Genomic DNA, 138,700 nt, shown 5'->3' with positions numbered 1-138,700 from the left:
CACAGCATTATCTTACAGGTCCCTCATGCTGTCTCTGCTCTCTTACAGTGATACCGCACCCAGCACCTATCTGTTCAGAGACAAACCCTGTATAAGAATGTTATCCTCTCTTCCCCAAATGTGGTAATTCAAAGATGTAATGTACTTAACCCAGCTACTTTTTCTCCTTTACCCTCTAATGGTAAAGCACATACCCATAACTGTGAAGAATTGCTTGAGCACTGTGTAAAACCTCCCCAAAGATTTGTCTAATCAACAGCTGGAAAATGCAAATCTTGTATTGTATACTAATGGCTCATATAAAAGAAATTCAGTTGGTAAACTAAAGGCTGGATATGCAGTGGTCTCAGATAATGATGTTTTAAAGGTTTTTTTTCTCTTCCAGGAATCAAATCAGCTCAGGCTGCTGAGCTCATCGCTTTAATTCGTGCTTGCCTTTTAGCGTCCGGACAGTCTGCTGCCATTTATACTGATTCAAAGTATGCTTTCTCTGTCATACCACAGGACAAATTTGAAAACAACAAGGTTTCCTTACCTCTTCTGGCTCTGCTATCTCTCATGGTCCCCTTATCTCCCAACTCCTTGATGCTATTCAGCTACCCACATCCCTTTCTATTACCCATTGCCCGGCCCGCACAGGTGCCACTGATCCTGTTTCTCTGGGTAATGGGAGTGCTGATGCAGCGGCCAGACGTGCAGCAGCACATGGACCTCTGGCTCCCTTTCAGATTCTGGTCTCTCTTTCCCTCCCTGTTTCTTTGCAGGACCTGATAGAACTACAGCAAGCTGCTCAACCTGCAGAGAAAAACCTTTGGGAGAAAGCAGGCTGCTCCTTATCCCCAGCTGGGATAATGGGTGCACCTGATGGCTGCCCAGTCGCCCCAAAAATCTCTCACATGGCAGCTTGCTCAGGTGTCTCATCAAATGACACACATGAGCAAAAGGGGGGTGGCCTCACAGATCCTAAAACAATGGTACGCCCCAGGCGTGCCCCTAGAAGCTGTCAAGAATATCTAATTCCTGTGTGATTTGTAAGCAGTTTAATGTTGCAGGAGGCCCACAGGCTAGCAGCCACACAGAAAGAAGAAACCTAGACATAAAATGACGGTTAGGAGAGCTTGAACCTGCAGGTAAAGGAAGCCCTCCCAGTACCTACTGATGTACCGTGTCACAACATCCAACCAGGCGACTACGTGTTCATGAAGAAACATCACAGAAAGAATTCCCTGACAGCCCGGTGGAAAGGACCGTTCCAAGTGCTGCTCATCACCCACATAGCAGTAAAGGTGAAGGAGCGCCCCTCGTGGATCCACGCAAGTCATGTACGCCGAACTGCAGATCCAACAGAGCTGATTGACCCCGTCACCCAGGACCCCTCCCTGGAGGAATCACCTGAGGACGAGGTTCAGCGGACCGAGGCGGCAGACTCTCAAACCAGACTGTTACCAAACCGGCCTCCACCAGGAGCTTCGAGGTACAACCTGAGAGGTAGGACTGTGCCAGCAAAGACCTACAGGTGAGCCTGGAGCCCTGTAGCTCTCACAAAGGGGAATCCATTCCAGTACTGAGTGAACTAAGAGACTACGAAATCTCGAAGAGTGCCTGCAGAGGCAAGCCAAACAATACTAACTGATTAAGCTTAGTTAAAAGACTGCTTTGCTAGTTGCTAGATAATTACTATATTATTATTATCCTTCTACATTAGAGACTTAAGATACTATAATAAGATGGGGATTGTTTTCCTTCTTTTAGTAGTCAGAATAGCCTTAGTGTATAACTTTCCCCACCCTTATCGGAAAGCCCTGCAAAAGGTTGTGTCCCTCACCAATACAAGTGACTGTTGGATATGTGAACAGCTTATCAAAGGCTCTGAAGGCCTTTTACCATTACAGTTTATCCCAACTCCTGCCTCCCTGTGGACCAGACCCCTAAAATTCAGATTTACTGGTAGTCAGTACTCTACAGGAGAGCGGGAGTGGGTAGATGCCCAGAATGATAACACTGTGCCAGAAGTACATAGTCATGGGGGGGAACAGGCAGATTTGGCATAAAAACCTGATTGCCTCAGGGATTCCCCTTACTCAAGCATTACATCCATCAGGGACTATGTTTCCATTGTGTTTTGAAAGCAAAATTGGCACTGGTAAAGATCTGGGGTTGAATGGGCAGTGGGTCATTTACCCAGCAGATAAAGAAAACCTCCCTCTAAGATAAGACTTCATCCCAGCAAAGGAAGAATACCTAAGAATGTCTAGAATAAACTTTGAGTAATACTCCAATAGGAGTATTAAAGGGGGGAATTGTGGGAGAAAAATCAAATAACTCCAATTGTGTCAAAGGGGGGACTGTGCAGAAATCAAAACTCTCTAAAGAAAACTGCTGGAAGGGTTAAAAAGTTTTCCAGGCCTCTCTCCCTGTAACAGAGAGAAATCAAATGAGCTCTAATCAAAGACCCTTACAAATGACTATCTCAAATTCATGGAGACTCCTAGTCTGTCACAATTTGTCATGTAAACCCTTATCTTTGTCACAGTTTGCCTTGTAGACTCCTCCACTCAAGTTCTCATGTGGCTTTGTGTACTGTAAAACTTACTTCTAGCACTCCTGGGGTGAACAGAAGTCTCAGAGTGCTTCTGCTGAGACTTTGAGATGTTAAAGAAGAACAATCCACACCTGAGCTGTCTGAACATACTGTATAAAGATTCCCTGAATCTGTCTGTCAGGGCTGCTGCTTCACTCTTGGAAGTGACAGCCTGCATGCATGCATCATAAAGTTTTCCCTTCTAGGTTTCTCTCCTGCCTCACTGATTTGACCTCCGGCCTCGGACCCTTCTGGGGGCTCTGTACCCCAAGGGAGCGAGATTTCCCCCTCAGCACGCTTCATAGAGCTGCTCCATCATGACCAGCTTGAGCAGCTCCTCTGCGGTCTGGGCTCCGACTCCAGACACCCACTTGCGGCAGTATTGCGCCAGGCGGGCGGCCAGGCCCACATAGGTCTCCCGTGGCCCTTTCTGTACCCCCCGGAACTTCTTCCTGTACATCTCGGGGGTCAGCCCGAACTTGTGCAGCAGGGCCTCCTTGACTCGGTTGTAATCCCCTGGCTGTAGGTCCTCCAGCTGACTGAGCACTCCGGCCGCCTCCTGGTTCAGTGCGGGGACGAGCTCCTGCAGCCAGTCATCTGGGGGGACCCGTTGCAGTCCACAGGCCCTCTCAAAGGAGCTGAGGAACCCGTCTATGTCGCCCACGTCCTTCAATTGGGCCACCACGAGCCTCTCCAAGCGTCTGGCAGCCCCGGGACCCTGGGGCCCATCCACACTTGGCGCAGCTGGTGCCCCGCCGGTTCTCCGCTCTGCCATGGCCAGCTCATGCTGTCGCTGCCTCTCTCGATCTTGGCGCTCCTTCTCTCGATCCTGGCGCTGCCTCTCTCGATCTTGGCGCTCCCTCTCTCGGTCCTGGCGCTCCCTCTCTCGGTCCTGGCGGTCCCTCTCTCGGTCCTCTACTTCCAATTCCTTCATCCGCAGCTGGATCTCCAGCCGCCGCAGCTCCGCTGGGCTGGCCCCTGCCCTAGATGGGCTACGGCTTGCAGGCCTCCCGGGGGAAGCTGTCTCATCTCTCCGTTGGGTTCCAGCGCTCCTCCCCCTCTCTGAGCCTGACACACTCTCAGGGGGGGTCTGGCTGCTTCCCCTGGGGACAAGATCCTGGCCCTGTGGCTGGTCATTCTCTTCCAGCCCGGCAATCAGCTGGGCCTTGGTTGCTTTCCGCACAGGCAAGCCCCTCTCTCTGCACAGCCCCACCAGCTCTGCCTTCAAGAGTCGGGCGTAGGCCATCTGCCCGCTGGGCCCCTCGGTGCAGACTCACCAGTCTAGTGCTGCAGCGCCCCACGATTCCCAGGAACCGCTTCGCTCTGTCTCCAGCACGCCGGCTCCAGGGCTCTTGCTTCTACTGCGCCTTGTCGCTTGCCGCTGGAAGTTCCATCCACGGGGTGCAGTGCATCCCACCCCTGACACCAGTGTGACGGCGCGTTGGGGGTTCCCCGTCTCCTGCACCCCGAAATGGCACAAACAGACCGCACCAGCCGGTGGAATAGAGGAAGTTTATTGCCTCTCCAGGATACAGCACAGCACAGATGGAATCTGGTCACAGAGCTGGGCTAGGATGCCTCAGGCCCCCTTGAGATCGGAGAGACTGGGCCCCTAAACTCCAGCCCCTTCCCCTAGGCTGTCTCCTCCATGCTCTCAGACAGCCAGCAGCCAACTAACTAACTTCCAGCCCTGCCCCCCAGCCAGGGCAGCATCCACCTTCCTTTGTTCCTCTCCATGGGGGGTGTCCGGCCACTGGTTTGCATAGTGACTCATCCTGTTTTGCTGGGTCGTGGTACCCACGGCAGCCAGTGGGGGTTCCCCCAGAGCCAGCAGCATAGAAACCAGCCAGGTACCCCCACTAAGTCACACAGGCTGAATGGAGCAGGAAGCCAGGGCTCCGAGCAGGGGGACCAGGCCTGGGGGGGGGGGGGAGTTTCTAGTGAATCTGAGTTTCTAGTGAAGCTCCTTGAGGGACCCAGAGAAGGACATGTCAGTGTTCCCACCAGCTCCACCCCCAGCTCTCACCACCAGCCCCCACTGCCCCCCTCTCCCTGGGGGAGGACCCACGAGTCCCGGCCCCGCCCCCGGCCCCAGCCCAGGACGGGTCTGTGCGGCTGCTCCCCCGGCTCCCGCGCTCTTGGCAGGGGAAATGTGGTGGCACCTCGGGGAGGCGGCACCCCCAGGCCTGCCAGGCAGCTGCCCTCGCGGGGGGCCGGGGCAGTGAGCGGGTCTGGCTGGGCTTCCCAGGGGCTTTCCCAGGCTGTCACCAGGCCCTCGGGCAGGGCCCCTGCTGGGCCAGGCCCTGGGGTCCGTCCCCCCCAGAGCTCCCAAGCTGGCCCGGCTGAGCCCAGGCCCTGGCACAGACACCCCCAAGCAGCAGCTCCAGGCAGCCTCTGCCAACCAGCCGGCACCTCCAAGGGGCCGGGGAGCTGGGCCAGGCCAGCCTGGCGCCCCCAGCACATGCCCTGTGAGCCGGGCACTTGTGTGATGCCCAGGGGAGACTCAGGTGCCACCCACCAATGAGCAGGGCCCACAGCAGGGTTTGTGTTTCCCCGGGTGGTGCACGTCCCCATGGGACTCGGTGCACGTTACAATTATTCCACACGTGGGTGGGAAAAATCTGCTTGGGGCAGAGACGATTAGAGAGCTCGTTGCCCCCCAGCGCCCTGGCTGGGCCGATGAACCTGCACTGCAGCAGGGCCCAGGCTCAGCAAGAGGGAAAACTGAGTCACAGCCAGTGGGCAGGAAAATAGGGCGTGTGTCAGATTCTTTGTGTCCCGCCCGGCCGGAGGTCGAGGCCTCACCTAGCCTGGGTCACCCCCCCCCCCCCCCCGGGCCTGCTGACCCCCTCCTGGCGGGCGTTTTTCCGTCCAGCCCCTCACCCGCCCTGACTGGGGCCCACTGTGCAGGGCTCTGTTATCCAGCCATTCCCCCTTCTCTGGGCACCCGCCTGCCCAGCCCATGGCCTCTGGCCCAGTGGGGCCCAGCCGCCCCAGCCCAGCCAGCGACAAACTGCAGAGTGTGGGACTTCATAGAATCATAGGACTGGAAGGGACCTCGAGAGGTCATCGAGTCCAGCCCCCCGCCCTCAAGGCAGGACCAAGCTCCGTCTACACCATCCCTGACAGATGTCTATCCAACCTGTTCTTAAATATCTCCAGAGAGGGAGATTCCACCACCTCCCTTGGCAATTTATTCCAATATTTGACCACCCTGACAGTTAGGAATTTTTTCCTAATGTCCAATCTAAACCTCCCCTGCTGCACTTTAAGCCCATTACTCCTTGTCCTGTCCTCAGAAACCAAGAGGAACAAATTTTCTCCTTCCTCCTTGTGACACCCTTTTAGATATTTGAAAACCGCTATCATGTCCCCCCTTAATCTTCTTTTTTCCAAACTAAACAAGCCCAGTTCATGAAGCCTGGCTTCATAGGTCATGTTCTCTAGACCTTTAATCATTCTTGTCGCTCTTCTCTGTACCCTTTCCAATTTCTCCACATCTTTCTTGAAATGTGGCGCCCAGAACTGGACACAGTACTCCAGCTGAGGCCTAACTAGTGCAGAGTAGAGCGGCAGAATGACTTCACCAGTTTTGCTTACAACACACCTGTTGATACAACCTAGAATCATATTTGCTTTTTTTGCAACAGCATCACACTGTTGGCTCATATTCAACTTGTGGTCCACTATGACCCCTAGATCCCTTTCCGCCATGCTCCTTCCTAGACAGTCACTTCCCATCTTGTATGTATGGAACTGATTGTTCCTTCCTAAGTGGAGCACTTTGCATTTCTCTTTATTAAACCTCACCTGTTTACCTCTGACCATTTCTCTAACTTGCTAAGGTCATTTTGAATTATGTCCCTATCCTCCAAAGAAGTTGCAACCCTACCCAGTTTGGTATCATCTGCAAACTTAATAAGCGTACTCTCTATCCCAATATCTACATCATTGATGAAGATACTGAACAGTACGGGTCCCAAAACAGACCCTTGAGGAACTCCACTTGTTATCCCTTTCCAGCAGGATTTAGAACCGTTAACAACAACTCTCTGACTACGGTTATCCAGCCAATTATGCACCCACCTTATCGTGGCCCTATCTAAGTTATATTTGCCTAGTTTATCAATAAGAATATCATGCGAGACCGTATCAAATGCCTTACTAAAGTCTAGGTATATGACATCCACCGCTTCTCCCTTATCCACAAGGCTCATTATCCTATCAAAGAAAGCTATCAGATTAGTTTGACATGACTTGTTCTTCACAAACCCATGCTGGCTATTCCCTATCACTTTATTACCTTCCAAGTGTTTGCATATGATTTCCTCAATTACCTGCTCCATTATCTTCCCTGGGACAGACGTTAAACTGTAGTTTCCTGGGTTGTTCTTATTCCCCTTTTTATAGATGGGCACAATATTTGCCCTTTTCCAGTCTTCTGGAATCTCCCCTGTCTGCCATGATTTTTCAAAGATCATAGCTAAAGGCTCAGATACCTCCTCTATCAGCTCCTTGAGTATCCTGGGATGCATTTCATCAGGACCTGGTGACTTGCTGACATCTAACTTTCCTAAGTGATTTTAACTTGTTCTTTGTGTATCCTATCTTCTAAACTTACCCTCTCTCTGCTTGTATTCACTACGTTAGGCACACCTCCAGACTTCTCGGTGAAGACCGAAACAAAGAAGTCATTGAGCATCTCTGCCATTTCCAAGTTCCCTGTTACTGCTTCTCCCTCCTCACTAAGCAGTGGGCCTACCCTGTCCTTGGTCTTCCTCTTGCTTTTAATGTATTTATAAAAGGTCTTCTTGTTTCCCTTTATGCCTGTAGCTAGTTTGATCTCATTTTGTGCCTTTGCCTTTCTAATCTTGCCCCTGCATTCCCGTGTTGCTTGCCTATATTCATCCTTTGTTAGTTGTCCTAGTTTCCATTTTTTATACGACTCCTTTTTTATTTTGAGATCGTGCAAGATCTCCTTGTTAAGCCAAGCTGGTCTTTTGCCATATTTTCTATCTTTCCTACACAGCGGAATTGTTTGCTTTTGGGCCCTTAACAACGTCCCTTTGAAATACTTCCAACTCTCCTCAGTTGTTTTTCCCTTCAGTCTTGCTTCCCATGGGACCTTACCTACAAGTTCTCTGAGCTTATCAAAATCTGCCTTCCTGAAATCCATTACCTCAATTGTGCTGGTCTCCCTTCTACCTTTCCTTAAGATCATGAACTCTATTATTTCGTGATCACTGTCCCCTATACTGTCTTCCACTTTCAAGTTCTCAACTAGTTCCTCCCTATTTGTTAAAACCAAATCCAGAACAGCTTCTCCTCTGGTAGCTTTTTCAACCTTCTGAAACAGAAAGTTGTCTCCAATGCAGTCCAGAAACTTATTGGATAGCCTGTGCCTCGCTGTGTTAGTTTCCCAACATATGTCTGGATAGTTGAAGTCCCCCATCACCACCAAATCTTGGGCTTTGGATAGTTTTGTTAATTGTTTAAAAAAGGCCTCATCCACCTCTTCCACCTGGCTAGGTGGCCTGTAGTAGACTCCTAGCATGATATCACCCTCGTTTTTTACCCCTTTTAGCTTAACCCAGAGACTCTCTACACAGCTATCTCCTACGTTCATCTCCACTTCAGTCCAAGTGTGTACATTTTTAATATACAAGACAACCCCTCCTCCCTTTTTTCCCTGTCTGTCCTTCCTGAGCAAGCCGTACCCTTCCATACCAACATTCCAATCATGCGTCCCATCCCACCAGGTTTCTATAATACCAATGATATCATAGTTGTATTTATTGGTTAGCAATTCCAGTTCTTCCTGCTTATTACTCATACTTCTCGCATTTGTATACAGGCAGTCCCCGGGTTACGTACAAGATAGGGACTGTAGGTTTGTTCTTAAGTTGAATCTGTATGTAAGTCGGAACTGGCGTCCAGATTCAGCCGCTACTGAAACTGACCACCAGTTCTGACTTACATACAGATTCAACTTAAGAACCCCAGGCGTCCCCAAGTCAGCTGCTGCTGAAACTGATCAGCAGCTGATTCCAGGAAGCCTGGGGCAGAGCAACTCTGCCTCGGGCTTCCTGTAGTCAGCGCTGGTCAGTTTCAGCAGCGGCTGACTTGGGGATGCCTGGGGCAGAGCAGCTGGGGTGCTGCTGGGTTGCTCCAGTAGCACCGCTCCTCGGCGCTACTGGACCAACCCAGCAGCACCCCAGCTGCTCTGCCCCAGGCGTCCTGATTCAGCCACTGCTGAAACTGACCAGCAGCGGCTGAATCAGGACCAGAGCAGCTGGGGTGCTGCCGGGTTGGTCCAGTAGTGCCCAGAGCGGGCGCTGCAGGACCAATCGGCAGCGCCCCAGCTGCTCTGCCCCAGGGTCCAAAAAAAAAGCCTGGTCTGCTGGGGGGGGGGGGCACAGGCACCAGGACTCAAGCGGCAGCAGCGGGCGGGTTCCCGTGCTTCTGAGGCTTTGCTCTGGCCTCAGAAGCGCGGGAACCCGCCCGGTGCCCCTGGTCTGCTGGAGACGGTCTCCAGCAGACCAGGGGCACCCGAGTAGCTTACGAATGGGGCTTTCTCCCCCGGAGCTCGCAGGCAGCAATTCGCTACCTCGACCTCCGGGGCGAGAAAGCCCCGTTCGTAAGTGCGGATCCGACATAAGTCGGATCCGCGTAAGTCGGGGACTGCCTGTATAGGCATCTAAGATACTGATTTGATCTTGCCTCCCTGTTGTGCCCTGACCCTCCTTTCTCCTTGCCATTATAGGCCGGAGTCCCCCCCATTTCCAACCCATCTCCCAGTCCCGCACATTCAGCACTTACCTGTGGGCTTTGCTCACCTGTCCCCGTCGAACCTAGTTTAAAGCCCTCCTCACAAGGTTAGCCAGTCTGTGTCCAAACAAGGCCTTCCCGCTCCTGCGAAGGTGAACTCCATCTCCGCCAAGCAGTCCTTCCTGGAAGAGCACCCCGTGATCAAGGAAGCCGAATCCCTCCTGGCGACACCATCCTCGCAGCCAGGCATTCATCTCCAGGATGCACCTCTCTCTGCCCGGGCCCCTACCTTTGACAGGAAGGATCGAAGAGAATACCACCTGCGCTCCAAACTCCTTCACCCGTACTCCCAAAGCCCTGTAGTCACACTTGATCCGCTCAGTGTCACACCTGGCAGTATCATTTGTGCCCACGTGGATGAGTAGCATGGGGTAGTAGTCAGAGGGCCGGATAATCCTCAACAATGCCTCCGTAACATCTCGGATACGGGCCCCTGGCAGACAGCATACCTCTTGAGATGAGCTGTCAGGGCGACAGATGGGTGCCTCCGTTCCCCTCACAAGAGAGTCTCCAACCACCACTACCCTACGTTTCCTCCTCGCAGTGGTGGCAGGAGACTGCTCAACCTTGGTGGTGCAAGGCCTGGTCTCCTCCACTGTGGGGGGTGACTCCTTGTCTCCTGCTGAAAGTAAAGTGTAACGGTTATGTAACAACACAGTGGGAGGGTTAGGAGCAGGGGTGGAACACTGCCTGCTGCCGGAAGTAACCAGCTGCCACTGCTCACCCTGCACCACTGCCTCCTCCATAAGTGGCTGGTCAACAGTCCCACATCCTAGGACAGTGACCTCCGTGGACTCCACAGGAATACTGTCCAGGAATTCCTCATGGCCTCGAATGCTCCTCAGCCTGGCCACCTCCTCCTGTAGCTCTCCCACCTGCTGCCTGAGAGATTCCACCAGCAGGCACCTTTCACAATGGTTGTCTCCCCCAGCCTGGAGATCACTCAGTGGGAATTGCAAGCCACAAATACAGCAAGACCACACCAGGACCTGGGTAGAGGCATCCATGCTCAGGTTCTCTGTCTGGATACAGGCACAGGTGGAGGAGACAGGAGAAGTACTGGCACAAGCGCTTCGGGTCTTCATCACCATCAGTCACTCCCTCTTCAACTCTCCTGTCTGCAGTCCCCTGTCCGCTTCGCTCCCTTGTCCTCCAGTCACCCCGCCCGTGCCTCAGTTTCCCTGGGTGCTGCCCCAACAGCCAGGTGATACTGAAAGTTGCTGACACTTCCGTAACCTGAGCGGGGGAGGGGGGTGAACAGGCCACACCTGTTCCCAGCACCCAGGGCACAGGGCGCCGGCTGCAGGGCTGGGAGGGGCAGCTGAGTGTGAGTCTGGCTGCCCTGGGGTAGGCGTGTGAGCGGCTCCGCCGGGCAGCCCAGGCCCCTGGGCGCGGTGGTGACTCACTCTTGGGGGGGGGCTCCCCCTGCCCTGCCCCTCGGCATCACTACAGGGAACATGTCTCCAGCTGAGCAGCCCTTCCCCAGCCCCCGTGTGCACCTGCAGTGCCGGTGTGACGTGCACCAGCACCAGGGCAATCACACCCCTCGGTCTCTGCTCTCGGCCTGTGGGGCTGGCTGGCTGGAGGCTGCAGGCCACACGTGGCCGGGTGCCAGGGAGGCTCCGACAGGCTTCCCCAGCGCCTGTCCCGGGGGAGGAGCCGCCTGCTGGGCCCGGGGACCGGACGACGCTTCCCGGCTCGTTGGGGCCGAGAGGAGGCAGAGAACGGGGGGGGGGGGGGGAACGCCTTGGAGGGAGCCACCGGCAGCTCCCAGCGCGCTGCGCCCAGAGCCCGGGGGTGCGGCTGCCTCTCGGGAGCGTTTCCGTGGGAGCACAGAGCACCCCCTGGGAATCTGTATTGAGGGAAACTCGTCACTGGTGCCAGGCGCCCTCGGCCGCAGGGGCCTGGAATTCGGGGCGGGTTCGGATCCCTGCCCCCGCCCACGAAGGGGTGTAGGAATCGGTGTCACATACCCCCTGGTGCCAGCTTTGCCCATTACCCTGGTGTGTGCTCATTTACTGGGGTCACTCTGACGGGGCTGGGGGAGGTGACCAATTCTGTCCGGGTGCTGCTTGTGCTCTTGGATGCAGCTGAATCCTTCCTGCTGCCAATTTCTCCCCCCCCCCCCCCCCACCTCCCTGCCCCACTGGAACTCTCCTGCATAGAACCATAGGGCTGGCAGAGACCTCAGGAGGCATCAAGTCCAGCCCCCTGCCCAAGGCAGGACCAATCCCAACTAAATCAACCCGGCCAGGGCTTTGTCCAGCTGAGACTTAAACACCTCTAGGGATGGAGACTCCACCCCCTCCCTAGGGAACCCAGCCCAGCGCTTCACCACCCGCCTAGGGAAATTGTTTTTCCTAATATCCAGGTGTGACGCCGCGTTGGGGTTTTCCCACCTCCTGCACCCCCGTAGTGGCACAAACAGACTCCCCCAGCCAGTGGAACAGAGGGAGTTTATCGCTTCTCCCGGACACAGCACAGCACAGATGGAATCTGGTTACAGGCCAGGCCTAGGATGCCTCAGCCCCCCTTGAGATGGGGGAGCCTGGGCCCCTAAATCCCAGCCCCTACCCTAGGCTGCTGAAAAAGATCCCGAGTACTTCTTTTAAGTACAACAACCCCGGGCCAGCTGTCACATTACCGAATTGGAGGGAAGCAGCCAGATCGCTGCTGCACCCCTAGGTGGGGGTGTTGGCCCCAGAAATTGGTGTGGGGGGAGCCATGTGGGGTATTGAATGGGAGATTATTGTTTGTTGATCTTATGTACGCTATTTATGTGAGTATATAATGTCTGTGTGTGTAGGTAGGAATCTGTGATCTGTGTGGAAGCTGAATATTTCTGTTAATGTGTTAAGCATGGCTATGGACAGGCTGAGTAGCAAAGCCCTGTGGAACAATGGTTCTCAATGGGCTATGGACACACCCAAAGAATGGGATTTGTCACCTGAGGGCAGCCAGCAGGAAACATAGAGATTGGCCTCTGACCAGGTGACTTGCTGCATACAAGAAAAGGCCAGGAAGGGAATAAAGGAGGCCATGTGGTCGATGCCATTTTGTTCTCAGCTCAGCACTTCATCCCAGAGGCAGCACTGCAGGGATTGAAGAGCCCGAGAGACCTGTGAACCCATCCTGATCGTAGGATGTGCAATAAGGACTTTTAACCAGCAGCTGCAACATCTCTGCTAGAGCCTGCATCGAGAACTGGGAGATTCGGTGCATGTAACGTACTGTACTTTAATAACCTTACTCTCAGGCTTTTCTTTCCTGTAATAATAAACCTTTAGATATAGATTCTAAAGGATTGGCCCAGCGTGATTTGTGGTAAGGTCCAGAGGGTAAATTGACCAGGGATCTGTGGCTGGTTTCTTGGAACCGGACAGGACTTGTTCGGGGTAGGTGGGATTGGGTGCTAGGACCCCCCACCCGTGTATAGGCCCGGGGCCATCAGGGGCACGGATATTGCTGGGGTGTCGGAGGGGTTTTGCTCGGGAGGCTTCAGGCAGGCTGCTGAAGCGCTCTGTGAGACTGGTTTGTGGCCTGTGTGAAGAGGTCGCCAGTCGGGGGCTGTAAGGAACCACGGATTTGAGCAATTCGCCCTGAGCGGACGCACTCAGCTGTGCCCAGACAAGGCCTGGTCCGTCACACCAGCAGGCCGAGATCCGAGAGGTGCTGCGCTCCCACCAGCAGCTGTTCTCCGACAAGCCTGGTCTCACCAGACTGGCTGTCCACCGGGTGCAGACGGGCTCTCACCCCCCGGTGCGCTGCTGCCCATTCAGAGTCACAGGGAAAACAGCCCAGGACCTGGAGAGAGAGGTCCAGGACATGTTGGCCCTGGGGGTGATCCAGCCGTCCTCCAGCTCCTGGGCCTCTCCCGTGGTGCTGGTCCCCAAGAAGGACGGGTCAATCCGGTTCTGTATGGATTACTGGAAGCTCAACGCCATCACGGTGTCCGACGCCTACCCAATGCCAAGGCCCGACGAGCTCCTGGACAAGCTGGGGGGAGCTTGCTATCTCACCACCCTGGACCTCACCAAGGGCTACTGGCAGGTGCTGCTAGACCAGGAGGCCAGACTGAAATCAGCTTTCATCATGCCACTGGGGCTCTGAGTTCCTGGTCCTGCCCTTTGGCCTCAAAGGGGCGCCGGCCACCTTCCAGCGCCTGGTGGACCAGCTGCTGCGGGGAATGGAGAACTGTGCCCTAGCGTACATCGATGACATCTGCGTCTTCAGCCAGTCCTGGGAGGCCCAGGTCAGCCAGGTACTGGATCGGCTGAGGGAGGCTGGGCTGACTGTAAAGGCTGGGAAGTGCAAGGTTGGAATGGCCGAAGTGTCCTACCTGGGCCATAAGGTGGGGAGCGGCTGCTTGAAGCCAGAGCCGGCCAAAGTGGAGGCCATCCGGGACTGGCCTGTGCCCCAGACCAAGAAGCAGGTCCAGGCTTTCATTGGGATGGCGGGGTACTACCGGAGGTTTGTGCCCAACTTCAGCTCCATCGCTGCCCCGATCACGGAGCTGTGCAGGAAGGGGAGGCCAGACAGGGTGGTCTGGACGGAGCAGTGCCAGAGGGCTCTCTGTGCACTGAAGGAAGCCCTGGCCAAGGCCCCAGTGTTGGTAAACCCAGACTTTGACAAGCCCTTTATCGTGTTTACGGACGCCTCGGACACTGGGCTGGGGGCGGTGCTGATGCAGGCGGACGAGAAAGGGGAACGTCACCCCATCGTGTACCTGAGCAGGAAGCTGCTGCCCCGGGAGCGGAGCTACGCGACCGTAGAGAGGGAATGCCTGGCCATGGTGTGGGCCCTGCAAAAGCTGCAGCCGTACCTGTTTGGCCGGCGTTTCACGGTGTTCACCGACCACTGCCCCCTGACCTGGCTACACCAGATGAAAGGGACGAACGCCAAGCTGCTGCGGTGGAGCCTGCTCCTGCAGGACTACGACATGGAAGTGATCCACGTCAAGGGGAGCGCCAACATCATCGCCGACGCGCTGTCCCGTAGCGAGGGGCCCGAACTTCCCCAGGTCACAAGCAGAGTGACCCTGCTCAGTTCACTCTCGGAGGGGGGAGAACTGTGATGTAGTGGGGGGGCCTTGTTCATTGCTAGGCTGGGCAGTGGGCTGTGGGCGACCTCTGCTGTCTGTAACACGAGTCATTATGCAAAGGGGACTCCTAACCTGTCTGACCAGCTACCCCCCCTGGAGAGAAACAAAGGAAAGTGGAATGCTGCCCCTGGCTGGGGGGCAGGGCTGGAGGAGGGTTAGTTAGTTTCTGGCTGGGAGCATGGAGGAAGCAGCCTCAGCAACAGGCTGGGGGGTTCAGAAGCCGAGACCCCCCCAATATCAAGGGGGGCTGAGGCATTCTAGGCCTGTCCTGTAACCTGATGACATCTGTGCTGTGCTGTATCCTGGAGAAGCAATAAACCACCTCTATTCCACTGGCTGGCGGAGTCTGTTCGTGCCATCTCGGGGGTGCAGGAGGCGGGGGACCCCAACGCGTCATCACACCCCCACAGACACAGAGCTGGGAACTGCCCCTCGGGATCCGGGGACCGGGCCGTGTGTTTCCGGGTGGGTCTAAGATCGGCCCAGTCTGGGCAGGCGTCCCCCCTGCTGCTGACGGATGAGTCGATTCTGCATCAGCTCCAGGAGACCCTATACGGGGCTCCGAGCCCCCCTGCAAGCCCGGCCAGCCTGGAACCCAAACTGCCCCCTGCACACCGGCCCTGCGGAGACTAGCGGGCGAAGGAGGCGAGTGGATTGTACATTGGACCCGCAGGCCGAGATCCGGACCCCGGACGTAGCTTTAAAACACCCCGAACGCTGAAGTGCTGCCCCCCGAGAACTGCTCCTGAGAGGCCACAGGGGCAACTGGAGAAATGTGGGTCCCGTTCCCATGGCCCGTGTGTCGCTCCTGTCTCCCTGTTCAGAGACAGATCTGGTCCGTTTCTGGATCTGTGTGTTCCGCCTTCCCACGGGATCCCCTGTGTCCAGAGAAACCTGCCACCCGGCCCTGCCTGCTCCCAGTTAGGGGGGGGAGCCCTTTGCTCGGAGCAGGGCGGGTCTCTCCCCTTGCAGGGGCGGCCTGTGGAAATGAATGGGGTGTGCGGGGGGCGGGCCGGGCGGAGGGGGATGGGAGCCGCCAAGAGGGGGGATCGGGAAGGGAGCGCCCTGGGGAGACTGGACTGGAGACGCCCTGGGAGTCAGGCAGCGAGGGCCCGTCCTGGGACCCTCTTGGAAGCAGCAGGGAAAAGGCCCCACAAGTCTCCCTGCGCACGGCGCTGCGGCCTGGTGAGGGGGAAATCTCGCTCCCCTGGGGTACAGAGCCCCCAGAAGGGTTCGAGGCCGGAGGTCAAATCAGTGAGGCAGGAAAGAAACCTAAAAGAGAAAACTTTATGATGCATGCATGCAGGCTGTCACTTCCAAGAGTGAAGCAGCAGCCCTGACAGACAGATTCAGGTATCCTTTATACAGAATGCTTAGACAGCTCAGTTGTGGATTGTTCTTCTTTAACATATCAAAGTCTCAGCAGAAGTACTTTGAGACTTCTGTTCACCCCAGGAGTGCTAGAAGTAAGTTTTTACAGTACACAAAGCCACATGAGAACTTGAGTGGAGGAGTCTACAAGGCAAACTGTGACAAAGATAAGGGTTTACATGACAAATTGTGACAGACTAGGAGTCTCCATGAACTTGAGATGGGAGGCATTGTAAGGGTCTTGATTAGAGCTAATTTGATTTCTCTCTGTTACAGGGAGAGAGGTCTGGAAAACTTTTAACCCTTACAGCAGTTTTCTTTTAGAAAGTTATGATTTCTGCACAGTTCCCCCCTTTAGACACAATTGGAGTTATTTGATTTTTCTCCCACACTGGCCGGGCAGGAGAGGGAGGAATCGGAGGCTCTTGCAGGGGGATCCGGGTTTCCCTCTTGTCCACGGGGAGCAGCGATCCGGCTCCACCCTCCCCCGCCTGCCTCACCTCCCAGTGCAGTGAGGGGAGCAACTAGTGGGAACACGTCAGGGTGTGAGTGTGGGTGTGAGTGCACGAGACTGTGGGTGTGTGAGTGAGTGTGCAGGGGGAGGGGTTGTGTGTCTGTGTGTTAGTGTTGTACTTAAAAGAAGTACTCGGGATCTTTTTCAGGGGGATAAGGCAACACGCCACATTTATTGATCACACAGAGAATAATCAATACTGATCAGATGCATATGACACATCACACGCATGCACGCTCACACACACACACACACACTCATGCACACACTCCATCTTGTTGTTACCAAAAGTTGCTCCCCCTAACTGCACTGGCCAGGTGAGTTAGATGGGGGAGGGGTGGAGCCGGGCTTCTGCTGATCCGGATCGATGCTCCGATGGTGACAAGAGGAAACCCGGGTCCCTCTGCAAGACAACTCCTATGTCTCCCTCTCATGCAGCCGATTAGCCATCACCTGGCCTTTCCTCATGCTGCTCCAGAGAGAGTCCTTCCAAGGGCAGCACTTGCTGCTGGACTCCCAAGGCCTCTGTCTGTCCAGTCTCCTTAACGAGCTCACTGCACGGGGATTGTCTTGGGTCTGGCTCCCAGACCTTCTCCACCCCGGCACCTGCTGCTGGAGGGGCTCCCCTTCCATTCTCCATTCACACCTCATTCACTTCAACAGGCAACCCAGGAAAGGGGGGAGCTCAAAAGACATTTTTTTCTTACAAGATCTAGATCTCTTAATCCAAGGTTCTAGGAGAAATGTGACAGAGATTCTATAAGAACACTTAAAGACATATCTAAAAGGACAGGATCTTAATACAAAATATAATCTCTGGGGGTATGTCTACACTACCCCGCTAGTTCGAACTAGCGGGGTAATGTAGGCATACCGCACTTGCTAATGATTTGAATTTCCCGGGCTTCATTAGCATAAGCGGGGAGCCGCCATTTTTAAATCCCCGCTGCTTCGAACCCCGTGTAGCGTGAAACGAGGAGTACCGGTAGTTCGGAATAGGCACCCTAGTCCGAACTACCTAGTTCGAGCCCCGTGTAGCCGCGCTATACGGGGTTCGAAGCAGCGGGGATTTAAAAATGGCGGCTCCCCGCTTATGCTAATGAAGCCCGGGAAATTCAAATCCCGGGCTTCATTAGCAAGTGCGGTATGCCTACATTACCCTCCTAGTTCGAACTAGGAGGGTAGTGTAGACATACCCTCAGGGATTTCTCCACATTGTCCCCCTTTTGACTCCTCAAGAACAATTCTTGAGTGGGTCACAGTTTATATAACTAATTAACGGCGATATACTGAGAAGCATTTTGAGCTTGTGGTTGTAATTCAACAAATATTCTCTTTATCCAACAACACTTTTAATAAACAATATTTTGCAATAAGATGGAAGTCCAAGTGAGTGACCAACCCTTATGTGTAAAATGTGGTTACATCATATACAATGCCTCCTGTATTGATCCCATAAACTCCCTGCTAACAATAGCATAATTGTCAGAGGGAGAAATACTGGCAGTGTACTGCCCCTCACAGTCAGGGATGGGGTTACAATGGCCTTAAACTTCCAATTGTATGGAACATCCAGGTGCATTCAGCTGGCTTTACAGGCTTAAAGTTGATTTAAACATTCCAATTAACACTGATTTTTTTTTACCCAATGTTTTCACATATCTATCCTTTTTATTTAGTAATTTAACCTTGTCCTTTATGTTTATTCATTCAAGTTTGTTTGTATTTTATCAATAGATAAACCTTGTGCTTTATGCATAGTTTTTCTTTTAAATGAATCTTTACCACTTTTTCCAATTAGCAAGATTCAAATTCCTTGTCCTCTACTCTTTTGAGATACTGGTGTCTGTAAATATGCTCAAAATGCATAATGCTTATTAAACCTTTCCTGCTGTCAAAGTCAGACAGGACTTACAGATTTGTCAGACCACTCTGTTTATTAGCAAAGATGCTCTGCTAAATGCACCCAGAAAATGTGAGTACCATACAAGGTTCAAACCCCTTGATTTATACAGTCAAAAGAAAGCCAAAATCACACTCATGCACGCTCTCACACACACTCACTCCATCTTGTTACCAAAAGTTGCCCCCCCCTCACTGCACTGGCCAGGTGAGTTAGATGGGGGAGGGGTGGAGCCGGGTTTCTGCCGATCCGGATCGATGCTCCGATGGTGACAAGACAAAACCCGGGTCCCTCTGCAAGACGCCTCCAATTTCTCCCTCTCCTGCAGCCGATTAGCCATCACCTGGCCTTTCCTCATGCTGCTCCAGAGAGAGTCCTTCCAAGGGCAGCACTTGCTGCTGGACTCCCAAGGCCTCTGTCTGTCCAGTCTCCTTAACGAGCTCACTGCCCGGGGATTGTCTTGGGTCTGGCTCCCAGCCCTTCTCCACCCTTGGGACTGCTGCTGGAGGGGCTCCCCTTCCATCCCCCATTCACACCTCATTCACTTCAACAGGCAACCCAGGAAAGGGGGGAGCTCAAAGGACAGTTTCTCTTCCAAGCTCTAGATCTCTCAATCCGAGGTTCTCGGAGAAATGTCCCAGAGATTCTCTGACCACAGAGATCGCAAAGGCCAAGATCTTCACACAAATCTAATCTCACAGGGATTTCTCCACATTAGTGCCGGAGTTTGTTCAGTGTGTGTGCGAGTGCTGGATCATACCCCAATGGGAAAGTTTGCACTGATCTATCTCTGCTCAGTAAACACGCCCGTTGCCTTTCCCCCTGAGGAAGATCCCGGGTTTTGTTCAGCGCATCAGGGTGTCAGGCGACAGGGTGCCCCAGGCAGACAGAGCCCAGGACCGGGGCCGAGCCGCGGGCTGGGCACAGGGTGACAGGAGGGGAGGAGGCGGGGACCAGGAGCAGGCTCAGTCACAGGGGCCGGGCGAGGCGCCCCACAGAGCGGCCGGGGCATCAGGACCCGCACGGCCAATGCCGGGGATGAACCCCTGGCAGGGCCCCGCGGCGGTGAGTCCCGCAGATCCTGCGGCCCGGGCTACTCCGCTGAGCAGAACACCCCCTCCCTCCCCGCCAGGGGGGCTAAGCCGCGGCCGGAGCCGCCCCTGGTCCGGGTCCGGGTCGCTGCCCGGCCAGGGCGGTTGCAGGAAAGGGGCCGGACCCGGTGCCTGCGCTGAGCTGGGCGGGGCTTCCTCCCCCCCCCCCCCCCGCCCCGCTCTGCCCTTCGCCCCGCTGGGACCAGGCGTCTGACACCCGGCGCGTCCCGCGGCAGCGACGGGCGATGGGGCGAGGCCCCCCCCGGCCGGGCGGCCCTTGGGCCCGGGTTCTCCTGGCAGGTCAGAGCGGGGGGGACCCAGGTGTCCGGGGCACGAGCCAGTGTCCGGCGAAGCAGCGGGGCTGAGCTGCGGGGACCCCAGGGCGCGGGGGGGGGGGGGGTCCGAGGATTCCCTCCCCAGGCCGGTTCTGTCCCCACCCCCACTGGTTCCTGCTCAAAGCAGCGGGGGAGCGGGCGGGTCGAGGTGGGAGGGGAAGTCGGGGCTGCCCTGCCAGAGCCCCCTGCCCCCGCCCGCTGCAGCAAAGGCTCCTGGCGAGGGGCCCTGGCAGCTGAGACGGGGCAGTCGGGGGAGGGGCGGGGCAGGGGACACGAAGGGCTGCCCGAGGGGGGGCAGAGGAAAGCGGGGGGGCAGGTCGGGGGTGAGGGGCACCGTTAGTATCTGGGCTCCCCCCGCAGCCTCCGTCCTGGGCTCCTGCCTCCAGCCGGCGCCGGCCCAGAGCACCCGGCCCCCAGGGACCATCGTCCTCAGCCCGCCGAGCCCCGCGGTGGGAGGGGGCGTCAGCCTGGCCCCGCGGGATCCTCCGCAGAACGTGCTGAGCTGCAGCTGGTACCGATCAGCGACCGCTGATGAGGCCGGACGGATCCTCAATTACTACCCGTCGGCACCGTCTGCTCCGAACATCGGCCCGGCGCACACGGGGCGGGAGACAGGGGGGCCGGGCTGCGCCCTGCACATCGCGGGGGTGACGCTCAGTGACACCGGGAACTACTCGCTGCTGATGGAGGCTCCAGGGAACAGAGTCCTCGCCGCGGTGCTTCTGCGCGTCTGGGGTAAGTGACACCCCGGGGACCCCCCCCTCGGGCTCCTACCTGAGACTCTTACTTGAGAAGACTTATGGGGCAAGGCGCATGCGCGGAAGCACTGAGCATGCCCAGGGTCTCTGTTGAAGCCACTGCCCTTCGCTCTGCCCACTCTATAACTTTTCTGCTTCCTTACTTTTCCAAGGGGTTAAAAACGGAGAAAAGGGGCTAAACCGAGGAGGGGGGTGAAACCTGACTGGGGGGGTGGGGAAGCGGCTTAGATTCGGGGCCGGGGTAAACTCAGGGCTGGGGGCTAAGGGGAGGTCCATCCCCGGTACAGGCAGGGCAGAGGGGTACGGACAGTCACCCCCTGGGAGCGAGGCACCATCGCAGAGTGTCCCGGCCAGGGGGGCTTCTTCATTTGCTTAAACCTGCTCTTTTATCCTTTACTCGGGGGGAGGCACTGAGCATGCTCAGTAGGGCCGCAGAGCCTCTGCCCTTCTCCCTTCCCTTACTACAGTGGTCCCCAACCTTTTGGGGCTGCCAGGCACCCAGGGGCAGGGCCGCTCACACACTGCGCGCCCAGGAGCAGAGCCACACATGCACCGCACGCCTGGGCAGGGCCGCTCACACACTGCGCGCCCAGGAGCAGAGCCACACATGCTCCGCACGCCTGGGCAGGGCCGCTCACACACTGCGTGCCCAGGAGTAGAGCCACACATGCTCCGCACGCCTGGGGCAGGGCCGCTCACACACTGCGTGCCCAGGAGCAGAGCCACACATGCTCCGCACGCCTGGGGCAGGGCCGCTCACACACTGCGCGCCCAGGAGCAGAGCCACACATGCTCCGCACGCCTGGGGCAGGGCCGCTCACACACTGCGTGCCCAGGAGCAGAGCCACACATGCTCCGCACGCCTGGGCAGGGCCGCTCACACACTGAGCGCCCAGGAGTAGAGCCACACATGCTCCGCACGCCTGGGCAGGGCCGCTCACACACTGCGCGCCCAGGAGTAGAGCCACACATGCTCCGCACACCTGGGCAGGGCCGCTCAGACACTGCGTGCCCAGGAGCAGAGCCACACATGCTCCGCACGCCTGGGCAGGGCCGCTCACACACTGCGTGCCCAGGAGCAGAGCCACACATGCACCGCACGCCTGTGCAGGGCCGCTCACACACTGCGCGCCCAGGAGTAGAGCCACACATGCTCCGCACGCCTGGGCAGGGCCGCTCACACACTGCGCGCCCAGGAGTAGAGCCACACATGCTCCGCACGCCTGGGCAGGGCCGCTCACACACTGCGTGCCGAGGAGCAGAGCCACACATGCTCCGCACGCCTGGGCAGGGCCGCTCACACACTGAGCGCCCAGGAGTAGAGCCACACATGCTCCGCACGCCTGGGCAGGGCCGCTCACACACTGAGCGCCCAGGAGTAGAGCCACACATGCTCCGCACGCCTGGGCAGGGCCGCTCACACACTGAGCGCCCAGGAGTAGAGCCACACATGCACCGCACGCCTGGGGCAGGGCCGCTCACACACTGCGCGCCCAGGAGCAGAGCCACACATGCTCCGCACGCCTGGGCAGGGCCGCTCACACACTGCGCGCCCAGGAGTAGAGCCACACATGCTCCGCACGCCTGGGGCAGGGCCGCTCACACACTGCGTGCCCAGGAGTAGAGCCACACATGCTCCGCACGCCTGGGCAGGGCCGCTCACACACTGCGCGCCCAGGAGTAGAGCCACACATGCTCCACACACCTGGGCAGGGCCACTCAGACACTGCGTGCCCAGGAGCAGAGCCACACATGCTCCACACACCTGGGCAGGGCCACTCAGACACTGCGTGCCCAGGAGCAGAGCCACACATGCTCTGCACGCCGGGGTCAGGGCCGCTCACACACTGCGCGCCCAGGAGCAGAGCCACACATGCTCCGCACACCTGGGCAGGGCCACTCAGACACTGCGTGCCCAGGAGCAGAGCCACACATGCTCCGCACGCCTGGGCAGGGCCGCTCACACACTGCGTGCCCAGGAGCAGAGCCACACATGCACCGCACGCCTGTGCAGGGCCGCTCACACACTGCGTGCCGAGGAGCAGAGCCACGCATGCTCCGCACGCCTGGGCAGGGCCGCTCAGACACTGCGTGCCCAGGAGCAGAGCCACACATGCTCCGCACGCCTGGGCAGGGCCGCTCACACACTGCGTGCCCAGGAGCAGAGCCACACATGCACCGCACGCCTGTGCAGGGCCGCTCACACACTGCGCGCCCAGGAGTAGAGCCACACATGCTCCGCACGCCTGGGCAGGGCCGCTTACACACTGCGCGCCCAGGAGTAGAGCCACACATGCTCCGCACGCCTGGGCAGGGCCGCTCACACACTGCGTGCCGAGGAGCAGAGCCACACATGCTCCGCACGCCTGGGCAGGGCCGCTCACACACTGAGCGCCCAGGAGTAGAGCCACACATGCTCCGCACGCCTGGGCAGGGCCGCTCACACACTGAGCGCCCAGGAGTAGAGCCACACATGCTCCGCACGCCTGGGCAGGGCCGCTCACACACTGAGCGCCCAGGAGTAGAGCCACACATGCACCGCACGCCTGGGGCAGGGCCGCTCACACACTGCGCGCCCAGGAGCAGAGCCACACATGCTCCGCACGCCTGGGCAGGGCCGCTCACACACTGCGCGCCCAGGAGTAGAGCCACACATGCTCCGCACGCCTGGGGCAGGGCCGCTCACACACTGCGTGCCCAGGAGTAGAGCCACACATGCTCCGCACGCCTGGGCAGGGCCGCTCACACACTGCGCGCCCAGGAGTAGAGCCACACATGCTCCACACACCTGGGCAGGGCCACTCAGACACTGCGTGCCCAGGAGCAGAGCCACACATGCTCCACACACCTGGGCAGGGCCACTCAGACACTGCGTGCCCAGGAGCAGAGCCACACATGCTCTGCACGCCGGGGTCAGGGCCGCTCACACACTGCGCGCCCAGGAGCAGAGCCACACATGCTCCGCACACCTGGGCAGGGCCACTCAGACACTCCGTGCCCAGGAGCAGAGCCACACATGCTCCGCACGCCTGGGCAGGGCCGCTCACACACTGCGTGCCCAGGAGCAGAGCCACACATGCACCGCACGCCTGTGCAGGGCCGCTCACACACTGCGTGCCGAGGAGCAGAGCCACGCATGCTCCGCACGCCTGGGCAGGGCCGCTCACACACTGCGCGCCCAGGAGCAGAGCCACACATGCTCCGCACACCTGGGCAGGGCCACTCAGACACTGCGTGCCCAGGAGCAGAGCCACACATGCTCCGCACGCCTAGGGCAGGGCCGCTCACACACTGCGCGCCCAGGAGCAGAGCCACACATGCTCCGCACACCTGGGCAGGGCCACTCAGACACTGCGTGCCCAGGAGCAGAGCCACACATGCTCCGCACGCCTGGGCAGGGCCGCTCACACACTGCGTGCCCAGGAGCAGAGCCACACATGCACCGCACGCCTGTGCAGGGCCGCTCACACACTGCGTGCCGAGGAGCAGAGCCACGCATGCTCCGCACGCCTGGGCAGGGCCGCTCACACACTGCGCGCCCAGGAGTAGAGCCACACATGCTCCGCACGCCTAGGGCAGGGCCGCTCACACACTGCGTGCCCAGGAGTAGAGCCACACATGCTCCGCACGCCTAGGGCAGGGCTGCTCACACACTGCGCGCCCAGGAGCAGAGCCACACATGCTCCGCACGCCTAGGGCAGGGCTGCTCACACACTGCGTGCCCAGGAGCAGAGCCACACATGCTCCGCACGCCTAGGGCAGGGCTGCTCACACACTGCGTGCCCAGGAGCAGAGCCACACATGCTCCGCACGCCTAGGGCAGGGCTGCTCACACACTGCGTGCCCAGGAGCAGAGCCACACATGCTCCGCACGCCTAGGGCAGGGCTGCTCACACACTGCGCGCCCAGGAGCAGAGCCACACATGCTCCGCACGCCTGGGCAGGGCCGCTCACACACTGCGTGCCCAGGAGCAGAGCCACACATGCACCACACGCCTGGGGCAGGGCCGCACCAATCACTCTGGGGATGCACATAAATGCCCCGGTGGGCGCCATGGCACCCACGGGCACTACGCTGGAGACACTGCCTTGCTAGGGAGAAGTCTTGCTTAGTACATTTTAAAAGGGGCTAAGGCAGGACAGGAATCTCCTCACAGTTCACACATTTGTGTTGTCTGCTGCCTGCGAATCACTGAGTTGCCCTCCCGTCCCTCTATCCCACTCTCATTGTAGTTTTGCTCCTTGCAAATGCTATTGCTGTGACTTGTAATTATTCTGCGCAGCGCCTGGCACTGTCCCCTTTGGTTTTGTTTCACCCGTTACTGCTCAGAAACACTTATGGCCTACGAGAGAGACGCAGGGATTTCGGTCTGTTCAGTCTGCAGAAGCGAAGAGTGAGGGGGGAGTTGAGAGCAGCCTGCAGCTCCCTGCAGGGGGGTTCCAGAGAGGCTGGCGAGAGGCTGTTCTCAGTGGTGACAGATGGCAGAACAAGGAGCAATGGGCTCAGGTTGCAGGGGGGGAGGTCTAGGTTGGAGATTAGGAAAAACTCTTTCCCTAGGAGGATGGTGAAGCGCTGGAACAGGTTCCCTAGGGAGGGGGGAGTCTCCATCCCTAGAGGTGTTTAAGTCTCGGCTTGACACAGCCCTGGCCGGGTTGATTTAGTCGGGATTGGTCCTGCCTAGAGCAGGGGGCTGGACTTGATGCCTCCTGAGGTCTCTTCCAGCTCTATGGCTCTGTGGTTCTACCATAGCAATTCCTTTCTGTGACTCTGACAGGGGCGGATATAGGGCAGGGCGAGCGGGGAGCCGCCCCGGGCCCCGCGCTTCAAAAAGCCCCGCGCATGCGCCGTGGCAAAGGGGCCCCACGGAATTATGCTGCCCGGGGCCCCGCAAAACGGTCACCTGCCCCTGCTCTCTGAGAGCACTTGCTACCTTGTGTGTGTCGTTCCAGCCCTGCCTTCCTGAGGGCGTAATATCCAGCCCTGCAGACTCAGGAAAACCTCCCCCCGCCCCTCTCCAACTGTCTCTGCTTCAACCAAAGCGACCAGCAGAGAAGGGGAACGACGCCCCCAGGAGCCCCCCCCGCACTCCCCTCCCCGCGTGCGCATCCCTCCATCCGTGTGCAGGGCAAGTCCGACCCCAGAACCGCACTGAACTCTGGGACACAGAAACCCGGGTCGCACGGCCTGCTGGGAAATCCCTGCTCCCGATGCCAGTGACCCCTCGCCGGCCCACACCCAGGCCGATTCCGGGGAGCGTCCCCGCTGGGAGCCAGGCGCTGGGGCTGCCCAGTTGAATGCTGAGGTCCCTGTAAGGCGGGGATGGGGCCCCCCGGCCCTCAGGCTGGGATGCTCCGGGCTCCCTCCTCCCTCCTGCCCCTGCTTGTCCTGCTGCGGCCGGGGGACCCCGAGCTCCGGGCGCTGGACCCTGCGCTGCGTGCTCTGCGGTGTAGGGCTGGTACTGCAGCGCCCGCATTGCACCCAGCGTCGGGGGGCTGCTGTCAGGAGCTCCCAGCGTGCACCGGCTTCCCGCCCCCGCCCCTGCTGCAGGGCAGCCAGGCGCGCTCCGTGCTGGGTCCTGCCGCGGGGCCGGGGACTGGACTCGGTGCCTGGCCAGGTCCCTGCCAGCTCTGGTGTCTGATTCTGTGACATCTGGGGAGCTGCAGTCCCCCGTCAGCACCCAATCCTGCGCACTGGGTGTTTTTGGGGGTTGTTTGGAACCAGCCTCACCCCCCTCTTCTGCCGGGGGCGGTGGGCTGGAGTGGGCCCCTCGTGTGACAGCGCCGCCCTGGTTCTCAGCCCTTAGCCCAACCCAGGGACTCTCAACACGCCCGTCTCCTACGTCCACTCCGCCTCCGCCCCAGTGCGCACCTTCATCTAGAGGGCAACACCTCCAGCCTGTTTCCCCGCCTGTCCCTCCTGAGCAAGCTGCGGGGCTTCCTGACCATCGTAGGCCTCCCCCGTCAAACTGCCTCTTGAACTTCCCTGTCTGCAGCCCCCGTCCCCCTCGCTCCCCTGGTCGCTCTGCCTCTGGCTTCTCAAGGCTGCTCCCTTGGTCAGGCCTCCCCTCGCTAGCCACGTGTGGGTAGAGCACAGCCTGGGTATTGCATGGACAGGGGGTCTGAGGATGTCAAGGACCAGTCGACTAGTGGATCCCCTCCCCGCTGCCTCCATCAGACAGAGTCTGCAAAGGGGGAAAAGGGTACTTCCAGGGGCAGCCACCACCCAGCGGAGCCGGGGATCAGCTGTGCGGCTGCCCCTTTGAAACGCCGCCTCTGAGTTTCAAAGGGGCAGCAGCTGATGCCGGCTCTCCGCAGAGAGAGGCGGGTACGTCACACGGCCGTGTACAACTCACCAGCACAAGTCAGCAAATCACAACACCTTCTGTTGCCTTGGTAACGGGAGGGGTTCAACTCCCAGACACCTGGTGGGGGGGTTTCTAGCCCAGAGAGGAGGGGCCGGGCGTGCCAGGGCCTTGGGGGAAGTGCCGGCTGCTTAGGCTATTTGCATATATTTGCATGGATATTTGCATGTACACGCAACCACACTTAAGCTGCAGCCCTCGGCATGAGCTGTGAGTAGCCCCGGCCCCCGGGTCCCACGCGGAGCAGCCCTGCTATATAACAGACCGAAGTGCAGGGGCCCGTTCAGGGAGGGTGGAACAACGGAAAACATGGAAGTGGCTGAAATGCTCAATGAAATCTTGGGTTTGCTTTCAACAGCCCGCTCGTGCGACCGGACAGTTACACTAGTGAGTGGGCGTGAAAATGCACGGGGGGTAAGGGCAGACCTAGGTAAAGCACACGAGTTGCGGGGGTGAATGAGACGCCCCCCAGCGACCGTGGGCTGGCGAGATGCGCCCGGACGGCGCGGGGAGATGGCCCAGGTCTCTGAGCCGGCAGCCGTTCTCGTTGGGAAGCCTCGGGGGGGGCGGAGGTTCCCGGGCACTGGAAACGGGCCATTGCCCGGCCGGGCTAGACAACGGGAGATCAGGCCGTTCCTTTGGGTCCCCGGAGAGCCCACAGACACAGAAATGAGCCGTCGCGAGCACCCCCCGGAGAGCCCACAGACACAGAAATGAGCCGTCGCGAGCACCCCCGGAGAGCCCACAGACACAGAAATGAGCCGTCGCGAGCACCCCCGGAGAGCCCACAGACACAGAAATGAGCCGTCGCGAGCATCCCCCGGAGAGCCCACAGACACAGAAATGAGCCGTCGCGAGCATCCCCCGGAGAGCCCACAGACACAGAAATGAGCCGTCGCGAGCATCCCCCGGAGAGCCCACAGACACAGAAATGAGCCGTCGCGAGCACCCCCGGAGAGCTGCCACGGTTCATGCCTTGTGCGCGGGGAGGGGCTGGCAGGGGCTGTCTTGGCTCAGTGAAGCTCGTGACACTAACGTAACCCAGTGAGGTGGTGCCGAGCTGCCGGGCCGTAGTGCCCAGGGTCGGGGGTCAGGGCATGTTAAACAGGCTCCCCGACATGGTCAATGGAGCGGGGATTTCACCATCCCCAGCTTCATTCCAATAGAAATGGGCGCCGGGCTGTGCCGCGGGCCAGGACGCGGGTCATGAGGCGTAAGGGAGCGGTCAAAAGGCTTCCCCTTGGACCGATCCGCGTCGTCACTCGCGCGCTGACGTCTAGACACAGCCCCGGCGCTGGCCGTGGGGCGGGAAGGGCGCAGCGCGTGTGTCCCGCAGGGCTCAGCTCTGGGGACATTTTCATCAATAGCTTCATCCCTGCTTCAGCCATTGGCTTTGAGACCGGGGGCGGGGAGGCGCATGCGGTAACACCCCCAATGTGTGGGCACAAGCAGAGTGACCCAGCCAGGGGACCAATGAGAGGGGGGGCGCTTCGCTGCGCTTCCCCCCAGCCTGCCAGTGGGGGGGACAAGGCAGGGCAGGGCAGGAGAGGGGTGGAACAGGAGTGGGGGTGACCCCAGCCTGCCAGTGGGGGGGACGAGGCAGGGCAGGGCAGGGCAGAAGAGGGGTGGAACAGGAGTGGGGGTGACCCCAGCCTGCCAGTGGGGGGGACGGGGCAGGGCAGAAGAGGGGTGGAACAGGAGTGGGGGTGACCCCAGCCTGCCAGTGGGGGGGATGAGGCAGGGCAGGGCAGGAGGGGGGTGGAACAGGAGTGGGGGTGACCCCAGCCTGCCAGTGGGGGGGACGAGGCAGGGCAGGGCAGGAGGGGGGTGGAACAGGAGTGGGGGTGACCCCAGCCTGCCAGTGGGGGGGATGAGGCAGGGCAGGAGGGGGGTGGAACAGGAGTGGGGGTGACCCCAGCCTGCCAATGGGGGGGATGGGGCAGGGCAGGGCAGGAGAGGGGTGGAACAGGAGTGGGGGTGACCCCAGCCTGCCAGTGGGGGGGACGGGGCATGGCAGGAGAGGGGTGGAACAGGAGTGGGGGTGACCCCAGCCTGCCAGTGGGGGGGATGAGGCAGGGCAGGGCAGGAGGGGGGTGGCACAGGAGTGGGGGTGACCCCAGCCTGCCAATGGGGGGGACGGGGCAGGGCAGGGCAGGAGAGGGGTGGAACAGGAGTGGGGGTGACCCCAGCCTGCCAGTGGGGGGGACGGGGCAGGGCAGGAGAGGGGTGGAACAGGAGTGGGGGTGACCCCAGCCTGCCAGTGGGGGGGATGAGGCAGGGCAGGGCAGGAGGGGGGTGGAACAGGAGTGGGGGTGACCCCAGCCTGCCAGTGGGGGGGACGAGGCAGGGCAGGGCAGCAGAGGGGTGGCACAGGAGTGGGGGTGACCCCAGCCTGCCAGTGGAGGGGACGAGGCAGGGCAGGGCAGGAGAGGGGTGGCACAGGAGTGGGGGTGACCCCAGCCTGCCAGTGGGGGGGGATGAGGCAGGGCAGGGCAGGAGGGGGTGGAACAGGAGTGGGGGTGACCCCAGCCTGCCAGTGGGGGGGATGAGGCAGGGCGGGGCAGGAGGGGGTGGAACAGGAGTGGGGGTGACCCCAGCCTGCCAGTGGGGGGGGATGAGGCAGGGCAGGGCAGGAGGGGGGGGAACAGGAGTGGGGGTGACCCCAGCCTGCCAGTGGGGGGGATGAGGCAGGGCAGGGCAGGAGAGGGGTGGAACAGGAGTGGGGGTGACCCCAGCCTGCCAGTGGGGGGGATGAGGCAGGGCAGGGCAGGAGAGGGGTGGAACAGGAGTGGGGGTGACCCCAGCCTGCCAGTGGGGGGGATGAGGCAGGGCAGGGCAGCAGAGGGGTGGCACAGGAGTGGGGGTGACCCCAGCCTGCCAGTGGGGGGGATGAGGCAGGGCAGGGCAGCAGAGGGGTGGCACAGGAGTGGGGGTGACCCCAGCCTGCCAGTGGGGGGGACGAGGCAGGGCAGGGCAGGAGAGGGGTGGCACAGGAGTGGGGGTGACCCCAGCCTGCCAGTGGGGGGGACGAGGCAGGGCAGGACAGGGCAGCAGAGGGGTGGCACAGGAGTGGGGGTGACCCCAGCCTGCCAGTGGGGGGGACGAGGCAGAGCAGGGCAGCAGAGGGGTGGCACAGGAGTGGGGGTGACCCCAGCCTGCCAGTGGGGGGGACGAGGCAGAGCAGGGCAGCAGAGGGGTGGAACAGGAGTGGGGGTGACCCCAGCCTGCCAGTGGGGGGGGACGAGGCAGGGCAGGGCAGGAGAGGGGTAGAACAGGAGTGGGGGTGACCCCAGCCTGCCAGTGGGGGGGACGAGGCAGGGCAGGGCAGCAGAGGGGTGGCACAGGAGTGGGGGTGACCCCAGCCTGCCAGTGGGGGGGACGACGCAGGGCAGGGCAGGAGAGGGGTGGCACAGGAGTGGGGGTGACCCCAGCCTGCCAGTGGGGGGGACGAGGCAGGGCAGGGCAGCAGAGGGGTGGCACAGGAGTGGGGGTGACCCCAGCCTGCCAGTGGGGGGGACGAGGCAGAGCAGGGCAGCAGAGGGGTGGCACCGGAGTGGGGGTCACCCCAGCCCTTGCCCGGCTCGCCAGGCCCCCTCGCCCCTCCCCTCTGCGTGGAGAGTGCCTGTGGAGCGCCAGGGCGTGAGAACACACGGGGGGGGGGGGGTGCGAGTGTAAAAAGGAGGCAACGGTGCAAACGGCATCGCTCAGTGTGGCAGGCAGGACGCAGGACGTGACTGGGCTGCCCCCGGGCTGAGCCCCCTCGGCGGGACCCTGGGGGGAGGCCCGACCCCGACCCGACCCCTGGGCCGAGGGGAGGCTGCTGGCTCTGAGCTCAGTGTTTCCAGTGGCCGTTCCGTCCCCTGCCGCGTGATGCCCCCGCTAGGACCGTGCCAGGGCCAGCAGCGCGTCTGAGAGGGGCAGTTCCCCCCCCCCCGCCGCCCAGAAACTGCCGCCCGTCGCACATCGCCGCGGAGCCGTTCTGTGCTGGGCGCTGCCGGGAGCGGCTCCCGTAGGACTGGGCGCTGCCGGGAGCCGTGTCCTCTGGGGCGTTTCCTCGCCCTCCGACCCGAGGGAAAACGCGACAGGCAGCACGTTGCTATAAGGCAGCGGCTTCTACATTGAACCTGCCCCCAGCACAGAGCCGGCCCGGTGTGTGGCCTCTGCCCCAGGCCTGGGGAGTCACCGCCCCCCCAGACGGTCGCTCAGCCCAATGAACGGAAGGTTTATTGGTTCGGAGCCGGGAGCTGGGCACAGTCCGTGCTATTGCTCTGGGGGAGCAGGGCCTGGGGTCTGGGGCCTGGCCCCCTCCTGCTCCGCCCCCTCCCTGGTCCTCAGACCAGCCCAGACTCACCCGCCCCCAGGCTCAGTCCCCAGCCCACAGTCACCAGCCTCCCCTTTGTGCCCCGCCCAGCCCAGGGTGTTACCTGCTGTCCCCTCGCCTCAGGCTGAGAGGCTGCACCCAGGGAGTCATGCTCAGTTGCCCCCTCCTCGTCCAGACAGTGTGCCGTGCCTGGGGAAACTGAGGCACACACGCACAGAGTCACTACAGAGCTGCACTGGCTGGATCCATCTGCTCCCCCCACTGACGCTCTCTCTGCTCCTCGCACAGAAATGCTGCCCAGGCCCACGGTGACGCCCAACCAGACCCTGGTGCCTGAGAACGGGACCTTCTCCCTCACGTGTAACAGCTCCCCCAGCGCCGACACCCGGCTCTGGCTCCAGGACGGGGAGCCCCTTGGGCCCAGCCGGCGGCTGGTGCTGTCCCCCGACAACCACACCCTGACGGTGCTAAACGTCACCCGGGGCGACGCCGGCGCCTACCAGTGCGAGGTCGGGAACGCCGTCAGCTCCAACCGCAGCGAGCCCAGCCCCGTGACAGTGACCTGTGAGTAGCCGCATCCCCGGCCCTGCTGGCCCTATCCGGCCACCAAGATACAGCTGCTTCTGGGGTGGGGCGTGTGGCTTTGGTCACCAGAGACCCCTCTCTGGTGCCACCGTCTCCTGCTCCGTCTCTCTCTGTGTAGATGGGCCAGACTCCGCCAGGATAGACCCACCAGGCCCCATCCTCCTGCCCCTGGGGTCCCCTCTGACCCTCACGTGTGTCGCCGACTCCGTCCCAGCCCCGAACTATCGCTGGGCTCTCAACGGCACCGACACTGGCCAGACCGGCAGCAGCTTCACCTTGACCCTCACGACCAGCGCTCAGCAGGGCACGTACGAGTGCCAGGCTCACAACTCGGGCACCAACCTCACTGCCTGGGCGTCGGTCGCCGTGCGGGTGCCAGGGCCGGGTGAGTCCCTGGGAGGGAGCTGGACTCTGCAGATGCTATGGGGCAGCGCAGCGCTAGGGGGCCCTGGGCTGCAGGTACCTGGGGCTCAGCAGGGGGCGCTCTTCTCTGGCAGGCAGGGCTCCTCCAATGGGCGCTAGGGGGTGCTGTGGGGTGGAGGGTGGGGGGGGACTGTGGCTGTAACACCCCTCTCCCGTCTCTCCCCAGATTCCCCTCCCCCGAGTGCCGATTCGGGTCTCTCTGCCGGGGCCATCGCTGGGATCGTCATCGGGTCCCTGGCGGGGGTGGCGCTGGCCGGAGTCGCGGCCTATTTCCTCTGTGAGTTACAGCCCCCACCCCAGGAGAGCCGGGACGCCTGGGTTCTCACCCCAGCTCTGGGAGGGGAGTGAGGGCTAGTGGTTAGAGCTGGGCAGGGCTGGGAGCCAGGATTCCTGGCTATCAGAGTGGTGGCCGTGTTACTCTGAATCTGCAAAAGCGGCGAGGAGTCCCGTGGTTTCGTGGGTCTGCTTCTCCAACACTTCGATTCGTCTACAGGCAGTCCCCGGTTACGTACAAGATAGGGACTGTAGGTTTGTTCTTAAGTTGAATTTGTATGTAAGTTGGCCAGTTCTGACTTACATACAGAATCAACTTAAGAACCCCAGGCATCCCCAAGTCAGCTGCTGCTGAAACTGATCAGCAGCTGATTCCAGGAAGCCTGGGGCAGAGCAACTCTGCCTCGGGCTTCCTGTAGTCAGCGCTGGTCAGTTTCAGCAGAAGCTGACTTGGGGACGCCTGGGGCAGAGCAGCTGGGGTGCTGCCGGGTTGCTCCAGTAGTGCCCAGAGCGGCGCTGCAGGACCAATCGGCAGCGCCCCAGCTGCTCTGCCCCAGAGTCCAAAACAAAAGCCTAGTCTGCTGGGGGGGAGGGGAGCACACTAGCTGTGCTCCCCCCCCCCCAGCAGACCAGGGACACGGGGAGCAGAGCCGCAGCGGCAGCGGGGTGCCGCGACTCTGAGGCTTTGCTCTGGCAAAGCCTCAGAGGCAGGGACCCCGCCACGGCTGCGGCTTCAGTCCCGGTGCCTGTGGTCTGCTGGGGACCGTCCCCAGCAGACCACAAGCACCCAGACTGAAGCGGCAGCAGCGGCGGTTCCCCACGCCTCTGAGGCTTTGCTCTGGCAAAGCCTCAGAAGCGCGGGAACCCGCCCGGTGCACCTGGTCTGCTGGAGACGGTCTCCAGCAGACCAGGGGCACTGGAGCAGCTTACGAACGGGGCTTTCTCGCCCCGACCTCCTTGGCGAGAAAGCCCCGTTCGTAAGTGCGGATCCGACGTAAGTCAGATCCGCGTAAGTCGGGGACTGCCTGTATAAGGTGACACAGGATCCTTGCCGCTTCTGCAGGATTCCTGGGTTGTCTCCGGAGCTCTGGGAGCGGGGTGGGGGCTAGTGGTTAGAGTTGGGCGGGGCTGGGAGCCAGGATTCCTGGGTTGTCTCCCCAGCTCTGGAAGGGGGGTGGGGGCTAGTGGTTAGAGCTGGGCACCAGGATCCCGGTTCCAGCGTCTCTGATGCTCCTCCCAGACTCTCGCTGCTGGAACAAGCCCCCCCAGGCGAAAGCGGCGCCCGTCCTGGTGTACGAGAACCTGCCCCCGACAGCCTGTGCCGGGGGGGCGGTGAGTGACAAGGGCTCAGCCCCGCCCCCTCCTCTGTGGCACCCTCAGTCCCGACCCGCAGCCCCTGCCTGGGGGTCTCACAAACCCGGGGTCCCTCTGACTCTGCCGAGATCCCCTTGGGGCCGGGGAGGACATTTCTGGAGTCTGGTTTTAACACCCCTCTTCTCTCCCTCCGCTCTAGGCCCCACCCAGGAGCCCCCCTGACCCTGGCCCCACGTACGAGGTGAGCCCTCGCCCCGGCCCTGCGTCCTTGCCCCAGGGGTTCGGGCCCAGTGGGGGGAGGGGGAGCTGCCCCCCCCCAAACCCGCTGGCTGAGGAGGGGGCTGGTTATCTCACCCCAGAGCTGGGGGGGGCAGCGGGAGCCCGAGGGACCAGCCAGGATGGGCTGGGGGCCAGCACTGTGTGGGGGGGCTGCAGAGCCCCGTGGGGAGAGGTGGGGGGCTGGGCCATGCAGGGGGGTCCCCGGTTCTCTGCGGGGGCATCTCTGGCTGACCCGTCCCTGTCGCCCCCAGACGCTGCAGCCGCGACAGCCGGATGTGTACGAGGAGCTGAAGTGACCCCCCCCAACCCTCTTCCCCGGCCCCCCGGTGCATGCTGGGAAAGGCGCGTCCCTGAGCCTGGGACCCACTGCCCCGGGGCGTGAAAGGGAGAAAGAGTCACAGCCCAGCCCGGGGCCCGTCTGTCCGTCCATGCTGCTCCCCGGGGGCCCTCACCGCGGCGTCTGGGCGTCTCTGGGGCCTCGACCCAGGCGGCGGGGGCTGGGCTAATCCCCCCTGCTCTGGGGGGAGGGTTCCAGGTGTCTGGGATTCAACCCGACAGTCCGGTTTGGGGCCTCTGTCCAGTAAAACATCCAGAAAATCCCAGAGATGCGCAGTGGCCGGGATTTCCTGGGTTTCCGGCGGGCGCTGAGGGAAGCCGGGCGGGGGCTGGGCACCGAGGGGCTCACGGGCCCCTGGCTCTGCCGCTCACAGACCCTGCCCCAAGGGGAGCCACTGCCAGGGGGTTGTCTCCAGCCGGGAGCAGAGGCCATTGGGGGGCACATGGGACCTGAGGCTGGGGGCTGGACCCACATCTTGGGGGTGGGGGCCAGCCAGGAGTGGGGGAGGGGTTGACAGGCGGGGGCTGGACCCACAGGGGCGGCCGGGGCGGGTTCAGGAGTCGGGCTCCGGGCAGCGTCTCCCCAGTTTAGTCTCCAGGTTCCCCATCGCCCTGTTCACTCCAGCGCCTCCTGCTCCGGCGCTGGGCAATAAACAGCCGGCTGTCTCGTCACGCCCGGGCGTGCTGGGGCTGGGCAGGGGGGTCAGGGGTGAGCCATGGGGATGGGGTGATGGGGTCAGGGCTGAGTGGTGTGGCTGGGGGGGTCAGGGGTGAGCCATGGGGATGGGGTGATGGGGTCAGGGCTGAGTGGTGTGGCTGGGGGGGGGTCAAGGGTGAGCCATGGGGATGGGGTGATGGGGTCAGGGCTGAGTGGTGCGGCTGGGGGGGGTCAGGGGTGAGCCATGGGGATGGGGTGATGGGGTCAGGGCTGAGTGGTGTGGCTGGGGGGGGTCAGGGGTGAGCCATGGGGATGGGGGGTGGGGTCAGGGCTGAGTGGTGTGGCTGGGGGGGTCAGGGGTGAGCCATGGGGATGGGGGGTGGGGTCAGGGCTGAGTGGTGTGGCTGGGGGGGGTCAGGGGTGAGCCGTGGGGATGGGGGGTGGGGTCAGGGCTGAGTGGTGCGGCTGGGGGGGGGTCAGGGGTGAGCCATGGGGATGGGGGGTGGGGTCAGGGCTGAGTGGTGTGGCTGGGGGGGGTCAGGGGTGAGCCATGGGGATCGGGGGTGGGGTCAGGGCTGAGTGGTGCGGCTGGGGGATTGGGGCTGAGCCCTAGCCCTGAGTCCCTGTAGCCAGCCAGAAACCCTCCCCCCCCCCCCCGACACCCTTGGGAGAGAGAATCCCTGAGAGCTCCCGGGCCCCCTGGATGCGAGACAGGAAGCAGAGAACAGCGGCAATTGGGCAGCAGGCGGGGCCTGGGGCAGCCTGGGGCTGGTACCAGCATGGACGTGCCTGCACCCCCCCCCCCGGAAGAGGAACCCCCCCCAGCAGACACAGGGAGTCCGGCCCGTGATTCACTCACCTCCACCTCTCGGTGCAAACTGAGCGTCGGGCCCTGCGGGAACGGGCGGCACAAACACCTTCCAACCTAACTGGCATTTTAGTGACAAGAGACGCGTCCACGCGAGCACAGGGGTACGAATTGGGGCCCGCGCCCCCTCCAATGGGAGAGCCCCCCACAGGCCTGCTGGGCAGCTGGGCTCGGACCCTTCCTCCCACTGGCTGCTGCCCATTGGGAGCGAGAGGAGCCTGGCTTCGCCAGAGGAAGGGCGCAGGGCTCAGAACGTGCCTGCCGGTGTCTATTCTGCATTGAATGGGAGCTCAGAGCCCGCCGGGATTCATGGGACCTGCAAGTGACTTTGTGTCACTTCTGTCCGTGCTGTTTGCAGTGGCGGTGCGATCGGTAACAGCGGGAACAGGAACAGCTCAGCTCGCCTGTCGCTCAGCTAAGCTGCGGTCCCTGCTGCGCCCCTTGGCCGGGGCAGCCACCGCTCCCCCCCCCCCCCCGCCCCTGCTGCGCCCCTTGGCCGGGGCAGCCACCGCTCCCCCCCCCCCGCCCCTGCTGCGCCCCTTGGCCGGAGCAGCCACCGCTCCCCCCCCACCCCCAGACACGTGGAGCTGCCCGAGGCTGCCAGGTCAGGCGGGGACGGCACCGCGTGCGCTGGGCGCTGGGGGGGGGGCACCCATGTGCCGGGGGGGGGGGGGGCTGCGCATGCGTCACACTCATAGAATCATAGAATCATAGGACTGGAAGGGACCTCGAGAGGTCATCGAGTCCAGCCCCCCGCCCTCAAGGCAGGACCACGCTCCGTCTACACCATCCCTGACAGATGTCTATCCAACCTGTTCTTAAATATCTCCAGAGAGGGAGATTCCACCACCTCCCTTGGCAATTTATTCCAATATTTGACCACCCTGACAGTTAGGAATTTTTTCCTAATGTCCAATCTAAACCTCCCCTGCTGCACTTTAAGCCCATTACTCCTTGTCCTGTCCTCAGAAACCAAGAGGAACAAATTTTCTCCTTCCTCCTTGTGACACCCTTTTAGATATTTGAAAACCGCTATCATGTCCCCCCTTAATCTTCTTTTTTCCAAACTAAACAAGCCCAGTTCATGAAGCCTAGCTTCATAGGTCATGTTCTCTAGACCTTTAATCATTCTTGTCGCTCTTCTCTGGACCCTTTCCAATTTCTCCACATCTTTCTTGAAATGTGGCGCCCAGAACTGGACACAGTACTCCAGCTGAGGCCTAACTAATGCAGAGTAGAGCGGCAGAATGACTTCACCAGTTTTGCTTACAACACACCTGTTGATACAACCTAGAATCATATTTGCTTTTTTTGCAACAGCATCACACTGTTGACTCATATTCAACTTGTGGTCCACTATGACCCCTAGATCCCTTTCCGCCATGCTCCTTCCTAGACAGTCGCTTCCCATCTTGTATGTATGAAACTGATTGTTCCTTCCTAAGTGGAGCACTTTGCATTTCTCCTTATGAAACCTCATCCTGTTTACCTCTGACCATTTCTCTAACTTGCTAAGGTCATTTTGAATTATGTCCCTATCCTCCAAAGAAGTCGCAACCCCACCCAGTTTGGTATCATCTGCAAACTTACTAAGCGTACTCTCTATCCCAATATCTACATCATTGATGAAGATATTGAACAGTACGGGTCCCAAAACAGACCCTTGAGGAACTCCACTTGTTATCCCTTTCCAGCAGGATTTAGCACCGTTAACAACAACTCTCTGACTACGGTTATCCAGCCAGTTATGCACCCACCTTATCGTGGCCCTATCTAAGTTATATTTGCCTAGTTTATCAATAAGAATATCATGCGAGACCGTATCAAATGCCTTACTAAAGTCTAGGTATATGACATCCACCGCTTCTCCCTTATCCACAAGACTCTGGGGGGCGGCGCCGCGCTCCCGGGGCCGGGACGTGCAAAGGGCTCGGGCTGGCCCCGCCCCCGCCGCCCCTCCCCCCGCTATTTCAGGGTTTGACCGGACGGAGCCGGCGGGAGACACAAACCGGATCCAGCTGCGCCCCCTGCCTGAGCCCCTCCCCCGCCCTTCCCCCATCCCAGGCGCTCTCAGCTGTCACCCCCCTGGTGCCTCCCCGCTCCCCACCCCACAGCCCCTCCCCCCTTCCGGTGCCCCTCGCTCCCACCCCACTGCCCCTACCCCCTTCCGGTGCCCCCCCCCCGCTCCCCACCCCACAGCCCCTACCCCCTTCCGGTGCCCCCCCCCCGCTCCCCACCCCACAGCCCCTCCCCCCTTCCGGTGCCCCCCCGCTCCCCACCCCACAGCCCCTCCCCCCTTCCGGTGCCCCTCGCTCCCACCCCACTGCCCCTACCCCCTTCCGGTGCCCCCCCCGCTCCCCACCCCACAGCCCCTACCCCCTTCCGGTGCCCCCCCCGCTCCCCACCCCACAGCCCCTCCCCCCTTCCGGTGCCCCTCGCTCCCACCCCACTGCCCCTACCCCCTTCCGGTGCCCCCCCCCGCTCCCCACCCCACAGCCCCTCCCCCCTTCCGGTCCCCCCCCCGCTCCCCACCCCACAGCCCCTACCCCCCCCTTCCGGTGCCCCTCGCTCCCACCCCACAGCCCCTACCCCCCCCCGCCGGTGCCCCTCGCTCCCACCCCACAGCCCCTACCCCCCCCCTGCCGGTGCCCCTCGCTCCCACCCCACTACCCCTCCCCCCCTTTCGGTGCCCCTCGCTCCCACCCCACTGCCCCTACCCCCCTTCCGGTGCCCCTCACTCCCACCCCACTGCCCCTACCCCCCCTTCCGGTGCCCCTCGCTCCCACCCCACAGACCCTCCCCCCTTCCGGTGACCCTCGCTCCCACCCCACAGACCCTCCCCCCTTCCGGTGCCCCTCACTCCCACCCCACTGCCCCTACCCCCCTGCCGGTGCCCCTCACTCCCAGCCTGATTGAGGGAGAGGGGAGCTTTGGGGGCTCCATGCAGAGGGGTTCTCAGTGCCGGATGTTACTGGGGTGACCCCCCCCTTTCCTCCCCGGTTCTCGGGAGCAGGTCCCACTCACGGGGGGCTGGGCGCCTGCTGGTTTTCACGTGGAAGGAGATCCTGGTCCCCAGCGGGGATGTTCTGTGGTCGGGATCCCCCCCCCCGGCTGCAGTCCCTGGCTCCTAACCCATATACACGGGCGGCGCCTCCGCCTGGCCGGCCCTGGACACAGGCACGGAGCCTCGGGAGACGCCAGGAATAAAATCGGCCCAGCAGTGACCCGGCTCTCGCCCCAGGGCAGCGACTCCGCACGATACACACTGCACGGCTCGCTGGTCGCACGCAAGGGACACGCCTGTACTCAGCGCCGTGCACACACAGGGCGGAACCACCCACAGGGACTAGCAGCCTTACAGTACAGAGAAACACAGGAACCCATCGAGCCGGCGTTTGCACTGAACCATCTACCCCTCAGAGTCCAGGTCACTGGCAGGGCTGCAGCCGCAGAGGAGGGTCCGTGTGTGTGAGTCCAAGCGGAGCAGCCGGCTGCAAACTCCCTCCCCACTGGAGCCGCCTCCGGCAAATGCCAGCAGCTCCTTGCGGGGGGGGGGGGGGGGGGGGTTGTCGTTGCAGGGCCCAGCCCAGAACTGGACCCGGCGACTGGAGCCCTGGTGCCCCCGGCCTGCTCAGCGCACACGGCCGGCTCCAGCCAGATGCAGACAAGGGGGGACCCGGCACCGGCCCAGCGAGGGGGGGACATTGGGCGGGGAGAAGACGGGTCCAAGTGACCCTGTTACCTGCAGAGACACTGGCGGGGGGGGGGGGGGGGGGCTGTTGCTGGGGGCACTGGGGCCTGGGCTGGCAGACGTGTTGGAGGCAGAGGGGCGGCCCCCCCAGGAGGGAATAGGCCCCCCAAGAGGGTCGCTGCACTGGAGGGGGATCCCCGAGAACGGGTTACCCCACTGGATGGGGCAGGTTCTCCCTAGGGATGCACATGACACCTGCCCCCCTGCCCCGGGCTCCCTCACTCCCCTGGCCGGCTTCCAAGGCAGCGTGGCTGAGTGGGGGGGGGCTGTCACCCCTGGGGTGCGCTGGCCGGGCTGGGCTGGTGGGTGGGGACCAAGTGAGACGCGGACCAAGGGCCCATCTACCCGGCCTCCCGTCAGCGCCCCGAGGACGTGGCAGGAAAAGCTGCAGTCGCTGGTGTGGCAAGAACTGGCCTGCGGTTCTACCCGTCGATCTGGCCTCAGGCTGCAGTTGCCTGGCACCTCCAGGAACGGAGGGCGGGGGGGGGGGGGGAGCTGGCTTCTCCCACCACTAATTATACCTTCCCTGCCCGCCCCACCCCCATTCCCCTGCAGGCCCCACAGCACCTCCCAGCCTCATGCAGCCCCCTTTCCCGTCAGCCCCCCCAGCCTGAGACACCCCCCATTTCTCCTCCTCTGCTGTTTTCACAAGACCCCCCCTTCCTCTCCTCCATCCACCCTCCCCCATCCAGCCCCCCACTTCCCCTTCCCCTCCCTTACCACACTGGCAGGCCCCTCCCCCAGCCATCCACTCCTCCCTATCCAGCCCCCACTTCCCCTTCCCCTCTCTTACCACTTAGGCCGGCCCCTCCCCTCCCACATCCAGCCCCCCACTTCTCTGCCCCCCCATAAATCTCCCTGCTCTCCCCCACCCTCCCATGCTGGTCTGTGGGCACCAGCTCATGCCTGGGGCTGGGGGAGGGGAGGGGCCCCGCGGCAGCATGGAGGAGCCAAACCTGCCCCCCCCCCCAGGTCTCCGGGTTCGTGGCTCCCCTGGCGCCCCCTGCCCCTCCCCCTCACAGCCGGGCGGGGCAGGTCCCCGCGATGAGGAAGCCGCCCAAGGCCGAGTCCCCCGGTGACGTCTGTCCCACGCTGGCCCTGCCGGGGACCCAGGGGACCGGGCGCTGGGCAGCCCCCCCCCAGCCGCGTCCGTCCCCGGTGTAGCGAGCAAAACACTACTCAGAATTTGTGACTTTGGGTGCACTGAGCATGCGCACCCGAACTGAGCAAACTCAGTGTCCCTCGCTGTAGCCGCTGCCCTCTCTCTGCCCTCACTGCCTCCTCAGATTTGCTCTCCCCCCCCCCCGCAGCGGCCAGGCCTGTCTGTCTGGGTCCGTGCCGGGAGGGGAGTGTTTGGGGGGCAAGAAGGGGGATTCCTGGCCCGCCCGACTGAGGCAACTTCCCTTGGCCTGGCCGCCTGGTGCGCCCCCAGCCAGGCCCCAGAGACAGGCCGGGGTCTCCCTGGGGAGGGGCAGGGCCTGGCCAGTGACTCGGACCTCACGGGGAATGGCTGGGGGGGCTGCACCCTGGGGCGGTTGGGGGGAGGAGGGAGGGGGGAGGTTTCTCTCCGTTTCCTTTGTCACTTTCCTGCATCGGCGCTAAACAAACATGCGGCACAAACGGGTTTTTCTTCCTCTCCGGACGCCTGCGGGGCGATGGGTTCTGGGGGGCGGGGAGCCAGGGCTCCATGTAGCGGAGTTGGGGGGGGGACCAGACGGGGGGGGATCCAGGGCTGCGGGCGGGGAGGACCAGGCCTGGGGGGAGGGGGCAGCCAGGGCTCCGGGCGGGGGGAACCAGGCCGGAGGGGGAGGGGGGTAGCCAGGGCTCCGGGCGGGGGGAACCAGGCCGGAGGGGGAGGGGGCAGCCAGGGCTCCGGGCGGGGGGGACCAGGCCTGGGGGAAGGAGGGAGCCAGGGCTCCGGACGGGGGGGGACCAGGCCTGGGGGGAGGGGGGAGCCAGGGCTCCGGGCGGGGGGAACCAGGCCGGAGGGGGAGGGGGCAGCCAGGGCTCCGGGCGGGGGGGACCAGGCCTGGGGGAAGGAGGGAGCCAGGGCTCCGGACGGGGGGGACCAGGCCTGGGGGGAGGGGGGAGCCAGGGCTCCGGGCGGGGGGAACCAGGCCGGAGGGGGAGGGGGCAGCCAGGGCTCCGGGCGGGGGGGACCAGGCCTGGGGGAAGGAGGGAGCCAGGGCTCCGGACGGGGGGGACCAGGCCTGGGGGGGAGGGGGGAGCCAGGGCTCCGGGCGGGGGGGAACCAGGCCGGAGGGGGAGGGGGCAGCCAGGGCTCCGGGCGGGGGGGACCAGGCCTGGGGGAAGGAGGGAGCCAGGGCTCCGGACGGGGGGGACCAGGCCTGGGGGGAGGGGGGAGCCAGGGCTCCGGGCGGGGGGAACCAGGCCGGAGGGGGAGGGGGATTTCCAGGGATCTGGTTCATCTGAGTTTCTAGTGAAGCTCCATGAGGGACCCGGAGAAGAACACGTCCGTGTTCCCACCGGCCAGCGACACCCCCACTGGCTCCACCCCCCAGCTCTAACCACCAGCCCCCACTGCCCCCCCTCCCCGCGCTGGGGGAGGACCCACGAGTCCCTGTGCTGCCCAGTCTGTGCCGCGCTGGGAGCCCCCTGGCTGGGGGGGGGGGCAGACCCGGGGCTCCCCCCTGGTGACAGGGGTGAGGGTTAGCCCCAGCCTGCCCCAGTGAGGACAGGGGGTGAGCGGCTCCCCCTGGCAGCCCAGGCCCCTGGGCGTGGTGGTGACTCACTCTCGGGGGGGGTTCCCCCTGCCCTGCCCCTCGGCATCACTACAAGGAAAATGTCTCCAGCTGAGCAGCCCTTCCCCCGCCCCATGTGCACCCTGGAGTATCGGTGTGTCCCGGCGCTGACCCGTCCCGGTGTCCCCCCCCCCCCCGGTATCAGTGTGTCCCAGCGCTGGCCCGTCCCGGTGTCCCCCCCCCGGTATCAGTGTGTCCCAGCGCTGGCCCGTCCCAGTGTCCCCCCCCCGGTATCAGTGTGTCCCGGCGCTGGCCCGTCCCGGTGTGTCCCCCCCCCCCCGGTATCAGTGTGTCCCAGCGCTGGCCCGTCCCGGTGTCCCCCTCCCCCAGTATCGGTGTGTCCCGGCACTGGCCCGTCCCGGTGCCCTCTCCCCGGTACCGGTGTGTCCCGGCGCTGGCCCGTCCCGGTGTCCCACCCCCGGTATCGGTGTGTCCCGGCGCTGGCCCGTCCCGGTGTCCCACCCCCGGTATCGGTGTGTCCCGGCGCTGGCCCGTCCCGGTGTCCCACCCCCGGTATCGGTGTGTCCCGGCGCTGGCCCGTCCCGGTGTCCCCCCCGGTATCGGTGTGTCCCGGCGCTGGCCCGTCCCGGTGTCCCCCCCGGTATCGGTGTGTCCCGGCGCTGGCCCGTCCCGGTGTCCCAACCCCGGTATCGGTGTGTCCCGGCGCTGGCCTGTCCCGGTGTCCCATCCCCGGTATCGGTGTGTCCCGGCGCTGGCCCGTCCCAGTGTACCCCTCCCCCGGTATCGGTGTTTCCTGGGGCTGGCCCGTCCCGGTGTCCCATCCCCAGTATCGGTGTGTTCTGGTGCTTGCCTTTCCCTATGTCCCCCCCCCCCCCAGTATCCGTGTGTCCCGGCGCTGGCCCATCCCAGTGTCCTGCCCCCGGTATTGGTGTGTCCTGGCGCTGGCCCGTATCGGTGTGTCCTGGTGCTGCCCCGTCCCAGTGTCGCCCCCCCCGGTATCAGTGTGTCCCGGCGCTGGCCCGTCCCTGTGTCGTCCCCCCCCCGGTATCGGTGTGTCCTGGTGCTGGCCCGTCCCAGTGTCCCCCCCCCATTGGTGTGTCCCGGCGCTGGCCTGTCTGGGTCCCGACCACACTCACTTCGGGAGTCGTGGGGACGATTTTGCCATTTCATTTGCTACAAACAACATCGACTGTGAGATAAATGCCCCCTGTGAACACCCCCTGCCACCGCCCCCAGCCATCCGCCCTGCAGCCCCCGGCCCAGCGCCTGTCTGATGGGGGGGTCAGGGTCCCTTTGTCAGCTGATTGTTCACACACCCTGCACAGCCCCCTCCCACCCAGACCCCGTGCTAACAGTGTGAACCCAGGAGCCCCCGCGCTGGAACCCACCAGAGCCCCCCCTCCCCCCCCACACACACACCTGGGCTCAATTGTGAGGCACTTGCGAGAGGGGACAGCGAGCAGACGAGTGAACGTGGATTCACCAAGGGCGAGTCCTGCCTGGCCAACCCGCCCGGCGTCTCTGCCGAGGTTCCTGGCTCTGGAGGGGGGAGGAGTCGGGGGGGGGGGCTAGCCTGGGTTTCAGCAAAGCTTTGACCCGTCTCCCCCGGTGTTCGTGCCGGCGGGTGAGGGCGTCGCATTGGGAACCGGCACTGGGCCGTGGGTACGGAGCCGGCTGGACTGCCGGGCCCCGCGGGCCGTGATCGAGGGCTGATGGCAGGCTGGCCGCCGGGTTCTAGCGGAGGACCCCAAGGGTCGGTTCTAGGGCCGGTTTTGCCAGAGAAACCTGCCACCCCGCCCTGCCTGCTCCCGGCTAGGGGAGGAAAAGCCCTTTGCTCGGAGCAGGGCGGGTCTCTCCCCTTGCAGGGGCGGCCTGTGGAAGTGAATCGGGGGGGGGGGCGGGGGAGCCGCCAAGAGGGGGGATCGGGAAGGGAGCGCCCTGGGGAGACTGGACTGGAGACGCCCTGGGAGTCAGGCAGCGAGGGCCCGTCCTGGGACCCTCTTGGAAGCAGCAGGGAAAAGGCCCCACAAGTCTCCCTGCGCACGGCGCTGTGGACTGGCCGGGCAGGAGAGGGAGGAATCGGAGGCTCTTGCAGGGGGACCCGGGTTTCCCTCTTGTCCACGGGGAGCAGCGATCCGGCTCCACCCTCCCCCGCCTGCCTCACCCCCCAGTGCAGTGAGGGGAGCAACTAGTGGGAACACGATGGGGTGTGGGAGTGTGTGTGGGAGTGTGGGGGGTTTGCAGGGGGCGTGAGTGGGTGTGGGAGTGTGAGTGTGTGTGTGAGTGTGGGGGGTTTGCAGGGGGCGTGAGTGGGTGTGGGGGTGTGAGTGTGTAGGGGAGTGTGGGGGGTTTGCAGGGGGCGTGAGTGGGTGTGGGGGTGTGAGTGTGTAGGGGTGTGCAGGGGGTGTGAGTGTGTGGGGGGGAGTGTGCAGGGGGTGTGAGTGCGTGTGGGGGGGGGGGTTTCTCTGTGTGACAGTGAGCTGGATCATACCCCAATGGGAAAGTTTGCACTGATCTATCTCTGCTCAGTAAACGCGCCTGTTGCCTTTCCCCCTGAGGAAGATCCCGGTTCCGTTCAGCCACCAGGGTGTCAGGCGCCAGGGTGCCCCAGGCAGACAGAGCCCGGGACCCAGGAGCGGGGCCGAGCTGCGGGCTGGGCACAGGGTGACAGGAGGGGGGGAGGCGGGAACCAGGAGCAGGCTCAGTCCGGGGGCCGCGATGCAGCAGCTGGGAGGAAGCCGGGCCCTTTGGGGTTTGGGCTGGTGGGGGCGAGCGCGGGCCGTGGGGGGTCGGGGCCGGATGAGGCGCCCCACAGAACCGCCGGGGAGCCAGGACCTGCACGGCCAATGCCTGGCAGGGCCCCGCAGCGGTGAGTCCCGCAGATCCTGCGGCCCCGGGCCACGTGAGCCGAGCAGAACGCGCCCGCTCTCCCCGCCAGGGGCCCGGAGCCGCCCCTGGTCCGGGTCCGGGTCGCTGCCCACTGGGGCCACTTTTCGCTCGGCAGCCTTCGAGTTTCCACGAGGGGGCGGTCGCGGGCAGGGCGGGGGGGGGTTTGCGGAGGGGGGGCTGCCCCCAGGGGCGCCCCCCCCTCGTGTGACCTGCCCGTCGGCCAGGACCCGGTGCCTGCGCTGAGCCGGGCGGGGGCGGAGCTTCCTGCCCCCCCTTCTCCCTCTGCCCCCCCCCCCCCTCGCTCTGCCCTTCGCCCCGCTGGGACCCGGCGTCTGACACCCGGCGCGTCCCGCGGCAGCGACGGGCGATGGAGCGAGGCCCCTGCCGGCCGGGCGGCCCTTGGGCCCGGGTTCTCCTGGCAGGTCAGAGCGGGGGGACGACCCAGGTGTCCGGGGAAGCAGCAGGGCTGAGCTGCGGGGACCCCAGGGCGCAGGAGGGGGCCGAGGCTTCCTTCCCCAGGCCGGTTCTGTCCCCAGCCCCTGGGCCCCGCACCAGCCCCTGGGCCCCGCAGATCCTGCTTCGCAAGGGGAGGTTCGCAGGGAGCAGCTGTTTGTGTCTCGCTGCCTCAGGGCATGGGGGGGCACAACCCCCCCGCTTCTCCTCAGCCCCAGCCTGTGCGGTGACCCAGGGACCGGGCACCCCACGGGGGAGACCGCCCCCCCCACTGGTTCCTGCTCCAGGCCGCGGGGGAGCGGGCGGGTCGAGGTGGGAGGGGAAGTCGGGGCTGCCCTGCCAGAGCCCCCTGCCCCCTCCCGCTGCAGCAAAGGCTCCTGGGGAGGGGCCCTGGCAGCTGAGACGGGGCGGTCGGGGGAGGGGAGGGGAGGGGCGGGGCAGGGGACACGAAGGGCTGCCCGAGGGGGGCAAGGGAAAGCGGGGGGGCAGGTCGGGAGTGAGGGGCACCGTTAGTATCTGGGCTCCCCCCGCAGCCTCCGTCCTGGGCTCCTGCCTCCAGCCGGCGCCGGCCCAGAGCACCCGGCCCCCAGGGACCATCGTCCTCAGCCCGCCGAGCCCCGCGGTGGGAGGGGGCGTCAGCCTGGCCCCGCGGGATCCTCCGCAGAACGCGGTGACCTGCGGCTGGTACCGATCAGCGACCACTGATGAGCCCGGACGGATCCTCACTTACTACCCGTCGGCACCGTCTGATCCGATCACCGGCCCGGCGCACACGGGGCGGGAGACAGGGGGGCCGGGCTGCGCCCTGCACATCGCGGGGGTGACGCTCAGTGACACCGGGAACTACTCGCTGTGGATGGAGGCTCCGCCCAACAGAGTCCTCGCCGCGGTGCTTCTGCGCGTCTGGGGTAAGTGACACCCCGGGGACCCCCCCCTCGGGCTCCGGGCCTCTCCCCGGGGCTGAGCCCGCAGGGTCAAGGGGCTGGGGATGCAGAAAGCTGCTACCTCTGACATGCTGTTACTTAGAAACGCTTATGGGGCAATGCGCATGCGCGGTATCTCTGCACATGCTCAGTCGCTGCATTGAAGCCACTGCCCTTGGTTCTGCCCACTCTATAACTTTTCTGCTTCCTTACTTTTCCAAGGGGTTAAAAACGGAGAAAAGGGGCTAAACCGAGGAGGGGGGGTGAAACCTGACTGGGGGGGCGGGGAAGCGGCTTAGATTCGGGGCCGGGGTAAACTCAGGGCTGGGGGTGAGGGGAGGTCCATCCCCAGTACAGGCAGGGCAGAGGGGTACGGACAGTCACCCCCTGGGAGCGAGGCACCATCGCAGAGTGTCCCGGCCAGGGGGGCTTCTTCATTTGCTTAAACCTGCTCTTTTATCCTTTTCTCAGGGGAAGGCACTGAGCATGCTCGGTAGGGCTGCAGCGCCTCTGCCCTTCTCCCTTCCCTTACTAAGGAGAAGTCTTGCTTAGTACATTTTAAAAGGGGCTAAGGCAGGGCAGGAATCTCCTCACAGTTCGCACATTTGTGTTGTCTGCTGCCTGCGAATCACTGAGTTGCCCTCCCGTCCCTCTATCCCACTCTCATTGTAGTTTTGCTCCTTGCAAATGCTATTGCTGTGACTCGTAATTATTCTGCGCAGCGCCTGGCACTGTCCCCTTTGGTTTTGTTTCACCCGTTACTGCTCAGAAACACTTATGACCTACGAGGAGAGGCTGAGGGACTTGGGTCTGTTCAGTCTGCAGAAGAGCAGAGTGAGGGGGATTTGAAAGCACCCTTCAACTTCCTGAAGAGGGTTCCAGAGAAGCGAGAGGCTGGTCTCAGTGGGGGCAGGTGGCAGAACAAGGAGCAATGGGCTCAAGTTGCAGAGGGCAGGTCTAGGTTGGAAATTAGGAAAAACGATTTCCCTAGGAGGGTGGTGAAGCGCTGGGCTGGGTTCCCTGGGGAGGGGGGAGTCTCCATCCCTAGAGGAGTTTAAGTCTCGGCTTGACAAAGCCCTGGCCGGGTTGATTTAGTTGGATTGGTCCTGCCTAGAGCAGGGGGCTGGACTTGATGCCTCCTGAGGTCTCTGCCAGCTCTATGGCTCTGTGGTTCTACCAGAGCAATTCTTTGTGTGACTCTCCGAGAGCACTTGCTACCTTGTGTGTGTCGTTCCAGCCCTGCCTTCCTGAGGGCGTAATATCCAGCCCTGCAGACTCAGGAAAACCTCCCCCCCCCCCCCCCCCCCCGCATGTTCGCTTGAATCAAAACCGATCAAATAAAAAACCTTCCCACCACCCCTCCCCCCGTCTCTGCTTGAACCAAACCAACGAGCAGAGAAGGGGAACGACACCCCCAACCCCCAAAACCCCCCTCCCCGCATGCGCATCCCTCCATCCGTGTGCAGGGCAAGTCCGAGCCCAGAACCGCACTGAACTCTGGGACACAGAAACCCGGGTCGCACGGCCTGCTGGGAAATCCCTGCTCCCGATGCCAGTGACCCCTCGCCGGCCCACACCCAGGCCGATTCCGGGGATCGTCCCCGCTGGGAGCCAGGCGCTGGGGCTGCCCAGTTGAATGCTGAGGTCCCTGTAAGGCGGGGATGGGGCCCCCCGGCCCTCAGGCTGGGATGCTCCGGGCTCCCTCCCGCCCCCTGCAACAGGGCAGCTCGGCGCTGGCGCTCTGGCCATGCGGGGGAGGGGCTCTGAGGCGTGTCGCCCCCTGTACCCCGCGTGGCTGGAGCCCCAGTGCGGCTTGTCCTGCTGCGGCTGGGGGACCCCGAGCTCCGGGCGCTGGACCCTGCGCTGCGTGCTCTGCGGTGTAGGGCTGGTACTGCAGCGCCCCCAGCGCACCCAGCGTCAGGGGGGGCCCACGGTCAGGAGCCTCCCGCCCCCCTGCAATAGGGCAGCCAGGCGCGCTCCGTGCTGGGTCTGTGACGTCTGGGGAGCTGCAGTCCCCCATCAGCACCCAATCCTGCACGCTGGGTGTTTTTGGGGGTTGTTTGGAACCAGCCCCGCGTCCCCCTCTTCTGCCGGGGGCGGTGGGCTGGAGTGGGCCCCTCGTGTGACAGCGCCGCCCTGGTTCTCAGCCCTTAGCCCAACCCAGGGACTCTCAACACGCCCGTCTCCTGCGTCCACTCCGCCTCCGCCCCAGTGCGCACCTTCATCTAGAGGGCAACACCTCCAGCCTGTTTCCCTGCCTGTCCCTCCTGAGCAAGCTGTACCCTTCTGCGCCCATATTCCAGTCGTGTGTTCTCCCGCCGAGTCTCTGATGCCGCCGATGTCACCGTTGTCTTTATTTACTAGCACTTCCCGGTCTTCCTGCCTTTCCCCACACTCCTTGCATTTGTATACAGGCATCTAAGGGACTGATCTGATCTTGCATCCCACTTGTGCCTTGCCCCTGCTCTCTCTCTGCTCTTACAGCCCTCGCTCCCTCCCGTTTCTGGCCCAACGCCCAGGTCTCCATGTTCTTCACTTTGCTCACCTGTCCCCCTCGAACCTACTTTGAAGCCTCCTCACTAGGTTAGCCAGTCTGCATCCAAACAGGGTCTTTGCCTCCCTCAAGGCGTGAACCCCATCCCTGCCCAGCAGCCCTTCCTGGAACAGCGTCCCCTGGTCGAGGAAGCCAAAGCCCTCCTGGCGACACCATCTCCACAGCCAGGCATCCACCTCCAGGATGCACCTGCCTCTGCCTGGGCCCGACCTTTGACAGGAAGGACTGAAGAGACCCCCCCCACGCCCCAGACTGCTTCCCCCGCACGCCCAGAGCCCTGGAGTCTGCTCAGGGTCCCTCCTCGCAGTATCGCTGGTGCCCACAGGGGGAGCGGTCAGAGGGCCGGATGACCCTCGCCAATGCCTCCGTAACATCTCGCATACGGGCCCCGGCAGCAGCACCTCCCGGGATGACGTCCGGGGACAGACGGGCGCCTCCGTCCCCCCCAGAAGAGAGTCTCCGACCCCCACTCCCCTACGTTTCCTATTCACGGTGGTGGCAGTGGCCCGCCCAGCCTTGGGGGGTGCGAGGCGTCTCCTCCTCCGCTGTAGGGGTGAGTCCTTCTCTCCCGTGTCCAGAACAGCCTGGCAGTTCCCCAGAGCCACGGTGGGAGTGGGGTGGAGCGCTGCCTGCTGCCAGAAGTGACCCGCTGCCAACGTCCCCCCCGAGCCGTCTCCTCCTCCGCCTGCGGTCTCTGCAGTCCTGTGTCCCGGGACAGCTACCTCGGCTGTCTCCACGTGGACACCGGCCAGGAATTGTCCCGGTCTGTGGCCTCTGTCCCGGGGCGCGGGGAGTCAACAGCCCGCCCCTCCCCCACCCCAGACCGAGGCTCAGCCCAGGTGAGCAGTGACCAAGGCCAGGTGCCCCAGAGGGAGGGAATCAAACAGGTACTGATCAAGGGATCTCTGTCCTGCCATCCATCCCCACCCTGGGGTATGTCTACATTACCCCCCTAGTTCGAACTAGGGGGGTAGTGTAGACATACCCCCTCTGACAAACAGGCCAGGGACACCATTCCTACCCCCTGGCTAACAGCCATTTACAGACTTTACCACCATGAATTTATCTAGTTCTCTTTGAAACCCTGTTATAGTCCTAGCCTTCACAGCATCCTCTGGCAAGGAGTTCCACAGGTTGACTGTGCGCTGTGTGAAGAAGAACTTCCTTTTGTTTGTTTTAAACCTGCTGCCCATTAGTTTCATTTGGTGGCCCCTAGTTCTCATAATATGGGAACTAATAAATAACTTTTCCTTATTCACTTTCTCTTCACCACTCATGATTTTATAGCAAAATGCAGGACAATGTAGCACTTTAAAGACTAACAAGATGGTTTATTAGATGATGAGCTTTCGTGGGCCAGACCCACTTCCTCAGATCAAATAGTGGAAGAAAATAGTCACAACCATATATACCAAAGGATACAATTAAAAAAAATGAACAAATATGAAAAGGACAAATCACATTGCAGAACAGGAGGGGGATGCGGGGGAGGGAGGGAGGAAGGAAGGTAAGTGTCTGTGAATTGATGATATTAGAGGTAGGGAGAGTGGGATGTTTGTGAGTTAATGGTATTACAGGTGATAATTGGGGAAACTGTCTTGGTAATGGGTGAGATAGTTCAAATGTTTGTTAAGTCCTTGTTGGCAAGTGTCGAATTTTAACATGAATGACAGTTCAGAGGATTCCCTTTCAAGTGCAGATGTAAAAGGTCTTTGTAGCAGAATGCAGGTGGTTAAGTCATTGAGAGAGTGTCCTTTCTGGTTAAAGTGGCAAGAAACTGTTTTCTCTTTGTGATCTTGTCTGATATCTGTTTTGTGGGCATTAATCCTTTGGCGAAGTGTCTGAGATGTTTGTCCAATGTACATAGCAGACGGACACTTTCGGCACATGATAGCATAGATTATATTTCTGGATGCGCAGGAATATGTGTTCTTGATCTTATAACTCACTTGGTTGGGTCCAATAATGGTATCAGCAGAATGAATATGTGGACAAAGCTGGCAACGGGGTTTGTTGCAAGGGAAGGTACCAGGGTTGGTATTAGTGTGGTATGTCCTGTGGTGGTTGGTAAGAATCATCTTGAGGTTAGGTGGTTGTCTATAGGAGACTATGGGTCTGTCTCCCAGAGCCTCTTTGAGTATGGTATCCTGTTCCAATATAGGCTGTAGTTTATTGATAATGCGTTGGACAGGTTTAAGTTGGGGGTTGTAGGTGATGACAAGTGGTGTTCTATTGTTGGTTTTCTTGGGTCTGTCATGATTTTATGGATCTCTATCCTATATCCTCCCCCTGTCTCCTCTTTTCCAAGCTGAAATGTCCCCGTCTCTTTAATCTCTCCTCATATGGGACCCGTTCCAAACCGCTCACCATTTTCTAATGCCAGTTTATCTTTTTTGAGATGAGGAGATCACATCTGTATGCAGTATTCCAGATGTGGACGTTCCATGGATTTATAGAAGGGCACCAAGATATTCTCCGTCTTACTCTCTCCCCCTTGGTTAATGATTCCTAACATCCCGTTTGCTTTCTGACTGCAACCGCTCAGTGTGTGGACGTCTTCGGAGAACTATCCACGATGACTCCAAACTCTCTTGTAGCTGAATTAGCCCCCATCATATTGCATGTATAGCCTGGGGGGACCAGGCGCAGTCCTCTTGGGGAGCAGGGCCGGGGCCTGGCCCCCTCCTGCTCCACCCCCTCTCTCATCCTCAGACCAGCCACCCCAAGGCCCTAGACCCCAGCCTGGAGTCACCCCGCCTCCCCTTTGTTCCCTGTCCCAGCCAGGGTGTTACCTGCTGTCCCCTGGCCCTCCAGCTGGGAGGCTGCACACAGGGAGCCGTGTCCGGCTGCCCCCTCCTTGTCTAGACAGTGCGCCGAGCCTGGGGAAACTGAGGCAACAGCCACAGAGTCACTGCAGAGCAGCACAGGAGAGCAGAATCACAGACACCCCAAGGCAAACAGTGAATGCAGCCCCAGCATCCTGCCCTCCTCCACCCCCATGAGATGTCCCCCCCACCCCAGAACTGTGGGGTGCTGGGCCCCGGATGCCTCCTGCCTGAGCTGGGAGCCAGGGCCATAGAGGAGACCCCGGGGATTGTGTTCAGTCTGGTTGTGTTGTTGTGCTGTGTGTGATTCCCACTGTCCTGTTCTGCAGTAACTGTGCATGAGTGTGCCTCGGTTTCCCTGGTCACTGCACTGCTGCCCAGTGGGGATGGGAGTGGGGGAGTGGGGGGGATGGGAGTGGGGGGGGGTGGCTCTCACTGAGGGGGGCTGCTCCAGCTCAGCATGTCCACAGAAATTCCTTAGACTACCCAGTGACCTGAGTGGGGGGGGGGGACGGTGACATCTCTCCCAGGGGCGGGACAGAGGGGGAGGCTGGGACTGGTTGCTGAGGGTGGGAGGGGGTCTCTGCTGGCGGGGGACGTAGGGAGCAGGGGGCTGTCTCTGTTTAGATGGGCCAGACTCTGCCAGGATAGACCCACCAGGCCCCATCCCCCTGCCCCTGGGGTCCCCTCTGACCCTCACATGTGTCGCCGACTCCGTCCCAGCCCCGAGCTATCGCTGGGCTCTCAACGGCACCGACACTGGCCAGACCGGCAGCAGCTTCACCTTGACCCTCACGACCAGCGCTCAGCAGGGCACGTACGAGTGCCAGGCTCACAACTCGGGCACCAGCCTCACTGCCTGGGCGTCGGTCGCCGTGCGGGTGCCGGGCCCGGGTGAGTCCCTGGGAGGGAGCTGGGCTCTGCACACCCTACGGGGCAGCGCAGCTCTAGGGGGCCCTGAGCTGCAGGTATCTGGGGCTCAGCAGGGGGTGCTCTTCTCTGGCAGGCAGGGCTGCCCCAATGGGCGCTAGAGGGTGCTGTGGGGTGGAGGGTGGGGGGGGACTGTGGCTGTAACACCCCTCCCCCGTCTCTCCCCAGATCTCCCTCCCTCGGGTGCCGATTCGGGTCTCTCTGCCGGGGCCATCGCTGGGATCGTCATCGGGTCCCTGGCGGGGGGTGGCGCTGGCCGGAGTCGCAGCCTATTTCCTCTGTGAGTTACAGCCCCCACCCCCGGAGAGCCGGGACGCCTGGTTCTCTCCCCAGCTCTGGGAGGAGGGTGGGGGCTAGTGGTTAGAGCTGGGCGGGGCTGGACACCAGGATTCCTGGGTTGTCTCCCCAGCTCTGGGAAGGGGGTGGGGGCTAGTGGTTAGAGCTGGGCGGGGCTGGGAGCCAGGATTCCTGGGTTGTCTCCCCAGCTCTGGGAAGGGGGTGGGGGCTAGTGGTTAGAGCTGGGCGGGGCTGGGAGCCAGGATTCCTGGGTTGTCTCCCCAGCTCTGGGAAGGGGGTGGGGGCTAGTGGTTAGAGCTGGGCGGGGCTGGACACCAGGATTCCTGGGTTGTCTCCCCAGCTCTGGGAGGAGGGTGGGGGCTAGTGGTTAGAGCTGGGCGGGGCTGGGAGCCAGGATTCCTGGGTTGTCTCCCCAGCTCTGGGAAGGGGGTGGGGGCTAGTGGTTAGAGCTGGGCGGGGCTGGACACCAGGATTCCTGGGTTGTCTCCCCAGCTCTGGGAGGGGGGTGGGGGCTAGTGGTTAGAGCTGGGCGGGGCTGGGAGCCAGGATCCCGGTCCCAGCGTCTCTGATGCTCCTCCCAGACTCTCGCTGCCGGATCGAGCCCCCCCAGGCGAAAGCGGCGCCCGTCCTGGTGTACGAGAACCTGCCCCCGACAGCCTGTGCCGGGGCGGTGGTGAGTGACAAGGGCTCAACCCCGCCCCCTCCTCTGCGGCGCCCTCCATCCCGACCTGCAGCCCCTGCCTGGGGGGGGTCACATGAACCCGGGGTCCCTCTGACTCAGCCAAGATCCCCTTGGGGCCGGGGGGGACATTTCTGGAGTCTGGTTTTAACACGCCTCTTCCCTCCCTCCGCTCTAGGCCCCACCCAGGAGCCCCCCTGATCCTGGCCCCACATACGAGGTGAGCTCTCGCCCCGGCCCTGCATCCTCGCCCCAGGGGTTTGGGCCCAGTGGGGGGAGGGGGAGGGGAGCAGCCCCCAAACCCACTGGCTGAGGAGGGGGCTGGTTATCTCACCCCAGAGCTGGGGGGGGCAGCGGGAGCCCGAGGGACCAGCCGGGATGGACTGGGGGCCAGCACTGGGTGGGGGGGCTGCAGAGCCCAGCGGGGAGAGGTGGGGGGCTGGGCTATTCAGGGGGGACCCCGGTTCTCTGCGGGGGCATCTCTGGCTGACCCGTCCCTGTCGCCCCCAGACGCTGCAGCCGCGACAGCCGGATGTGTACGAGGAGCTGAAGTGACCCCCCCCAACCCCCTTCCCCGGCCCCCCGGTGCATGCTGGGAAAGGCGCGTCCCTGAGCCTGGGACCCACTGCCCCGGGGCGTGAAAGGGAGAGAGTCACAGCCCAGCCTGGGGCCCGTCTGTCCGTCCATGCTGCTCCCCGGGGGCCCTCACCGCGGTGTCTGGGCGTCTCTGGGGCCTCAACCCAGGCCGGGCGGGGGGGGGGGGCTGGGCTAATCCCCCCTGCTCCGGGGGGAGGGTTCCAGGTGTCCGGGATTCAACCCGACAGTCCGGTTTGGGGCCTCTGTCCAGTGAAACATCCAGAAAATCCCAGAGATGCGCAGTGGCCGGGATTTCCTGGGTTTCCGGCGGGCGCTGAGGGAAGCCGGGCGGGGGCTGGGCACCGAGGGGCTCACGGGGTTGTCTCCAGCCGGGAGCAGGGGCCATTGGGGGGGACAGGGATTGAGTGTGGGGGCTGGACCCACAGCTTGGGGGTGGGGGCCAGCCAGGAGCGGGGGAGGGGGTGACAGGCGGGGGCTGGACCCACAGGGGCGGCCGGGACGGGTTCAGGAGTCGGGCTCCGGGCAGCGTCTCCCCAGTTTAGTCTCCAGGTTCCCCATCGCCCTGTTCACTCCAGCGCCTCCTGCTCCGGCGCTGGGCAATAAACAGCCGGCTGTCTCGTCACGCCCGGGCGTGCTGGGGCTGGGTGGAGGGGTCAGGGGTGAGCCGTGGGGATGGGGGGTGGGGTCAGGGCTGAGTGGTGCGGCTGGGGGGGGTCAGGGGTGAGCCATGGGGATGTGGTGGTGGGGTCAGGGCTGAGTGGTGTGGCTGGGGGGGGTCAGGGGTGAGCCATGGGGATGGGGTGGTGGGGTCAGGGCTGAGTGGTGCGGCTGGGGGGCGTCAGGGGTGAGCCGTGGGGATGGGGTGGTGGGGTCAGGGCTGAGTGGTGCGGCTGGGGGGGGTCAGGGGTGAGCCATGGGGATGAGGGGTGGGGTCAGGGCTGAGTGGTGTGGCTGGGGGGGGTCAGGGGTGAGCCATGGGGATGGGGTGGTGGGGTCAGGGCTGAGTGGTGCGGCTGGGGGGGATCAGGGGTGAGCCATGGGGATGGGGGGTGGGGTCAGGGCTGAGTGGTGTGGCTGGGGGGGGTCAGGGGTGAGCCATGGGTATGGGGTGGTGGGGTCAGGGCTGAGTGGTGTGGCTGGGGGGGGTCAGGGGTGAGCCATGGGGATGGGGGGTGGGGTCAGGGCTGAGTGGTGCGGCTGGGGGGGGGTCAGGGGTGAGCCATGGGGATGGGGGGTGGGGTCAGGGCTGAGTGGTGCGGCCGGGGGGGGGTTGGGGCTGAGCCCTAGCCCTGAGTCCCTGCAGCCAGCCAGAAACCCTCCCCTCCCCTCCCCCTCCCCCGCCCCCGACACCCTTGGGAAAGAGAATCCCTGAGAGCTCCCGGGCCCCCTGGATGCGAGACAGGAAGCAGAGAACAGCGGCAATTGGGCCGCAGGCGGGGGCCTGGGGCTGCCTGGGGCTGGTACCAGCATGGACGCGCCTGCACCCCCCCGCCCGGAAGAGGAACCCCCCCCCAGCAGACACAGGGAGTCCGGCCCCGGGATTCACTCACCTCCACCTCACGGTGCAAACTGAGCGTCGGGCCCTGCGGGAACGGGCGGCACAAACACCTTCCAACCTAACTGGCATTTTAGTGACAAGAGACGCGCCCACGTGAGCACAGGGGTATGAAGTGGGGCCCGCGCCCCCTCCAATGGGAGAGCCCCCCACAGGCCTGCTGGGCAGCTGGGCTCGGACCCTTCCTCCCACTGGCTGCTGCCCATTGGGAGCGAGAGGAGCCTGGCTTCGCCAGAGGAAGGGCGCAGGGCTCAGAACGTGCCTGCCGGTGTCTATTCTGCATTGAATGAGAGCTCAGAGCCCGCCGGGATTCATGGGACCTGCAAGTGACTTTGTGTCACTTCTGTCCGTGCTGTTTGCAGTGGCGGTGCGATCGGTAACAGCAGGAACAGGAACAGCTCAGCTCGCCTGTCACAATAAATAGTAAGGCTGCGGCTAGACTGGCAAGTTGTCTACACTGGCCGCTTGAATTTCCACAAGAGCACTGACGATCTCATGTAAGAAATCAGGGCTTCTTGCGGAAATACTCTGCTGCTCCCGTTCGGGCAAAAGTCCTTTTACACAAAGCTCAGATTTGTTTTGCGCAAAAAAAACCCCAATGGCGAAAATGGCTTTTGCGGAAAAACGTCCTGCCAATCTAGACGCCCTTTTCCGCAAATGCTTTTAATGGAAAACGTTTCCGTTAAAAGCATTTGTGGAAAATCATGCCAGTCTGGATGTAGCTGAACTGTTTAAGCTTTGATCTGACTCCTTCAGTTGCTGTAACAGAACCAGACACAATCGAAAGATGTGATGGCGCGTTGGGGGTCCCCCGTCTCCTGCACCCCGAAATGGCACAAACAGACTGCACCAGCCGGTGGAATAGAGGAAGTTTATTGCCTCTCCAGGATACAGCACAGCACACATGGAATCTGGTCACAGAGCTGGGCTAGGATGCCTCAGGCCCCCTTGAGATGGGGGAGACTGGGCCCCTAAACTCCAGCCCCTTTCCCTAGGCTGTCTCCTCCATGCTCCCAGACAGCCAGCAACTAACCAACTCTCTTCCAGCCCTGCCCCCCAGCCAGGGCAGCATCCACCTTCCTTTGTTCCTCTCCATGGGGGGTGTCTGGCCACTGGTTTGCATAGTGACTCATCCTGTTTTGCTGGGTCGTGGTACCCACGGCAGCCAGTGGGGGTTACCCCAGAGCCAGCAGCATAGAAACCAGCCAGGTACCCCCACTACGTCACAGTACACAGCCGGTCGGGGGTAGACACAGTGAGAGTTGGGCGTTGAGGCTCTGCTGCCTCCACGGGGCAGACCCTTGGGACACCCGTCAGCCTCCCTGGCTGCCCGCTGCGAAGGGACCCGCCCTAGCAGTTGAAGACTCGGGTGTTTAATGGGGCTCACAGACCCCTCACTGCCCCGACCACCGGCTGACAGTCTCCCTGCACCCAGACCCCCCAGAGCCTGCCCCCTGGACCCAAAACCCCTCCCCCAGGCTCAGCTCAGAGCCCCTCCCTCACTGCAAAGCCCTCAGCCCAGGGGTTCTCAAACCGTGTGATACCGCAACCCCCTAAAATGCTAAACAAATTTGTGTGACCCCCCCCACCCTCACCAATGTTGTTAAGCAAAAAAAAGGGGGGGGTGGAGCTAAAATTAAGCAAAAGTTGCCGCAATTTGTCCCGATTGGGACTCCACCCAGCCCTCCCCCTGAGCCAGGCCCCCCCAGTACCCCTCATCTCAGTGCACCCTCCCTTCCCCTAAGCCAGGCCCCCCCAGCACCCCCCATCCCAGTGCACCCCTCCTTCTCCTGAGCCAGGCCCCCCCAGTACCCCCCATCCCAGTGCAGCCCCCTTCCCCTGAGCCAGGCCTCCTAGCACCCCCCCATCCCAGTGCACCTCCCTTCCTCTAAGCCAGGCCCCCCAGTACCCCTCATCTCAGTGCACCCCCCCTTCCCCTAAGCCAGGCCCCCCCCAGCACCCCCCCATCCCAGTGCACCCCCCTTCCCCTGAGCCAGGCCCCCCAGCACCCCCCATCCCAGTGCACCCCCCTTTCCCTGAGCCAGGCCCCCCAGCACCCCCCCATCCCAGTGCACCCCCCTTCCCCTGAGCCAGGCCCCCCAGCACCCTCCCATCCCAGTGCACCCCGAGGCAGGTCCCCCTAGTACGCCTGAGCTCATAGTGTCGGGGAGGCATCACTTGGCAGCTGCGGGTCTCTGCTGCTCCCCTTGGCCAGAGCAGCCACCGCCCCCCTGCCCCCCCTTCCCTAGACTCTGAGGCGCCCTCCCCCAGAAACGTGGAGCTACCCGAGGTGCGGGCGAGCTGGGGACCACACGGGACGCCCTATTGCAGGGAGCGCCCTGCGGGGCTGCCGGGGGGGGGGGGGCGGGGATGGCACCGCGCGTGCACTGGGCACCCGGGGGGGCCACCCATGTGCCGGGGGTGGGGCTGCGCATGCGTCACACTCTGGGGGGCGGCGCCGCGCTCCCGGGGCCAGGACGTGCAAAGGGCTCGGGCTGGCCCCGCCCCCGCCGCCCCTCCCCCCGCTATTTCAGGGTTTGACCGGACGGAGCCGGCGGGAGACACAAACCGGATCCAGCTGCGCCCCCTGCCTGAGCCCCTCCCCCACCCTCATAGAAGTGAGTGGGGGGGGGATGGAGGGAGAGAGGCGAGGCCTCAGGGAAGGGGGCGGGGCAAAGGTGTGTGCCGGGGGTGGGGCTGAGTGACAACGCGTTGGGGTTCCCCTGCCTCCTGCACCCCCAGAATGGCACGAACAGACTCCACCAGCCAGTAGCACAGAGAGAACAGTAGAACAGCCCAGCACAGATGTCATCTGGTTCCAGGGCAGGCCTAGGATGCCTCAGCCCCCTTGAGATGGGGGGGTCTCGGCTTCTAAACCCCCCAGCCTGTTGCTGAGGCTGCTTCCTCCATGCTCCCAGCCAGAAACTAACTCACCCTCCTCCAGCCCTGCCCCCCAGCCAGGACAGCATCCCCCTTCCTTTGTCTCTCTCCCTGGGGGGGTAGCTGGTCAGACAGGTTGAGAGACCCCTTTGCATAGTGACTCATCCCCTGCCCTGCTGGGCCATGATACCGACAGTAGCCAGTGGGGGTTACCCCAGAGCCATCATAGAAACCAGCCAGGTACCCCCACTACGTCACAGTTCTCCCCCCTCTGAGAGCGAACTGAGCAGGGTCACTCCGCTCGTGACCTAGGGAAGTTTGGTTCCTCTGCGTGGGAACCCGCCCTGGGGACATGGGTGCTCCCCTTGACTTGGGCCGGCCGTGGCGAGGACCCACATGAGCTGGCTTCCCTCTATCCACTCGCTGCACCGCTCCAGGGCGACTGGCGCAGGCCTTTCCTCGGGGGTCACACCCACCCTTCCGCTGGCCTTGATCTCTGGCCGGGGTCTCTCGGGCCGGGGCCATGAGCCCAGTGAGCCTTCTCTGGACAGCCAGGGTGGCTTCCATCCCCGATGCTCCATCCAGGGAGGACTTCCCCTCCCATAGCTCTCGCAGCAAGCCCAGAGGGTCTACCTGGGGTAGAGACCCCCAGCCGCTTTCCTACTGTCTTGGGCCTTCCCGCCCCTCTGGCAGGAGTCACAGGACCGGCAGTACCGCTGCACGGCTGTAAAGATTCCCGGCCAATAGAAGTGCTGGAGCAGCCTCAGCCGCATGCGCCGGATCCCCCGGTGGCCCCCAACGGGGACATCGTGGGCCAAATACAGCAGCTTGAGGCGATGCTTTTGGGGAACGACCAGCTGCCGCTGGACCCCCCATGCCCTCGCCTTCCTGGGGGGGAGCCATTCACGGGACAGGAGTCCACGCTCCCGCAGGAATCTCTCCTGGCCACCTCCCCCCAGAGGCTGAGCTGCATGGAGGCCAGCCTGGTCCCTCAGCCTCTGCAAGGAGGGGTCTGCCTGCACCTCAGCCTGGAATTCAGCTGCTGAGGCAGGGATTGGGACCTGTTCCCCACCTCTGCCTAGGTCCGGAGTCCCAGCCTGGCTGGACCCCGTGTCCACTGGGATGGGACCCTGAGGACGCTGCCAGGATTCCTTCCCTGGACCCACGTTGTCAGCCCCCCGCTGGCTCTGGCTCCGGGTAGTGACTAGAGCCCGCTGGGATTCATGGGGCCACTCCTCTAGGTCATTCCCCATCAGCACTTCGGTGGGCAAGTGCGGGTGCACCCCCACTTCCTTGAGACCTTCCTTGGCCCCCCATTTCAAATGCACCCGGGCTACAGGCACCTTAAACGGGGACCCATCTATGCCCTTCAGGGTCAGCTGCGTGTGGGGTAGTATCCGCTCTGGGGCCACTATGTCGGATCGGGCCAGAGTCACCTCCGCCCCCGTGTCCCAGAAGCCCGTCACCTTCCTACCATCCACCTCCAGGGGTATGAGGCACTCACTCCGCAGGGGTCGCCCTGCCCCCACCCGGTACATGGAGAAATCCGCCTCCCGAGGGTCAGACCTCCCAGGGGAGGTGCACTGAGCATCCTTCCCCTCTCTCTGAGCTGAGGTTTGCCTGCCAGCCCCTGCCTCTGGGGCAGCCTGCCCTTCCTCCTGCCCCAGCCAGTTAACCCGGGAAAGTCCCAGGTCATGGGACCTGGTGCACTGAGCCCTCTTGTGGTCTTTTTGCCCACAGCGATGGCAAGTTAGGCTTTGGGCTGTCTCTGTCCAGGCCCTGGCTGGTTCTCTGGGGCACAGACGACCTGTTCCTTGGGCTTGCCTCGTAGTTGACTCTCTCCGTCGCTCAGCCAAGATCCGGTCTCTGCGCGATTCCCTTTCTCTCCAGGACTCCCGTTCACACCCGGACCGGCTCTCCATGAACTCATCCGCCAGCCTCCCGGCCTCCTGGGGGTTCTCTGGTCTCCGGTCCTTGAGCCACAGCCTCAGTTTGGGTGGGCACACTTCATAGAGCTGCTCCATCATGACCAGCTTGAGCAGCTCCTCTGTGGTCTGGGCTCCGACTCCAGACACCCACTTGCGGCCGTATTGCGCCAGGCGGGAGGCCAGATCCACATAGGTCTCCCGTGGCCCTTTCTGTACCCCCCGGAACTTCTTCCTGTACATCTCGGGGGTCAGCCCGAACTTGTGCAGCATGGCCTCCTTGACTCGGTTGTAATCCCCTGGCTGTAGGTCCTCCAGCTGACTGAGCACTCCGGCCGCCTCCTGGTTCAGTGCAGGGACGAGCTCCTGCAGCCAGTCAGCTGGGGGGACCCGTTGCAGTCCACAGGCCCTCTCAAAGGAGCTGAGGAACCTGTCTATGTCGCCCATGTCCTTCAGTTGGGCCACCACGAGCCTCTCCAAGCGCCTGGCAGTCCCGGGACCCTGGGGCCCATCCGCACTTGGCGCAGCCGGTGCCCCGCCGGTTCTCCGCTCTGCCATGGCCAGCTCATGCTGCCGCTGCCTCTCTTGATCTTGGCGCTCCCTCTCTCGGTCCTGGCGGTCCTTCTCTCGGTCCTCTACTTCCAATTCCCTGATCCGCAGCTGGATCTCCAGCCGCCGCAGCTCCGCTGGGCTGGCCCCTGCCCTAGATGGGCTACAGCTTGCAGGCCTCCTGGGGGAAGCTGTCTCATCTCTCCGGTGGGGTCCAGCGCTCCTCCCCCTCTCTGAGCCTGACACGCTCCTGGGGAGGTCTGGCTGTTTCCCCTGGGGACAGATTCCTGGCCCTGTGGCTGGTCATTCTCTTCCAGCCGGGCAATCAGCTGGGCCTTGGTTGCTTTCCGCACAGGCAAGCCCCTCTCTCTGCACAGCCCCACCAGCTCTGACTTCAAGAGTCGGTCGTAGGCCATCTGCCCGCTGGTCCCCTCAGTGCAGACTCACCAGTCTAGTGCTGCAGCGCCCCACGATTCCCAGGAACCGCTTCGCTCTGTCTCCAGCATGCCTGGCTCCAGGGCTCTTGCTTCTACTGCGCCTTGTCGCTTGCCGCTGGGAGTTCCATCCACGGGGTGCAGTGCATCCCACCCCTGACACCAGTGTGACGGCGCGTTGGGGTTCCCCCACCTCCTGCACCCCCGTAATGGCATGAACAGATTCCCGCAGCCAGTAGAATAGAGGTGGTTTATTGCTTCTCCAGGATACAGCACAGCACAGATGTCATCTGGTTGCAGGGTAGGCCTAGGATGCCTCAGCCCCCCCTTGATCTGGGGGGGTCTGGGCTTCTAAACCCCCAGCCTGTTGCTGAGACTGCTTCCTCCATGATCCAGACAGGAACTAAGGGTCTGTCTACACTACCCCACTAGTTCGAACTAGGAGGGTAATGTAGGCATACCGCACTTGCAAATGAAGCCCGGGATTTGAATTTCCCGGGCTTCATTTGCATAAGCCGGGCGCCGCCATTTTTAAATCCCGGCTCGTTCGAACCCCGTGCCGGCACGGACTAGGTAGTTCAGACCAGGCTTTCTAGTCCGAGCTACCGTTACGCCTCATGGAGTAACATACCCTAACTCACCCTCCTCCAGCCCTGCCCCACAGCCAGGGCAGCATCCACCTTCCTTTGTTCCTCTCCCTGGGGGGTAGCTGGTCGGACAGGTTGAGACACCCTTTGCATAGTGACTCACCCCTGCCCTGCTGGGCCGTGGTACTGACAGCAGCCAGTGGGGTTACCCCAGAGCCAGCGTAGGAAGCAGCCAGGTACCCCCCCTACGTCACAAGCTGCGCATGCCTCACACTCCCGGGGCCCGGGACGTGCGAAGGGCTCGGGCTGGCCCCTCCCCCGCCGGCTCCTCTCCGCTATTTCAGGGTTTGACCGGACGGAGCCGGCGGGAGACACAAACCGGATCCAGCTGCGCCCCCTGCCTGAGCCCCTCCCCCGCCTCCAGCCTCATAGACGTGAGTGGGGGAGGGGATGGAGGGAGAGGGGCGGGGCCTCGGGGAAGGGGGCGGGGCCAAGGTGTTTGGGTTGCAGGTGGATCCTGGATTGCCCTTAATTCAAGACGTGATCTGGGGAAGTCGCTCCCCCCCCCACGGCAGCCACTTCCCCTTTGGGGGGAGACACCACAAGTTCTCACGCTCATTCACAGCCCCCCCCCCCATTGCTGGGCCAGCCCAGTGAAGTTTCCTGCCTGGTCTCCGCTTGCTGGAACCGGCCCCGGATGGGGGCCCAGGGCCGGGTGGCAGAGACAAGAGGAGCCAGCAGGGAGGGGAGGGGCCTGCCCCCAAGGCTACTATCTCGGAGTGGGGGGAGTCCCCAGCCCTGCCCCCCCAGCCGGAGGGGCCTCAGGGGGCAGGTGGCACCGAAGGTCTGTGGGTCCCAGGGACACGGCGCTGGTGGAATCGACGTCAGCGCAGGGCCCAGGGCCGGTGGCCTCGTTCCTCTCGGGGGGGCGGTCCTGGTCTGTCCCCCCTTCCCCGCTCCCCCTCCCCACTCTGCCTAGCCCTGCCGGCCCTTCCCCCGCCCCAGGCGCTCTCTGCTGTCACCTGGGCCTGGTGCCCTCCCGGATCCCCACCCCACAGCCCCTACCCCCCTTCCGGTGCCCCTCACTCCCACCCCACAGACCTTTTCCCCAGCCCATCTGTGTGGAAGAGGGGGATTTGGGGGTTCGGGGGCTCCATGGGAGGGGCGCTCAGTGCCGGATGTTACTGGGGTGACCCCCTTTCCTTCCCAGGTTCTCGGGAGCAGGTCCCACTCACGGGGGGCTGGGCGCCTGCTGGTTTTCACGTGGAAGGAGATCCTGGGTCCCCAGCGGGGATGTTCTGTAGTCGGGATCCCCCCCCCCCCCGGCTGCAGTCCCTGGCTCCTAACCCATATACACGGGCGGCGCCTCCGCCTGACCGGCCCTGGACACAGGCACGGAGCCTCGGGAGACGCCAGGAATAAAATCGTCCCAGCAGTGACCCGGCTCTCGCCCCAGGGCAGCGACTCCGCATGATACACACTGCACGGCTCGCTGGTCGCACGCAAGGGACACGCCTGTACTCAGCAGCCTACAGACACAGGGTTTGTCTACACTACAAAGTTAATTTGAACTCACAGACGTTAGTTCGAATTAACTTTGATAGGCGCTACACTAGCAAACCGCTAGTTCGAACTTAATTGGAACTAGCGGAGCGCTTAATTCAAACTAGGTAAACCTCATTCTACGAGGACTAATGCCTAGTTCGAATTAACTAGTTCGAATTAAGGGCTGTGTAGCCACTTAATTCGAACTAGTGGGAGTCTAGCCCTCCCCAGGTTTCCCTGGTGGCCACTCTGGCCAACACCAGGGAAACTCGTCTGCCCCCCTCCTGGCCCCGGAGCCCTTAAAGGGCCACGGTCTGGCTACAGTGTTTGTGCCAGTTGCAAGCCTGCCAGAGCCCAGCCAGCAGACCCTGCACCTGGCACAAGATGAGCCAGTCCCCCGATGCCACCCAGCCCTCCCCATCTTCCTGGGACCAGGCTGGCGGCTCCCAGGAGCCTGCCCGGGGCCACAAGAGGCGGGCGCTCACTTGGTCAAGTACGGAGATCGTGGACCTCATCCAGGTTTGGGGGGAAGCCTCCAACATCCACGATCTCCGCACTAGCCACAAGAACACGGCAGTCTACAGCCCCATGGCTGACAGCCTGGCTGCCAGAGGCCACCAGCGGAGCCGGGAGCAGATCCGCTGTAAAATTAAGGACCTGCAGCAGTCCTACTCCTGGGCATGTCAGCCAGGGGCCAACCCAGAGGAATGCCCCCACTTTGAGGCCCTGGACCGCATCCTGGAGGCTCACACCGTCCCTACCCCCGGGTGGTGATCGACACCGGGGCAGAGGGACCTGTCCCTGACACCGAGGAGGAGGAGCCGGAGGACGCCGAGAGCCAGGAGCCTGCCGGGAGCCTGCCCGGGACCCCCGAGGAACCCCACAGACCACATCGCCTGTGTCGTCCGAGGCCGGGGAAGGCTCCACATGTGAGTACCATCATGCTCCCCTTATGTGTACAGTGGGATGGGGGGAGAGGGAGCCCCGGGACCGTGCGCCTGGACCTTGCCCACCATGGAGCAGCAGCTGGGTGTCATGCAGGGGTCCTGGCCTTGCAGAGGGGGGCTGGGTTTCACCCACCTTGGCCCCAGGGAAAATTGACCGCTGCTCTTGTTTCACCACAGCCGCAGCACCTGGGACAGCAGGGTGCACCACCTCGCCTGCAACAGCCACCTGCACCTGGGCCAGCAGGCACGCCAGGAACCAGGAGGACTATCAGCAGCAGCACCTGCGGGTCCTGGAGCATTAGCTCCGCACCCAGGACCACTGGGTCCAGGAAGACCTTTGGCTGCACCAGCGGAGCTTGGAGGCGCTGGAGGAGCAGGGCCGTGCCCTCAGGGGCTACCTCCAGACTCTGGAGGACCAGTTCCTGCCTCCTCCTGCTCCGGGTCCTGCGGCCGCCCCAGCTCTCGCTCCTCCTCCTGCCCCTGCTCCCCCTCCCGCTTCCTCCGCACCACCCGTCCCTCCTGCCCCACCCTCACTCCCATTCCCCCCCCAACGTCCCCGCACCCGCAGTGCTGCGAGACGGGAGAGACAGCCAGACCCCCAACCCTGAGCTTTCCCTTCCCTTCCTCCCTTTACTCCCCTTCCAGCTCCCTCCTCCCAGGTTTCCCCCTACTCTCTCCCACCCTCATTCCACCCTCGCCCCACCCCAGTTATGTAAAATAAAAAGAGGTTTTTGTTGGCAAAACAGGTTTCTTTATTTGACTTTAGGAAGGGAGGTTAGGGAAGAGAAGGAGGGGAGGGTGGAAGAAGGCCCCAGTGGGGCATGCAGGAAGAGTTCAGTCCTCCTCCTCCTGCACATGGAAGCTCTCCCGCAGGGCTTCCCGGATCCAGATGGCCCCCTGCTGGGCTTCCCGGACGGCGGCGGTGTGGGGCTGAGCATAGTGGCCAGCCATGTGCTCAGCCTCAGCCATCCTGGCTGGCAGGAAAGCCTCCCCCTTCCTTTCGCACAAATTGTGCAGCACACAACATGCTGCCACCACGGGAGGGATATTGTGCTCTGCGAGGTCGAGGCGGGTGAGGAGGCATCGAAATCGGGCTTTCAGTCGACCGAAGGTCCCCTCAATCACGATGCGGGCCCTGGTGAGCCTGGCATTGAAGACCTGGCGGGAGGGGTTGAGGAGCCCCATGTAGGGCTTCATGAGCCAGGGCTGTAGGGGGTAGGCTGCATCCCCCACCAGGCAGACAGGCATGTCCACGTCCCCGACCCTGATGTAGTGGTCGGGGAAGAAGGTCCCAGCCTGCAGCCTCTGGCACACGGAGGAGTTCTGGTATACCCTGGCGTCGTGTGCCTTGCCGGACCAGCCCACATTAATGTCCGTGAACTGTCCCCGGTGGTCACACACGGCCTGCAGGATCATGGAGAAGTACCCCTTGCGGTTCACGTACTGGGAGGCCTGGTGTTCCGGGGCACAGATGGGGATGTGCGTACCGTCGATGGTCCCCCGCAGTTGGGGAAGCCAAGGGCACCGAACTCCCAGATGACGCCGTCCGGGTCGGCAAGCTGGACCACCCTGCAGAGCAGCACCCAGTTGATGGCCTTGACCACCTGCGGAGAGACTCAGCAAAGCGCGAATCAGTGGGGCGCCCGGGTGGCTGGGAGTGTTCGTGCCCTGGAAGTGCCCCGTGCCCCACTCCCGGAAGAAACCCCCCCAGGCAGCGTGTAGTACGGCCGGGAGGGACCGGCCCCTCTGGTGTGGGGCACTTTCGCCTCCTCCCGCCATCCCCCCATTTTCCCTGGGGCGGCCCATCCCCTCCTTGCAGCCCCCCTCGCCCCCGGCCCAGTGGCCGGCGAGTGCCATACCTGCATGAGCACTGCTCCAACGGTGGATCTCCCCACACCGAACTGGTTCCCAACGGATCGGTAGCTGTCCAGCGTGGAGAGCTTCCAGATGGCGATGGCCACACGCTTCTGGAGGGGGATGGCGGGCCTCATGCGAGTGTCCCTTCTGCGCAGAGCAGGGGCGAGCCACTCGCAGAGCTCCAGGAAGGTGTCCCTCCTCATCCTGAAGTTCTGGGTCCATTGTCTGTCTCCCCAGCGCTCCAGGACGATGCGGTCCCACCAGTCGCTGCTGGTGTCCAGACGCCAGATGTGGCGGGGCACGCCGGCGTCCGGGTGCCTCTGCGGCTCTTCTATGGCCCCCAGGGAGGCCAGGCGGAGAGGCAGGGGGCTGACGTGCACCAGGTGGTGCCAGGCAGCCTTCAGCCAGTGCTGGCAGGCTTGCAGTAGCAAGTCCACAAACTGCACCAGAAAGTGCAGGGGGAGGTCTGGCTCCATATTGCCACCTGCGGTGGCGTCCCCGAAAGGAAGCACCGACACAGATGGGCGCAGAGAAAAACGCTTTGCTGTCCCTCGGCGAGGTTGGCAAGCAAGCAGGAAAAGCTGAGAACCGGCTGTCCAGGGGGGTCCCTTGAAGCACGAGCCACACAAAGCAACTACTGACCTGATGCCCTGCCAGAACCGGTTTCAGCTGCCCTTAAATGCGCCCCAGTATCCAATCGGTGTGGATGTGCTAGTTCGAATTAGCAAAACGCTAATTCGAACTAGTTTTTAAGTCTCGATGCGCTAGTTCGAATTAACTAATTTGAACTAATTTAGTTCGAATTAGCACTGTAGTGTAGACGTACCCACAGGGATTAACCAGGGACAGTGATTAACACCCTTAACAAAGTACACAGAAACACAGGAACCCATCGAGCCGGCGTTTGCACTGCACCATCTACCCCCCAGGGGCCCTGTCCCCGCCTCAGAGTCCAGGACACTGGCAGGGCAGCAGCCGCAGAGGAGGGTCCGTGTGTCTGAGTCCAAGCGGAGCAGCCGGCTGCAAACTCCCTCTGCACTGGAGCCGCCTCCGACAAATGCCAGCAGCTCCTTGCGGGGGGGGGGGGGGTTGTCGTTGCAGGGCCCAGCCCAGAACTGGACCCGGCGACTGGAGCCCTGGTGCCCCCGGCCTGCTCAGCGCACACGGCCGGCTCCAGCCAGATTCAGACAAGGGGGGACCTGGCACCGGCCCAGCGAGGGGGGGACATTGGACGGGGATTGGAGGGGAGAAGACGGGTCCAAGTGACCCTGTTACCTGCAGAGACACTGGCCGGAGGGGGGGGGGCTGTTGCTGGGGGCCCTGGGGCTGGACTGGCAGACGTGGGTCAGATGGGACGGGGGCAGAACAGACAGGGACTGATGGGCGGTGCTGGGGGGGGCCAGGCCGACAGACTTAAGGGATCTGTTGCTGTTCAAAGCTCCATAACCCTCCTGTGGGGCTGGCCGGGAGTCGCTCTGGGCTGGGGAGCAGGCTGGGCTAGTCCCTCTGGTAGTGGGAACCCCGGGGTCCAGAGGGAGGGGCCCCCCCGAGGGGTCTCACGGGGGAGGCAGGAGGCTGGAGGCCCTGAGAAGTGCAGTGTCGAAGGCAGAGGGGCGGCCCCCCCAGGTGCGAATAGGCCCCCCAAGAGGGTCGCTGCACTGGAGGGGGATCCCCGAGAACGGGTTACCCCACTGGATGGTGCAGGTCCAGCCTGGGGATGCACCTGACACCTGCCCCCAGCCCTGGGCTCCCTCACTCCCCTTGGCGGTTTCCAAGGCAGCGTGGCTGAGTGGGACGGGGGCCTGTCACCCTTGGGGTGCGCTGGCCGGGCCGGGCTGGCGGGTGGGGCGCAAGTGAGACGCGGACCAAGGGCCCATCTACCCGGCCTCCCGTCAGCGCCCTGAGGACATGGCAGGAAAAGCTGCAGTCGCTGGTGTGGCAAGAACTGGCCTGTGGTTCTACCCTGTCAGTTGGGGGGTGTGTGTGTGTGTGTGTGTGTGTGTGTGTGTGTGTGTGTTCTACCCTGTCGGTTGGGGTTGTGACAGCGCGTTGGGGATCCCCTGTCTCCTGCACCCCGAAATGGCACAAACAGACTGCACCAGCCAGTGGAATTGAGGGTGGTTTATTGCTCCTCCAGGATACAGCACAGCACAGATGGAATCTAGTTACAGGAACTGGGGCTAAGAGGCCTCAGTGCCCCCCCTTGAGATGGGGGGATCCCAGCCCCCTCCCCAGTTTCTTCTTCCCTGCTTTCCAGCCAGGAACTAACTAACCCTCCACCAGCCCTGCCCCCCAGCCAGGGCAGCATCCACCTTCCTTTGTTCCTCTCCATGGGGGTTAGTGGTCAGACAGGTTGAGACACCCTTTGCATAGTGACTCATCCTGTTTTGCTGGGCCGTGGTACCAACTGCAGCCAGTGGGGGTTACCCCAGAGCCAGCAGCATAGAAACCAGCCAGGTACCCCCACTACGTCACAGTTCTCCCCCCTCAGAGAGCGAACTGAGCAGGGTCACTCCGCTCGTGACCTAGGGAAGTTCGGGTCCTCTGCGTGGGAACCCGCCCTGGGGACATGGGTGCTCCCCTTGACTCGGGCCGGCCGCGGTGAGGCCCCACATGAATTAGCTTCCCTCTGTCCACTCGCCGCACCGCTCCAGGGGGACTGGCACAGGCCTGTCCCCTGTGGTCGCACCCACCCTTCCGCTGGCCTTGATCTCTGGCCAGGGTCTCTCGGGCCGGGGCCATGAGCCCAGCGAGCCTTCTCTGGACAGCCAGGGCGGCTTCCACCCCCGAAGCTCCATCCAGGGGGGTCTTCCCCTCCCATAGCGCTCTCAGCAAGCCCAGAGGCTCCTCTCTCTGGGATAGAGACCCCCAAGCCGCTTTCCTCCTGTCTTGGGCCTTCCCGCCCCTCTGGCAGGAGTCACAGGACCGGCAGTACCGCTGCACGGCTGTAAAGATTCCCGGCCAATAGAAGTGTTGGAGCAGCCTCAGCCGGGTGCTCCGGATCCCCGGTGGCCCGCAACGGGGAAGTCATGGGCCAAATACAGCAGCTCAAAGCGATACTTTCGGGGGACGACTAGCTGCCGCTGGACCCCCCATGCCCTCACCTTCCTGGGGGGAAGCCATTCCCGGAACAGGAGTCCACGCTCCCGCAGGAATCTCTCCTGGCCACCTCTCCCCCGGGGCTGAGCTGCACGGAGGCCAGCCTGGTCCCTAAGCCTCTGCAAGGAGGGGTCTGCCTGCACCTCAGCCTGGAATTCAGCCGCTGAGGCAGGGATCGGGACCTGTTCCCCACCTTTGCCTAGGTCCGGAGTCCCAGCCTGGCTGGACCCCGTGTCCACTGGGATGGGACCCTGAGGACGCTGCCAGGAGTCCTTCCCTGGACCCACGTTGTCAGCCCCCCGCTGGCTCTGGCTCCGGGTAGTGACTAGAGCCCGCTGGGATTCATGGGGCCACTCCTCTAGGTCATTCCCCATCAGCACTTCGGTGGGCAAGTGCGGGTGCACCCCCACTTCCTTGAGGCCCTCCTTGGCCCCCCATTTCAGATGCACCCGGGCTACAGGCACCTTAAACGGGGACTCATCTATGCCCTTCAGGGTCAGCTGGGTGTGGGGTAGTATCCGCTCTGGGGCCACTATGTCGGATCGGGCCAGCGTCACCTCCGCCCCTGTGTCCTAGAAACCCGTCACCTTCCTACCATCCACCTCCAGGGGTATGAGGCACTCGCTCCGCAGGGGCCGTCCTGCCCCCACCCGGTACATGGAGAAGTCCGCATCCCGAGGGTCAGACCTCCCAGGGGAGGTGCACTGAGCATCCTTCCCCTCTCTCTGAGCTGAGGTTTGCCTGCCAGCCCCTGCCTCTGGGGCAGCCTGCCCTTCCTCCCACCCCAGCCAGTTAACCCTGGAAAGTCCCCGGTCCTGGGACCTGGTGCACTGAGCCCTCTTGTGGCCTTTTTGCCCACAGCGATGGCAAGTTAGGCTTTGGGCTGTCTCTGTCCAGGCCCTGGCTGGTTCTCTGGGGCACAGGCGACCTATTCCTTGGGCTCGCCTCGTAGTTGACTCCCTCCGTTGCTCAGCTGAGATCCGGTCTCTGCGCGGTTCCCTTTCTCTCCGGGACTCCCGTTCACACCCGGACCGGCTCTCTGTGAACTCGTCCGCCAGCCTCCCGGCCTCCTGGGAGTTCTCCGGTCTCCGGTCCTTGAGCCACAGCCTCAGTTTGGGTGGGCACGCTTCATGGAACTGCTCCATCATGACCAGCTTGAGCAGCTCCTCTGGGGTCTGGGCTCCAACTCCCGACACCCACTTGTGGCAGTATTGCGACAGGCGGGAGGCCAGATCCACATAGGTCTCCCGTGGCTCCTTCTGCACCCCCCGGAACCTCTTCCTGTACATCTCGGGGGTCAGCCCGAACTTGTGCAGCAGGGCCTCCTTGACTCGGTTGTAATCCCCTGGCTGTAGGTCCTCCAGCTGACTGAGCACTCCGGCCGCCTCCTGGTTCAGTGCGGGGACGAGCTCCTGTAGCCAGTCAGCTGGGGGGACCCGTTGCAGTCCACAGGCCCTCTCAAAGGAGCTGAGGAACCCGTCTATGTCACCCACGTCCTTCAATTGGGCCACCGTGAGCCTCTCCAAGCGTCTGGCAGTCCCGGGACCCTGGGGCCCATCCGCACTTGGCGCAGCTGGTGCCCCGCCGGTTCTCCGCTCTGCCATGGCCAGCTCATGCTGCCGCTGCCTCTCTCGGTCCTGGCGGTCCCTCTCTCAGTCCTCTGCTTCCAATTCCTTTATCCGCAGCTGGATCTCCAGCCGCCGCAGCTCTGCTGGGCTGGCCCCTGCCCTAGATGGGCTACGGCTTGCAGGCCTCCCGGGAGACGCTGTCTCATCTCTCTGGTGGGTTCCAGCGCTCCTCCCCCTCTCTGAGCCTGACACACTCTCAGGAGGGGTCTGGCTTCTTCCCCTGGGGACAAGATCCTGGCCCTGTGGCTGGTCATTCTCTTCTAGCTGGGCAATCAGCTGGGCCTTGGTTGCTTTCTGCACAGGCAAGCCCCTCTCCCTGCACAGCCCCACCAGCTCTGCCTTCAAGAGTCGGGCGTAGGCCATCTGCCCGCTGGGCCCCTTGATGCAACTCACCAGTCTAGTGCTGCAGCGCCCCACGATTCCCAGGAACCGCTTCGCTCTGTCTCCAGCACGCCGGCTCCAGGGCTCTTGCTTCTACTGTGCCTTGTCGCTCGCCGCTGGAAGCTCCATCCACGGGGTGCAGTGCATCCCGCTCCTGACACCAGTGTGACGGCGCGTTGGGGGTCCCCCATCTCCTGCACCTCGAAATGGCACAAACAGACTCCACCAGCCAGTAGAACAGAGGGAGTTTATTGCTCCTCCAGGATACAGCCCAGCACAGATGTCATCTGGTTACAGGAACTGGGGCTAAGAGGCCTCAGTGCCCCCTTTGAGATGGGGGGATCCCAGCTCCCTCCCCAGTTCCTTCTCCCCTGCTTTCCAGCCAGGAACTAACTCACTCTCCTCCAGCCCTGCCCCCCAGCCAGGGCAGCATCCACCTTCCTTTGTTCCTCTCCATGGGGGGTGGCTGGTCAGACAGGTTGAGACACCCTTTGCATAATGACTCATCCTGTTTTGCTGGGTCGTTGTATCAACGGCAGCCAGTGGGGGTTACCCCAGAGCCAGCAGCGTAGAAACCAGCCAGGTACCCCCACTACGTCACAGGGGTGTGTGGGGGGGTGTCTGTGTGAACCGGTAGTCTGGGGGTGCGAGCTGCCCCCAGCCAGGGACCCTGGTGTTGCGAGCTTCCCCCCACAGTGTCAGTGCTGGGGCACCCCATGCATGTGAAGGGGCCCATGGTGTGCATGGGGGGAATCAGGGGGCATCGTCCCACCCAGGACAGGCCCTTCCATGGGGGTTGGGTGGATGTGCCATAAATTGGTGATTTTTGGGGGGAATCAATGGCCCCCCCATAACCTGCCTTTCTGGCCTCAGGCTGAGGTTGCCCTGGCACCTCCAGGAAGGGAGGGTGGGGGGGGGAATCTTCTGGGGTTACCGGGGGGGCAGGAGCTGGATTCTCCCACCACTAATTATACCTTCCCTGCCCGCCCCACCCCCCTTCCCCTGCAGGCCCCACAGCACCTCCCAGCCTCATGCAGCCCCCTTTCCCGTCAGCCCCCCCAGCCTGAGACACCCCCGCATTTCCCCTCCCCCGCTGTTATCACAAGGCCCCCCCTTCCTCTCCTCCATCCACCCTCCCCCATCCAGCCCCCCACTTCCCCTTCCCCTCCCTTACCACTCAGGCAGGCGCCTCCCCCATCCATCCACTCCTCCCTATCCAGCCCCCCACTTCCCCTTCCCCTCTCTTACCACTTAGTCCGGCCCCTCCCCTCCCATATCCAGCCCCCCACTTCTCTGCACCCCATAAATCTCCCTGCTCTCCCCCACCCTCCCATGCTGGTCTGTGGGCACCAGCTCATGCCTGGGGCTGCGGGAGGGGAGGGGCCCATGCGGCAGCATGGAGGAGCCACACTTGCCCCCCCCACTCCGGGTTCGTGGCTCCCCTGGCGCCGCCTGCCCCTCCCCCTCACAGCCGGGCGGGGCAGGTCCCCGCGATGAGGAAGCCGCCCAAGGCCGTTCGCGGGGCAGAGTCCCCCGGTGACGCCTGTTCCACGCTGGCCCTGCCAGGGACCCAGGGGACCGGGCGCTGGGCAGCCCCCCCCAGCCACGTCTGTCCCCGGCCTGCTCCCGCACTGGGGGGGCCCAGAGGTCCGGGCGCTGCACCCACCCAGACACGCTCCCCAGCAGCCTGTGCCCCAGGGGTGGGCAGGAGTCCCTGGGAGTCGTGGGGGACCCAGGCGTCCGGGCCCCTGCAAGATCCCGGGGGGGGGTCGGCCCCTCCCTGTGGGATTCACACCGAGAAGGGCCCCCCCCCGCAGTGGACAGGCCTGTCTGTCGGGGTCCGTCTGTCCGGCTCCCTCGGGGTGAGGCGTGTGAAGCCCCCGCCCCGTGCCGGGAGGGGAGTGTTTGGGGGGCAAGAAGGGGGATTCCTGCCCTGCCTGACTGAGGCAACTTCCCTGGGCCTGGCCCCCTGGTGCCCCCCCCAGCCAGGCCCCAGAGACAGGCCGGGGTCTCCCTGGAGAGGGGACAGGGCCTGGCCAGTGACTCGGACCTCACGGGGAATCGATTGGGGGGGCTGCACCCTGGGGCAGGTGTGGGGATTGGGGATCTAGGGGGGAGGCTGCACACTGGGGCCGTTGGGGGGGAGGGGGGAGCTTTTCTCTCCGTTTCCTTTGTCACTTTCCTGCATCGGCGCTAAACAAACCTGCGGCACAAACGGGTTTTTCTTCCTGTCCGGACGCCTGCGGGGTGATGGGTTTTGGGGGCAGGGAGCCAGGGCTCCAGGCAGGGGGGACCAGAACTGGGGGTGGGAGCCAGGAGTCCCTGTGCTGCCCAGTCTGTGTCGTGCTGGGAGCCCCCTGGCTGGGGGGGGGGCAGACCCGGGGCTCCCCCCTGGTGACAGGGGTGAGGGTTAGCCCCAGCCTGCCTCAGTGAGGACGGGGGAGAGTGGCTCCCCCTGGCAGCCCAGGCCCCTGGGCGTGGTGGTGACTCACTCTCGGGGGGGGGGTTCCCCCTGCCCTGCCCCTTGGCATCACTACAGGGAACATGTCTCCAGCTGAGCAGCCCTTCCCCCGCCCCATGTGCACCTTGGCTGCACCCTGGAGTATCGGTGTTGGCGCTGGCCCGTCCCGGTGTCCCCCCCCCCCCCCGGTATCAGTGTGTCCCGGATCTGGCCCGTCCCGGTGTCCCCCCCCCCCCGGTATCAGTGTGTCCCGGCGCTGGCCTGTCCCTGTGTCCCCCCCCGGTATCGGTGTGTCCCGGCGCTGGCCCGTCCCAGTGTCCCACCCCCCAGTATCGGTGTGTCCCGGTGTGGCCTATCCCAGTGTCCCCCCCCCCCCCCGGTATCAGTGTGTCCCGGTGTGTCCCGGGTTGAGGGATGGGCTAGCCTGGACTTCAGCAAAGCTTTGACCCGTCTCCCCCGGTGTTCGTGCCGGCGGGTGAGGGCGTCGCATTGGGAACCGGCACTGGGCCGTGGGTACGGAGCCGGCTGGACTGCCGGGCCCCGCGGGCCGTGGTCGAGGGCTGATGGCAGGCTGGCCGCCGGGTTCTAGCGAGGGCCCCAAGGGTCGGTTCTAGGGCCGGTTTTGTTCAACGTCTTTGTGAATGACCCGGTGGGGGGATGGGCTGCACCCTCGGCCAGTTTGCGGTGACACTGAGCTGGGGGGAGGGGGATTCGCTGGGGGGCAGGGAGGGCCCAGAGTGACCTGCACACGGGAGGGCTGGGCCACAAGGAATCTGAGGAGGTTCAACAAGGACAAGAGCAGAGTCCGGCCCGTGGGGCGGAGGAATCCCAAGGGTTGGTGCAGGCTGGGGGCCGGCTGGCTAGGCAGCAGTTCTGCAGAAGAGGCCCTGGGGGTGACAGTGGCTGATACGAGTCACCAGGGCGCCCTTGTAGCCAGGAAGGCGAATGGCGGGGGGGGGGGGATCGGGAAGGGAGCGCCCTGGGGAGACTGGACTGGAGACGCCCTGGGAGTCAGGCAGCGAGGGCCCGTCCTGGGACCCTCTTGGAAGCAGCAGGGAAAAGGCCCCACAAGTCTCCCTGCGCACGGCGCTGTGGACTGGCCGGGCAGGGGAGGGAGGAATCGGAGGCTCTTGCAGGGGGACCCGGGTTTCCCTCTTGTCCACGGGGAGCAGCGATCCGGCTCCACCCTCCCCCGCCTGCCAGTGCAATGAGGGGAGCAACTAGTGGGAACAGGACAGGGTGTGAGTGCACGAGACTGTGGGGGTGTGAGTGAGTGTGCGGAGGGAGGGGTTGTGTGTCTGTGTTAGTGCCGGAGTTTGTTCAGTGTGTGTGCGAGTGCGGGTGTGAGTGCACGAGACTGTGGGTGTGTGAGTGAGTGTGCGGGGGGAGGGGTTGTGTGTCTGTGTTAGTGCCGGAGTTTGTTCAGTGTGTGTGTAAGTGCGGGTGTGAGTGCACGAGACTGTGGGGGTGTGAGTGAGTGTGCGGGGGGAGGGGTTGTGTGTCTGTGTTAGTGCCGGAGTTTGTTCAGTGTGTGTGCGAGTGCTGGATCAGACCCCAATGGGAAAGTTTGCAGGGATCTAAGCTCAGTAAACGCGCCTGTTGCCTTTTCCCCTGAGGAAGATCCCGGTTCCGTTCAGCCACCAGGGTGTCAGGCGCCAGGGTGCCCCAGGCAGACAGAGCCCGGGACCCAGGAGCGGGCCGAGCCGCGGGCTGGGCGAAAGGGGGGGGAAAGGGGACGAAGACCAGGAGCACGCTCAGTCGAGGGGCCGCGATGCAGCAAGTGGGGGGAATCCGGGCCCCGTGGGAGCCGGGGCCGAGCGAGGCGCCCCACAGAGCGGCCGGGGTTCAAGGACCCGCACGGCCAATGCCGGTGCTGAACCCTTGGTAGGAGCCCACAGCGGTGAGTCCCGCAGATCCTGCGGCCCGGGCCACGTGCGCCGAGGAGAACACCCCGCTCTCCCCGCCAGGGGCCCGGAGCCACCCCTGGTCCTGGTCTGGGTCGCTGCCCCCTGGGGCCACTTCTCGCTTGACAGCCTCCGAGTTTCCACGAGGGGGCGGTTGCGGGCAGGGCGGGAGAGGGTTTGCGGAGGGGGGGCCTTGCCCCCCAGGGGCGCCCCCCCCCTCGTGTGACCTGCCCATCGGCCAGGACCGGTCCCCTGGGCAGGGCGGGTGCGAGAAAGGGGCCGGACCAGGTGCCTGTGCTGACCCGGGCGGGGGCGGAGCTTCCTGCGGCCCCCCCCCCCCCCCGCTCTGCCCTTCGCCCCGCTGGGACCAGGCGTCTGACACCCGGCGCGTCCCGCGGCAGCGACGGGCGATGGGGCGAGGCCCCCCCCGGCCGGGCGGCCCTTGGGCCCGGGTTCTCCTGGCAGGTCAGAGCGGGGGGGACCCAGGTGTCCGGGGCACGAGCCAGTGTCCGGCGAAGCAGCGGGGCTGAGCTGCGGGGACCCCAGGGCGCGAGGGGGGGGGGTGTCCGAGGCTTCCCTCCCCAGGCCGGTTCTGTCCCCAGCCCCTGGGCCCCGCAGATCCTGCTTCGCAAGGGGAGGTTCGCAGGGAGCAGCTGTTTGTGTCTCGCTGCCCCAGGGCATGGGGGGGCACAACCCCCCCGCTTCTCCCCAGCCCCAGCCTGTGCGGTGACCCAGGGACCGGGCACCCCACGGGGGAGACCCCCCCCCCCACTGGTTCCTGCTCCAGGCCGCGGGGGAGCGGGCGGGTCGAGGTGGGAGGGGAAGTCGGGGCTGCCCTGCCAGAGCCCCCTGCCCCCTCCCTCTCCAGCAAAGGCTCCTGGCGAGGGGCCCTGGCAGCTGAGACGGGGCGGTCGGGGGAGGGGCGGGGCGGGGCAGGGGAAACGAAGGGCTGCCCGAGGGGGGCAAAGGAAAGCGGGGGGGCAGGTCGGGAGTGAGGGGCACCGTTAGCATCTGGGCTCCCCCCGCAGCCTCCGTCCTGGGCTCCTGCCTCCAGCCGGCGCCGGCCCAGAGCACCCGGCCCCCAGGGACCATCGTCCTCAGCCCGCCGAGCCCCGCGGTGGGAGGGGGCGTCAGCCTGGCCCCGCGGGATCCTCCGCAGAACTTGCTGACCTGCGCCTGGTACCGATCAGCGACCGCTGATGAGCCCGGACGGATCCTCACTTACTACCCGTCGGAACCGTCTGCTCCGAACATCGGCCCGGCGCACACGGGGCGGGAGACAGGGGGGCCGGGCTGCGCCCTGCACATCGCGGGGGTGACGCTCAGTGACACCGGGAACTATTCGCTGCTGATGGAGGCTCCAGGGAACAGAGTCCTCGCCGCGGTGCTTCTGCGCGTCTGGGGTAAGTGACACCCCGGGGACCCCCCCCTCGGGCTCCTACCTGAGACTCTTACTTGAGAAGACTTATGGGGCAATGCGCATGCGCGGAAGCACTGAGCATGCCCAGGGTCTCTGTTGAAGCCACTGCCCTTCGCTCTGCCCACTCTATAACTTTTCTGCTTCCTTACTTTTCCAAGGGGTTAAAAACGGAGAAAAGGGGCTAAACCGAGGAGGGGGGTGAAACCTGACTGGGGGGGTGGGGAAGCGGCTTCGATTCGGGGCCGGGGTAAACTCAGGGCTGGGGGTGAGGGGAGGTCCATCCCCGGTACAGGCAGGGTAGAGGGGTACGGACAGTCACCCCCTGGGAGCGAGGCACCATCGCAGAGTGTCCCGGCCAGGGGGGCTTCTTCATTTGCTTAAACCTGCTCTTTTATCCTTTACTCGGGGGGAGGCACTGAGCATGCTCAGTAGGGCCGCAGAGCCTCTGCCCTTCTCCCTTCCCTTACTAAGGAGAAGTCTTGCTTAGTACATTTTAAAAGGGGCTAAGGCAGGACAGGAATCTCCTCACAGTTCACTCATTTGTGTTGTCTGCTGCCTGCGAATCACTGAGTTGCCCTCCCGTCCCTCTATCCCACTCTCATTGTAGTTTTGCTCCTTGCAAATGCTATTGCTGTTACTTGCAATTTTAACAAGTGGGGTTCCGCAGGGGTCTGTTTTGGGACTGGCTCTGTTCAATATCTTCATCAACGATTTAGATATTGATATAGAAAGTTCACTTATTAAGTTTGCAGATGATACCAAGTCAAAATTCAAAATGACCTGGACAAATTGTAGAAATGGTCTGAGGTAAAGAGGATGAAGTTTAATAAAGACAAATGCAAAGTGCTCCACTTAGGAAGGAACAATCAGTTTCACACATACAGAATGGGAAGCGACTGTCTGGGAAGGAGTACGGCAGATCTAGGGCTTAGAGTGGACCACAAGTTGAATGAGAGTCAGCAGTGTGATGCTGTTGCAAAGAAAGCAAACATGATTCTGGGCTGCATGAACAGGTGTGTTGTGAGCAAGACACAAGAAGTCATTCTTCCACTCTGCTCTGCGCTGGTTAGGCCTCACTTGGAGTGTTGTGTTCAGTTCTGGGCACCACATTTCAAGAAAGATGTGGAGAAATTGGAGAGGGTCCAGAGAAGAGCAGCGAGAATGATGAAAGGTCTGGAGAACATGAGCTGTGAGGGAAGGCTGACAGAACTGGGCTTGTTTAGCTTAGAAGATTGAGGGGGGACATGAGAGCCGTTTTCAGGTATCTAAAAGGGTGTCATAAGGGGGAGGGAGAAAACTTGTTCATCTTGGCCTCTGGGGCTAGAGCAAGAAGCAATGGGCTTAAACTGCAGCAAGGGAGGTTTAGGTTGGACATTAGGAAAAAGTTCCTGCCTGTCAGGGTGGTTAAATGCTGCAATAAATTGCCCAGGGAGGCTGTGGAATCCCCGTCTCTGGGGATATTTAGGAGCAGGTTGGATAAATGTCTCTCAGGGCTGGTCTAGACAGTGCTGGGTCCTGCCATGGGGGCCGGGGACTGGACTCGCTGGCTCTCGAGGTCCCTTCCAGGCCTAGTGCTCTATGATTCTATGAATTATTCTGTGCAGCGCCTGTCACTCTCTGATTTGGTTTTGTTTTACCAGCTACTGCTCAGAAACACTTATGACCTACGAGGAGAGGCTGAGGGAGTTGGGTCTGTTCAGTCTGCAGAAGAGCAGAGTGAGGGGGGAGTTGAGAGCAGCCGCAGCTCCCTGCAGGAGGGTTCCAAAGAGGCTGGAGAGAGGCTGGTCTCAGTGGGAGCAGGTGACAGAACAAGGAGCAATGGGCTCAAGTTGCAGTGGGGGAGGTCTGGGTTGGTGGACGGGGATCCCTCGTGTCCGGTCCCCCGGTTACCCTGACACACCCACTCGTGTATCGTTGGAGTCGGTAAATTTATTACATTTCCCGCTTTACACTCCGTTCGGCGATAATGGTTGCTCCTTCCCCACCGGCTCGGGCTACGATAGCCCGGTAAGGGGACGAACTAGGGAAGGGGTTCGGGCCCACCCTCGCTCCGAACCCCAACCCAGGGCCCTAAGGGACGGACTCACGCCCACCCTAGCGGAGGGGGTCGAAACCCCTAGACTCCCCTGCTCTCGATGTCCATGCCCCCGCCCTGGCCCGCTTCTTCCCTAGCGCTGCCGTAGCCAGGGGACCCAGGGTTACACCTCACCCAAGGTCTCTGGCTCCGCTTGCTGGCTCCTTCCTCTCCCTTCCGCCGGCCCGGGGTTCCCATGTGAATCGCCCGCCGAGCCTGGAGTGATGACGTCCCTCCTGACGTCCCTCCCCGGCCCCCTGGGTCGGCGTCCTGCCAGACGCCATTCCCTCGCGTCACTTCTGGGTCTCAGAGGGGTGTCGTCACTAGTGACGTCCCTTTAACCGGCCCCCGGGCTCTTCGCGGCGTTCTGCCCCCGCGCTGCCAAGCCCCGCCTTCCGGTCTCGGCGGAGACGCGGCGGTTACACGAGGGGGCGGGGCCACCCCGCCACAGTTGGACATTAGGAAAAACGATTTCCCTAGGCGGGCGGGGAAGCGCTGGGCTGGGTTCCCTGGGGAGGGGGGCGTCTCCATCCCTAGAGGTGTTGAAGTCCCGGCTTGACACAGCCCTGGCCGGGTTGATTGAGTTGGGATTGGTCCTGCCTAGAGCAGGGGGCTGGACTTGATGCCTCCTGAGGTCTCTGCCAGCTCTGTGGCTCTGTGGTTCTACCACAGCAATTCTTTCTGGGTATGTCTACACTACAATGTTAGTTCGAACTAACTTTCCTAGGCGCTACACTAGCGCTCTGTTAGTTCGAATTTAATTGGAACTAACAGAGCGCTTAGTTCGAACTAGGTAAACCTCATTCCACGGGAATTAAGCCTAGTTCGAATTTACTAGTTCGAATTAAGGGCTGTGTAGACCCTTAATTCGAACTAGTGGGAGGCTAGCCCTCCCCAGCTTGCCCTGGTGGCCACTCTGGGCACAACCAGGAAACTCTTCTCCTCTCCTCCAGCCCCGGGCCCTTAAAGGGGTAGACTCTGGCCAGACGGCACTGGAGTCAGACAGCCCTGCCAGCAGTCTCTGCCCCTGAGCCAGTGGCCCCACCATGAGCCAGGCAGCCGGTGCCAGCGAGCTGTCCCCTGCCCAGTCCCCCAGCACCCAGGGGCCAGCCAGGGGCCGTAGACGGCGCGCGGCCCCCTGGACTAGTGCAGAGGTCATGGACCTCATTGAGGTTTGAGGGCAGGCCCCCAGCGTCCATGATCTCCACACTAGGAGGAGGAACGCGGCCGTCTACGGGCGCATAGCGGCCGCCATGGCCCGAAAGGGACACAGGCCACCCAGGAGCAGGTGCGAATCAAGCTGAAGCAGCTGCGGCAGGGGTACGCCAGGGCCACCAGGGGCGGCGCTGCTGCAGGGGCTGCCACCTGCCCCTACTTCCCCGCCCTCCACCAACTCTTGGGGGGCGGGGCGGTCCATGCCAGCCCGGGGGACAGCGAGCCGGGACCAGAGGGCCCTGACCTGGGCGCACCGGAGGGGCCACCTCCAGCTGTTCCAGCAGGGTCGACCAGGGAGACCGTACTGGGTAAGTAGTTTGAATTAAATAGTTCGGGGGGGGGAGGTGGGAGGGAGACCAGAGACCACGCGCGTGGGCCATGCCTCCCACGGATCACGCAGACACCTGTGCACGTGCGAGCACATGCCATGCCACGCTCCAGCTGCGTGACACCCAGGGGCCATTGCCCAATAGGCACATGCTTGTGCAAAGAGACGTGACATGCTCCCGACCCCGGGGCGGGACCCAGCAGGATGATTTCCCTTCACATGTCCCCTCTACACGGAGGCAGGGGACATCTCCCCTTTCCCCCCGCCGCCCCGGCCACACTATACATGGCACAGGGACATGGGTGCGGTCTTGGGGCAGCTCCCCGTCCCGGGGAGAGCCAGACATCCTGACCATGGCCTCTGTACAAGCACAGCGGCTGTGACGGTGCAGGACATGGTCACCCTCACGTTGCGGAGTTGGGGAGGGGGCTGGGCATCATCTACTGTGTCCCCAGGGAGAACTGACCACTTCTCTTCTGTCTCTACAGCTGCACCAGCTGCTCGTGCAGGGCGCACCACCCCACCCGGGTCATGCTCCCGCACCCGCGGCCTGCTCCGGACCGCCAGCACGGAGCAGGAGTACTGGGACCAGCACCTGGGGGCCCTGCGAGCCGTGCACCGCACACTGCAGGCCTGGATGCGGGAAGATCTGCAGGTCCGCCACGAGCTGCTGGCTGAGCTCCGAGGGCTGAGCACCAACCTGCAGCTCCTGCTGCAGAGCATGGTGCCCCGTGCTGGTCCTGCGCCTGCTGCCCCCCCAACTGCTGTCCCTCCTCCCACTCCTGCCCCCCTCCCACCTCTTCCTCCTCAACCCCCACACCCTCTTCCTCAACGTCCACACCCTCCACCCCATTCCCCCGGGGACGCCGAGGCCCACTCCCTCGCCGTGCTGGGAGGCGGTTGGCCCGGTGAGACCCCCACCCCTGATCCTTCAGCTTCCCCACCCCCTCCTTTCCCTTGCTTCCCCCTTTCAGCTCCCTCCTCCCAGTTTCCTCCCTCCCCTCTCCCAGCCTCTCTTTTCCCCTCTCCCACCTCCTTTTCCCAGTTTCTCCGAGTTTTGTTAAATAAAGAGTTTCTAGTTTTGACCACACGTGTCCTTTATTTTGTACATCAAGAAGAGGGGCTAAGGAAGGGTAAGTGGAAGGAGGTGAGGGAGGAATGGGGTACGCGCCCCTGATGGGGAGGACTGGGCTGGCTCTGCAGGCTTCTGGGGGTGGAAGCTCTCCTGCAGCCCCCCAATTACTCCCTCTCCCCAGATGGCAGCCTGCGGCAAGTGCAGCCGGGCTGATGGCCGAGTGGTGTGATGTGCCCAGTGTGGGTACTCCGGGCACTCCAAGCCAGGACTGCTTTGCAAGCGGGGCACCCCTGAGAACTGTCTGTCCGGGGTGGGGGTCGGGTCCCTTTAAGCACAGCCCTCGGCTAGCCTGAGACAGCAGCTCCATGCTCTAAGTCCTCCTCTGATGCCCTGCCGGCACTGCTTCCGGCCATCCTTAACCCCGGTTCAGGGTCCACTCAGTGTGGACTTGCTAGTTGGAATTAGCAAAACGCTAATTCGAACTAGTTTTTTAGTCTGGATCCGTTAGTTCGAATTAGTACAGGGCAAGTCCGACCCCAGAACCGCACTGAACTCTGGGACACAGAAACCCGGGTCGCACGGCCTGCTGGGAAATCCCTGCTCCCGATGCCAGTGACCCCTCGCCGGCCCACACCCAGGCCGATTCCGGGGAGCGTCCCCGCTGGGAGCCAGGCGCTGGGGCTGCCCAGTTGAATGCTGAGGTCCCTGTAAGGCGGGGATGGGGCCCCCCGGCCCTCAGGCTGGGATGCTCCGGGCTCCCTCCTGCCCCCTGCAACAGGGCAGCTCGGCGCTGGCGCTCTGGCCATGCGGGGGAGGGGCTCTGAGGCGCGTTGCCCCCTGTACCCCGCGTGGCTGGAGCCCCAGTGCGGCTTGTCCCACGCAGAGCAGCCCTCCCTCGTCAATCTGCCTCTTGAACTCCCCTGTCTGCAGCCCCCGTCCCCCTCGCTCCCCTGGTCGCTCTGCCTCTGGCTTCTCAAGGCTGCTCCCTCGGTCAGGCCTCCCCTCGCGAGCCACGTGTGGGTAGAGCACAGCCTGGGTATTGCATGGACAGGGGGTCTGAGGATGTCAAGGACCAGTCGGCTAGTGGATCCCCCCCCCCCTCGCTGCCTCCATCAGACAGAGGCTGCAAAGGGGGAGAAGGGTACTTCCAGGGGCAGCCACCACACAGCGGAGCCGGGGATCAGCTGAGCAGCGGCTGCCCCTTTGAAACGCCGTCTCTGAGTTTCAAAGGGGCAGCAGCTGATGCCGGCTCTCCGCAGAGAGAGGCGGGTACGTCACACGGCCGTGTACAACTCACCAGCACAAGTCAGCAAATCACAACAACCTTCTGTTGCCTTGGTAACGGGAGGGGTTCAACTCCCAGACACCTGGTGGGGGGGTTTCTAGCCCAGAGAGGAGGGGCCGGGCGTGCCGGGGCCTTGGGGGAAGTGCCGGCTGCTTAGGCTCGTGGGCAGAGCCGGGGAGGTGCTGATTGGCTCACGCTGGCCACAGGCTTAATCTTTGTATTCATGCCTGTCGGTGTGACAGAAGCTATTTGCATATATTTGCATGGATATTTGCATGTACACGCAACCACACTTAAGCTGTGGCCCTCAGCATGAGCTGTGAGTAGCCCCGGCCCCCGGGTCCCACGCGGAGCAGCCCTGCTATAGAACAGACCGAAGTGCAGGGGCCCGTTCAGGGAGGGTGGAACAACGGAAAACGTGGAAGTGGCTGAAATGCTCAATGAAATCTTGGGTTTGGTTTCAACAGCCCGCTCGTGCGACCGGACAGTTACACTAGTGAGTGGGCGTGAAAATGCAGGGGGGGTAAGGGCAGACCTAGGCAAAGCACACGAGTTGCGGGGGTGAATGAGACGCCCCCCAGCGACCGTGGGCTGGCGAGATGCGCCCAGACGGCGCGGGGAGATGGCCCAGGTCTCTGAGCCGGCAGCCGTTCTCGTTGGGAAGCCTCGGGAGGGGCGGAGGTTCCCGGGCACTGGAAACGGGCCATTGCCCGGCCGGGCTAGACAACGGGAGATCAGGCCGTTCCTTTGGGTCCCCGGAGAGCCCACAGACAGAAATGAGCCGTCGCGAGCACCCCCGGAGAGCCCACAGACAGAAATGAGCCGTCGCGAGCACCCCCCGGAGAGCCCACAGACACAGAAATGAGCCGTCGCGAGCATCCCCCGGAGAGCCCACAGACACAGAAATGAGCCGTCGCGAGCACCCCCCGGAGAGCCCACAGACACAGAAATGAGCCGTCGCGAGCATCCCCCGGAGAGAGCCCACAGACACAGAAATGAGCCGTCGCGAGCATCCCCCGGAGAGCTGCCACGGCTCATGCCTTGTGCGCGGGGAGGGGCTGGCAGGGGCTGTCTTGGCTCAGTGAAGCTCGTGACACTAACGTAACCCAGTGAGGTGGTGCCGAGCTGCCGGGCCGTAGTGCCCAGGGTCGGGGGTCAGGGCATGTTAAACAGGCTCCCCGACATGGTCAATGGAGCGGGGATTTCACCATCCCCGGCTTCATTCCAATAGAAATGGGCGCCGGGCTGTGCCGCGGGCCAGGACGCGGGTCATGAGGCTTAAGGGAGCGGTCAAAAGGCTTCCCCTTGGACCGATCCGCGTCGTCACTCGCGCGCTGGCGTCTAGACACAGCCCCGGCGCTGGGCGTGGGGCGGGAAGGGCGCAGCGCGTGTGTCCCGCAGGGCTCAGCTCTGGGGACATTTTCATCAATAGCTTCATCGCTGCTTCAGCCATTGGCTTTGAGACCGGGGGGGGGGGGCACACGCGGTAACACCCCCAATGTGTGGGCACAAGCAGAGTGACCCAGCCAGGGGACCAATGAGAGCGGGGGCGCTTCGCTGTGCTTCCCCCCAGCCTGCCAGTGGGGGGGATGAGGCAGGGCAGGGCAGCAGAGGGGTGGAACAGGAGTGGGGGTGACCCCAGCCTGCCAGTGGGGGGGATGACGCAGGGCAGGGCAGCAGAGGGGTGGAACAGGAGTGGGGGTGACCCCAGCCTGCCAGTGGGGGGGGACGAGGCAGGGCAGGGCAGCAGAGGGGTGGAACAGGAGTGGGGGTGACCCCAGCCTGCCAGTGGGGGGGATGAGGCAGGGCAGGGCAGCAGAGGGGTGGAACAGGAGTGGGGGTGACCCCAGCCTGCCAGTGGGGGGGGACGAGGCAGGGCAGGGCAGGAGGGGGGTGGCACAGGAGTGGGGGTGACCTCAGCCTGCCAGTGGGGGGGGACGAGGCAGGGCAGGAGAGGGATGGAACAGGAGTGGGGGTGACCCCAGCCTGCCAGTGGGGGGGGGACGAGGCAGGGCAGGGCAGCAGAGGGGTGGAACAGGAGTGGGGGTGACCCCAGCCTGCCAGTGGGGGGGGGACGAGGCAGGGCAGGGCAGCAGAGGGGTGGAACAGGAGTGGGGGTGACCCCAGCCTGCCAGTGGGGGGGGTACGAGGCAGGGCAGGGCAGCAAAGGGGTGGTACAGGAGTGGGGGTGACCCCAGCCTGCCAGTGGGGGGGACGAGGCAGGGCAGCAGAGGGGTGGCACCGGAGTGGGGGTGACCCCAGCCCTTGCCCGGCTCGCCAGGCCCCCTCACCCCTCCCCTCTGCGTGGAGAGTGCCTGTGGAGCGCCAGGGCGTGAGAACACACGGGGGGGGGGGGTGCGAGTGTAAAAAGGAGGCAACGGTGCAAACGGCATCGCTCAGTGTGGCAGGCAGGACGCAGGACGTGACTGGGCTGCCCCCGGGCTGAGCCCCCTCGGCGGGACCCTGGGGGGAGGCCCGACCCCGACCCGACCCCTGGGCCGAGGGGAGGCTGCTGGCTCTGAGCTCAGTGTTTCCAGTGGCCGTTCCGTCCCCTGCCGCGTGATGCCCCCGCTAGGACCGTGCCAGGGCCAGCAGCGCGTCTGAGAGGGGCAGTTCCCCCCCCGCCCCTCAGAAACTGCCGCCCGTCGCACATCGCCGCAGAGCCGTTCTGTGCGCAGCGCTGCCGGGAGCGGCTCCCGTAGGACTGGGCGCTGCCGGGAGCCGTGTCCTCTGGGGCGTTTCCTCGCCCTCCGACCCGAGGGAAAACGCGACAGGCAGCACGTTGCTATAAGGCAGCGGCTTCTACATTGAACCTGCCCCCAGCACAGAGCCGGCCCGGTGTGTGGCCTCTGTCTCAGGCCTGGGGAGTCACCGCCCCCCAGACGGTCGCTCAGCCCAGGCGAATGGAAGGTTTATTGGTTCGGAGCCGGGAGCCGGGCACAGTCCGTGCTATTGCTCTGGGGGAGCAGGGCCTGGGGTCTGGGGCCTGGCCCCCTCCTGCTCCGCCCCCTCCCTGGTCCTCAGACCAGCCCAGACTCACCAGCTCCCAGGCCCTGGTCCCCAGCCCGGAGTCACCCGCCTCCCCTTTGTGCCCCGTCCGGCCCAGGGTGTTACCTGCTGTCCCCTCGCCTCAGGCTGAGAGGCTGCACCCAGGGAGCCGTGCTCAGCTGACCCCTCCTTGTCCATACAGTGCACCGTGCCTGGGGAAACTGAGGCACACACCCACAGAAACACTACGGAGCTGCACTGGCTGGATCCATCTGCTCCCCCCACTGAGGCTCTCTCTGCTCCTTGCACAGAAATGCTGCCCAGGCCCACGGTGACGCCCAACCAGACCCTGGTGCCTGAGAACAGGACCTTCTCCCTCACGTGTAACAGCTCCCCCAGCGCCGACACCCGGCTCTGGCTCCGGGACGGGGAGCCCCTTGGGCCCAGCCGGCGGCTGGTGCTGTCCCCCGACAACCGCACCCTGACGGTGCTGAACGTCACCCGGGGCGACGCCGGGGCCTACCAGTGCGAGGTCGGGAACGCCGTCAGCTCCAAGCGCAGCGAGCCCAGCCCCGTGACAGTGACCTGTGAGTAGCCTCAGCCCCGGCCCTGCCCGGCCACCAAGATGCAGCTGCTTCTGGGGTGGGGCGTGTGGCTTTGGTCACCAGAGACCCCTCTCTGGTGCCACCGTCTCCTGCCCCGTCTCTCTCTGTGTAGATGGGCCAGACTCCGCCAGGATAGACCCACCAGGCCCCATCCTCCTGCCCCTGGGGTCCCCTCTGACCCTCACGTGTGTCGCCGACTCCGTCCCAGCCCCGAGCTATCGCTGGGCTCTCAACGGCACCGACACTGGCCAGACCGGCAGCAGCTTCACCTTGACCCTCACGACCAGCGCTCAGCAGGGCACGTACGAGTGCCAGGCTCACAACTCGGGCACCAACCTCACTGCCTGGGCGTCGGTCGCCGTGCGGGTGCCAGGGCCGGGTGAGTCCCCAGGAGGGAGCTGGGCTCTGCAGTCCCAATGGGGCAGCGCAGCGCTAGGGGGCCCTGGGCTGCAGGTACCTGGGGCTCAGCAGGGGGCGCTCTTCTCTGGCAGGCAGGGCTCCTCCAATGGGCACTAGGGGGTGCTGTGGGGCGGAGGGTGGGGGGGACGGTGGCTGTAATACCCCTCCCCCGTCTCTCCCCAGATCCCCCTCCCCCGGATGCCAATTTGGGTCTCTCTGCCGGGGCCATCGTTGGGATCGTCATCGGGTCCCTGGCGGGGGTGGCGCTGGCCGGAGTCGCGGCCTATTTCCTCTGTGAGTTACAGCCCCCACCCCCGGAGAGCCGGGACCCCTGGGTTCTCACCCCAGTTCTGGGAGGGGGGTGGGGGCTAGTGGTTAGAGTTGGGCGGGGCTGGGAGCCAGGATTCCTGGGTTGTCTCCCCAGCTCTGGGAGGGGGGTGGGGGCTAGCGGTTAGAGCTGGGCGGGGCTGGACACCAGGATTCCTGGGTTGTCTCCCCAGCTCTGGGAGGGGGGTGGGGGCTAGCGGTTAGAGCTGGGCGGGGCTGGGAGCCAAGATCCTGGTCCCAGCGTCTCTGATGCTCTTCCCAGACTCTCGCTGCCAGATCGAGCCCCCGCAGGCGAAAGCGGCGCCCGTCCTGGTGTACGAGAACCTGCCCCCGACAGCCTGTGCCGGGGGGGCGGTGAGTGACAAGGGCTCAGCCCCGCCCCCTCCTCTGCTGCGCCCTCAGTCCCAACCCGCACCCCCTGCCTGGGGGTCTCACAAACCCGGGTCCCTCTGACTCTGCCGAGATCCCCTTGGAGCCAGGGGGGACATTTCTGGAGTCTGGTTTTAACACCCCTCTTCCCTCCCTCCGCTCTAGGCCCCACCCAGGAGCCCCCCTGATCCTGGCCCCACGTACGAGGTGAGCCCTCGCCCCGGCCCTGCGTCCTTGCCCCAGGGGTTCGGGCCCAGTGGGGGGAGGGGGAGCTGCCCCCCAAACCCGCTGGCTGAGGAGGGGGCTGGTTATCTCACCCCAGAGCTGGGGGGGGGCAGCAGGAGCCTGAGGGACCAGCCGGGATGGGCTGGGGGCCAGCACTGGGTGGGGGGGCTGCAGGGACCCATGGGGAGAGGTGGGGGGCTGGGCCATGCAGGGGGGTCCCCGGTTCTCTGCAGGGGCATCTCTGGCTGACCCGTCCCTGTCGCCCCCAGACGCTGCAGCCACGACAGCCGGATGTGTACGAGGAGCTAAAGTGACCCCCCCAATCCTCTCTGCTGGCACTCTGATGCATGCTGGGAAAAGCGACTCTGGGGCCTATTCCCTAGGCCAGGCGGCGGGGGCTGGGCTAATCCCCCCTGCTCCGGGGGGAGGGTTCCAGGTGTCCGGGATTCAACCCGACAGTTCGGTTTGGGGGCCTCTGTCCAGTGAAACATCCAGAGAAACCAGAGATGCGCAGTGGCCGGGATTTCCTGGGTTTCCGGCGGGAGCTGAGGGAAGCCGGGCGGGGGCTGGGCACCGAGGGGCGCACGGGCCCCTGGCTCTGTCGCTCACAGACCCTGCCCCAAGGGGAGCTGCTGCCAGGGGGTTGTCTCCAGCCGGGAGCAGGGACCATTGGGGGGGATGGGGACCGAGGCTGGGGGCTGGACCCACAGCTTGGGGGTGGGGCCAGCCAGGAGTGGGGGAGGGGTTGACAGGCGGGGGCTGGACCTACAGGGGCAGCCGGGGCGGCTTCGGGATGTCGGGCTCAGGGCAGCGTCTCCCCAGTTTAGTCTCCAGGTTCCCCATCGCCCTGTTCACTCCAGCGCCTCCTGCTCCGGGCAACAAACAGCCGGCTGTCTCGTCACGCCCGGGCATGCTGGGGCTGGGTGGAGGGGTCGAGACTGAGCCCTAGGCCTGCGTCCTCCTGCACCCAGACCCCCCAGAGCCTGCCCCTGGCACCCCAATCCCCTGCCCCAGGCTCAGCTCAGAGCCCCTCCCACACTGGAAATCTCTGAGCCCAGGGGTTCTCAAACCTTGTGATGCCGCAACCCCCTGAAATGCTAAACAAATTTGTGTGACCCCCCCCCACCAGTGTTGTTAAACAAAATAAAAGGGGGGGTGGAGCTAAAGTTAAGCAAAAGTTGCACCAATTTGTCCAGTTTGGGACTCCACCCAGCCCTCCCCCTGAGCAAGGCCCGCCAGCACCCCCATCCCAGTGCACCCCCCTTCCCCTGAGCCAGGTCACCCAGCACCCCCATCCCAGTGCACCCCCTCTCCCTCTGAGCCAGGCCCCCTAGCACTCCCATACCTGCGCACCCCATCTCCCACTGAGCCAGGCTCCCCCAGCACTCCCATCCCAGTGCACCCCCTCTCCCTCTGAGCCAGGCCCCCTAGCACCCCCATCCCAGTGCAGCCCCCCCTTCCCCGTGAGCCAGGTCACCCAGCACCCCCATCCCTGCGCACCCTCCTCCCCCTGAGCCAGGCCCCCCCAGCACTCCCATCCCTGCGCACCCCATCTCCCACTGAGCCAGGCTCCCCCAGCACTCCCATCCCAGTGCACCCCCTCTCCCCCTGAGCCAGGCCCCCCCAGCATCCCCCATCCCCGTGCACCCCCTCTCCCACTGAGCCAGGCTCCCCCAGCATCCCCCATCCCCATGCGCACCCTCCTCCCACTGAGCCAGGCCCCCCCAGCACTCCCGTCCCTGCGCACCCCCTCTCCCACTGAGCCAGACCCCCCAGCACCCTCCATCCCAGTGCACCCCCCTCCCCCTGAGCCAGGTCACCCAGTGTGATGGCACGTCGGGATTTTCCCATCTCCTGCACCCCCGAAATGGCATGAACAGACTCCACCAGCCAGTAGAATGGAGGCTGTTTACTGCCCCTCCAGGATACAGCACAGATGTAATCTGGTTACAGGAACTGGGGGCTAAGAGGCCTCAATGGCCCCCTTGAGATAGGGGAGTCCCAGCCCCCCCCCCCAGCTCCTTCTTCCCTGCCTTCCAGCCAGGAACTAACTCTACCTCTCCAAGCCCTGCCCCCAGCCAGGGCAGCATCCACCTCCCTTTGTTTCTCCCCATGGGGGGTGGCTGGTTCAACAAGTTTGTCCTTACCTCTGCCTAGCGAGGTTTTCCCTCCTGGGTCTTGCTCCAGACAGCAGGGGTCACCACAGCCCAGCAAGTCCCCCCACTACGTCACAGTTCTCCCCCCTCCGAGAGCGAACTGAGCAGGGTCACTCCGCTCGTGACCTGGGGAAGTTCGGGCCCCTCGCTACGGGACAGCGCGTCGGCGATGATGTTGGCGCTCCCCTTGACGTGGATCACTTCCATGTCGTAGTCCTGCAGGAGCAGGCTCCACCGCAGCAGCTTGGCGTTCGTCCCTTTCATCTGGTGCATCCAGGTCGGGGGCAGTGGTCGGTGAACACCGTGAAACGCCGGCCAAACAGGTACGGCTGCAGCTTTTGCAGGGCCCACACCATGGCCAGGCGTCCCTCTCTACGGTCGCGTAGCTCCGCTCCCGGGGCAGCAGCTTCCTGCTCAGGTACACGATGGGGTGACGTTCCCCTTTCTCGTCCGCCTGCATCAGCACCGCCCCCAGCCCAGTGTCCGAGGCGTCCGTAAACACGATAAAGGGCTTGTCGAAGTCTGGGTTTACCAACACTGGGGCCTTGGCCAGGGCTCCCTTCAGTGCACAGAGAGCCCCTGGCACTGCTCCGTCCAGACCACCCTGTCGGGCCTCCCCTTCCTGCACAGCTCCGTGATCGGGGCAGCGATGGAGCTGAAGTTGGGCACAAACCTCCGGTAGTACCCCGCCATCCCAATGAAAGCCTGGACCTGCTTCTTGGGCTGGGGCACAGGCCAGTCCCGGATGGCCTCCACTTTGGCCGGCTCTGGCTTCAAGCAGCCGCTCCCCACCTTATGGCCCAGGTAGGACACTTCGGCCATTCCAACCTTGCACTTCCCAGCATTTACAGTCAGCCCAGCCTCCCTCAGCCGATCCAGTACCTGGCTGACCTGGGCCACGTGGTCCTCCCAGGACTGGCTGAAGACGCAGATGTCATCGATGTACGCTAGGGCACAGTTCTCCATTCCCCGCAGCAGCTGGTCCACCAGGCGCTGGAAGGTGGCCGGCACCCCTTTGAGGCCAAAGGGCAGGACCAGGAACTCAGAGCCCCAGTGGCGTGATGAAAGCTGATTTCAGTCTGGCCTCCGGGTCTAGCAGCACCTGCCAGTAGCCGTTGGTGAGGTCCAGGGTGGTGAGATAGCGAGCTCCCCCCAGCTTGTCCAGGAGCTCGTCGGGCCTTGGCATTGGGTAGGCGTCAGACACCGTGATGGCATTGAGCTTCCGGTAGTCCACGCAGAACCGGATCGACCCGTCCTTCTTGGGAACCAGCACCACGGGAGAGGCCCAGGGGCTGGAGGATGGCTGGATCACGCCCAGGGCCAACATGTCCTGGACCTCTCTCTCCAGGTCCTGGGCTGTTTTCCCTGTGACCGTGAATGGGGAGCAGCGCACCGGGGGGTGAGTGCCCGTCTGCACCCGGTGGACAGCCAGGTTGGTGAGACCCGGCTTGTTGGAGAACAGCTGCTGGTGGGAGCGCAGCACCTCCCGGATCTCGGCCTGCTGGGCCGGGGTGAGCTGGTCCGAGAGGGAAATTGACTCCAGCGAAGAGTCCTCTCCGGTCCCAGGGAACAGGCCCACCAGGGGATCCTCCCCCTGCTCCTCCCAGGGCTTACACACGGCCAGCACCAAGTTCTCCCTGTCCCAGTACGGCTTCATCATGTTAACATGATACACCCGCTGGCCGCGCGTCCGGCCCGTCAGCTCCACCACGTAGTTCACCTCATTCAGCTGCTTAACCACCTTGAAGGGGCCGTCCCAGGCGGCTTGCAGCTTGTTCTTCCGCACGGGGATCAGGACCATCACCTGGTCCCCGGTAGCGTAGGCGTGGGCCCGTGCATTGCGGTCGTACCAGACCTTCTGCTTCCTCTGGGCCCTGCTCAGGTTCTCTCTGGCCAGGCCCATGAGCTCGGCAAGTCTTTCCCGGAACGTCAGGACGTATTCCACGACCGGCTCACCCTCCGGGGAGACCTTCCCCTCCCACTCGTCTTTCAATAAGTCCAGGGGGCCCCTCACTCGCCTCCCATATAACAGCTCGAACGGCGATAACCCCGTGGACTCCTGGGGCACTTCCCTGTACGCAAACAGCAGGTGGGGTAGGTACTTGTCCCAGTCCTGCGGGTGTTTGTGCATAAAGGTCCGTAGCATCTGCTTCAGAGTCCCGTTGAACCTCTCCACCAACCCGTTGGTCTGGGGGTGATACGCCGAGGCCCAGGTGTGTTGCACCCCACTCTTCTCCCACAAGCACCGGAGCAGGGCCGACATGAAGTTGGATCCCTGGTCCGTGAGAACCTCCTGGGGAAACCCCACCCTGCTGAAAATGGTCAGCAGGGCATCTGCCACCATGTCTGCCTCAATAGAGGGCAGGGCCACGGCCTCGGGGTAGCGGGTGGCGAAGTCCACCACCACCAGGATGTATTTCTTCCCTGTCCGGGTCGCTCTGCTGAAGGGCCCCACAATATCCATCGCCACCTTCTGGAAAGGCTCCTCTATGATGGGCAGGGGTCTCAATGCAGCTTTTCTCCTGTCTTGGGCCTTCCCCACTCGTTGGCAGGAGTCGCAGGACCGGCAGTACCGCTGGACAGCTGCAAACATCCCCGGCCAGTAGAAGTTTTGGAGCAGCCTCGGCCGCGTGCGCCGGATCCCCTGGTGTCCCGAGAACGGGATGTCATGGGCCAGGTGTAGCAGCTTGCGGCGATACCTTTGGGGAACCACCAGCTGCCACTGGAGCCCCCACTTGCCTACCGTCCCGGGGGAAAGCCATTCCCGGTACAGAAATCCCCTCTCCCACCGGAACTTCTCCTGGCAATCTCCTCCTAGGGGTTGAGCGGCACCCAGGTCAGCCCGGTCCCTCAGGGCCTGCAGGGAGGGATCCGCTCGCACCTCCGCCTGGAATTCAGCGGCTGGGGCTGGGACAGGGCCGTGGTTCCCCCCACTGCCTAGGTCCAACTCTAGGTCTGCTGGGACGGGGCCCTGGGCCCCCTGTTGGGGAACCTCCTCGAGTTCCGGGCCGCAAGCCCCTCGCTTGCTCTGGCTACGGGTGGTGACCAGCGTCCTGTGGGGTCCGTCTGGCCACCCCTCTAGGTCACCCCCCCATCAGCATCTCCGTGGGCAAGTGCGGGTGCACCCCCACTTCCTTGGGGCCCTCCTTGGCCTCCCATTTCAGATGCACCCTGGCTACGGGTACCTCAAAGGGGGTGCCGCCTATGCCCCTCAGTGTCAGCTGAGTGTCGGGTAGCATACGGTCTGGGGTCACTATGTCGGGCCGGGCCAGCGTCACCTCCGCCCCCGTGTCCCAGAAACCCGTCACCTTCCTGCCATCCACATCCAGGGGTACGAGGCAGTCAGTCCACAAGGGCCTCCCTGCCCCCATCCGGTGCACGGAGAAATCCGCCTCCCGAGGGTCAGACCTCCCAGGGGAGGGGCACTGAGCATCCTTCTCCCCACTATGGGCTGAGGTTTGCCTGCCAGCCCCTGCCTCTGGGGCAGCCTGCCCTTCCTCCCGCCCCAGCCAGTTAACCCTGGAACGTCCCAGGTCATGGGACCTGTTCTTGCGCCTGGTGCATTGAGCCCTCTTGTAGCCTCGTTGCCCACAGCGATGGCAAGTTAGGTTCTGTGGGCCCATTCGGGTCGGCTCTGCCCGGGCCCTGGCTGGTTCTCTGGGGTATCGATGACTGGTCCTGGTCCCTGGGGCTCGCCTCGGAGGTGTCTCTCTCCGTTGTTCAGCCGAGAACCAGTCTTGGCGCGATTCCCTCTCTCTCCGGGACTCCCGTTCACACCCGGACCGGCTCTCCATGAACTCATCCGCCAGTTTTCCGGCCTCCTGGGGGTTCTCTGGTCTCCGGTCCATGAGCCACAGTCTCAGTTTGGGTGGGCACGCTTCATAGAACTGCTCCATCAGGACCAGCTTGAGCAGCTCCTCTGCAGTCTGGGCTCCGACTCCAGACACCCACTTGCGGCCGTATTGTGACAGGTGGGAGGCCAGGCCCACATAGGTCTCCCGTGGCCCTTTCTGTACCCCCCGGAACCTCTTCCTGTACATCTCGGGGGTCAGCCCGAACTTGTGCAGCAGGGCCTCCTTGACTCGGCTGTAATCCCCTGGCTGTAGGTCCTCCAGCTGACTGAGCACTCCGGCCGCCTCCTGGTTCAGTGCAGGGATGAGCTCCTGCAGCCAGTCAGCTGGGGGGACCCATTGCAGTCCACAGGCCCTCTCAAAGGCACTGAGGAACCCGTCTATGTCACCCACGTCCTTCAATTGGGCCACCACGAGCCTCTCCAAGCGCCTGGCAGCCCCGGGACCCTGGGGCCCATCCGCACTCGGCGCAGCCGATGCCCCACCGGTTCTCCGCTCTGCCATGGCCAGCTCATGCTGTCGCTGCCTCTCTCGGTCCTGGCGCTCCTTCTCTCGGTCCTGGCGGTCCTTCTCTCGGTCCTGGCGGTCCTTCTCTCGGTCCTGTACTTCCAATTCCTTCATCTGCAGCTGGATCTCCAGCCGCTGCAGCTCCGCTGGGCTGGCCCCTGCCCTAGATGGGCTACGGCTTGCAGGCCTCCCGGGGGAAGCTGTCTCATCTCTCCGTTGGGTTCCAGCGCTCCTCCCCCTCTCTGAGCCTGACACACTCTCAGGGGGGGTCTGGCTGCTTCCCCTGGGGACAAGATCCTGGCCCTGTGGCTGGTCATTCTCTTCCAGCCCGGCAATCAGCTGGGCCTTGGTTGCTTTCCGCACAGGCAAGCCCCTCTCTCTGCACAGCCCCACCAGCTCTGCCTTCAAGAGTCGGGCGTAGGCCATCTGCCCGCTGGGCCCCTCGGTGCAGACTCACCAGTCTAGTGCTGCAGCGCCCCACGATTCCCAGGAACCGCTTCGCTCTGTCTCCAGCACGCCTGGCTCCAGGGCTCTTGCTTCTACTGCGCCTTGTCGCTTGCCGCTGGAAGCTCCATCCACAGGGTGCAGTGCATCCCACCCCTGACACCAGTGTGACGGCGCGTCGGGATTTTCCCATCTCCTGCACCCCCGAAATGGCACAAACAGACTCCACCAGCCAGTAGAATGGAGGTTATTGATTGCCCCTCCAGGATACAGCACAGATGTAATCTGGTTACAGGAACTGGGGGCTAAGAGGCCTCAGTGCCCCCTTTCAGATAGGGGAGTCCCAGCCCCCCTCCCCAGCTCCTTCTCCCCTGCTTTCCAGCCAGGAACTAACTCCCCCTCTCCAAGCCCTGCCCCCAGCCAGGGCAGCATCCACCTCTCTTTGTTTCTCCCCATGGGGGGTTGGCTGGTTCAACAGGTTTAGAGTCACCTTTGCATAATGAGGTTTTCCCTCCTGGGTCTTGCTCCAGACAGCAGGGGTCACCACAGCCCAGCAAGTACCCCCACTACGTCACACCCAGCACCCCCATCCTAGTGCACCTCTGCTCCTCCTAAGCCAGGCCCCCCAGCACCCCCCCATCCCAGTGCACCCCCTCCCCCTGAGCAAGGCCCCCCAGCACCCCTCCATTCCAGTGCACCACCACTCCCACTGAGCCAGACCCCCCCAGCACTCCCATCCCAGTGCACCACCCTCGCTCTGAGCCAGGCCCCCCAGCAGTCCCATCCCAGTGCACCCCCTCTCCCACTGAGCCAGGCCCCCCCAGAATCCCCCATCCCAGTGCACCCCCCTCCCCCTGAGCCAGGCACCCCCAGCACTCCCATCCCTGTGCACCCCCTCTCCCACTGAGCCAGGCCCCCCAGGTTCCCCATCCCAGTGTACCCCCTCCCGTGAGCCAAACCCCCCAGCGCCCCCCCATACTAGTTCAACCCCCTCCCTGAGCCAGGGCCCCCAGCACTCCCACCCCAGTGCACCCCCCTCCCGCTGAGCCAGGCCCCCCAGCACCCCCCATCCCAGTGCACCCCCCCTTCCCCTGAGCCAGGACCCCCAGCACCCCCATCCCAGTGCACACCCTCCCTCTGAACCACGCTCCCCATCACCCCCATCTCAGTGTACCCCCCTCCCCGAGCCAGGCCCCACAGCAGCCCCAGTCCAGTGCACCCCCCTTCCCCTGTGCCAGGCTCCCCAGCACCTCCCATCCCAGTGCACCCCCCTCCCCTGAGCCAGGCCCCCCAGCACCCCCATCTCAGTGCACCCCCCCTCCCACTGAGCCAGGCCCCCCCAGCACCCCCATCCCAGTGCACCCTTCTCCCCCTGAGCCAGGCCCCCCCAGCACTCCCATCCCAGTGCACTCCCCTCCCCCTGAGCCAGGTCCCCCCAGCATCCCCCATCCCAGTGCACCCCCCTTCCCCTGAGCTAGGCCCCCCAGCATCCCCCATCCCAGTGCACTCCCCTTCCCCTGAGCTAGGCCCCCCAGCATCCCCCATCCCAGTGCACCCACCTCCCCCTGAGCCAGGCCCCCCAGCATCCCCCATCCCAGTGCACCCCCTCCCTCTGAGCCAGGCCCCCCCAGCGCCCTCCATCCCAGTGCACCCTCTCTCCCAGTGAGCCAGGCCCCCCAGCATCCCCCATCCCAGTGCACCCCCCTCCCCCTGAGCCAGGCCCCACAGCACCCCCATCCCAGTGCACCTCCCTCCCCCTGAGCCAGGCCCCCCAACATCCCCCGTCCCAGTGCAGCCCCCTCCCCCTGAGCCAGGCCCCCCAGCACCCCCATCTCAGTGCACCCCCCCTCCCACTGAGCCAGGCCCCCCCCAGCACCCACATCCCAGTGCACCCTTCTCCTCCTGAGCCAGGCCCCCCCAGCACTCCCATCCCAGTGCACTCCCCTTCCCCTGAGCCAGGCCCCCCAGCATCCCCCATCCCAGTGCACCCCCTCCCTCTGAGCCAGGCCCCCCCAGAGCCCTCCATCCCAGTGCACCCTCTCTCCCAGTGAGCCAGGCCCCCCAGCATCCCCCATCCCAGTGCACCTCCCTCCCCCTGAGCCAGGCCCCCCAGCATCCCCCATCCCAGTGTAGCCCCCTCCCCCTGAGCCAGGTCCCCCAGCACCACCATCCCAGTGCACCCCCTCCCCCTGAGCCAGGCCCCCCCAGTACCCCCATCCCAGTGCACTCCCCCCACCCCGAGGCAGACATCCTCAGCGTCCAAGAGCCTGCTCCAATCTAACCCCCCCCCTCCCGCTATTTCAGGGTTTGACCGGACGGAGCCGGCGGGAGACACAAACCGGATCCAGCTGCGCGCCCTGCCTGAGCCCCTCCCCCTCCTTCATAGAAGCGAAGGGAGGGGAGGGGCGGGGCCTCGGGGAAGGAGGCGGGGCCAGGGTGTTTGGGTTCCACGTGGATCCTGGATTGCACTTAAAGACGTGACCTGGGGCTGCAGGAGGCTGGGGACCCTCCCCCCCCTCCCCCCCCACGGCAGCCACTTCCCCTTTGCGGGGAGACACCACGAGTTCTCACGCTCCTTCACAGCCCCCCCCCATTGCTGGGCCAGCCCAGTGAAGTTTCCTGCCTGGTCTCCACTTGCTGGAACCAGCCCTGGCTTGGGGTGGGCCCAGGGCGGGTGGCAGAGGCAGGAGGGGCCGGCAGGGAGGGGAGGGGCTTGCCCCCAAGGCTACTATCTCGGAGTGGGGGGAGTCCTCGGCCCTGCCCCCCCAGCCGGCGGGATCGACGTCAGTGCAGGGCCCAGGGCCGGCGGCCTCGTTCCTCTCGGGGGGGGGGACGGGACCCTTCCCCCTCCCCACTCCTCCTAGCCCCGCCCAGACTGACCCTGCCCCTGGCCTGGTGCAGCTCCGCCGCCCCTTCCCCCGCCCCAGGCCCTCTGTGCTGTCACCTGGGCCTCAGGACCTGGGAGCCCAAACCTCCCTCCCCAGTGAGTCACACCCGCCTCCTCCCCCCGCCCATTGCAGGTAGTGCTGCAGTGCCCGGGGAAACTGAGGCACACACCCACAATGCAGCAAGCAGAGTGAAGACAGGGCTACAGCAGAGCACAACACCCCACTGCGTCACCCCCACAAGCGCCGAGAGCCCCCGCGCTCCCTGGGGCCAGGACCCCCAGGCCGGGAAGGGATCGGGGGCTGAACGTGGCTGGGCAGCCACCAGGGGGAGCCACAGCCCCAGGAGGGACGGTTTTACTCAGGACTGAGCCCCATGGGGGAGTCCTCCCCCCCCGCTCCCCACCCCACAGCCCCTAGCCCCACCCCTGCCAGTGCCCCCCCCGCTCCCCACCCCACAGCCCCTAGCGCCACCCCTGCCAGTGCCCCCCCCCGCTCCCCACCCCACAGCCCCTAGCCCCACCCCTGCCGGTGCCCCCCCCGCTCCCCACCCCACAGCCCCAGCCCCACCCCTGCCGGTGCCCCCCCCCGCTCCCCACCCCACAGCCCCTAGCCCCACCCCTGCCGGTGCCCCCCCCACTCCCCACCCCACAGCCCCTAGCCTCACCCCTGCCGGTGCCCCCTCCCCACACCTCACCCCACAGCCCCTAGCCCCACCCCTGCCAGTGCCCCCTCCCCACACCTCACCCCACAGCCCCTAGCCCCACCCCTGCCGGAGCCCCCCCCCCGCTCCCCACCCCACAGCCCCTAGCCCCACCCCTGCCGGTGCCCCTCACTCCCAGCCTGACTGAGGAAGAGGGGAGTTTTGGGGGTTTGGGGGCTCCATGCGGGGGGGGGGCACTCAGTGCCCGGATGTTACTGGGGTGACCCCCCCCTTTCCTCCCCGGTTCTCGGGAGCAGGTCCCACTCACGGGGGCCTGGGCGCCTGCTGGTTTTAACATGGAAGGAGATCCTGGTCCCCAGCGGGGATGTTCTGTAGTCGGGGGTCCCCCCCCTCCCCGGCTGCAGTCCCTGGCTCCTAACCCATATACACGGGCGGCGCCTCCGCCTGGCCGGCCCTGGACACAGGCACGGAGCCTCGGGAGACGCCAGGAATAAAATCGGCCCAGCAGTGACCCGGCTCTCGCCCCAGGGCAGCGACTCCGCATGATACACACTGCACGGCTCGCTGGTCGCACGCGAGGGACACGCCTGTACTCAGCGCCGTGCACACACAGGGCGGAACCACCCACAGGGACTAGCAGCCACGCAGAGTACACAGAGCTCACGGGAACCCGTCGAGCCGCATTGCACCACGTGTCCCCCCAGAGGGGCCCTGCTCCGGACCCACAGGCCAGGACACTGGCAGGGCCAGGCGGAGAGGAGGGTCTCTGCAGGGGGTGTTAGTGCAAGCTGAGCAGCTGTGACATAGTGGGGGGGGGCTGGACACTCGGGGGGGGCTGGACACTCGGGGGGGGCTGGATACTCGGGGAGGGGCTGCACACTCGGGGGGGCTGGACACTCGGGGGGGGATGGACACTGGGGGGGGCTGTCTACTTTTGTGGCCCTGGGCCCTGTCTGTTGGGCCTTCCCTGGTCGCTGTGGGGCTGTGGGTGACCCCTGCTGGCCCCTGTCTAAGCACTGCCAGGCGGGAGCGGGGGGGGAGGGGGGGCGGCTTACAGGCGCGGTCGGCAAAGGCTTCCCTTGTCACCACGCTGCGTCTAGACTGCCCCGTGGGCCGGATCAGCTGATTGTCGGCGCAGTGCGGGGCTGTGTTTATTTGAATGCAGGGGGGATTATTTAAATCCCGGCTTCATTGACTGTGCAGTAAACTACTGACCGGGGCTCCGTCGATGGAGCCGTGGGGTCCAGACACACCCCTGAGAAGGGGTCCAGACACAGGCCGTGGGGTCCAGACACACCCCTGAGAAGGGGTTCAGACACAGGCCATGGGGTCCAGACACACCCCTGAGAAGGGGTCCAGACACAGGCCGTGGGGTCCAGACACACCCCAGAGAAGGGGTTCAGACACAGGCCATGGGGTCCAGACACACCCCTGAGAAGGGGTTCAGACACAGGCCGCGGGGTCCAGACACACCCCTGAGAAGGGGTCCAGACACACCCCTGAGAAGGGGTTCAGACACAGGCCGTGGGGTCCAGACACACCCCTGAGAAGGGGTCCAGACACAGGCCGTGGGGTCCAGACACACCCCTGAGAAGGGGTCCAGACCCAGGCCGCGGGGTCCAGACACACCCCTGAGAAGGGGTCCAGACACAGGCCGTGGGGTCCAGACACACCCCTGAGAAGGGGTTCAGACACAGGCCGTGGGGTCCAGACACACCCCTGAGAAGGGGTTCAGACACAGGCCGTGGGGTCCAGACACACCCCTGAGAAGGGGTTCAGACCCAGGCCGTGGGGTCCAGACACACCCCTGAGAAGGGGTCCAGACACAGGCCGCGGGGTCCAGACACACCCCTGAGAAGGGGTTCAGACACAGGCCGTGGGGTCCAGACTCACCCCTGAGAAGGGGTCCAGACACAGGCCGTGGGGTCCAGCCACACCCCTGAGAAGGGGTTCAGACCCAGGCTGCGGGGTCCAGACACACCCCTGAGAAGGGGTCCAGACACAGGCCGTGGGGTCCAGACACACCCCTGAGAAGGGGTCCAGACACAGGCCGTGGGGTCCAGACACACCCCTGAGAGGGGGTTCAGACACAGGCCGTGGGGTCCAGACACACCCCTGAGAAGGGGTCCAGACACAGGCCGTGGGGTCCAGACACACCCCTGAGAAGGGGTTCAGACACAGGCCGTGGGGTCCAGACACACCCCTGAGAAGGGGTTCAGACACAGGCCGTGGGGTCCAGACACACCCCTGAGAAGGGGTCCAGACACAGGCCGCGGGGTCCAGACACACCCCTGAGAAGGGGTCCAGACACAGGCCGTGGGGTCCAGACACACCCCTGAGAAGGGGTTCAGACCCAGGCCGCGGGGTCCAGACACACCCCTGAGAAGGGGTCCAGACACAGGCCGCGGGGTCCAGACACACCCCTGAGAAGGGGTTCAGACCCAGGCCGCGGGGTCCAGACACACCCCTGAGAAGGGGTTCAGACCCAGGCCGCGGGGTCCAGACACACCCCTGAGAAGGGGTTCAGACCCAGGCCGCGGGGTCCAGACACACCCCTGAGAAGGGGTTCAGACACAGGCCGCGGGTTCCAGACACACCCCTGAGAAGGGGTTCAGACACAGGCCGTGGGTTCCAGACACACCCCTGAGAAGGGGTTCAGACACAGGCCGTGGGGTCCAGACACACCCCTGAGAAGGGGTTCAGACCCAGGCCGCGGGGTCCAGACACACCCCTGAGAAGGGGTTCAGACCCAGGCCGTGGGGTCCAGACTCACCCCTGAGAAGGGGTTCAGACACAGGCCGTGGGTTCCAGACACACCCCTGAGAAGGGGTTCAGACACAGGCCGTGGGGTCCAGACACACCCCTGAGAAGGGGTTCAGACACAGGCCGTGGGGTCCAGACACACCCCTGAGAAGGGGTTCAGACACAGGCCGTGGGGTCCAGACACACCCCTGAGAAGGGGTTCAGACCCAGGCCGCGGGGTCCAGACACACCCCTGAGAAGGGGTTCAGACACAGGCCGTGGGGTCCAGACACACCCCTGAGAAGGGGTCCAGACACAGGCCGCGGGGTCCAGACACACCCCTGAGAAGGGGTTCAGACACAGGCCGTGGGGTCCAGACACACCCCTGAGAAGGGGTTCAGACCCAGGCCGCGGGGTCCAGGCACACCCCTGAGAAGGGGTCCAGACCCAGGCCGCGGGGTCCAGACACACCCCTGAGAAGGGGTCCAGACACAGGCCGCGGGGGGGCTGCCTGGGGGGAGGGGTGTCGGGGGTTGGAGAAGGGCCGGTCTTGGCTGGGCAAACGTGCAGAGAAGGGATTAATCGGGCACTGGGGGATCGGGGCCTGTGTCCCCTGCCCCAGGGGTCTGAGGCTGCCGGCCCCTCACTCCGGTGGCCAATGGAACCCGGGCCGGGCTGTCATGAGCAGCAATAACCCCCCGTTCTACTGGCTGGTGCAGTCACATCTTGCTGCTGTTACCTGCAGACACTGGCGGGGGGGGGGGCTGTTGCTGGGGGCACTGGGGGCTGGGCTGGCAGACGTGGGTCAGATGGGACGGGGGCAGAGCAGGCAGAGCCTGAGATGCTGGGCTGGGGGGGGCCAGGCCGACAGACCTGAGGGATCCGTTGCTGGGTTCAAAGCCCCATAACCCTCCTGTGGGGCTGGCCGGGGGTCGCTCGGGGCTGGGGAACAGGCTGGGCTAGTCCCTTGGGAGGGGATGCCCCGGGGTCCAGAGGGAGGGGCCCCCCCGAGGGGGCTCACAGCAGAAGCAGGCGGCTGGAGGCCCTGAGAGGCGCCGTGTCAGAGGCAGAGGGGCGGCCCCCCCAGGTGAGAATGGGCCCCCCAAGAGGGTCGCTGCACTGGAAGGGGATCCCCGAGAACGGGTTGCCCCACTGGATGGCGCGGTTCTCCCTAGGGATGCACATGACACCTGCCCCCAGCCCTGGGCTCCCTCACTCCCCTGGCCGGCTTCCAAGGCAGCGTGGCTGAGTGGGGGGGGGAGCCTGTCACCCCTGGGGTGCGCTGGCCGGGCCGGGCTGGCGGGTGGGGAGCAAGTGAGACGCGGACCAAGGGCCCATCTACCCGGCCTCCCGTCAGCGCCCCGAGGACGTGACAGGAAAAGCTGCAGTTGCTGGTGTGGCAAGAACTGGCCTGCGGTTCTACCCTGTCGGCTGGGGGTGTGTGTGTGTGTGTGTGTGTGTGTACGCGCGCCTGGAGTTGTGAGCTTCCCCCAGCAGTGTCATGTCAGTGCTGGGGCACCCCATGCATGTTAAAGAGGCCATGATATGCATGGCGGTGGGGGGGGGGGGGGGGTGGTTCAGGGGACATCGTCCCAGCCAGGACAGGCCCGGGGGGGTTGGGTGGATGTGCCATGAATTGGGATGATTTTCGGGAACCTGCCTTCCTGGCCTTCGGCTGTGGCTGCCCTGACACCTCCAGGAAAGGGGGAAGGGAGGGGGGATCTGCTGGGGGCACCGGGGGGGGGGGCAGGAGCTGGATTATACCCTCCCTGCCTGCCCCCCATGCCCTGCAGGCCCCACAGCACCTCCCAGCCTCATGCAGCCCCCTTTCCCGTCAGCCCCCCCAGCCTGAGACACACCCCCATTCCCCCTCCCCCGCTGTTATCACACAGCCCCCCCTTTCCCTCCCCCATCCAGCCCCCCGCATCCAGTACCCCACTTCTGCTTCCCCTCCCTTATCACATAGGCCGGCCCCTCCCCCATCCACCCTCTCCTCCCCCATCCAGCCTCCACTTCCCCTTCCCCTCCCTTGCCACATAGGTTGGCCCTTCCCCTCCCCCATCCACCCTCCCCCATCCAGCCCCCCACTTCCCCTTCCTCTCCCCCCATAAATCTCCCTGCGTCTCCCCCCCACGCTGGCCTGTGGGCACCAGCTCCTGCCTGGGGCTGGGGGAGGGGCCCCGCGGCAGCATGGAGGAGCCAAACCTGCCCCCCCCCCAAATCTCCGGGTTCGTGGCTCCCCTGGCGCCGCCTGCCCCTCCCCCTCACAGCCGGGCGGGGCAGGTCCCCGCGATGAGGAAGCCGCCCAAGGCCGTTCGCGGGGCAGAGTCCCCTGGTGACGCCTGTTCCACGCTGGCCCTGCCGGGGACCCAGGGGACCGGGCGCTGGGCAGCCCCCCCCAGCCACGTCCGTCCCCGGCCTGCTCCCGCACTGGGGGGGCCCAGGGGTCCGGGCGCTGGAGAGCCCCCCCCAGCCGCGTCCGTCCCCGGCCTGCTCCCGCACTGGGGGGGCCCAGGGGTCCGGGCGCTGGAGAGCCCCCCCCCAGCCGCGTCTGTCCCCGGCCTGCTCCCGCACTGGGGGGGCCCAGGGGTCCGGGCGCTGGAGAGCCCCCCCCCAGCCGCGTCTGTCCCCGGCCTGCTCCCGCACTGGGGGGGCCCAGGGGTCCGGGCGCTGGGCAGCCCCCCCCAGCCGCGTCTGTCCCCGGCCTGCTCCCGCACTGGGGGGGCCCAGGGGTCCGGGCGCTGCACCCACCCAGACACGCTCCCCAGCAGCCTGCGCCCCGGGGGTGGGCAGGAGTCCCCGGGGGTCGTGGGGGACCCAGGCGTCCGGGCCCCTGCAAGAGCCGGGGGGGGGGGTCAGCCCCTCCCTGTGGGATTCACACCGGGAAGCCCCCTCCCCCCCACCGGCAGTGGCCAGGCCTGTCTGTCTGGGTCCGTCTGTCCGGCCCCTCAGGGCGAGGTGTGTGAACCCCCTGCCCCCGTGCCGGGAGGGGAGTGTTTGGGGGGCAGGAAGGGGGATTCCTGCCCTGCCTGACTGAGGCAACTTCCCTTGGCCTGGCCCCCTGGTGTCCCCCCCCCCCCGCCAAGCCCCAGAGACAGGCCGGGGTCTCCCTGGGGAGGGGACAGGGCCTGGCTAGTGGTTCGGACCTCACAGGGAATGGGGGGGGCTGCACCCTGGGGCGGGCGTGGGGGTTGGGGATCGAGGGGGGAGGCTGCACCCTGGGGCGGTTGGGGGGGAGGGGGGAGGCTGCACCCTGGGGTGGTTGGGGGGGAGGGGGGGAGGGGGGAGGTTTCTCTCCGTTTCCTTTGTCACTTTCCTGCATCGGCGCTAAACAAACCTGCGGCACAAACGGGTTTTTCTTCCTGTCTGGATGGTTGGGCGGGGGAGGGGGGGGAGGAGCTGGATTTCCAGGGATCTGGCTCATTTGGAGAGTCCCTAGTGAAGCTCCATGAGGAGGATCCCCCCCCCCACTCTAACCACCAGGCCCTCCGCCCCCCCCCCCCCAGGCCCGGTGCTGGGGGAGGACCCAGGAGTCCCGGCTCCTGCCCGCCCCTGTCACCAGCACAGGACCGGTCTGTGCGGCTGCTCCCCCGCCCCCTGGCTCGTAGACCCATAGAGCACTAGGCCTGGCAGGGACCTCGAGAGCCAGCGAGTCCAGTCCCCGGCCCCCATGGCAGGACCCAGCACCGACTAGACCAGCCTGAGAGACATTTATCCAACCTGCTCCTGAACATCCCCAGAGACGGGGATTCCACAGCCTCCCTGGGCGACTTATCCCAGGGTTTGACACCCTGACAGGCAGGAACTTTTCCCTAATGTCCAACCTGAACCTCCCTGGCTGCAGTTTAAGCCCATTGCTTCTTGTTCTAGCCTCAGAGGCCAAGATGAACAAGGTTTCTCCCTCCTCCTTATGACCCCCTTTTAGATACCTGAAAACTGCTCATGTCCCCCCTCAAGCCTTGGCAGGGGAAATGTGGCGGCACCTCGGGGAGGCGGCGCCCCCAGGCCTGCCAGGCAGCTGCCCTCGCGGGGGGCCGGGGCAGTGAGCGGGTCTGGCTGGGCTTCCCAGGGGCTTTCCCAGGCTGTCACCAGGCCTTCGGGCAGGGCCCCTGCTGGGCCAGGCCCTGGGGTCCCCCCACCCCCACCCTCCCAGAGCTCCCCAGCTGAGCTTAGGCCCCGACACAGACAGCAGCTCCAGGCAGCCTCTGCCAACCAGCCGGTGCCTCCGAGGGGCCAGGGAGCTGGGCCAGGCCAGCCTGGCGCCCCCAGCATGTGCCTTGTCAGCCAGGCACTCGGGCAATGCCCAGGGGAGACTCAGGTGCCACCTACCAGTGAGCAGGGCCCACAGCAGGGTGTGTGTTTCCCCGGGTGGTGCACGTCCCCATGGGACTCGGTGCACCTGACAATTATTCCTCACATGGGTGGGAAAAATCTGCTCGGGGCAGAGCCAATCAGAGAGCTCGTTGCCCCCCAGCGCCCTGGCTGGGCCGATGAACCTGCACTGCAGCAGGGCTCAGGCTCAGCAAGAGGGGAAACTGAGTCATGGCCAGGGGGCGACGAAGTGCAGAGTGAGGGACTTTATTCTCCTTGCCCTCCAGTCACCCTGCCCGTGCCTCGGTTTCCCTGGGCGCTGCCCCAACATGCTGAGAGTTGCTGACACTTCCGTAACCTGAGCGGGGGAGGGGGGTGAGCAGGCCACACCTGTTCCCAGCAGAGAGGACAAAGGGCACCGGCTGCATGGAGTGCGTGTGTGCGTGTCGGGGGGGGGGGGGGGCAGGCCCTGGCTCCGGGCCTCTCTCCCCAGGCTGGGCTGCTCCTGCCCCTGTGCTGCCCAGTCTGTGCCGCGCTGGGAGCCCCCTGGCTGGGGGGGGCAGACCCGGGGCTCCCCCCTCGTGACAGGGGTGAGGGTTAGCCCGAGCCTGCCCCAGTGAGGACGGGGGTGAGCGGCTCCCCCTGGCAGCCCAGGCCCCTGGGCGTGGTGGTGACTCACTCTCGGGGGGGGGGGGTTCCCCCAGCCCTGCCCCTCGGCATCACTACAGGGAACATGTCTCCAGCTGAGCAGCCCTTCCCCCGCCCCATGTGCACCTTGGCTGCACCCTGGAGTATCGGTGTCGGCACTGGCCCGTCCCGGTGTCCCCCCCCGGTATCGGTGTGTCCCGGCGCTGACCTCTCCCGGTGTCCCCGCCCCGGTATCGGTGTGTCCCGGCGCTGGCCCGTCCCGGTGTCCCCCCCCCGGTATCGGTGTGTCCTGGCGCTGACCTCTCCCGGTGTCCCCCCCCGGTATCGGTGTGTCCCGGCGCTGACCTCTCCCGGTGTCTCCCCCCCGGTATCGGTGTGTCCCGGCGCTGGCCCGTCCCGGTGTCCCCCCCCGGTATCGGTGTGTCCCGGCGCTGACCTCTCCCGGTGTCCCCGCCCCGGTATCGGTGTGTCCCGGCGCTGGCCCGTCCCGGTGTGTCCCCCCCCCGGTATCGGTGTGTCCCGGCGCTGACCTCTCCCGGTGTCTCCCCCCCGGTATCGGTGTGTCCCGGCGCTGGCCCGTCCCGGTGTCCCCCCCCCCCGGTATCGGTGTGTCCTGGTGCTGGCCCGTCCCGGTGTCCCCCCCGGTATCGGTGTGTCCCGGCGCTGACCCGTCCCGGTGTCCCCCCCCCCGGTATCGGTGTGTCCCGGCGCTGACCCGTCCCGGTGTCGTCCCCCCCGGTATCGGTGTGTCCCGGCGCTGGCCCGTCCCGGTGTCCCCCCCCCCGGTATCGGTGTGTCCTGGCGCTGACCTCTCCCGGTGTCCCCCCCCGGTATCGGTGTGTCCCGGCGCTGACCTCTCCCGGTGTCTCCCCCCCGGTATCGGTGTGTCCCGGCGCTGGCCCGTCCCGGTGTCCCCCCCCGGTATCGGTGTGTCCCGGCGCTGACCTCTCCCGGTGTCCCCGCCCCGGTATCGGTGTGTCCCGGCGCTGGCCCGTCCCGGTGTGTCCCCCCCCCGGTATCGGTGTGTCCCGGCGCTGACCTCTCCCGGTGTCTCCCCCCCGGTATCGGTGTGTCCCGGCGCTGGCCCGTCCCGGTGTCCCCCCCCCCCGGTATCGGTGTGTCCTGGTGCTGGCCCGTCCCGGTGTCCCCCCCGGTATCGGTGTGTCCCGGCGCTGACCCGTCCCGGTGTCCCCCCCCCGGTATCGGTGTGTCCCGGCGCTGACCCGTCCCGGTGTCGTCCCCCCCGGTATCGGTGTGTCCCGGCGCTGGCCCGTCCCGGTGTCCCCCCCCCGGTATCGGTGTGTCCCGGCGCTGGCCCGTCCCGGTGTCCCACCCCCGGTATCGGTGTGTCCCGGCGCTGGCCCGTCCCGGTGTCCCACCTCCGGTATCGGTGTGTCCCGGCGCTGACCCGTCCCGGTGTCCCACCCCCGGTATCGGTGTGTCCCGGCGCTGGCCTGTCCCGGTGTTCCATCCCCGGTATCGGTGTGTCCCGGAGCTGGCCTGTCCTGGTGTCCCACCCCCGGTATCGGTGTGTCCCGGCGCTGACCTGTCCCGGTGTCCCACCCCCGGTATCGGTGTGTCCCGGCGCTGGCCCGTCCCGGTGTCCCCCCCCCCCGGTATTGGTGTCCCAGTGCAGGGCTGTCTGGGTCCTGACCACACTCACTTTGTGACATTGTCCGACAAGGGGGGCTCGGAGTCCAGGTGTCAGCTCTGATTGTTCGCACTCCCTGCCCAGCCCCCATGTCAACATTGTGATCCCAGGAGTCCTGGCACCCAGGTTGGAACCCACCGAAGTCCCCACCGGCCCCCTCTCCCCCCGCGGCTCCACCTGGGCTCAATTGTGAGGCAGTTGCAAGAGGGGACAGCGAGCAGAGAGTGAACGTGGATTCACCAAGGGCGAGTCCTGCCTGGCCATCCCGCCCGGCGTCTCTGCCGAGGTTCCTGGCTCTGGGAGTGGGGGGGTGTTCGGGGGATGGGCTAGCCTGGGCTTCAGCAAAGCTTTGACCCGTCTCCCCTGGTGTTCGTGCCGGCGGGTGAGGGCGTCGCATTGGGAACCGGCACTGGGCCGTGGGTACGGAGCCGGCTGGACTGCCGGGCCCCGCGGGCCGTGGTCGAGGGCTGATGGCAGGCTGGCCGCCGGGTTCTAGCGAGGGCCCCAAGGGTCGGTTCTAGGGCCGGTTTTGTTCAACGTCTTTGTGAATGGATTGCGGCTGACACTGAGCTGGGGGGAGGGGGATACGCTGGGGGGCAGGGAGGGCCCAGAGTGACCTGCACAGACGGGAGGGTTGGGCCACAAGGAATCTGAGGAGGTTCAACAAGGACAAGAGCAGAGTCTGGCCCGTGGGGCGGAGGAATCCCAAGGGTTGGTGCAGGCTGGGGGCTGGCTGGTTAAGCAGCAGTTCTGCAGAAGAGGCCCTGGGGGTGACAGTGGCTGAGAAGCTGGATACGAGTCACCAGGGCGCCCTTGTAGCCAAGAAGGCTAATGGCATATTGGGTTGCATTAAGAGGAGCATTGCCAGCAGATCCAGAGATGTCATTATTCCCCTTTATTCGGCTTTGGTGAGGCCGCATCTGGAGTATTGTGTCCAGTTCTGGGCCCCCCACTACACAAAGGACGTGGACGCATTGGAGAGGGTCCAGTGGAGGGCGACCAAAATGCTGAGGGGGCTGGAGCACATGGCCTGTGAGGAGAGGCTGGGGGGCTTGGGTCTGTTCAGTCTGCAGCAGAGCAGAGTGAGGGGGGATTTGAGAGCAGCCTGCGACTCCCTGCAGGGGGTTCCAGAGAGGCTGGCGAGAGGCTGTTCTCGGGGGGGCAGATGCAGGGGGGTCAGTGGTCTCACGTAGCGGTGGGGGAGGTCTAGGTTGGACATTAGGACAAAGGTTTTCTCTAGGCGGGTGGGGAAGCCCCGGGCTGGGTTCCCTGGAAGGGGGGATCTCCTTGCCTTGGGGTGTTTCAGTCCCTGCTGGTCCCAGCCCTGGCGGGATGGCTGAGTTGGGCGGATCCTGCGCTGGGCGGGGGGCTGGACTCAGTGGCTGCTGAGGTCCCAGCCAGCCCTGGGATTCTGAGTCCTGACGGCCCTCGCCCCAGAAGGGTGTGAGACCCTCCCCAGGTGAGGCTGGGGGCAGGTCTGAGCAGCGGGAGGGGGCAGGTGGGACGGCAGCTTCCCCCCAGCAAATGATGCGGGGGAGGGGGCTAGCTGGGGGGGCAATTCCCCATCGGGGGGAGGGGAATGGTCCAGAGTCCCAGGCTAATCGCTGTCATTTCTTTTTGATTTCCGAGTAGACAGTGCCGTTCTCCCGCTGGGGCTGGGGCCCGGGCGCCGGCTTCTGGGCTCCCGAGCCGAAGGCGAGTGTGGAATAGTGAACATCTGGGTCAGCCTGCAAGCCAGGAAAGCCAGGTCAGCGCCGCCCCGGGGGGCCCAGGAGTCCTGCCTCCAGCCCCGACCCCCCGCTGGAACCCCCCACCCCACTGCCCTCCCGGAGCCAGGGGGACCCAGGAGTCCTGCCTCCAGCCCCGACCCCCAGCTGGAACTCCCCACCCCACTGCCCTCCCGGAGCCAGGAGGACCCAGGAGTCCTGTAGCTGCACATGAAGGCTCCTTACCATTGTGGGTTTCTTGTCCCCGACATCCTGGCCTGCAGGGCAGAGACAGGAGACAGACGGGTCAGACACACGACAGTCCCGGGATACACCCCCCCTCAAGCAGTGACCCCCCCCCCAAGTGCAGCGGGCCAGGTGGCACCAGCTGGGTAAGTGGCCGTGGCGGGCGAGCACTGAGGGTTCCTGGCGGTGGGGTGGTGTCCCCAAAGGGGGAGGGGAGAGCAGGCAAGAGGGGAGCAGGCAATGGGGCGCAGAGAGGGGGGGAGGGGAAGAGCGCCCCAGGCTCACAGGACCCCAGCCTGCGTCTCCACGGTGCGGCCCCAGGTTCCCAGCACCAGCCACGTGGCTTGGCACTGGGGGCCGAGGGGAGCAGGGTTGGGGGATGGGCTGAGCAGGGGACCCCGGGCCCACGTCGCCCCTCGCCCCTCCCTGCCCCCAGAGCCCCCCCGCACCAGGGGACACCCACAGCCCAGAGCAGCCACGGGGGGGAGGGAATCCCAGACGGACTCTTGCACAGTGGGGGCTGGTGCGGCTGTGATGTCACTTCCTGTCTGACTCAGGAGTTTCCCATCATGCCCTGTGCTAGGCCCTCCATCATAGTCTGGTGCAGGGGAGCAGCAATTCAGGCATGTGGCTGGCAGGCCCCGCCCACAGTGGTCACAGGCCCCGCCCACGCTGCTCACAGGCCCTGTCCACACTACTGACAGGCCCACAGGCCTGCCTATGCCCATGCAGCAGCAAGCGGTGGGGCTGCTACTTACTGGGGGGGGACGCGGCCTGGCCTCCGACAGGAACGTGCTGCTCAGGCCCCCTGGGGGAACAGCAGATTCTTTGTGGGGCAGGGTGGGGGGGGATCCCCCTTCTCAGGGGGCAGCAACCAGCTGGCTTCCCCAGCTCTTCCGACCAGCACCCCGCCCCTTCTCCCCCCATGGACCATCAGTCCAACCCCACCCCCTCCATCTCCCCAGCCCTCTATCTGACACCCCTGCCCTCCTACACCCACCCGTCTACCCATCCACGACCTCAGCCCCCCGCCACCTCACTCCACCCCACCTATCCATCTCCCACCCAGCCCAGCCCCGATTCCACCTCCACCCCTGCACCCACCCGCCTGCACAGCCCTCCCCCCACTTACCCACCCGCCCCCCACACCCTCCCAATCCATTCACCCTCCATCCCCCTTCTACCCACCATCCACCTGCTCCTACACCCACCCGCCTGCCCAGCCCTCCCCCGCAGAGTAGTTGTAGCCCAGTTAGTCCCCATGGGTATGTCTGCACTAGCCCGCTAGTTCGAACTAGGGATGCCCCATGATGCTGTACGTCTAGTGGGGATTCATTTCTCCGAAGTGCCTGACTTTGGACCAACCCACCGTTCCCTTTGCCAGCCTGTCGCCCAGTCGCCGAGCTCGGCGGGGGCTTTGGGAGGCTCGTCCCTGTCTGCTTTGGTGAACTCTCCCGAGGAGTCTGGTGTCTGGCGCGGTGTGTGGGGGAGTCCCCGACCCTGCCCCCCACCGCGGCCAGAGGGGACTCTCAGGCGGCAGGTAGAGAGAAGGTTCATTGGGGCACAGCGCAGGGCAGGAGCAACGTTAGGACAGGCCCCGAGGGCCAGCGGCCTCCTTCCTCCTGGGGGAGGGGCTCACGGGTCCCTCCCCCCTTCCCTGCTCCCAGCCCCCTCTCTCCTCCCAGCCCCACCGAGACCGACCCTTCCCCCAGGCCCTGCCCCCAGCCCGGTGCAGGAGTTCTCTCCTGTGCCTGCCCTCAGGTGTCGGCCCCACACACTCTGGGGTGAGTCCTCCCCCTCCCCCTCCCCCAGCCAGTGCTGCAGGGCCCAGAGAAGCCACGCACACGCACACGCACACGCACACGCACACGCAGCTCAATACAGCAACGACTGACTGTAACACCCCCCACTACGGCCCCACCTCCCACTTTCCCCTTTCTCCAGTTCCTATGAATAGGTTGAATAGGATGGTCCCAGGACAGAGCTGGTGCGGTCCCAGGACTCCTACCCCACCACCCCACCCCAAGCAGGAAGGCAGCAGGGGAAGGAAGTCGCCGGCTGGTCAGAGCCCCAGCTGTTCAGGCAGCGCGCCGGCTGTTTGGGGAGGGGAAGTCCAGCCTGGGACCCTGGATGTGGGGCGCAGCTGTGGGGGTGCACCGGTCCGCTGTGTGCCCGAGGGAAGAGCCTCCCTCGCCCCGCCCTTGTTACGGCCCCGGGGTGGGACGATGTTTCCAGCGCGCATTGCTTTCCGTTGGCCGACAGGACATCTCACGGGCCATGCTGGCACCCCGTCGCTGAGTTCGGGGAGATCTTTGGGGAGCTCTTCAGTCTGCTTTGGGCTTAACCATCCTGACCAGTTTGGGATCATCGGCACATTTTGCCACCTCCCTGTTTCCCCCTTTTCCGGGTCATTTATAAATAGGTTGAATAGGACGGGCCCAGGACAGACCCTGGGGGGACCCCACCGGTTACCTCTCTCCACTCGGAAAACTGACCATTGATTCCTGCCCTTTGTTCACTGTCTTTTAACCAGTTCTCAGTCCACAAGAGGCCTTCCCTCATAGACCATGACAGGATACTTAAGAGCCTTTGGTGAGGGACCTTGTCAAAGCATTGCTGGGAATCTGAGTCCACTGGGTCCGCTGGGTCCCCTTTGCCCACATGTGTGTTCACCCCTTCAAAGGACTCTAGCAATTAGTAAGGCAAGATTTCCCCGTCCAGAGACACTTTACACCTAAGCTTAAACAAAGACATCAATTATCTTACCCCTTACAAAGAGCTTCCCCAATTATCACCTCTAATACCATTAGCTCACAACATTTACCCCCCCATCCCCCCTCTGTTCTGCAATGTGATTTGTCCTTTTCATGTGTGTTCATTTTTGTGATGGTATCCTTTGGTATATATGGTTGTGACAATTTTCTTCCACTATTTGATCTGAGGAAGTGGGTCTGGCCCTCGAACGCTCATCGCCTAATAAACCATCTTGCTAGTCTGTAAAGTGCTACACAGTCCTGTGTTTTGTTTCAGCTACCCCAGACTAACACGGCTGCATTTCTATCACTCCTCTAAAGATGTTTTTTTATCTCTCACGGTTTCTTTTACTGGCTGTTAAACCACGGTGGCACTTTTTTGGTTCTCTGTCTCTGGTTTTTATGTTGCGGGATACATTTAACTTGGGCATCTGTGACGGTGCCTTTGAAGAGTGTCCGTGCAGCTTGCAGGGAGTCTCCTTTTCTCACTGTGCCTTTTAATGTCTGTTCAACGCCCTCCTCACCTGTGTCGTTCCCCTTTCTGGAATCCAGAGCCACCGCGCTGGGCTGCTGAGGTGTTTTTCCCATGCCAGGGATGTTCACTTGTATCCCGCTGGTCAGTAGTTCCAAGCGGCCCAGTTATATTTACCTCTTGGGGCAGATCCTGCTCCACTTGGGACTATGTATTGATCCACCCTCCCACCCACCCACAGACATGTCCACATCAGTCATCTGTCCGTCCATCCGTCCGTCCATTGACAGCTGTCTGCCCAGCCCACCCCTCCCTTTCTTCCCCAGCAGGGCAGCCCCCAGCCCCAGGCACCCCGGCCCCTGCGCCGTTACCTTCCATTTCTGCAGAGCAGGAAGTAGAGCAGGCCCCCGACCAGCGCCGCCCCCGCCAGGGACCCGATGACAATCCCAGCGATGGCGCCGGGCGACAGGCCCGAGGGTGATTCTGGAGAAGAGTCTGGAGGAGGAAAGGGAGAAGGGGGGCGTCAGGGAGCCCAGCCACGGCCCCCCAGCCCTGCGCTTGCCAGCGCTGCTCCTCCTGGTGCCCCTCCTGTTGGGGGCTCTGGAACCCCCATCTACTCCAGCCCCCTCCCCCCCGGAGACACCAGGGCAGCTCCGCCAGGGCCCCCCACGCCTGACAGGGCTGGGCCCAAGAGAGGCCCCGGGATGTGGGGTGCCCAAAGGGCAGGAACAGGGAGGTGTCCTGGTGCTGCCCAGCCCCCTTGGGCGCAGGGAGGTTTGGGGGTGCCAGCCCCCCAGTGCTGCCTAGCGCTGGCCGAGGGGTCTGAGCTCTCGCGCTGCTGGGAGCCACGGGAAAGGCTAAGATGTCGCCAGGGACACTTGTAGGAAAAGCCCTGGGCAGGTCGCAGGCAAAGAAACAACTTCTCAGGGCCTGGGACTTGTTCCCTGCCCTGGAGCCGGGCTGCCGAGGGGGGGACAGGTGGGTCCCATGGGGAGGACTGACAGGCCCAGACCCGCTGCCTGGTGGGGGGTTGGGGCTGCCCAGTCCTGGCTCTAACTCCAAGTCGCTGCTGCCTGGCCCAAGGTTAGGTTCTAGGAGCCTCTGAGCGTGCACACAGTGGGGGGGGGGGGGGGGGGCACAGCCCTGGGAGGCCACAGGGGGGGGCAGGAAGTGGGGGGGTGGCCAGGCTCTAGCCCAGCTGCAGCAGCTGACAGTCCCGGGGTGGGTGACCAGATCGCGCCTTCGCGATGGGGCTGGGAAAGGCCCTGGCGGATCCCCTGCCCCCAAGCACAGCGGAGCCCCCTCCAGCCATGGGGATACAAACCCCCAGGCCAGCCGCAGTCCAGGCCCCCCAGCACCGGTCCCTACACGGCGGGGGTGGGGGTGGCGCACTGAGTCCCAGCTGCCCCAGGCCCCGGGTGCTGCGAACACCCTCGCCCCGGACCCTGCCTGCGGGAAGTCCCAGAGCTCAGTGGAGGCACCGAAAGCCAAAGCCCGTCAGTCCGTGCCAGCGGCTGCCCATGTGTCCGCGCAGAGCCGCAGTGGGGCAGCCGGACGCGGCGCGAGCCAGGACCCAGCGCCTCCCCCTCCCTCCGCCGCTCATCGGGGAGGCGAGACAAATCCCATCAACCAGACACTGGGCGAACTCCCCGCCTCTTCACATCCCCAACTGGCCCCATCCCCGGTGGTCCGCGCCCCTGCCCTGACCCCACACCTGGCCCCACAGAGCCCCACAGCAAAGCAACGCCCAGCTCCCTCCCAGGGACTCACCCGGCCCTGGCACCCGCACGGCGACCGACGCCCAGGCAGTGAGGCTGGTGCCCGAGTTGTGAGCCTGGCACTCGTACGTGCCCTGCTGAGCGCTGGTCGTGAGGGTCAAGGTGAAGCTGCTGCCGGTCTGGCCAGTGTCGGTGCCGTTGAGAGCCCAGCGATAGCTCGGGGCTGGGACGGAGTCGGCGACACACGTGAGGGTCAGAGGGGACCCCAGGGGCAGGAGGATGGGGCCTGGTGGGTCTATCCTGGCGGAGTCTGGCCCATCTAGACAGAGAGAGACGGGGCAGGAGACGGTGGCACCAGAGAGGGGTCTCTGGTGACCAAAGCCACACGCCCCACCCCAGAAGCAGCTGCATCTCGGTGGCCGGGCAGAGCCGGGGCTGAGGCTACTCACAGGTCACTGTCACGGGGCTGGGATCGCTGCGGTTGGAGCTGACGGCGTTCCCGACCTCGCACTGGTAGGCGCCGGCGTCGCCCCGGGTGACGTTCAGCACCGTCAGGGTGCGGTTGTCGGGGGACAGCACCAGCCGCCGGCTGGGCCCAAGGGGCTCCCCGTCCCGGAGCCAGAGCCGGGTGTCGGCGCTGGGGGAGCTGTTACACGTGAGGGAGAAGGTCCCGTTCTCAGGCACCAGGGTCTGGTTGGGCGTCACCGTGGGCCTGGGCAGCATTTCTGTGCGAGGAGCAGAGAGAGCGTCACCGCGGGCCCTGTGCCCCCATGCAGCGTGGGGGCTGCTGCCCCATGGGCGGGGACGAGTCCTGGGCTCGCTGCCACGGCGGGTGTGGGAGGGGTCCCGGTGTAGCTGCCCCGCCGCTGCCCTCTGGGATCGCAGAGCCATCCCTTTGCTATGGCGCGGAGATGAGCGGCCGCCATCTGGGCCCCGGCCCCTCCCACAGTACCGGCCCCTCCCGGAGCCTAGGGGGGTTCAGGGGCTCTCGGCGCTGGGCAGAGGGGACCGAGAGGCTCCGGCGCCCAGGGGGTTCAGGTGCTCTCGGCACTGGGCAGAGGGGACCGAGAGGCTCCGGCACCCAGGGGGTTCAGGTGCTCTCGGCGCTGGTCAGAGGGGACCGAGAGGCTCCGGCACCCAGGGGGTTCAGGGGCTCTCGGCACTGGGCAGAGGGGACCGAGAGGCTCCGGCACCCAGGGGGTTCAGGTGCTCTCGGCGCTGGTCAGAGGGGACCGAGAGGCTCCGGCACCCAGGGGGTTCAGGTGCTCTCGGCACTGGGCAGAGGGGACCGAGAGGCTCCGGCACCCAGGGGGTTCAGGTGCTCTCGGCGCTGGTCAGAGGGGACCGAGAGGCTCCGGTGCCCAGGGGGTTCAGGCGCTCTCGGCGCTGGGCAGAGGGGACCGAGATGCTCCGGCACCCAGGGGGTTCAGGTGCTCTTGGCGCTGGTCAGAGGGGACTGAGAGGCTCCGGTGTCCACGGGGTTCAGGTGCTCTCAGCGCTGGGCGGAGGGGACCGAGAGGCTCCGGTGTCCAGGGGGTTCAGGCGCTCTCAGCGCTGGGCGGAGGGGACCGAGAGGCTCCGGTGTCCAGGGGGTTCAGGTGCTCTCAGCGCTGGGCGGAGGGGACCGAGAGGCTCCGGCGCCCAGGGGGTTCAGGTGCTCTCGGCACTGGGCAGAGGGGACCGAGAGGCTCCGGCGCCCAGGGGGTTCAGGTGCTCTCGGCGCTGGGCAGAGGGGACCGAGATGCTCCGGCACCTCAGGTGCTCTCGGCGCTGGGCAGAGGGGACCGAGATGCTCCGGCACCCAGGGGGTTCAGGTGCTCTCGGCGCTGGGCAGAGGGGACCGAGAGGCTCCGGCACCCAGGGGGTTCAGGTGCTCTCGGCGCTGGTCAGAGGGGACCGAGAGGCTCCGGTGCCCAGGGGGTTCAGGCGCTCTCGGCGCTGGGCAGAGGGGACCGAGATGCTCCAGCACCCAGGGGGTTCAGGTGCTCTCGGCGCTGGTCAGAGGGGACTGAGAGGCTCCGGTGTCCAGGGGGTTCAGGCGCTCTCGGCGCTGGTCAGAGGGGACCGAGAGGCTCCGGTGTCCAGGGGGTTCAGGTGCTCTCAGCGCTGGGCGGAGGGGACCGAGAGGCTCCGGTGTCCAGGGGGTTCAGGCGCTCTCGGCGCTGGTCAGAGGGGACCGAGAGGCTCCGGTGTCCAGGGGGTTCAGGTGCTCTCAGCGCTGGGTGGAGGGGACCAAGAGGCTCCGGTCCAACAGCCAGGTCTCGAGCCGATCCCATGAGGTGGTCGCCCTGCAGGGCGCTTGGTGCCGCCAGACCCTGCACTGGGTCCCCGCTGCCCGGCCCAGGCCCAGGCTGGGGGTGGCGTCACTGGTGCATGCTACGCTCTCTGCCAGAGCCTCTCTCTCACTCCATGGAGGTCGGGGGGACCAGTGGGGTGGGGGGCAGCCCCCAGCGTGACCCCCTTCCTGCTCAGCCCTATGGCTCTGCAGGGGTCTCACTGCGCCAGGCACCGGGCTTCTCCCCGTGTCCCCTGAGTCTGAGCGGGGAGGGGTGCCCAGAGCCCGCCACAGAGCCAAGGACACGCTGGTCTGTGCTAGTGTGTGGGGGGCTTGGGTTTGGGGGGGCTGCATGTTGGGGGGGTGCTCAGGCCCCGGGATGTGGCTGGGTAAATGTGACAACGGGGGGGTGTTTGTCATTGCAGGGACCAGCCCAGAACTGCCAGGGGGTGCAGAGGGGAGACCCCAGCACCCGGCTCAGCTGGTCCCAGCGAGGGGGGAACATTGGACAGGGGGGGGAGAAGAGGGGCCCAGGCGACCCTGTTACCTGCAGAGACACTGGCTGGGGGGGGCTGTTGCTGGCGGCACTGGGGGCTCGGCTGGGAGATGGGGGCTCAGATCGGGGGGGCCAGAAGAGGTAGAGCCCCCGGCTGAGGGGAGACTCAGACGTGGGGGGCCGAGGGGACCAGGCCGACTGGCCTGAGGGATCCGTTGCTGTTCACAGCGCCATTCCCCTCCTGTGGGGCTGGCCGGGGGTCGCTCTGGGCCGGGGAACAGGCTGGGCTAGTCCCTTGGGAGGGGGGACCCCGGGGGCCAGAGGGAGGGGCTCCCCCAAGGGGCTCACAATGGAGGCAGCGGCTGGAGGTCCTGAGAGGCGCCGACCTGGAGGTGGGGGGCGGCCCCCAGGTGAGAGGGGCCCCTGGGAAAGGGCTGTGTCACTGCCGCCTGGCTGGGGGGGCTGGGGAGCTCCCCTCCCACTCCCTGCAGGGCCCAGGGAGGCTGGAGCGAGGCTGGTCTCAGGGGTGGCAGATGCTCAGGCTGCGGAGGGGGGATCTAGGCGGGATGTCAGGAGACCGATTTTCCGGGGTGGGGGGGGAAGCGCTGGGACGGGTTCCTGGGGGGCGGGGGGGGGGTTGATTTCATTCCCCTGGGGCCAGGACGACTCCGCTCGCAGGCCAGGCCTGTCTGGGGCCTCGCTGAGCAATCGCCTGCCCCTGGCCTGGGAGCCCTGGCTGGGCCCTGCTCCCGCCTGCTCCTCCCGCCGGCTCCCCAGCCCCAGCGCGGCTCCCCGACACCCAGACCACACCGGGGGGGGGAGGGGTCTCCGTCCATAGGGGTGTCTGGGTCCCAGCCCTGCTGGGTCGATTGAGAGGGGCTGGTCCTGCGCTGGGCAGGGGGCTGGCGCGATGCCCCCTGAGGTTCCCGCCCGCCCTGGCCGGCCTGGACTCTGACAATGGACGATGAGGGGTCCCGTTGTCGGGGCGATGGTGGACGATGAGGGGTCCCGTTGTCGGGGGGACAGTGGACGATGAGGGGTCCCGCTGTCGGGGGAACGGTGGACGATGAGGGGTCCCGCTGTCGGGGGATGGTGGACGATGAGGGGTCCCGTTGTCGGGGGGACAGTGGACGATGAGGGGTCCCGCTGTCGGGGGAACGGTGGACGATGAGGGGTCCCGTTGTCGGGGCGACGGTGGACGATGAGGGGTCCCGTTGTCAGGGCGACGGTGGACGATGAGGGGTCCCGTTGTCGGGGGGACGGTGGACGATGAGGGGTCCCGTTGTCGGGGCGACGGTGGACGATGAGGGGTCCCGTTGTCAGGGCGACGGTGGACGATGAGGGGTCCCGTTGTCAGGGCGACGGTGGACGATGAGGGGTCCCGTTGTCGGGGGAACGGTGGACGATGAGGGGTCCCGTTGTCGGGGGGACGGTGGACGATGAGGGGTCCCGTTGTCGGGGCGACGGTGGACGATGAGGGGTCCCGTTGTCAGGGCGACGGTGGACGATGAGGGGTCCCGTTGTCGGGGCGACGGTGGACGATGAGGGGTCCCGTTGTCAGGGCGACGGTGGACGATGAGGGGTCCCGTCCCGGCACCGGGGGAGCTGCTGCACGTGAGGGGAAGGGCCCGTTCTCAGGCACCAGGGTCTGGCTGGGCATTGCCACGGGGCTGGGCAGCATTTCTGTGCAGGGAGCGGGAGGGGGGGTCACTGTGGGCCCTGCCCCTGCCCCTGCCCCCACCAGGGGCTGCGCTGTGGGTGTGGGGGGGGCAGTTCGTGGGGTTGCCTCCCCGTGGGCCAGCTTGGACATTTCCTTTGGCCATTTCCATGCCAGGCCGTGGGAGACAGAAATCGGGGGGGGGGGGGTCAGTTAACCCCTCGGCTGCCGGAGTCCTGTCACAGCCGGGGGCGCCCCAGACACGGAGCAAACGGCGAGTGTCCGGCCCACGTGGCCGGGGGGGGGGTTGGGCATCGAACCCGACAAGACCTGGGCCCCACGGCCAAGGGGCGCCCGGCAGAGCCTGGACTCAGGCAGGAGGCCCCGGAGCTGCTGCCTGGACGGGGGCCGCTGGCGCTGTCTGAGCCCAGGACGCTGGCACGGGCCGACCCGGGGGCTGGGCGCAGGGTGATGTCGTGGGGGACGGTCCGTTCGCTGGTCGCTACGCTTGGGCTGTGGATGAGCCCTACTGGCCTCCGGTCCTGGAGCCAGGCCTCAGGCTCCATAGAACAGCTCCGGCATCCTCAGCTTGCGCAGCTCCTCTGCGGCCTGGGCTCCTGCGCCGAGCACCCACTTGCGGCAGGATTGCGCCAGGCGGGAGCCAGATCCACATGGGTCTCCCGTGGCCCCTTCTGCACCCCCCGGAACTTCCTCCTGTGCGTCTCAGGGGTCAGCCCGGACTGTGCCGCAGGGCCTCCTTGGCCTGGTCGTAATCATCCGGCTGCAGATTCTCCAGCTGACTGAGCACCCGAGCGGCCTCCTGATCCAGCAAGCAGGGAGCTGTTGCAGCCAGGCAGCTGGGGGGATCCGGTGCAGCTCACAGGCCCGCTCAGAGGAGCTGAGGAACCGTCCACGTCCCCCACGTCCTTACACTGGGCCAATACGAGCTTCTCCAAGTGCCTGGCCGCCCTGGGCCCCCTGGGGTCCTCCCCACTCAGCGCAGCCGGGCCCCTCGGCTCCTCCGCCCCGCCACGGCCCCCTGGGGTCCTCCCCCTCAGCGCAGCCGGGCCCCTCGGCTCCTCCGCCCCACTACGGCCCGCTCATACTGCCACTGCCTCTCCCGGTCCTGAGGCTCCGTCTCCCGGTCCTGACATTCCTCCCTACGGTCCTGCTGCTCTTTCTCTTGTGACTCCAATTCCTTTGGCCTCAGCTCGATCTCCAGCCATCGCAGCTCTGCCGGGCCAGATCCCGTCCTGGATGAACCGCTGCTGGAGGAGTGTGGCCTGGTGGGCGCCGTGTCTGTCTGGCAGGCTCCAGCCCCCCCTCCGGTCTGAGAGCCTGACACGCTCCCTGGGGGGGTCTGGCTGCTCCCCGCTGGGACAGGATCCCAGCCCCATGACTGGTCATTCTCTTCCAGCTGGGCAATCAGCTGGGCCTTGGTTGCTTTTCCCACAGGCAAGCCCCTCTCTCTGCACAGCCCCACCAGCTCTGCCTTCAAGAGTCGGGCGTAGGCCATCTGCCCGCTGGGCCCCTCGGTGCAGACTCACCAGTCTAGTGCTGCAGCGCCCCACGATTCCCAGGAACCGCTTCGCTCTGTCTCCAGCACGCCTGGCTCTTACAAGCCTCCAGCTTCTCTTGCGCCCGCCACTCACTGCTGGAAACTCCCTCCACGGGGTGCAGCGCATCCTGCTCCTGACACCCCTGGGACAGCGCGTCGGGTCCCCCGACCCTGCACCCCCGCAGCAGCCAGAACAGGCTCCGCCGGCCGGTAGAACAGGGGGGTTATTGCTGCTCCAGGATACAGCCCGGCACAGACGGGATGTAGCTACAGGAGTCAGGGGCTGGCAGCTCTAGCCCCTTGGGGTGGGGTGCCCAGGCCCCTCAACTCCCAGTGCTCTGCTTAGTCCCCTCTCTGCACGTTTCTTTAGCCAAGACCAACTCTTCCCCAAACCAGCCGCTTGCTTTGTCCCAGCCCCTCCCCTCTCCCTGAGAACCGGTTGGGTCACTGTCATGACATGAGGGCCCTCAGGGCGACCCCCCCCCGGGCCGTGCTCACAGAGGCCAGCAGGGGCCACCCACAGCCCAAGCACAGCGCCCAGCGAGTGGACTGTCCCTCCACTACATCACACAGGCAGAGCCCAGGACACAGGCGCGGGGCCGATCCATGGGCTGGGAGCAGGGTGACAGGCAACAGGGTGTCCCAGGCAGACAGGCGGAGCCCAGGACACAGGCGCGGGGCCGACCCCTGGGCTGGGAGCAGGGTGACAGGCGACAGGGTGTCCCAGGTGTGACGTAGTGGGGGTACCTGGCTGGGGCTGTGGGTGATCTTTGCTGTCTTGCACAACCCAGGAGGACAAGGGATGAGTCATTATGCAAAGAGGGTCTCTCAACCTGTCTGACCAGTTACCCCCCATGCAGAGGAACAAAGGAAGGTGGATGCTGCCCTGGCTGGGGGGCAGGGCTGGAGGAGGGTTAGTTAGGGTACGTCTACACTACAGCGCTAGTTCGAACTAACTTAGTTCGAATTAGTTAATTCGAACTAAGCTAATTCGAACTAACGCGTCTAGAACTAAAAACTAGTTTGAATTAGCGTTTTGCTAGTTCGAACTAGCAAGTCCACATTGAGTGGACCCTGAACTGGGGTTAAGGCTGGCCGGAAGCAGTGCCGGCAGGGCATCAGATTAGGACTTAGAGTGTGGAGCTGCTGTCTCAGGCTAGCTGAGGGCTGCGCTTAAAGGGTCCCGACCCCCACCCCGGACAGACAGTTCTCAGGGGTGCCCCGCTTGCAAAGAAGTTCTGGCTTGGAGTGCCCGGACTACCCACACTGGGCACATCACAGCACTCGGCCATCAGCCCGGCTGCACTTGCCACAGACTGCCATCTGGGGAGAGGGGTAATCGGGGGGCTGCAGGAGAGCTTCCACCCCCAGAAGCCCGCAGAGCCAGCCCAGTCCTCCCCATCGGGGGCGCGTACCCCATTCCTCCCTCACCTGCTTCCACTTACCCTTCCCTGGCCCCCCTTCTTATTGATGTACAAAATAAAGATAACGTTTCTTCCAACATTGACTCTGTCTTTACTGAACAAAACTGGGGGAGACTGGGAAAAGGAGGTGGGAGAGAGGAAGAGAGAGGCTGGGCGAGGGGAGGGCAACTAACATGATCAGGGGTTGGGAACAGGTCCCAGATGAAGAGAGGCTACAGAGACTGGGACTGTTCAGCTTAGAAAAGAGGAGATGGAGCGGGGACAGAATAGAGGTCTCTAAAAGCAGGGGTTGGGTGGAGAGGGTGCATACAGAAAAGTTCTCCATGAGTTCCCATAAAGAAGGACTAGAGGACACCAAAGGAAAGGAATGGGTAGCAGGCTTCAAACTAGTAAGAGAAAGTTGTTCTTCACAAAAAAAAAAAAAAAAAAAAAAAAAAAAAAAAAAAAAAAGAGCAAATAGTTAACCTGTGGAACTCCTTGCTGCAGGAGGCTGTGAAGGCTACAACTAGAACAGAGTTTAAGAGAAGTGAGATCAAGTCATAGAGGCTGGGTCCATGGAGTGGTATTAGCCAGGGGGTAGGAGTGGTGTCCCTGCCCAAGGTTTATGGAAGGCTGGAGAGGGATGGCACGAGACAAATGGCTTGGTCACTGTCTTCGGTCCATCCCCTCCAGGGTCCCTAGGGTTGGCCGCTGTCGGCAGACAGGCTACTGGGCTAGATGGACCTTTGGTCTGACCCAGGACGGCCATTGTAAGCTCAGGGCTCAGGGTCGGGGGTCTCACTGGATCCCCTTGATTTTCATGCACACCTGCTCCTGGGTGGCCAGGCTGGCAGCTCCCCTGCCCTAGTCGGCCACTTTCCTGTGCCTAGTGCGGAGGTCGTGGACGAGGTCCACGATGTCCGCACTAGCCCAGGAAGGTGCCCGCCTCTTGCGGTCCAGGGCAAGCTCCCGGGAGCCGCCAGCCTGGTCCCAGGAAGAGGGGGAGGGCTGGGGGACATTGGGTGGGTGGCTCTGTGCCGTGCCAGGTGCAGGGTCTGCTGGCTGGGTGCTGGCAGGCTTGCACCTGGCACAGGCACTGTAGCCAGCCCGTGCCCCTTTAAGGGCTCCGGGGCCGGGAGGGGGGCAGACGAGTTTCCCTGGTGTTGGCCAGAGTGGCCACCAGGGAAAGCTGGGGAGGGCTAGCCTCCCACTAGTTCGAATGAAGGGGCTACACACCCCTTAATTCGAACTAGCTAGTTGGAACTAGGCTTAATCCTCGTAAAATGAGGTTTTCCTAGTTCGAACTAAGCGCTCCGCTAGTTCGATTTAAATTCGAACTAGCGGAGCGCTAGTGTAGCGCCTATGAATGTTAGTTCGAACTAACTTTGTAGTGTAGACATACCCTAAGTTTCTGTCGGGGAGCATGGAGGAAGCAGCCACAGCAAGAGGCTGGGGGGTTTAGAAGCCGAGACCCCTGCCCCATATCAAGGGGGGCTGAGGCATCCTAGGCCTGCCCTGTAACCTGATGACATCTGTGCTGTGCTGTATCCTGGGGGAGCAATAAACCACCTCTATTCTACTGGCTGGTGGAGTCTGTTCATGCCATTACGGGGGTGCAGGAGACGGGGGACCCCAACGTGTCGTCACACCAGGCAGTCAGGCAGAGCCCAGAACACAGGCACGAGGCCGACCCCCGGGCTGGGCACAGGGTGACAGGCGACAGGATGTCCCAGGCAGACAGGCGGAGCTCAGGACACAGGCGCGGTGGTTTCCAGAGACACTGCACCTGGATCCCAACTGCCCCAGGACTGGTGACGCCCCCTCTGGGTGCTGCTCCTTGGGCCCTCCCTGCAGGGAAGCGGCCCCACGGCGCCGGGCTGGCTGTGTCTCCCTGCAGCTCCAGCGTCTGGCTCCCTGGTGCCTGTGGCTCAGAGCCCAGGTCTGTCTGCCGTCCTGTGTCACGGACACCCCATATCCTACCCCGGGAACCCTGCTCTCTGACCCCCGGCTGGAGCTCCCCCTGGAGCACGGCAGGTGACGGAGCCACATTGAGCCTGGTCGGATGAGTCTCCCTGGAGAACCCAGCTGGAGAGTCCTGAGCACCCCGGACAGCATCAGCCCTCGTGCGCCCGGAAATTGCCCTCCCCATCCAGGGACTGGTGCAGAACCCAGAGAAACTGAGGCACGCACGCAGGGTCACTGCCGCATGGTAGAACCGACTGCACCAGCACCAGGGCAATCGCACCCCTCGGTCTCTGCTCTCGGCCTGTGGGGCTGAGCTGGCTGGAGGCTGCAGGCCACAGGTGGCCGGGTGCCAGGGAGGCTCCGACAGGCTTCCCCAGCGCCTGTCCTGGGGGAGGAGCTGCCTGCTGGGCCCGGGGACTGGATGATGCTTCCCGGCCCCTTGGGGCCGAGAGGAGGCAGAGAACGGCGGGGGGGGGGGGGGGGGGGAACGCCTCGGAGGGAGCCACCGGCAGCTCCCAGAGCCCGGGGGACGGAGAACAGCCGCCCCTGGGGGAGAGCAGGCCTGGGGGCGCCCAGACGCGGAGCCGGACCCAACGCGGGGGCGGCTGGAGGCTGAAGGTGGACGCGGACGCGGCCCATTTGACCCGGGCCCAGGTTGGGAGCAGCCGGGGGACGAGCGCCCGCGGGCAGGGTGGGTCCCCGTCTGGGCTCCGGGCTGGGGCAGCCAGGGCGAGGGGCAGCTCCAGACAGGGCCAGGGGGTCTCAGGGGCGGCTCCAGGCAGGCCCAGGGGGTCTCAGGGGCGGCTCCAGGCAGGGCCAGGGGGTTCTGGGGCGGCTCCAGGCAGGCCCAGGGGGTCTCAGGGGCGGCTCCAGACAGGGCCAGGGGGTCTCTGGAGCAGGGCGCTGCGGGAAGCCAGAACAGATGGTTGAACCCGCCCTGCTGGGTGCAAACTCCAGGAGCTGGTTAATTATTGACGAGCCATTTCCAGCAACTTCCCACTTCTGACACGGCTGGGCTGGCACTGGCAGAAGATTACAGCCACGCTCACGGGGTGGGGAGTTCGGGGTGACAGTTACATGGGGGCGCTGATGTGGTCAGGGTGACAGGCGCATGGAGCAGGACTGGCGGGGGTGGGGGTGACAGGTGCACAGGGAGGACTGGCGGGGGTGGGGTGACAGGCGCACAGGGAGAACTGGCGGAGTGGCGGTGACAGGCACACAGGGAGGACTGGCGGGGGTGGGGTGACAGGCGCACAGGGAGAACTGGTGGGGGTGGGGGTGACAGGCACACAGGCAGACTGGCGGGGGTGGGGTGACAGGCGCACAGGGAGAACTGGCAGGGGTGGGGTGACAGGCGCACAGGGAGAACTGGCGGAGTGGCGGTGACAGGCACACAGGGAGGACTGGCGGGGGTGGGGTGACAGGTGCACAGGGAGGACTGGCGGGGTGGGGGTGACAGGCGCACAGGCAGGACTGGTGGGGGAGGGGGTGACAGGCGCACAGGGAGGACTGGTGGGGGTGGGGTGACAGGCGCACAGGCAGGACTGGTGGGGGAAGGGGTGACAGGCGCACAGGGAGGACTGGTGGGGGTGGGGTGACAGGCGCACAGGCAGGACTGGTGGGGGAGGGGGTGACAGGCGCACAGGGAGGACTGGTGGGGGTGGGGTGACAGGCGCACAGGCAGGACTGGTGGGGGAGGGGGTGACAGGCGCACAGGGAGGACTGGTGGGGGTGGGGTGACAGGCGCACAGGCAGGACTGGTGGGGGAAGGGGTGACAGGCGCACAGGGAGGACTGGTGGGGGTGGGGTGACAGGCGCACAGGCAGGACTGGTGGGGGAGGGGGTGACAGGCGCACAGGGAGGACTGGTGGGGGTGGGGTGACAGGCGCACAGGCAGGACTGGTGGGGGAGGGGGTGACAGGCGCACAGGGAGGACTGGTGGGGGTGGGGGTGACAGGCGCACAGGCAGGACTGGTGGGGGAGGGGGTGACAGGCGCACAGGGAGGACTGGTGGGGGTGGGGTGACAGGCGCACAGGGAGGACTGACGGGGGTGGGGGTGACAGGCGCACAGGGAGGACTGGCAGGGGTGGGGGTGACAGGCGCACAGGGAGAACTGGCAGGGGTGGGGTGACAGGCGCACAGGGAGAACTGGCGGAGTGGCGGTGACAGGCACACAGGGAGGACTGGCGGGGGTGGGGTGACAGGTGCACAGGGAGGACTGGCGGGGTGGGGGTGACAGGCGCACAGGGAGGACTGGCGGGGTGGGGGTGACAGGCGCACAGGCAGGACTGGTGGGGGAGGGGGTGACAGGCGCACAGGGAGGACTGGTGGGGGTGGGGTGACAGGCGCACAGGCAGGACTGGTGGGGGAGGGGGTGACAGGCGCACAGGGAGGACTGGTGGGGGTGGGGGTGACAGGCGCACAGGCAGGACTGGTGGGGGAAGGGGTGACAGGCGCACAGGGAGGACTGGTGGGGTGGGGTGACAGGCGCACAGGCAGGACTGGTGGGGGAGGGGGTGACAGGCGCACAGGGAGGACTGGTGGGGGTGGGGGTGACAGGCGCACAGGCAGGACTGGTGGGGGAAGGGGTGACAGGCGCACAGGGAGGACTGGTGGGGGTGGGGTGACAGGCGCACAGGCAGGACTGGTGGGGGAGGGGGTGACAGGCGCACAGGGAGGACTGGTGGGGGTGGGGTGACAGGCGCACAGGCAGGACTGGTGGGGGAGGGGGTGACAGGCGCACAGGGAGGACTGGTGGGGGTGGGGTGACAGGCGCACAGGGAGGACTGGCAGGGGTGGGGGTGACAGGCGCACAGGCAGGACTGGCGGGGGTGGGGGTGACAGGCGCACAGGGGAGCGGTTCTAGCTGGTTTCACCCAGCCCAGCGGATGCAGCCGGGGTCAGTGCTGGGCTCCCGGCTTGGCCTGAGCAGTTTCCTGTTAACCGGCCACTCAGCCGGGGCCAAACCCTGTGTAGCAGGGGCTCTCGGGTGGGGGGCTGCCTGGCCTGGGGACCGGCCCAGGAGCAGCTCGCTGGAGCTGGGGGCCACTGTCCAATCCGGGGGGGATCTGCCCCCCTGTGGGGGAGACTGTAACACGCGGGTCCCTGGGTCCCTCCTGCCAGCGCGGAGTCAGGCGCCCGCAGGCCCTGGTGCCCGCAGGGTACCGCGCTCCACGTGAGAGCTGCGAGCGAGGCCCCAGGGAGGCCGGGACCGGCCCGCGGGCACCCAGCGAGCTGGCGGCAGACCCGGCCCTGAGCCCAGGCATCCGCAGGTGCAGAGAGGTGAATCGTCTCCCCCTTCCCCCAGGCGCAGCGCGGCGCAGAGGGCAGACGGTTCCCGCGGGGCGGTGGTGCCAGCGAGGGCCGGGGGGCGCCGGAGGAAGCAGACCAGGCGGGTGGGGGCTGGCGACCAGATGCCCCGGTGAGGGGCCCGGCAGAGGCGCAGCCGGGACACTGCCCAAGCAGGCCGGAGGGGCGAGCTGGCGGCGCTGACCCACGGTGCCAGCGCCAGGGAGCCCGCCAAGGAGGCTCCAGTGAGCTCCTCCAGGCGCCTCAGGCAGCACCAGCCCCTCTGGGGTAGGCGGGTGGGGCAATGGGCGAGGGGGGGGGGCGTCTTCTCCCCCTCCGGCGGTCGGCACAAGCCCCCAGCCCCTCACAGCGTCCCAGGATCCACACAGGGACCCTCCCCCCCGATGGCAGACGGGCCAGGTGCCCAGAGACTCCTCTGCTTTCTGACTCTACTTCCCCAGGCAGGGGCCCCAGGGCTCCCAGGGCTTCCCCTTCACCCCCAGCAGCAGCACCCCCTCCCCCCACAACCAGGGCTAGAAAATCCAACAGGCATTGGAAACTGAGGCAAAAAGTGACCCCCCCCCCAACTCTTGGCATCCCAGCACTGACAGGCATTGGGACATTGGGGGGCTGTCTCCTGCCCCCTAGATCTCAGGCCCACAGCCCTCCTCAGTGCCCTAATCCCACCCACACTCCCACTGGGATCGGGCAGCAGGGGACCAGGATCAGGCACGGGGGGGGGGGGGGGGAGGAAACTGAGGCTGAGAATCTCACAAGTTTAAGCCGAGGGCATGCAAGGATCTTTGCACTGATCACAGTGCACAATGGGCACCAGCAGGAGGGGAGCAGGACATGCTAGTGGGGACAGCGACCCATAGAGACTTGGGGGGGGCTGTTGGGGTTCCAGAGTCTTTGGGGAGGCCCCCCCAGCAAAATGTAGAACCTTGATCTCCAGCCCCAGGGGCCCCAGTCCTGGTCCCACTGAGCACCCATGGAGGGGGTTGGGGGGACCCCAGAGAGGCCCAGATGGAGACAGGGTGAATCTGCCCCCAAACACCCCAGCGCACAAGAGCAGCTGGTCACAGCAGCACCAGCTACGCACAGGGAGGGGGCAGGGCCCCGATCCCTGAGCACTGACTCCCCTGTGCCCCCCAGCATGGACCCCTCTCGCATGCCTGGAGCACCCCTCCCCCCCAGCAGCAGACGTTCCCCCCCCCCCCCGAGCTCGCTGACCAGGCAGTTGTGAGGCGGCTGCCTGGCCTCCCTCCCCAGCCAGGCCGGCGCCCCTCAGTGCCCGGGCAGAGCCCTCAGTGCCCCCCCCGGGACAGCACCACTCAGCTCTGCACGGACACCCCCCCAGGCAGCTCAGCGCGCCCTCGGGCTGGCAGCCGGGACCCTGGGGCTGAGAGACAGGGGAGGGGGACACGGAGGGGGCTGGCAAGGCTGGGGGGGGAGGCAGGAGGTGGGGGGGATGAGATACCAGCATGGGGGGGTGCCAGAGACACCGGGGGGCTCGCAAGGCTGGGCAGGCAGGGGGATGCTGCAGACACCAGCACTGGGGGGGGCACCAGAGAGGCTGGGGGGCCCCCAGAACCTGATCCCTGTGTGCCCAGAGTGGGGCCAATGCAGGGAGCCCCCCCCCAACCGGTACACAGCCCCCTCCCCCGGTGTGCCCCCCCCCCAGGATCTCAGACTCCCTGGCCCCCTGCTGGTGAGGGGCTGGATTTCACTCAGGGCTGAGCTGAGACCCAGCAAATTCATGTCACCCAGGGCCCTTGCAGGGGCAGTGGTGGGCAGGGCAGGTTCTGGTGGGTGCTGGGGAGCCCAGGGATCCCCCCGCACCTGGTACAGCTCAACCCCAACCCCCTGTCACAGCTGGCGCCCCCAGGGAGAGCCGGAGCCGGGAGGGGCAGGTTGGGGGGTGGGGTGCAGAACCCCCATCTCAGGAGAGGGCACCGGGCACCGTCTGCCAGGGGAAGCGGGAGGCCAGGGAGTCACAGGGCACCTCAGGGTGTCTGTGTTGGGGCCAGTTCCCCGTGACCCGGCCGGGCTCAGCCCCAGGGAGAGGCCCAGAGCCCATGGGGGGGGGGGGAGAGGGTTGTGGGGGGTGTCACTTACCCCAGACGCGCAGAAGCACCGCGGCTTGGACTCTGTTCCCCGGAGCGTCCATCAGCAGCGAGTAGTTCCCGGTGTCACTGAGCGTCACCCCCGCGATGTGCAGGGCGCAGCCCGGCCCCCCTGTCTCCCGCCCCGTGTGGGTCAGGCCGATGGTCATATTAGACGGTGCCGACGGGTAGTAAGTGAGGATCAGTCTGGGCTCATCAGCGGTCGCTGATCGGTACCAGGCGCAGCTCAGCACGTTCTGCGGAGGATCCCGCGGGGCCAGGCTGACATTCCCTCCCACCACGGGGCTCGGCGGGCTGAGGACGATGGTCCCTGGGGTCCGGGTGCTCTGGGCCGGCGCCGGCTGGAGGCAGGAGCCCAGGACGGAGACTGCGGGGAAGCAGAGAGTCAGTTGGGAGGGGGAGCCGGGGCGCAGGGGGCTCACACAAGCAGGGTTCCCAGATGCTTTAACTAAAAATACCGAACCCCCCCCTAAAAAAAACCACTGTTGAGTAAAAAAAAGGGGGAGACCAAACATGCTGAGCAAAAAATAGATAGAAAAATACGAAAATCCCGGCATGGCCCCTTTAAGATCTTTGGGGCTTTTTTTTGCCAGCGTCCAGCTGGTTTTCTTACTCTGTGCTGGAAGAGAGCTCCCCTGCGGAGCCAGATAAGCGGGGTTGGGGGGGGGGAGGAAAAGTGGGGGGGGTCCAGGAGGGGCCGGGGGCTGGGCCCGGTTGCTGAGTGTGTGTAGGGCTGCCAGGTGTCCGGTATTTTCTGATTTTCTTTACTGGACAGGAGGCGAAAATACCAGACACCTGGTGACCCGACGCACAGGGCCTGGGGGACACGACCCGCGGGCGCCTGGCCAGGGGAGACCTGCCACCCGCTGCACCCGGCCGCAGAGCACAGGGCACGGGACAGACCCGGAGCCCATCCAGGCCCGTCCGTCCAGAGCTCGGCCCGGCTGCCTGGGACCTGCCCCGGCTCCAGCTCTCGCTCCCCAGTCCCAGAGCGGAGGCAGGGGTGGGAGCAGGAGCTGCTGATGGCCCATGGAGACAGGGGGTGTCCCCAGAGCCGCTGTGGGAGAAACGAGTGAACCCCCCTCGCCGGGTCTGACACCCCAGGGCAGGGTTGGGTGTGAGTGTGTGTGGGGGGGGGGTTGGTGCCCCCTCCCACTGGGACAGGAGGGGGGGCATGTGGGGCTGGCAGCCCCTGGGACGCGGTGCTGGGCAGGGACGTCTGGTGAGAAAATGTCTGGGGCCAGAGCTCAAACAGTGGAAATCGGAGCTGCTCCGTGGGACCCAGTATCCACCCCCTGGCACCTGGGGGGGGGGGGGGGAGAAGAGTATGGAGACGGATAATGGGGCTGTCTGTCAATCACAGTTAACTTACACAGTTATCTCCAGAAATCAAGACTCGTAGTAATGAATTGTGACTAGTCGCCCTGTTACACGGCAGAGCCGCGATGGAAAGGCATGGAATATTGGACGTTTTCTACATTTCCAGAGATTTCCAGCCCAGCCCAGAGCCCTCGGTGCTGCACTTTGCTATTTTACTAACGATTCTTTCCCTGTCGAAATGCACCAAAGAAACGCGAGTGACCCTCCCTGGCCCGGCAGGATTTGAGTGAGCCCGGGGTCCCCTCAGCAGGGCTGTGGCCAGGTGTCCCACAGTCCCACCAGCCACCAGCTCAGTTCTGGGCTGTGATTTGGCTGATTTACCCCCCGGTGTTCTCAGAGCCCAGCCAGCAGCGGCCGTGTGGGTGATGCTGCTAGACGATACCCGCGTCTATGGTCTAGGCCAGTGGTGAGTAACCCGGGGGGTCGTGGCCGCCTTCCTGGGGGTCGCAGCGCTTCCATCTGGGCTGGCCGGTGTTTTCTTTTCCCGGCTCAGCGCCCGACACACACGCAGCAGGGGTGGGGGGAGTGGCAGGGGGCGGACTGGAGCTTTAAATTAAAGGGGCCGGAAGAAAATGTTCCTGGATTGTTTTTTTGTTGTTGTTGGGTTGAGTTTTTTTGCTCAACATTTTTTTTCACTTTTTGTTGAGCAAAAATTAAAAAAAAAAAAGTTTCCTGGCTCCAGAGGTCATGAACAAGGAAAGGCTGAGCACCGCTGGTCTAGGCGGTACTGGATACGGGTGCAGGGTCCTGCGGCGAGGGCAGGGGGCTGGACTCGATGCCTCTCGCGGTCCCTTCCAGTCCTAGTGTCTGTGATTCTGTGATCTCCCGTGGTCCAGCATGTTCTCGGGCTCGGCTCCGGTCAGGTCCCCGGGTGCCGGAGCGGAGGGTTCGACCTGTCGTGTTTCTCAGTCCCTCGCACAAACATGCCCTGAGATCTGTCTGGTGGAAGAGCAACTGACACGTGTGGAATTGCGACTCCATAGCTGCTCTCAGAAGTGAAACATGGAAAACTAGAGCAGGGGTGGGGGCCGCAGGCCCGGGGGCTGGACGTGGCCCCAGAGACTCAGGGCCAACCCCCAGCACTGGGGAGCAGACACTGGCGCTCCAGCCCCCCAGCTGCTCCCCTGGGGCTGGAGCACACAAAGTCTGCTAGGCTGGCCCCCCAGGCTCTGAGGGTCGTTCTGCTTCTCAGGCTACATCTGCCCTGCAGCGCTATTTCAAGACACCAGAGTGTCCCGACATACCTGTCCTGCGTCCTCACTGCTATTTCAATCGAACAGGCTCGCTCTTCCAACGTCCCTGTACGCCTCATTCCACACGGAGTAAGGGACGTTTCGGAATAGCGGGGTATTTCCAAATTTGTGTAGATGGCGCCAAAGTACAAAATAAACTATTTCAAAATAAGATTTGCAGTTTGCGTAGCTCATATTGTATTTTGAGCAACGGTGCGCTGTAGACAAAGCCTCAGGGGCCACAATGAGGGTCGGGTTTTTTTCCCACTTCTCACTTGTGTGCAGCCCTCAACTGATTTTTCTGTGGGTCAGTGGCCCCCAACACAAAAAAGGTTCCCAGCCCTACCTTAGAGCCCACAAGTCCACTCAGTCCTACTTCCTGTTCAGCCAGTTATGCAGGCAAACCAGTCTGTGGGGTTTGGGGATACTGCTGCCTGTTTCTTGTTTACACTGTCCCCTGAAAGTGAGAACAGGTGCTTGCAGGGCACTGCTGCAGCTGCCATGGCGAGGTATTTACGTGCCAGATGGGTGAAAGATTCCTGTGCCTGGGGGCTTTGGCCTCACCCCAGAGGACGCGCTTCTAGGCTGGTGGCGCTGGTGACAAAACTGCAGGAATGAGATTTGTGACAGAACTCCTTGGGAGAACGTTCCCTCTCCTCTGCTTCCCCCCTTCTGCCGAGAGTTCCCGCTCACCTGACGCCCCAGCACCCGCTGCTCACTGGAAGGGCACCTCACTGCCGATCTGAGCCCGCGGGAGGGCGGTACCAAGGTGAGATCTCACAGGGCGCTGCGGCAGCGGCCCAGCGGGTCTGAATCTGAAGTGCCTGCAACAGCTGAGGGACGAGGCCTGGCCCCTGCTCCCAGGACCCGTAAAAGGGCAACACTCTGATGCGGAAACTGCAGAACCTGACCCGCCCGAACAATCAGCCTTCGGCAGGTGGCGTCTGCCTGATCAAAAGGAACAGTCACCGGCCCACGCCATTCTGGATCGCTACCGAGCAGAGCCCGACATCGGCAGGTGGCGTCTGCCTGATCAAAAGGAACAGTCACCGGCCCGCGCCGTTCTGGATCGCTACCGAGCAGAACCCGACATCAGCAGTTGGAATGGGGGTTGGGCAGGAAGGGACATTGGAACGTTTAGTGCATGCCAGCCACAACACCGCCACGTGAACACCTGTTCCACCTCCAGGTGACATTGCAAACAAGCAGCAGGCAGCATTACACCCCACCAATGGAACCAAGCCTCTTTGTCTGCACGACTGGCTGAAGAAGAAGTAGGACTGAGTGGTCTTCTAGGTGCTAAAGTTTTCCATTGTTTGGTTTTCGAATGCAGTTCTTTTGGTACATCATTCTACACCCGTAAGACAACTGGCATGAGAGAGAGACTGCATTACAGCATCTCTCTCAACTGCGCTGTAAATACTATCGTGTTTATTGTTACAGTGCACATCGTTATAATAAATAGAAAGTGAGCAGTGTATGCTGGGTTGTGCTGTAGCTGAAATCAATGTGTGAAAATGTATCAACATCTACAGATGTGTCTGTCAAGGATGTTCTACTATTGTCTAAGTGTGCGATTAGTGAGTCAGCAGGGCTGTGTGAGGGGGAAGCCGCAGTTCTCCCGTCGGGGCCTGCTGGGGCCATTTTCCGCTCTCTGATAAGGGCCGCCGGCTGGGGAAGTTGCACTTTGATTAACTGGCTAATGGGATGGGCGATGCGGGCGCTTCCACCTTGGCAGAGGGGCTGTTGCTGCATTTCAAGGGCAAAGTGGGGGACTCACACAGCCCCCCCCGGCCCCGCTCACCCCACGGTGTCTCCCAGTGACAGCGGCACATGGAGCCCAGGGCCAGCTGGGGACTGGCTCTGACAGAGGCAGCGCGGGGGGGGGGGGAGTGACCAGTCGCCGAGTGGGTCAATTTCTCAAAAGCATTAGCTCATCAGATTGTCAACTGGGGTATGTCTCCACTACCCCGCTAGTTCGAACTAGGAGGGTAATGTAGGCATACCGCACTTGCTAATGAAGCCCGGGATTTGAATTTCCCGGGCTTCATTAGCATAAGCGGGGAGCCGCCATTTTTAAATCCCCGCTGCTTCGAACCCCGTGTAGTGCGGCTACACGGGGCTCGAACTAGGTAGTTCGGACTAGGGTGCCTATTCCGAACTACCGGTACACCTCATTTCACAAGGAGTAACGGTAGTTCGGAATAGGACCCTAGTCCAAACTACCTAGTTCGAGCCCCGTGTAGCCGCACTACACGGGGTTCGAAGCAGCGGGGATTTAAAAATGGCGGCTCCCCGCTTATGCTAATGAAGCCCGGGAAATTCAAATCCCGGGCTTCATTTGCCAGTGCGGTATGCATACATTACCCTCCTGGTTCGAACTAGCGGGGTAGTGTAGACAGACCCTGGTCGTTCAGGTCCCAGCCAGGGGCTCAGGGCTGCTGTCTGCCCCACATGGCAGACCCGGGGCCAGGCAGCTGGCTGCTACGGCCCCACCCAGCAAGGAGGGGGGGGTCCTACATGATTAACCGATAAGCCTTGGCCTGTAACCTAATCTTGTTGACGCCCCCCACCCCACGACTTGCTGCCTGTGATAGAGGCGGTGGTGCTGGAGGCGGCAGTGCTGGTGGCGGTGGAGGTGGCGGTGGCGGTGGAGGTGGCAGTGGTTGTAGCAGCGGCGGGGGGGGGGGGCAGGCTGGAGCCGACACACACGGGGAGCCCCTTTCAAGCCAGCTCCCAGCACAGTTAGCTCCCAAAAACCTTTCTACCCCCATCACTCCCTCCTACGGGTGGGGGGGCAGCAGGAGCCAGTGCGGGGTGCTGGGGGATCCAGCTTAAAAACCAGTTCCCCCAGCACCAGCTCTGCAGTGCCACCTGCCCCCCCCCTTATCAGAGGCAGCAGTGCTGGGGGAGGGGTGGGGGAGGCTGCCGCCTTCCAGCCTCTGTTCATGGGGAGCCCGGGACGCCGTGGAGAGGCTGGTGGGAGGCCCCTGACCCGGGGTCCAAGCGCCACCGTCCAGACCCCGACCACGGGGCTGCTGCCCCCCCCCCCAGCTGCATTAACTGTCACATCCCTAGTGAGGGGATTGGGGGATGGGGGAGATACAGACACAAGGCCAACAGAGGATTCATAGGGGGACAGACAGGCAGACGGGGGTATGTAGGACAGACAGGCGGGTAGAGGTATATCTGTGGATATACAGGTGGATGGGGGTATGTAGGACAGACAGGCAGACGGGGGTATGTAGGACAGACAGGCGGGTAGAGGTATATCTGTGGATATACAGGCGGACGGGGGTATGTAGGACAGACAGGCAGACGGGGGTATGTAGGACAGACAGGCGGGTAGAGGTATATCTGTGGATATACAGGCGGACGGGGGTATGTAGGACAGACAGGCAGACGGGGGTATGTAGGACAGACAGGCGGGTAGAGGTATATCTGTGGATATACAGGCGGACGGGGGTATGTAGGACAGACAGGCAGACGGGGGTATGTAGGACAGACAGGCGGGTAGAGGTATATCTGTGGATATACAGGCGGACGGGGGTATGTAGGACAGACAGGCAGACGGGGGTATGTAGGACAGACAGGCGGGTAGAGGTATATCTGTGGATATACAGGTGGATGGGGGTATGTAGGACAGACAGGCGGACGGGGGGGGTGCATCCGGGGACAGGCAGGGGCAGAGGACAGCCGGGTGCTGGTGTCCCAGGGCGGGGCTGACCCGGCTCCCAGGTACCAGCCAGCACAGCCCAGCACCAGCAGACGGGTCAGCCTGGGGGCGGATCGTTGGGGCGCAGGGGACCCACCTGAGACTGGCCCCCAGTGGCCCCTGCCCTCTTCTCCAAAACCGCCAAGCCCACCCCCCTCCCCTGCCCATACCTGCACCCCCCTCTCACCTGCCAGCAGCAGCCGCTTCCACGCGCCCCCCCCATGCAGGGGGGGTCCCAGCGCCCAGGCAGGTGCCCCATGGCCCCTCCCCGGGCTGTGCAGGGGCTGGCAGAGAGCGCAGTGCGCGTGGGGCCGGACGCTGGGTCCCCTCGGGAGCGGCCGATCCAGCTGCCTGCGCTGGGTCCAGACTGAGACTCTGCCCCCGGGGGTGGGGACGAGACGGCTCCGGTCCCCTCCGCCCCCAGGGGCCGGGCTAACCCTGAGCCAGGCCCTCGCCCGGGCTCCCTCCCCTCTTCCTGCCCAGCCCGTCAGTTCCCTGCACCTGCGGGCTCTGGGCTCGGGCAGGGCGGGGGGGAGCCAAGGGGGGACCCGCCCGCTGCGCCTGGCACACGCCCACATCCGACCAGCCGAGTCACGCTCAGCGGGGGGGGCACTCACCGAGAGACACCTGCCTGGTGGGGCTGGGCAGGGCCCTGAGCAAGGGGCCCCAGGCCTGGTGGGGGGGGGCTGGGCAGCGCCTGGCACGAGGGGCCCCCAGGCCTGGTGGGGAGAGGGCTGGGCCGGGCCCAGTGCGAGGGCCCCAGGCCTGGTGGGGGGGGCTGGGCCAGGCCCGGTGCAAGGGCCCCAGGCGCGGTCGGGGGGGGCAGCACGAGGGGCCGGTCTGGGTGGGGTCTCTGGGCGGGGTCTCTGGGCGCTCTGCTGCACCCACATCCGTGCTGTAACTGGCAGCCCCGGTGCCCAGGCTCAGACCTGCCGGGATCCTGCAGCCGGCTCGGTGCTGTCAGGGTGGGAGGGGCCCTGCCCTGGGCGTGGGGAGGGAATATCTTGCCCCCCTCCCACAGCTGGGTGCTCTGGGGATTTCTCCCATTTTAGTTCCTCTGCGCTGCCCCCCATCCCTCAGCCCCAAATTCACCTGCCCCCAGTAGGATCTGGCTGCATCCCAGGGTGCCCCTGCCACCCACTTCCAGCCTCCGGGTGCCCCCAGCCCCCTTGTGCCCTCTGCAGTGTCCCCCCAGCCGAGGCAGCCAGCGCCCCCTGGGGCTGCCCCACGGGGACCCAGGGATCCCTTGCGGGCGGGGTTATTCGCTCTGTCCCAGGGAGCCGGGAACGGGGAATGCCCCGGGGGAGGCTCAGACCCACCCAGCACCCCCCACCCGCCTGGGAACCCCGAACTGGTGCTGCTTTGAGGCACGGGGCACTCTCGGTCCTCCAGCGCCACCCAGGGGCCAGCGGGGGAATGGGCTGACACGTCGTGGGGGTACTTTGCTGGTTGCTAGGCTTGGGTTGTGAGTGACCCCCACTGGCTGCAGCAGGGCCCAGCAGGGCAGGGGATGAGTCACTAGGCAAGGGGGCTTCCAACCTGTCCGACCAGTGATCTCCCAGGGACGGAACAATGGGAAGAAGGGGAGTGGAGCCCTGGCTGGAGGCAGGGCTGGAAGTGAGGGAGTGAGGGAGGTTTCTGGCTGGTATCATGGAGGAGGCAGCCTAGCCAACCGGCTGGGATTTAGGGGCCCAGGCTCCCCCATCTCAAGGGGGCTGAGGCATCCTAGGCCTGGCCTGTAACCAGATTACATCTGTGCTGGGCTGTGTCCTGGAGAAGCAGTAAACTCCCTCTGTTCCACTGGCTGGGGGGGGTCTGTTCGTGCCACTATGGGGGTGCAGGAGGCGGGAAAACCCCAACGCGCCGTCACATGGGCACACGGGGCAGGCGGCACCCAGGGCCAAACCCAGCCAAGGGCACCCGGCTGGCACCGGGCCGGCAGCCATCAGGGTACTCAGGCAGCAGTGCCTGAGAGAACGCTGCCAACCCACCAACTGCTGCTCCCGGCAGCCTGCTGCCCCTGGGCCAGGTGAGACGGGATGGGGCCCTGTGCACCGAGCCCCCCAGAGCCAACTGCCCATCAGCACCGGGCGAGGGGCCCCTGCACCAACAGCCCCTGAGCCCCTGCGACGGGCTGGGGGTTTATTCCCCTTGTTCTGTGCCTCAGAGCGCCTTTGTCCTAGTAACCCCTTGGGCGTGCCTCAGTTTCCCTGGGCGCTGCACCAATCCCCAGGTGGGGATGGGAGTTCTGGGTGTCACTCTCTGA

The 138,700-nt window shown here is 64.2% G+C and overlaps 1 protein-coding gene and 1 pseudogene across 6 annotated transcripts; one reads left to right on the top strand and one right to left on the bottom strand.

Moving 5' to 3' along the window:
• The first annotated feature begins 19,541 nt into the window (after nt 1-19,541).
• LOC142824341 (cell adhesion molecule CEACAM6-like) lies at nt 19,542-89,762 on the top strand. 6 transcript variants are annotated; one of them, XM_075916225.1, is made up of 11 exons: nt 19,542-19,689; nt 20,085-20,459; nt 31,454-31,729; nt 46,251-46,625; nt 77,303-77,677; nt 86,971-87,246; nt 87,377-87,643; nt 87,847-87,957; nt 88,253-88,344; nt 88,525-88,566; nt 88,854-89,753. In XM_075916225.1, the coding sequence occupies exons 1-11, from the start codon at nt 19,635-19,637 to the stop codon at nt 88,896-88,898; spliced, it is 2,289 nt and encodes a 762-aa protein (XP_075772340.1). In that variant the 5' UTR covers nt 19,542-19,634; the 3' UTR covers nt 88,899-89,753. The 6 variants fall into 6 exon arrangements, with proteins under 6 accessions (XP_075772340.1, XP_075772343.1, XP_075772342.1 ...); XM_075916228.1 differs by lacking the exon at nt 31,454-31,729 and having other exon boundaries at nt 88,854-89,760; XM_075916227.1 differs by lacking the exon at nt 87,377-87,643 and having other exon boundaries at nt 88,854-89,756.
• Nucleotides 89,763-109,323: 19,561 nt separating this feature from the next.
• LOC142824343 (cell adhesion molecule CEACAM6-like) lies at nt 109,324-136,891 on the bottom strand (annotated as a pseudogene).
• Nucleotides 136,892-138,700: the final 1,809 nt, after the last annotated feature.

The sequence above is a fragment of the Pelodiscus sinensis genome, unplaced genomic scaffold (genome assembly GCF_049634645.1).
Source record: "Pelodiscus sinensis isolate JC-2024 unplaced genomic scaffold, ASM4963464v1 ctg126, whole genome shotgun sequence".
Lineage (NCBI taxonomy): Eukaryota > Metazoa > Chordata > Testudines > Trionychidae > Pelodiscus > Pelodiscus sinensis.
This window is presented reverse-complemented; position numbering and strand designations above follow the sequence as displayed.

Coding starts and splice junctions, on each gene's coding strand:
- LOC142824341 (XM_075916225.1), top strand. CDS start 19,635: ATGGGGCGAGGCCCCCCCCGGCCGGGCGGCCCTTGGGCCCGGGTTCTC. Junction 77,678..86,970: donor GGTGCTTCTGCGCGTCTGGG/GTAAGTGACACC, acceptor CTCCTTGCACAG/AAATGCTGCCCAGGCCCACG. Junction 87,247..87,376: donor CAGCCCCGTGACAGTGACCT/GTGAGTAGCCTC, acceptor CTCTCTGTGTAG/ATGGGCCAGACTCCGCCAGG.